The sequence below is a fragment of the Salmo trutta genome, chromosome 33 (assembly GCF_901001165.1).
Source record: "Salmo trutta chromosome 33, fSalTru1.1, whole genome shotgun sequence".
NCBI classification, from domain to species: Eukaryota; Metazoa; Chordata; class Actinopteri; order Salmoniformes; family Salmonidae; genus Salmo; species Salmo trutta.
The window spans coordinates 26,752,291-26,896,469 of NC_042989.1; the positions used below are offsets into that span (position 1 = coordinate 26,752,291).

At 43.1% G+C, this 144,179-nt stretch overlaps 3 protein-coding genes across 6 annotated transcripts in view; all 3 read left to right on the forward strand.

The window, feature by feature from the left end:
* Window positions 1-13,963, forward strand: part of erich1 (glutamate rich 1) — a 14,569-nt gene extending 606 nt beyond the window's left edge. Inside the window, exons 2-6 of the mRNA XM_029730499.1 lie at window positions 175-315; window positions 542-688; window positions 4,683-5,069; window positions 5,771-5,965; window positions 13,089-13,963. Coding sequence (XP_029586359.1) covers window positions 175-315; window positions 542-688; window positions 4,683-5,069; window positions 5,771-5,965; window positions 13,089-13,216 — 998 coding nt within the window. The 3' untranslated portion in view covers window positions 13,217-13,963. The remainder of the gene's footprint in view (window positions 1-174; window positions 316-541; window positions 689-4,682; window positions 5,070-5,770; window positions 5,966-13,088) is intronic.
* Window positions 13,964-27,276: 13,313 nt separating this feature from the next.
* LOC115172767 (cytospin-A) lies at window positions 27,277-54,088 on the forward strand. 4 transcript variants are annotated; one of them, XM_029730503.1, is made up of 12 exons: window positions 30,972-31,376; window positions 32,620-32,716; window positions 33,696-34,100; window positions 34,149-34,682; window positions 34,879-34,952; window positions 43,669-44,231; window positions 44,676-44,772; window positions 44,960-45,026; window positions 45,159-45,331; window positions 50,882-50,998; window positions 53,284-53,343; window positions 53,460-54,088. In XM_029730503.1, the coding sequence occupies exons 2-12, from the start codon at window positions 32,677-32,679 to the stop codon at window positions 53,547-53,549; spliced, it is 2,220 nt and encodes a 739-aa protein (XP_029586363.1). In that variant the 5' UTR covers window positions 30,972-31,376; window positions 32,620-32,676; the 3' UTR covers window positions 53,550-54,088. The 4 variants fall into 4 exon arrangements, with proteins under 4 accessions (XP_029586362.1, XP_029586361.1, XP_029586363.1 ...); XM_029730502.1 differs by lacking the exon at window positions 30,972-31,376 and adding an exon at window positions 27,277-27,315 and having other exon boundaries at window positions 33,696-34,682; XM_029730501.1 differs by lacking the exon at window positions 30,972-31,376 and adding an exon at window positions 29,302-29,353 and having other exon boundaries at window positions 33,696-34,682.
* A 2,155-nt stretch (window positions 54,089-56,243) lies between these two features.
* LOC115172097 (CD109 antigen) lies at window positions 56,244-76,534 on the forward strand. Its single transcript, XM_029729281.1, has 33 exons — window positions 56,244-56,293; window positions 56,695-56,855; window positions 56,961-56,989; window positions 57,175-57,411; window positions 57,544-57,669; window positions 57,804-57,843; window positions 58,012-58,093; window positions 58,198-58,306; window positions 58,488-58,626; window positions 59,523-59,632; window positions 59,748-59,996; window positions 60,557-60,661; window positions 61,372-61,434; window positions 61,538-61,720; window positions 61,905-62,057; window positions 62,579-62,674; window positions 62,999-63,068; window positions 63,308-63,410; window positions 63,551-63,668; window positions 63,971-64,084; window positions 64,377-64,595; window positions 65,319-65,460; window positions 66,115-66,291; window positions 66,792-66,873; window positions 66,976-67,204; window positions 68,423-68,594; window positions 68,876-69,066; window positions 69,235-69,390; window positions 69,537-69,602; window positions 74,604-74,746; window positions 74,941-75,097; window positions 75,428-75,530; window positions 75,640-76,534. The coding sequence occupies exons 2-33, from the start codon at window positions 56,696-56,698 to the stop codon at window positions 75,828-75,830; spliced, it is 4,314 nt and encodes a 1,437-aa protein (XP_029585141.1). The 5' UTR covers window positions 56,244-56,293; window position 56,695; the 3' UTR covers window positions 75,831-76,534.
* The last annotated feature ends 67,645 nt before the right edge of the window (window positions 76,535-144,179 follow it).

A 144,179-nucleotide genomic window follows, 5' to 3' on the forward strand; every position in this document is an offset into this window, starting at 1 on the left:
TATTTATGCTTTCTGTGAATTTTTCTTTGATCTATCAGCTACTAGTTATTGTGATTTAAATAATTTCAATTGAAATTGTGTAATTAGCAAAACATGTATTTATACCCTAGATGGCTTGTACTTGACATGGGCAGCAATGTGGAATTAAAGTTAAGAATGTCAACTACGTTTCAGTATTCCAGTCTAAAGTTCTTCAGAGGCTGTACCCCTTACCTCCCAAGCCTGAGAAAGAACCCAGCTCTTCACCCCCCGAGTTTGTTCTCGAAAAGTCCTCTGTGAAACAGAAAGCAAGCCTAGAGGATGGCACTATCACTGGTAAGTAGAGTTACATATTTCATTATTTGAGTTATGCTCAATTGAATTAGAAATATTGTTCCCGGAGCTAAGCGAAGTGACACATCACCCGCTTTTTATTACTTCCAACTAAGTTGGTGTCACACTCCGGAAGTTATATAGGCTACAATACAATCACCTCCAAACCAATCGCCAGCACTTACAGTATAGCTAATGTTCTTTCTTTCTCATTTGCTCTGTGTCTCAGGAGATGGAGGTATAATACCATCCTCGACTCAGCCAGGCAGACGAATGTACACAGTCGTAGCTCCCCCTGCAGAATACAAGACAGGTGCAGAGGGATCTGTCACGCTCTCTCAGCCAGCATGCATAAATACTGTGGAAGACCCAGCTGGTAAGAGGGCTATAATCTTACATTTATGGACTGTGGTGACAGAGATGTGCCATAAAGCAGGGGATTTACTAGAAGGGGCTCTCCTCAGTTCCTCTGTCCAGCTCAGTGTTACTATCACTCTCCTTTATTGTCTTTTCCAGTCCAGTTGTGGGGAGATTAAAGCGGGAACAAATATTTTTATCCAAGACCTTAGTTGATAAATGTGAGATGGTTGTGTTGTGTACCGATGACCAAAACCCATCTGAATGCAATCTGTGCCAAATGGATCAGACCAGCCACTGTCATTCACATTTGATGCTGTTGCTCAGTGTGTTCTCAAGGTCAAATGTTGTTTCAGATACGTGGTGATTTTGAAGCTGGTGTACAAAACTGAAAGTAAAAGATGCAAAAACTAAATGTATGAAAGGGAAGCATAGAACAAGTGCATATAGAACATATCTACCTCTTTGACTTGCTTTCAATGAGAGCGAAAGATCTATAACTCACATTTCTATAAGAATTTGTTAGTATCATCCAAAAAGTTACATATTGCAGCATTAAGATGCATTAATGCAGCACTTTTAGTGAATGTTTCCCTGGCATCAAACAGCTGGCTGAACAACCTGCTCTAAGCTGTCCTGACAGGATATCCACACTACTAACCCAGTCTATTTCATTCAGTCAACATCTGCCTGCCAGAGAGGTAAAGGGGTTTAGGCTACCTGACAGAAACGGATTAGATTATGTTGACAGTAGAGAAATTAGCCTTATGCAACACCTTCATTTGGGTACACTGAGTAGGTTGTACTGGTATTTCCACTTTACCTGCAGCAAATGTCTCATTAATTGGAAGACTTAATGTATGTTTTTCTAGAAACTCAAGAATTTATGACTTTGAAGTATACTCAATGCAGCTATATTTGCCTGTTATAATGGACTAGTCAGCAATTTAGGCCTATTAGTGCTTTCTCTTACATACTTGGTCATCAGATGGCTGGGTTCATGTATACGCACGTTGTGACATCTGCTGATGTAAAAAAGGCTTTATAAACACATTTAGATTATTTTAGAAGTAGTACAAATTAGCCATTAGGCCTAGTCTTAGCGGTACAGGTGGAATAGGGGAGTAGTTTTTAGCTTCTTTCTGCAGTCCTGAAATGGTCTGTGTGAGCAAATGTTTGTGGCTCTGTGCTACGCTTGCAGGTATCTGTTACCATGGAGAAAGCAAAGTACACCATAACAACCTCATAGTCATAAATGTTTTTATTTTTTGGTTACAAGTCCTTTAACATTTAGCTGGGCAGGTGTCTACCTTGAATACTGTCTTAATACTTTCATGTAGATCAGCTGCTAGGTCTGTACACATGAAGCAGTTCTGCTCTAATTACCATCTAGGCCTAAGAAACAAATTAAGTCATCATAAATATTGCATATTTTAAAAGGCCAACTTATGGGAAAATCTGAATGCACAGTGCGCACACATGCTAAATATTTAGCAAAAAGAACTAAAGAGGCATGGAGAGAAGCTCAGCAATACTCGAATGATGAATTTTAATCATAAAACATTGACACTGTAAGAGCAATGTTTACAATTATTTTAGAGAGCCTAGTTGCTCTTAGCCTACATGGCCTGGTGATTGTTGTTGGGTTCTGAATAGGGCTGTTACGGTGACAGTATTACCGCTACACCGGCGGTCACGAGTCATGACGGCAGTCAAATTCCACATGACCGTTTAGTTACGGTAATTAGGCTTCTCCAAGCTCTGATTCTGCTGCTGGTCATTAGTAGCCTACCAAACTTGCTAACTGCCTGGTACTCAGCACTCTATTGTCCCTCTAATCACTCTGACATCAATGCAAATGTAATCGAAAAATCTAATCAAACACTTCATGAGAGCTCAAGTTGCACAACATTTCTATAGTCTATTGAATTGCGTTTAGAGAACCGATTGATGGCCTCTATTAAAAAGAGGATACCATCAGCTTTCTATAGGCTAGGACGACTTTATTTATTTATCAACTTTCCTAATATTAAGCACATTACTCCTGTTGTAAAGAGAAGCATAGCCTAGCTGGCTGGCATGAGAAATAATCGCAGGAAAAGCGTCCTCCATTCGCTATTTAAGTGCATAATGACGTATTTTTTCCTGTTTTGAGAGTGGACCATTATCTTGCACCTTTCTAAATCAAAACAAATTTCACACATATTATTTAGTAAATGTAAAGACCAGATTAAATCAATAATATTTTAGATGACAGATGGTTATCACCTACAACATCACAGATGTCATCAGAGGATATTTTTATGACTTTTTTTTTTACCCCGTTTTCTCCCCAATTTCGTGGTATCCAATTGGTAATGACAGTCTTGTCTCATCGCTGCAACTCCTGTACGGACTCAAGAGGTGAAGGTTGAGAGCCGTGCGTCCTCCGAAACACAACCAAGCCGCACTGCTTCTTGACACGGTGCCCACTTAACCCGGAAGCCAGCCGCACCAATGTGTCGGAGGAAACACCGTACACCTGGCGACCGTGTCAGCATACACTGTGCTTAACCTGCCACAGGAGTCACTTGTGCGCGATGGGACAAGAACATCCCTGCAGGCCAAATCCTCCCCTAACCTGCTCGACGCTGGGCCAATTGTGCGCCACCCTATGAGTCTCCCAGTCGTGGCCGGCTGCGACAGTCTGGACTCGAACCCAGAATCTCTTAGTGGCACAGCTAGCACTGCGATGTAGTGCCTTAGCCTCCCGAGTGGTGCAGTGGTCTCAATATTTATTACCTAGTAAGTTAGCGAGGCAAGGTAAATGGAGCTAGATAAATCCAGAATAAGAATAGTTGTTGAACATGGCTAAAGCCATCAGTCTTGCATGTTTTCATGGTTATCAATCACTCTTAAATTTGTCAAGGTCCCGATACCAGCATTGGCTATCCTGCTACAGAGCTTTTTGATGTCGGGACGCGAGCGCATCACTCTAATGACATTTGATGGTAAACAGAAAATGGCTCTGTGGTTTGATCCCTAACCATCAGACTACCTGACCACTAGAGCCTACATGACCACTAGAGGGAACACTGACTCACATTCATTTGGTGACTGCAGTTTACCTGTTGAACAGTCTAAGTCATGATAAAATGGACTGTGTGCACATGTCCATCCTCATTCTACAGGACATCCTGTGTCTTTGAGACTATTTATTGAGCTGGACCTTGCTGAATCACATTTGCTGCATTATGCACCTTTTATCGCGCCATGTCCGCTTTGCCCCACATCTGTTGCAGCATTCACTTATTGCCACCAACAGTAAATCGCTTCCTACATGCTTATTATGATTAGTTTTATGGAAATGCTGTGAATAATCATCACCGGCTGTTTATTTGTGCTGTTTCCAATTTCTATCTCCTTTCACAGCTGGAAATTGATACATAACACAACCTTTTCTTTCAATTCTTGTCGTCGCGCTCTCTGCACAGCTGGCCATATGGTGGCAGTTTCTCCTTCAGACCAAAAAGCTCTTGAAACTGCTTAAAGTCTAGTGAAAGAGTGGTGTGTGCGCATGCATGCTCTACAGTAGGGGGTACTGGAGGGTATAGACTGTGGTTGGGTTGCTAAATCACAGACAGCCTCTCCACCCACCAGTTACCCTGGGGAACAGCCACCACACTGTGTGTGTGGGCAGGGGCCCAGCTTTACCACAGGGGAAGGTGATGCAGTAAGCTTTTGACTTCAGTGCTCTCTGAGCCCCGGACATCCATCCATCCTTGCGCATCAATCCAAGGGGTGCTGAATATGCTGGCTGAATAAACTTTATCTGCTACCAAATAAACAAAGACTTATGTCAAAGGTGGGATAGACATGGTGTTGAAGGTGGCTGATTCCAAGTGCTATGAAATGGATATTAGTTATGGATCACAGGGACTGACTTACCATAGCGCAGCACTACAGCCAAATGACTGCTAGATTAGACTAGCTTGTGAAGTTAATAAGCTCTCACTTTTTCTTGTTCCCTTCAGATGAGAACACTCATGAGTCCGAAGGAGAGGGAGAAAGACAACGACTGAGGAGAAGAAGAAGAAAGAGGAAGGGAACAACAGCTCCAGGAGGAGGGACAGTCACGGGACAGGCTACAGACTCCAACCCTGGGGATCCAACCATGGCTCCGACCCCCACGGAGGAGGAAGGAGAGCGGCTCAGCAAGAACAAGAGGAGGAAGCTAAAGAAGAAACGCCACAAAGAAAAGCTCCTGTCTCTGGGTCTGATGCCCCGCGCTGCAGCTTTGGAGTTCACCTACCACAGAGAGGGGAATGGGCATGAGGAGGAAGATGAAGAGATGAGGCAGAGAAAAGCAGCTGAAGTGATGGACTTCCTAAGGACCACACAAGAGATCTATGTGTCTGATCGTGAGTATCAACCCAGATACGGTCACACACATCCTAGGCCAGAGCTCTCCAACCCTGTTCCTGGAGATCTACTCTCTTGTAGGTTTTCAATCCAACCCCAGTTGTAACTAACCTGGTTCAGCTTATCAACCAGCTAATTATTAGACTCCGGTGCGCTAGATTGGGTTGGACTGGAAACCTACAGTACAGTAGTCTCCAGGAACAGGGTTAGTCTGTGGCTGTCTTCCTAAGGGCTGGCCAAATGTAGTGCACTATATAGGGAAAGGGGGGTTTTGCCCATGCTCTTCAAGTGCTGAAGCATAGTTTATTTTATAGCCTTCGTATTGGCAGAAAATAAATCATTTGAGGAGCAGTGTGCAGAGCACAGCCCAAAAAATAGTCCCAACTTGAGGACCATGGGAGATTTTAAGGTCTGGGGTGTTTAGGTTACTTCCTCGTGAGGTGTTTAGGTTACTTCCTAATGTACAGGCTCTGTCGTCTGGTCTGGCATAATCCCTCCCTGACTTGCCTCTGGAAGAAATTATCCTGTCCTTATTATACACCTCAGTCTCAACATAGACCTGATGATTGTTAAGTTATTAGACATTTTGCTGCAGTCATGACTGAATTGACCACATCCTGCTTAGCACATTCCCATTCAGTAATGGATATTTGAAAGGTTGGTGGAGTAAGAGCATCTCCTCTTTCCTCACACTCTCCAGGCTCATTGCCTGCAGGCAGGCTCCATGTGTCCTCGGTGGTAGTGGAGGACCTTCTGGCCAGCCTGTCCAATGGAACATTCCCCCCTCCTGTTTTGGCCCAACTCCATAGCCTCAAGTCCCTGGTGCAGCAACAGGACACGGAGAGGCTTGCCAAGGCTCTGCAAGAGCTCCAGAACAGCTCTACCATGTCTCCTAGTGAGTAGTCTTATCTGTTTTTTCCTTAACTATTCTTGTCTGAGCTCACCTGTCTATACTAGAGGTTGACCGATTAATCGGCATGGCCGATTTCACGTTTTCATAACAATCGGTAAATGGCCTTTTTGGACGCTGATTACATTGCAGTCCATGAGGAGACTGCGTAGCAGGCTGACCACCTGTTACGTGAGTGTAGCATCAAAATGACCTTGTGGCTGCAAGGAGCCAAGGTAAGTTGCTAGCTAGCATTAAGCTTATCTTATAAAAAAACAATCAGTCTTCACATAATCACTAGTTAACTACACATGGTTGATATTACTTGGTTAACTAGCTTGTCCTGCGTTGCGTATAATCAATGCGGTGCCTGTTAATTTATCATCGAATCACCGCCTACTTCGCCAAACGGGTGATTTAACAAGCGCATTTGTGGGGAAAAAAAGCACAAATGTACCTAACTATAAACATCAATGCCTTTCTTAAAATCAATACACAGAAGTGTGTTTTAAAAAAATAAAAATAATAATGTACCTGTGAATTCATGTCCACAGGCAATATTAACTAGGGAAACTCGGTCACTTCTCTTGCGTTCTGTGCAAGCAGAGTCAGGGTATATGCAGCAGTTTGGGCCGCCTGGCTCGTTGCGAACGGTTCCGTATTTCACTGAAAGAATAAACATTTTCTTTTTGAAATTATATTTTCCAGATTTGACCATATTAATGACCAAAGGCTCGTATTTGTGTGTTTATTATAATTAAGTCTATGATTTGATAGAGCAGTCTGACTGGGCGGTGGTAGGCAGCAGCAGGCTCGTAAGCGTTCATTCAAACAGCACTTTACTGCGTTTTCCGCAGCTCTTAGCAATGCTTGATGCACAGCTCTGTTTATGACTTCAAGCCTATCAACTCCCGGGATTAGGCTGGTAATACTAAAGTGCCTATAAGAACATCCAATAGTCAAAGGTATATGAAATACAAATGGTATAGAGAGAAATAGTCGACGCGTCATAATTCCTATAATAACTACTACCTAAAATTTCTTAACACGAGTCCTCAATATTCCCAGTTAAGACACCACCAGCTTTCTCATGTTCTGAGCAAATAACTTAAACGTTAGCTTTTTTACATGGCACGTATTGCACTTTTACTTCTCCAACACTTTTTGCATTATTTAAACCAAATTGAGCATGTTTCATTATTTACTTGAGACTAAATACATTTTATTTATGTATTATATTAAGTTAAAATAAGTGTTCATTGTTCAATCAGTATTGTTGTCATTATATAAATAAATATAAAAATCGGCCAATTTAATCAGTATCGGCTTTTTTTGGTCCTCCAATCGGTATCGGCGTTGAAAAATCGTAATCGGTCGACCTCTAGTCCATACTACCAGTCGCCTAATCATACCTGCCCTCATCTGGCCATACTAGCATGCCTTACCTATACATGCATGCTCTCCCCTATCCAAACACAAACCAGTTTGAGAGTCCCCAGTATCTCCTGCCACCGGGTGTTTTACTCAAGAGCTGCCAGGAGAGCAGACATTGTACAGGTCTGGAAATTGTGATTGAGATGGTCTCGTGTGTGTGTTTTGGGCCAGTTCAAATCTAACTGATAAGATCAGTGGTGACCTGGTTGGCCCTAGTACAGAGTATACTACTGCAGTGTATTATACGACTGTCCTTTCCAGGGGATTCAGGGCACGGCTGAGCAGGTGGTCATAGTGATGCTCAACTCTCTGCCAAGGCAATGCTGAAAACAAACTCCAGTCCAGACCTGTGATCAGTTCCCACAGTGGATGGTCGGGGGATCGGAACATAATTTGTAGACTGCAAATTGACTGCAAGAAGATATATTTGACGAGAACATAATCATTTCAAAACATTCTTACATTTGTATATGATCACGTGTTTGTGTGTGAATACTTGGGAACAGATTTCCGAAATGAAAGTCACTTGGAGCTGATTTCCTGGTGTTTTTACAGACTTATGCCCAACAATGAAAATGTAATACTTGGGTGGTCAAATAATACCACCTGTGGGCCACCAGTTGGGGAACCCTACTATAGACTCACTATAAACTAAAACCACACAGCTTATTCCTGCTGGTCCCTCCACCTGCTCCTCAGATGTGGACAAGCTTTGTGCATTTCTGGGTAACAATTAAGTACCGTACTGTGATGGTTATGAATTAATTGTCAGAAATAACTTAGCAAAGAGCAGTTGTTCACGCAAGAATTTTGCTTGGACCGTCTGGGAGTGGTCTGAGTGGGAGGGGAAATCTAAAAACTAGCTGTTATTGGCAGAGAGGTTTGGAACTCTTTTGTTATTGGTCTATTAACTCATTTACTGGTTAACTCAACTCCATCCTACAAAAAAAGGCTGAATTTTAAGGTGGTGTTCTCAAACAGTGCTTTCACTAAAAGGATCTTTATCATAATTTTCACAGTATTATTCCAACCTCGAATTGTGGAAATGTATATAAATCACATTTTTGACTGCACTGGGCCTTTAAAGAGCAAATAAAGTAGTCTAATAGCCATCCAGTCAGTTAACTAATCTATTCCCACCTGTTCTCTTTTGCTAAAGGCAAATGTCCATTAAATGGAATGTAAAACAATGGGGTAAAATAACTTTTACTGTTTTTAAGGATATTTATATAGCTAAACAAATGGAATTGGCCACTAGTGGAATAAAGCCAGCTGTTTCTGTCCAGCCATGCTTGAGCCCAGTAAGCCTGCTGTGCTGTTGGTTTAGCCTGTTCTGTGGAAAAGTCTGAAGTCTTTTCCAGTTTCCTGGAGCTTCTCTTCAGCTCTGAGAGAGAGGAGGAATCAATTGACCACGAGGGCAGTGTTAAAGCATGTCCCACAGCTTACATTTCACTGTTCTACCCAACACCTCTGTCGGCGATGACGTCTGCTGCTTGCCTGTTGCCAGTTTTACTTGATGACTTTCATGCACTTCTCCTTTTTTAATTTGGACTCTTTAACAGCACAGTTATATAAAAGACATAGCCCAGGGGGAAAGGGAAGCTGTTAGCAGTGAGGTACTGTAGGTGACAGGAATCAAATCAAACTTTTTGTCACATGCGCCAAATAAAACAGGTGTAGACTTGAAATGCTTGCTTACGAAGGAGCCCTTCCCAATGATTAGTTAAAAAATAATTATACAAATTGTAACACAAGGAATAAAATACACTAGAATTAAGCTATATACAGGAAGTACCAGATCAATGTGGAGCTATATATCACATTTATTTTTAAAGCCCTTACATCAGCTGATGTAACAAAGTGCTGTATAGAAACCCAGCCTAAAACCCCAAACGGCAAGCAATGCAGGTGTAGAAGCATGGTGGCTAGGAAAAACTCCCTAGAAAGGCCAGAACCTAGGAAGAAATCTAGAGAGGAACCAGGCTGAGGCGTGGCCAGTCCTCTTCTGGCTGTGCCGGGTGGAGATTATAACAGAACGTGGCCAAGATGTTCAAATGTTCATAGATGACCAGCAGGGTCAAATAATAATAATCACAGTGGTTGTCGAGGGTGCAACAGGTCAGCACCTCGGAAGTAAATGTCAGTTGGCTTTTCATAGCCGATCATTCAGAGTATCTCTACCGATCCTGCTGTCTCTAGAGAGTTGAAAACAGCAGGTCTGGGACAGGTAGCACATCCGGTGAACAGGTCAGTGTTCCATAGCCGCAGGCAGAACAGTTGAAACTGGAGCAGCAGCACGGCCAGGTGGACTGGGGACAGCAAGGAGTCATCAGGTCAGGTAGTCCTGAGGCATGGTCCTAGGGCTCAGTACCTCCGAGAGAGAGTTAATTAGAGGGAGCATACTTAAATTCACACAGGACACCGGATAAGACAGGAGAAATACTCGAGATAGAACAGACTGACCCTAGCACCCTGACACACAAACTACTGCAGCATAAATACTGGAGGCTGAGACAGGAGAGGTCAGGAGACACTGTGGCCCCGTCAAACGATACCCCCGTACAGGGCCAAACAGGCAGGATATAACCCCACCCGCTTTGCCAAAGCACAGCCCCCACACCACTAGAGGGATATCTTTAACCACCAACTTACCATCCTGAGACAAGGCCGAGTATAGGCCACAGAGATCTCCGCCACGGCACAACCCAAGGGGGGGCGCCAACCCGGACAGGAAGATCACGTCAGTGACTCAACCCACTCAAGTGACGCACCCCTCGTAGGGACGGCATGGAAGAGCACTAGTAAGCCAGTGACTCAGCCCCTGTAATAGGGTTAGAGGCAGAGAATCACAATGGAGAGAGGGGAACCTGCCAGGCAGAGACGGCAAGGGCGGTTCGTTGCTCCAGTGCTTTTCCGTTCACCTTCACACTCCTGGGCCAGACTACACTCAATCATAGGACCTACTGAAGAGATGAGTCTTCAATAAAGACTTAAAGGTTGAGACCGAGTCTGCGTCTCTCACATGGGTAGGCAGACCATTTACAGGGAGTACCAGTACCAGATCACTGTGGAGATATATTCAGGGAGTACCAGTACCAGATCACTGTGGAGATGAATACAGGGAGTACCAGTACCAGGTCAATGTGCAGGGATATGTACACGAAGGCAGGATAAAGTGACTAGGCATCAGAATAAAGAACAGAGTGGCGGCAGGATATTTTTAGTGTGAAAGTGTGTCAAATCAAAAAATGTCTTTGTCACATGCGCCGAATACAACAGGTGTAGACCTTTCCGTGAAATACTTAATTACAAGCCCTTAACCAACAATGCAGTTAATAAAAATAAAAAAAAGTATTTACAAAAATTAACTGAAGTAATATAGAAAACAATTAAGGAGCAACAATAAAAGAGTTGCCGGGCTATATACAGGGGGTGCCGGTACGGAGCCAATGTGCGGGGGCACCGGTTAGTCCAGGTAATATGTACATGTAGGGAGAGGAAAAGTGATCTACACATAGATAATAACACAGTAGCAGCAATGGAGAAGGGCGGGGCAATGCAAGTAGTCCGGTTAGCCATTTGATTAGCAGGAGTCTTATTGCTTGGGGGTAGACGCTGTTAAGAAACCTTTTTTACCTAGACTTCGGCGCTCCGGTACCGCTAGTCTGTGAGTATGGTGAATGGAGTCTTTGGTCAATTTTAGGGCTTTCCTCTGACAACGTCTGGTATAGAGGTCCTGGATGGCAGGAAGCTTGGCCCCAGGCAGTTTTGCAACCAGTCAGGATGCTCTCGATGGTGCAGCTGTAGAACGTTTTGAGGATCTGAGGACCCATGCCAAATCTTTTCTGTGTGTGTGTATACTAAACATTAAAACCACCTGCTCTGTCCATGAGACTGTCCAGGTGAAAGCTATGTTCCCTTATTGATGTCACTTGTTAAATCCACTTCAATCAGTGTAGATGAAAGGGAGGAGACCGGTTTAAAGAAGAATTTTTAACTTCTATGGGCTAGGTGGGACGTGACCGTCCCACCTGCGGGGGACACTATTCAACAGCCAGTGAAAATAGCATGGCCCGAAATACAAAACGGCAATTTCATTTTCTCAAACAATCAACTATTTTACACCATTTCAAAGATAAACTTCTCGTTAATCTAACCACATTGTCCGATTTCAAAAAGGCTTTACAGCGAAAGCATAAAATTGGATTGTTAGGACAGAAACTTCACAAGAAAAACCACACAGCCATTTTCCAAGCAAGGACATGCATCACAAAAACAAAAAATACAGCTAAAATATTCACTAACCTTTGATCTTCATCAGATGGCACTCATAGGACTTCATGTTACACAATACATGTATGTTTTGCTCGATAAAGTTCATATTTATATCCAAAAACCCAAGTCCTTTGTCCCCAGGCAGTCCACTCATTGACTGAGCTCCTATTTTCTGCCCAGTAACAGGAGAAGGATGAAACACATTTTTTAAAGGCTGTTGACAGCCAATGGAAGCCTTAGGAAGTGCAACGTGACCCCACAGACACTGTAGTTTCGATAGGGATTCGAAAGAACTACAATTCTCAGATTTCCCACTTCCTGGTTGGATTTTTCTCAGGTTTTTGCCTGCCATATGAGTTCTGTTATACTCACAGACATCATTCAAACAGTTTTAGAAACGGAGTGTTTTCTAATCCAAATCTACTAATAATATGCAAATATTTGACTCTGGGCGCAAGTATTAGGCAGTTTACTCTGGGCACGCTTTTCATCCGAAAATGAAAATACTGCCCCCTATACCTTAAGTGAAGCCTTGAGACAATTGAGACATGGATTGTGAATGTGTCATTCAGAGCGTGAATGGGTGAGGACAAAATATCTAATTTCCTTTTAGACGGGGTATGGCAGTAGGTGCCAGGCACACCGGTTTGTGTCAAGAATTGCAACGCTGCTGGGTTTTTCACACTCAGCAGTTTCCCGTGTGTATCAAGAATGGTCGACCACCCACAGGACATTCAGCCAGCATGACACAACAGTGGGAAGCATTGGAGTCAAAATGGGCCAGCATCCCTGTGGAACGCTTTTGACACCTTGTAGATTTCATGCTTCGACAAATTGAGGCTGTTCTAAGGGCGTATACTCAATGGATATAGTCTGGAGTGTGTTGCAGAGGGAGGTGTTCAGTCCCGAGCTTGGTGAAGAGCTTATGGGGGACTATGGTGTTGAACGCTGAGCTGTAGTCGATGAACAGCATTCTCACATATTTATTTCTCGTCTTGTCCAGGTGGGAGATGGCAGTGTGAAATGCAATGAGATTGCGTCATTTCTGGACCCATTGGGGCGGTATGCAAATTGGAGTGGGTCTGGGATGTTGTGTGTCATGACCAGCACTTCAAAATTACAGATGTGAGTGCTACAGGGAGATAATCTGCCTAAATGACTAACTTGGAGCTCTTGGGAACAGGGACAATGGTGGTCAGCTTGAAACATGTTGGGATTACTGACTGGGTCAAGGCGAGGTAAAAAATGTCTGAGGAGACAGACAGTACAGACAGATGGGTACAGTACTAGACCTAGACCAGGATAATTAGTTGTCCTCATCACTATGGAATGGCAGTAATGATCTCATTAAATAACTGTTTATGCACTCACTGTTCCTAATTGCAATCAAACTAATGTAACGTGTGTCTCGTCTTTCCAGGTGAGGCCACTGCAGTTGTGTCCTTATTTCAATACTGGATCACAGACATCCTGCCCCTGCAGAGACAGGAAGACAGGCCAACCAACAACACAACCTTCCTAGTCGAACCAACCAACAACACAGTTTAGACTTTCCTAGATGTTCATGGTTTTAAACAATACTACTGATGGAAAATGTACCTAAATCATACATTGTGTGCCCACAACTGTTTGTGAATACCACTACATACAAACGTTCTTAAAGGATTTTTTTGGTTTAAGTTTTGCATTGTATTTTCCGAAAATGTCCCTAATATATCTGCAGAAATAGTGGAATGATAGTGTTTCAAAGTATTACTTACCCACCTTGTTGTGACTGGCTGTGTTATTCGACCATTGATTTATCCTGCTGGGCCGGCATCTGTTGTCAAAGGAAAGCTGTTCTGACTTTGCTGTGGAAATCGGATCAAGCAGCCAATGTAGAAATAACTCTTTCATTTTTTGGTCGCTGAAACTGCACTCTCAATTTCACTTTGAGAGAAAACAAGCACTGAATAGTGTAGGAAATCATTGTACCATCTAAATTGCTGTGAAATGCATTTTCAATAACAGAAAATGTTTTACAGCTGTTTGAAGCTAGTGGACCAAAACAAAGTAAAAGGCTCAAGCGCAAGTTTCTGCCATGTTACGGGTAAATGGATGTGGTGCAGGGGTTTGTTTTGAATGCAGCCTAGTGCGTAGCACTATTTTATTTTTTTAAGGCATTTTTCTTTTCTCTTTTTTTTTTTCATGTATTTTTTTATTTTTAATGCACACATGTGAAGCTGTTAATTAGGAGTGGATATGAATGGAAATCAAATCAATTAGTGTCTGCGTATTAAAACGATTTCTCTTTTATTTTTATTGTGCACCTGATATACAGTAAGACATTACACCCTAAATGAAGAGGCTGTTGGATCGTTCTACCTTCCATGAGTAAGTGTGATAATGCCACTATTGAGCTACTGTTAGTTGTTTCATATGATAGCATGGATACCTAATTAGGAGTAGCATCACACTCAGCGTCCTCCTTCCAAATGATGTGAGACATGCTAAATCTGACCCAATTGTTGGTTTGTTGACATGACATTTGGACCAACTTAATAGCTCACCAATTACTGTACAATGTAGTATTCACAATCCATTTTCAATGAGGTCAGAACATGCAGCTTTTGACTAAACTAACTTGGCGACAATTTACTTCACTAATCAAGTCAAGGTATACGTACGACGTCCGAACTAAGTTTTGGAAGGGAGATATTCTTCAGCATGTTATAGGTTTAGTGCCAGGTGTTTTATTTTTTTTTCTTGCTCATCAGACCTGACCAGGAGAACTCTGAGCCCTAGCAACAGGCTATTGTTGCTGTTCAGATCATAGGAAAAATTCCTGGCCCTTGGGACAAAGACCTGTTTAGACATTGGTAGTCACCCTATATCTACATGTGTACAGTCTCCATCCACGCACATGTTGCATTCTCCTGCATGCATCAATCAATGGTTTTGTGCCGTAGAGCACCAGATTTCTATTACATCATTTGGTTAGCTGATACGTAAAATATCTATCCAGGCATTTTAAGATCTGGCATGCGTCAGCAATGCCTGGGCAGAGGAACGCGCCCACAATGTTACTGCCATTCTGTTTGTGAGTGTTCAGTTGATAATCACATACTCTCCCAGAGCCAACAGATTATCCACTGACATCACAGCATCTGACTTTAGCACTGAGCATTCTAATCTATAATTAATTTCGTTCTAGATGCTGATTTAGAAATGAGTGTCTTTATGAGATCAGCCATAGTCCTGGCTGGATCAGTAACTAGCTACCATAGCAGTCGTGAACCATTAACACAAGGGCCACCATTTGTGGCCCCTATTCATAAGAGGCCCATTCTGGAGTCATTAGCCAGAGGGGATGATGAGGTCAAACACTACATTCCCATCATGCTGTAACAGTGAGTGTTAGCAGCATACCATTAGCACTTTGCCTGGTGGTGCTGCTAAAATTCACTGGTTTATTCAGCCTTGTCATCTTTTTGAGGATGTGACATGGATAGGCTATCACGTACCCTCTTAAGTCTTGTAAGACTTTTACGAGTTACAAGCAACTTAGATTCATAGATGTCATTGTAATATAACGTGAATGTCCATTCAGAGGAGCACCTTTTCAGGTAAGTTGTTTTTAATGCCAGTCTCACAAGAATGCCTCAGAACTCACTCACTGCTTTGTGACATTCCGTAACTGTCGTGCATACCATGACATCTCCCCCTTTAACTTTTACACATTTTCTTTTTAATGCCTACAAATTATGGTAACCATAATGAAAACTGTACTTCAGAATAGCGATTAAACAGTAACAATGTTACTGTAAAGGTTTTGAAAGCACAATAAAGCAACGCAACATTTCTTTTTTATCACCACTTTCCCCTGAAGTCTATTGACCTGTAGTGTCTCATTTCAATGCCTCTTTGTTTCTATAGTTGTTCTTTACAGGTCCTGTCTGACAACTGGTTTGCTAACCCTACCAGACCTGGTACAGTAACAGTCCTTGACCAGCAGCCTGTGTTCTGTCACTCGAGGTAGGTGGAACAGTCACTGTTTTCTCTTCTTTCAGGAGAGGCAGTGCCTTAGAGCGTTGGGCCAGTAACTGAGGTTGCTGGATTGAATCCCTGAGCTGAGAAGGTAAAATCTGTCGTTCTGCCCCTGAGCAAGGCAGTTAACCCACTGTTCCCCGGGCGCCGAAGACGTGGATGTCGATTATGGCAGCCCCCCGCACCTCTGATTCAGAGGGGTTGGGTTAAATGCGGAAGACACATTTCAGTTGTACAACTGACTAGGTATCCCCCTTTTCCTAGCCTTTAGTTGGGTTATGCACTTCTGGAGGTGGTGACGGTTACGTCATAGTGTTCCTCCTTTCTGCATCTCGTTGACGTAAGACCTGGATGTGCTTTCACCTGGTACCGCTGCAGGTGTCATCCACTCCTCCTTTTGGTGATCGAGCTTGCTGAGCAAGGTTTCTCCCAGCAGTAGCAACTGTAATGGTCTCGCTCCGTGACATTAGTTGTAGTAGAAGGCTTGTTTCCTCTTTTCTGCTTCATCCTTTAACCTGATGTGTTTTTTTTTGTTAGGTCACTTAGGTTGCAGGTTTCTCTCCAAGGTTGGGAGTGTAGTTCAGATTTTTCTACCCATAAGGACCTCTGCTGGGTTCGCTTCTGTTATGCATGGGGTTGACCTGTAGCACTTGAGAGCAACCAGCAGGTCTTCTTCAGAATCCTCTTCAAGGTCTGCACTGCCTTTTCTGCGTGACCGTTACCCTGAGGGCTGTGCGGTCTGGAAGTAATGTGCTTAAAGTCAAGCTGCTTTGCCATTTCTTGGAACTCAGACCTATAGAATTGAGGCCCATTTATCACTAACAACCTCATCTGCAATACCATACCTTGTGAAGGTTCCATTCAGCTTCAGGGGTGACCTGTGTGCTTGTGGTTGTATGCGTGTGTAGTATGCGTGTGTAGTATCTCGATGAACCTTGAGTAATAGTCTATGAAATGTTTTTTTTGTTTTGTTATGCTTACATGGGTCCAAAGCAATTATTTTCCATGGCCTGTCAGGGAGCAGCGTTGAGATTAGTCTCCTTTTGCTGTGCCATTCTAAGCTCACAAGACTGACATGACAGCCTTTTTATTTATCTCTGAGATCCCCGGCCACCATACTGAGGCGTTGGCCTTCTCTGCATTTAGTCAGACCTTGATGTCCATTGTGTATGATGGACATGTCTGCCCTCTGTCTGGTACTAGAATGCATTTTCCCCATGTGACTATACCATTGTACTCTGACAGTTCACTTTTCACTGGGAAAAACTGACCGTGACTGGGGTTTTACTCACATGTTCAAGCCAGCCTTACCTGAAGTACTTGATCACTGTCTATAGTTTATCTGCTGCAGTGGCAACTCTGATGCTCTTCATTTTTGTCTGTGTGTCAGGTATGTCGTTGATTACGGCTGTGATGCAACACTCCACGTCCGTGTGTGTGTCTCTCCTTTTCTGTGCGTGTCAACTGAGTCCTTGAGACTCCTTGATACAGTGTCTGCCACAACCAAGGCTTTGTCTTGTGAGTACTCCCACTGTGGGTTTGAACCTCATAAGCCGCATGTGTAGTCTCTGGCACCGTAAAGCCACATTATCCAAGTTTTTTTCTGTTCATTAGTGGGGCCAAGGGCTTGTGGTCTGTCAGTAACTTGAAGTCCTCCAGGCCGTACAGGTATTTCTTGATCTTCTCACACTCGCCAGACACTCCTTTTCGATCTGTGCGTATCTGGTTTCTGCCTTGGTGAGCCGCCTGAAGCAGTACGCCACTGGCTTCCAGTCCTCTCCATGGAGCTGTAGTGTTACACCACCAAGCCCAAAGCTGCTTGCATCTGCTGAGACTGCGGTGGCTCTGTTGCTGTCATAGAACGTCAGGACAGGGGAAGTCGTCAGGAGTTCTTTGAGGCGCTGGTCCCATGTCCATGCTGTCTTTGACTTGCAGTGGTTGACCCACTGTGGAAAGGTTGGGGATGGTTACCTAGGGAAGTATATTTCAAGAACTCTCCTCAGCTCCTGCATGTTCTCTGGTGGGGAAAGCTGCCTGTTGGCCTCCACTTTCTCTGGATAAGGTCTGACTCCTGACGGGTCGATGAGGTGTCCCACTAATTGTAGCTGTGTTTGCCTGAGGGGACACTTTCCTCTTTTCAACTTTAGTCCGGTTGACCCTGATCTTCTGCAGGACTCTTTAGTTGCTTGTCGTGCTCCTCCAGGACACCTACAGCACCTAATGTCACAGGAAGGCCAAAAAGATCATTATTTTATTTATTTAACCTTTGTTTAACTAGGTAAGTCAGTTTAAGAACAAGTTCTTATTTACAATGACGGCCTACCCCGGCCAAACCCGGACAACGCAGGGCCAAATGTGTGCCGCCCTATGGGACTCCCAATCATGGCCGGATGTGATGCAGCCTGGATTCGCACCAGGGACTGCAGTGACGCCTCTTGCACTGATATGCAGTGCTTTAGTCTGCTGCGGCATTCGGGAGCCCTAAAATCAAGGAAAACAACCAACCGAGCCACTGCCTGTTCACCACACTATCATCCAGAAGGCGAGGTCTATACAGATGCATCAAAGCTGGGACCGAGAGACTGAAAAACAGCTTCTATCTCAAGGCCATCAGACTGTTAAATAGCCATCACTAGCCGGCTACCACCCGGTTACGTAACCCTGCACTTTAGAGGCTGCTGACCTAAACACACAGACTTGAAATCACTGGCCACTTTAATAATGGAACATACACAAAATAGTCCAAATTGGTGAAGTGAAATGAAAAAAATAATGTTTAAAAAAAATATATATATATATATATATGGAAAAGTGGTGCATGCATATGTATTCACCCCCTTTGCTATGAAGCCCCTAAAGGACATCTGGTGCAACCAATTACCTTCAGAAGTCACATAATTCGTAAAGTCCACCTGTGTGCAATCTGTCACATGATCTGTCACATGATCTCAGTATATATACACCTGTTCTGAAAGGCCCCAGAGTCTGCAACACCACTAAGCAAGGGGAACCAACAAGCAAGCGGCACCATGAAGACCAAGGAGCTCTCAAAACAAGTCAGGGACAAAGTTGTGGAGAAGTACAGATCAGGGTTGGGTTATAAAAAAATATCTGAAACTTTGAACACCCCACGGAGCACCATTAAATCCATTATTAAACAATTGAAAGAATATGGCACCACAACAAACCTGCCAAGAGAGGGCCGCCCACCAAAACTCACAGACCAGGCAAGGAGGGCATTAATCAGAGAGGCAACAAAGAGACCAAAGATAACCCTGAAGGAGCTGCAAAGCTCCACAGCGGAGATTGGACTATCTGTCCATAGGACCACTTTAAGCCGTACACTACACAGAGCTTGGCTTTACGGAAGAGTGGCCAGAAAAAAGCCATTGCTTAAAGAAACAAATAAGCAATCACGTTTGGTGTTCGCCAAAAGGCATGTGGGAGACTCCCCAAACATATGGAAGAAGGTACTCTGGTCAGATGAGACTAAAATTGAGCTTTTTGGCCATCAATGAAAACGCTATGTCTGGCGCAAACCCAACACCTCTCATCACCCCGAGAACAACATCCCCCACAGTGAAGCATGGTGGTGGATGTTTTTCATCGGCAGGGACTGGGAAACTGGTCAGAATTGAAGGAATGATGGATGGCGCTAAATACATGGAAATGTATTGAGGGGAAACCTGTTTTCAGTCTTCTAGAGATTTGAGACTGAGATGGAGGTTCACCTTCCAGCAGGACAATGACCCTAAGCGTACTACTAAAGCAACACTCGAGTGGTTTAAGGGGAAACATTTAAATGTCTTGGAATGTCCTAGTCAACGCCCAGTCCTCAATCCAATTGAGAATCTGTGGTATGACTTAAAGATTGCTGTACACCAGCGGAACCCATCCAACTTGAAGGAGCTGGAGCAGTTTTGCCTTGAATGAGCAAAAATCCCAGTGGCTAGATGTGCCAAGCTTATAGAGACATACCTCAAGAGACTTGCAGCTGTAATTGCTGCAAAAGGTGGCTCTACAAAGTATTGACTTTGGGGGATGAATAGTTATGCACGCTCAAGTTTTGTTTTTTTGTCTTATTTCTTGTTTGTTTCTCAAGGATAATTATTTTGCATCTTCAAAGTGGTAGGCATGTTGTGTAAGTCAAATGATACAAACCCCCCCAAAATCAATTTTAATTCCAGGTTGCAAGGCAACAAAATATGAAAAATGCCAAGGGGGGTGAATACTTTCGCAAGGCACTGTATATACTGTATTCTATTCTACTGTATTTTAGGCTATGCCGCGCCGACATTGCTCTTCCTGATATTTATATATTCCTTCCATTATTTTACTTTAGATTTGTGTGCATTGTTGTGAATTGTTAGATATTGCTGCACTGTTGGAGCAAGAAACACGAGCATTTTGCTACACCCGCAATAACGTGTATGTGACCATTAAAATTTGATTTGATATACCAAAATGTCATCCATAAAAAATGCGATGTCTGCGTAATTTTCTCCTGGGAGTGCTCGAGATTCCAAACGGCAGGCAGGGTATTTGCTAGAACCCACTTGAGACATCAAATTGTGAGTATACTTTGATTCCGCTCAGCTTTGTGAGTATCTCTTCTGAGGTGGGTAGGATGAACCATTATCTTTTCACCTCTTAATTAAGCTTTTTCAAAGCCACACATATATACTCAACCATTTTTCTTCAGGGCAGGCACCATGGGTGAATGGGAGCTTTCAGAGCATTGTGACTGCTGCGAATAAATGTCTCTTCCTTCTCCCCAGGTAGCTGTATTCTTCAATCAGAATATGTTTTTTCCCCACAAAAGGGATTTATTACAGACCGAAATACTCCTCAGTTTCATCAGCTGTCCGGGTGGCTGGTCTCAGACGATCCAGTAGGTGAAGAAGCCGGGTGTGGAGGTCCTGAGCTGGTGTGGTTACACGCTGTCTGCGGTTGTGAGGCCAGTTGGACGTACTGCCAAACCGCCTGCAACGTCATCTTAGAGAATTTATGGCAGAGAAATTAACATAAATTCTCTGGCAACAGCTCTGGTAGACATGCCTGCAGTCAGCATACCAATTGCACACTCCCTCAAAACTTGAGACAATTGTGGCATTATGTTGATTGACAAAACTGCATATTTTATTGTCCCCAGTACAAGGTACACCTTTGTAATGATCATGCTGTTTAATCAGCTTGATATGCCACACCTGCCATGTGGATAGATTATCTTGGCAAAGGAGAAATGCTCATAAACAGATGTAAACACATTTTTGTGCAGAATTTGAGAGAAATAAGCTTTTTGTGCATAGGAACATTTCTGGGATAATGTATTTAAGCACATGAAACATGGGACCAACACTTTACATGTTATTTTTGTTCAGTATATTTCCACATGACAATATCAAAGTCTGCTTTCTTATTCTCTGATGCAAAGGTGAACAATTTGAAAACGTTCTCTGCCTTGCTGCCCATGTCATGTATGAGGGAACTGACTTGCACATCGCTATCTTCCTGATCCAACTTGGTCGTCGTTCTGAACCCCATAAAATGTTTCCATTCTGTTAAAGTTTTGCGGCGCTTCAAACTTCGCCATAGTCCACTTTCTTAGTAGGATGTTAGCCTGTAACGCACATCTGACACATGTAATATAATGTCAATGTCCAGTCAGGAGTATCTTTCTAGGTTGTTTTTAATGCACGTCTCACAAGAATGCCTCAACTCTCCCTGTCCACTGATGATGTTATCAACCGAACAACCTTATTATTAATATTCTTCTGAGCTGGAGACCACCCCCTGGCAAGTGTGGACCCAACCACACAAAGGGATATTAAACCTCAAGGAAGGTACTGACTTAGCAAAAAGAGAGACACTGCTGCAAACATAATCAGAAAAACATCCAGGTCGGCCGATTTGAAGGAGTCTTTGTTGTTGAGGTTTCAACTAACGATACTTGCTCTACCCTTGGGAAGGGGAGAGCAGTTAACCAACTGGTGTCGATGTGGCCTAATGCTCATCTTATTGGAGGTAGCCTACCATTTAGTATGCTTGACCATATAGCGTTACTTCTAGCCATGTATTACTACTACTGTACAGCTACTATGTATGCTGTGTTTACATACTTGATCTCAGCAATGTGACTTCTCATCTGGCTCTCTAGTGATTGACTTTTCTCCCTGTTGATGACCTTGTGTATAATCCCCTCTCCTCCCTGTCTGTTTACTCCCTGTCTCTGTGCCAGAAACTCCCATAATCCACTCACACACCACCTGTGTTCTATACTGTACTGTAGTTGTGTAAAGAGGAGAGGTTATATAAGAGCTTCAGAGGCTGACACACACCAGGTTGACAACAGCAGGTCCACACATCCAGGTCCTCTGACGAGCCCTCTTACAGTGGGTTCCTCACTGGAGAGAAAGAGAGTCTAGGAAGACTGAGGAAACAGTTTGAGAGGAACTGGCCAGTAGAGCTGTATTTTCACTATCAGTCTCTAAGCAAAATTTGAAACCCTGGAGACCCACAGCAAGATGTTTTTCAGACTCCCAAGACTAACTCCTGGATACCTACGGTATCTACAGGTGAGTGGCCAGTGATGTGTACAAAATTGTACTGTTTAGTCTTGTCCTTTTTTTGCTTGTCTTTTTAGACGAATCTTATGAGTACACAAAGTACTGAATGTTTTGCTGTGTCATTCCTTACTCTAAGGGGATTAGTGGTGTTTAAACTGTCTGCTACCTCAAGTAGCTCAGGTCCAAATTAGTCCTCTTCTGGCTGAGTCACTGGAAACAGTATGTCCTCAACACTGAGGCAGTGGATTCTGCTTTGTTTTGCCTAGTCTTGCCTTGATTGAGGACCTTTCAAACATAAATGCCCTGCAATATCTGCTGATGTTCTAGTATAGATGACTTGGGCCTTGGCATTCTGTGGCTTTAGGAGTCTCTAGGGAGTTCCTGGGACGTAAACAAATGGAATGAACTTGAGATAGTTCATTGCCTGTAGTTGTGAATGGATGGACAGGTACTGCACGGCTTCCAGGTTAATGCCCGTTGGCCAGAGATTGCTTTACTGAGCCTAATGTTATAATTTATTACTAACCTATTGCACCTTGTAGTAGGGCAGTTTGTCTGAAATGGTTTTATGTTTAGGTCCTTGTAAGAAAGTGCAGCGGCCTTGTTAATTTGTTAGACCATAGGGCAGTTTGTGTGTCTGTTTCTATCCAACCACTAACACCAGTGGCCAGCTTGTTAAGATTGCCGTTCCCCTTTCTATTGAAACTTGAGCGTCTGCAGGCTATGAATGACCGAGAACCCCGTGGCGTTGCAATGTATGATAGACCACAGTGCAGTTTACACTTCTACTTGCATAAATAGAAGTATATATTCTCTGTGTTATCAGCTGCAAGTTTGAGGAAGTCTTTTGTTTTAGCTCACAACTTTATTGGACTTATTTAGTGGTGTTTACTGCTAGCTAGTGAGGGAAAAATCCATGACATGGTTTGTTGAATTATGATTACAAATAACTCTGAGGGAGCATCAGGACGGGCTGCTTAACAGCCTGAGTCCCAGCCCCATTATAGCTGGGGGATCTATTATTTCCTCTTCTCTGCTCTTTATTATTGTCTAGGGGCCTGCGAGGAAATTGTCCATCTCGCAAAATAACAGAGCCTTTGCTTGTCACAGACTGTAATTTGGCAAATGGGGCAAAATGGGTTTTTAATCTCTTCACTTGGAGTGTGGGGGTGAAGGGGGCATAATGTGGCTGACTTAGTACTTTGGGAAATTGGGAATTTTGTCGTAAGAGACTGGGAGGTTTTATGTTTTTTGAGTTATGTTCTGTTTATGTGACTGCAGCCCACTACATCCCCTTATCTATCAGTATATAGCACAGTACATTGGTCAGTGTCGTAGTCTCAGTGGTTAGCATTGAGCCCGTTTAGAAAGCCTATTATGATTATCCTATGTATGCCAATGCCATGCCATCTCCCAGACCATTATTCATGTATAAGAAAGCTTTCCCCTTTAACTACATCATGTCATGTTGCTTTGTCTCCCCATCAGACCCAGGCTAGGGCGAGTGAGACCCAGCGAGCTGGGGACCTGCCCCGTCTGGCCATGCTCCTGGGGGCCTTGGGGATCGGGGTGTGTGGCTACAGCTCCAGGCAGCTGGCACTGCACCACCGGCCCTCTGCCCGCGTGCTGACCTGGATGGACGTTGGGAGCACCCCGGTGAAGGGGAGAGCCCCTTCCTTCATGGACCTGTCTCAAAGCCACAGCATCTGTCAGGACATCCCACCTCCAGCATTCGCTGGGCAGAAAGTGCCTTAAAACAACCACCAAATCTAGAGTGCATGTTTTAATCCCTCAGTATGCAGCACCTAGCAAGGTATGGTGGAGCTTTACTCCACTGTGCTAGCACTTCAGTGTTAACACACGTTTAACCCTAACCCAGAGATCCATAATCTGATAATCAATAATTACTAGCCACACCTGTGTGAGATTCTGCATTGACATGCAGTATAGGAGCTGCTATACCAGGTTATGGATTTAAAATTGCTGATTGGATGAGTAGTTCAACTTGTTGCCACAGTGGGTAGGAAGGTTTAGCTATGGAAGTCTGATTTAGCTACATCCTGTGTGTCTTTTGTGAAGTCACCGTGTTTGGCTCGGCCCCCTGGTACACAGATGGTTGACAACCCCTCGGGCAGGTTGCCATCCATAAGTGTTGGCAGCTCATCCACAGCCAACGACTTCCATTGATTTCAACTGATAAGAATTAGGGGGACCTATCCATCACTAGAGCTTGGCATCCACTGTCAGGTCTGGACTGGAGTGAAAGTCACAGGTTTTATTTCACCGTTTCTTCAAACAATAGTGCTACAGTAGTCGTTCTCTCTGAAGGTGTCAATTCTCTTACATATTGATATTGTACATTTTTACATTACATTTTAGTCATTTAGCAGACACTCTTATCCAGAGCGACTTACAGTAGTGAATGCATACATTTCATACAATTTCATACATATCATACATCTTTTTTTCTGTGCTGGCCCCCCGTGGGAATCGAACCCACAACCCTGGTGTTGCAAACACCATGCTCTACCAACTGAGCTACAGGGAAGGCCTGTAGCTCAGTTGCTCTAATGAGGTACATTGTAGCTCTAATGAGGTACATTGCAAGAAAAGGCTGGACGATTGTTCAGCTACAGTTACTGAAGCATGCTAGTGATGCCTCTGGTTGTATAGAATGATTCAGACTCTCTTTATGACGTCTCACTGCCATGCCATGTAAATAATAGCTCTTATTTGAACCATGGTTAAAATGATGAGGGAGAGCGAGAGAGAACAAAGCTCCTCATCACTAAACCAATTTCCTCCTGTGGGATTAAACCAGGTGGAACATCCGTGAGCTGGCATGCATTGCTCCAATCTGGCATTAGGGTTGAGGACAGGAGACTGGTTCCTGCAGTGCCATGAACAGAGGCTGTGTTCCAAAGAGTTCATATGATATCAGGTATCTTTAACTAGATTGGGAAATGTGCACAGCATCTTTCAGAATGAGAATTTTTCTGTTAGTGCTACCAAAGGCCATTATGAATTTCTCAGAGCTAGTGTGAACCACACCTATATTTTTCCCCCAAAGAAGATAGTGAGATGCAAAATGAATCATCCATTGTACAACCACTGGAACCACTAAATGTCGAACCAATGCTTTTGTCTGTAAACAACAGAGGAATGATATTAAGGAGAGCAGGTACAGTAGAAGTCTGAAAAACCTGATCCCATAATCCTTTTCCACAGCAGCTGAGCCAGTTTCCTGTGTCTGCCAGAATAGACGTTTTTAGCAGGACCAGATTAGCTGTGCTATTAGCTGTGCTAGCCCTGCCACTGCATTTTAGGTCGCTACAAATGGCCCTAATCCACTCAGCAGATGTGCTAATTGGCTGAGCTGGCACCAAAGAGCGACTGGCAGTTCCCTCAACTCATGACAGAGACTGACACTCAAACACTTGTAATGGACTATCTAATGGTTTTACGCAGAAACATGACACGATGTGTTCACGTTGAGCTCAATTTGGAAACCACTTTTTTGTGAACAGAAAATGAATGTATCCTGTTAGGTCAACCCCTATTTCCTTCAAACTAGAATATTATGTAGTCTGTACCTACTGCATACATGTTGTATGAAATTTGCTTGGGCTTGTAAGGGATTTCTGGGACAAATAAATGTGTTCAATTTTTGGCACGTTTTTCTTTTATCTATATTTGTTTTACAAATGTATGATTCTTTTAAGTTGTTACTAATGTTGACCGCTATTGCAGATCGATTGAACAATGTATTATCTATTGTTTAGTCTTATAGAATAATTAATAATGGTCACTGAAACCGCATGTGGGCATTTCCATCAAATGACCCATGACCACTGAAGTAATATTCATAGGAACATATACAATTGGGTGTCAAATAAAAGTTGAGTCTATATTTTTGGGATATGAAGGCATAAGTAAAGGCTTTGAGTTCTGGATCAACAGATGGAAAATGGGTCTTACCCTTTATTTTTTGGGGTATATGTTTTGTATCAGAAATACATCAAAACACAATGATGTAATGACCCCTGCCAACTAATACCAACATATATATTTCGTTTTGGAGAAATTGTTTACCTTCTGTAAGTTTAAGAAATATTGCCTTTGGCCTCCCGAGTGGGGCAGTGGTCTAAGGCACTGCATCGCAGTGCTAGAGGAGTCACTACAGACCCGGGTTAGATCCCGGGCTGTATCACAACAGGCCGTGATCGGAAGTCTCAGGGCGGTGCACAATTGGCCCAGCATCTCTGGGTTAGGGGAGGGTTTGGCCGGGGGGAATTTACTTGACTCATTGCACTCCAGTGACTCCTTGTGGCGGGCCGGGCGCCTACAGGCTGACCTTGGTTTTGGAAATTTTAATCAAAAGGAAGAAAGACTGCAGATTCTTCAAAATAACGTTTTATTATAAGATTTGCAAATCTGGAGTTGGTTTTAACAATCCACTCAACAACAGCACACAGTTAAAAGCCCAACAAACAAGAGTTGAGTCTCAGCCTTTATAGGAAAATACAACCTCTGCCTATGTGGCAGTTTAGCAGGTGTGTGAGATCATGGTGGGAACATTGCGCACAAACAAGTGATGACACCAGTTGTGTTACTCCTTTCTGCTGATAGAATTCTCTCTGATGCTCAAGCTAGCCTCTGTTCTCTTCTTATCTCCACACAGCTGTGCCCTTGAAAGATACGAAAAGAACCGGATGAACCAAAAACTGTGGTCACTCTGAGGCTCTTTGTCTTTGGCCGCGTGACCAAGTTGCTCAGAAAATAGAGGGAAAACACTGGCTTCTTCTTACATGAGAGAAACAGACAGTGGAACTGTACAGGTTTACGGCTCATACATAACAAAGTTTGTAATTTTGCCACCATACGGTAGTCAGGTGAACAGTGTTTCCTCCAACACATTGGTGCAGCTGGCTTCCGGGTTAAGCAGGCGGGTGTTAAGAAGCGTGGTTTGGCGGGTCATGTTTCGAAGGACGCATGACTCAACCTTCTCCTCCTGAGCCCGTTGGGGAGTTGCAATGAGACGATCGAAAAATGGGGGTAAAATCTGATTTTTAAAATGTGTATATTGCCTTGTAATTCCATTAACAGAAATACATCTTTAAGATATTTTCGCATAGTAAAATATAGTACAGTACAATAATGTAAAGTAAAAAGTAGAGTAAAGTATATTGTATTGTACGGCGCTCTGCTGTGCTGCGCTGTGATGTCCAAACTTGTGAAACATGATAACATTAATATCCATAATGATGCTTTTCTTTGAAGTACAGATCACAACCATGATGTAATTCCGTTACCATAATTATGTTACTGGTTGTAAATACACTTCACTTACTGTAGATCAATAACCAAAATATATTTTTTCATAGCTGACACCCCATTCTTTCTGCAGACATCTTTGAATCTTAATTTGGAGCAGATATGAGAGTTGTTGGAGAATGTGGCAGCATTACAGATTTTTCTGTAATTTCATTACCTAAATTTGCATCTGTACAGTTCTTCCACTGTATTTGTTTTAGGACATCTTTCAATGGAAATTGTTAAAAGTAGTCCTTGTGCATGGTTGTATCAGTGATTTTGTTAAACTTTGAAATCAATGCTTTTTGTTTGGCATACATTTTAAAGTAAAAAAACTGAGTTAAAGTACAATTCCGTTATCGTGGAATTGCCCATGTAGAATAACATCTGGATGTTGATGTTGACTGACTTATTCCTTCCATACGGTTTCCTGTGGAGGCTAAGGCTCTTTGGCTGTATAATGAAGAATTGGGCATGAAACAGCAATGAGAGTCATTACTTCTACATCAGCTCTTCATTGCCTTCAAAAAGTATTCACACCACTTGACTTTTTCCACATTTTGTTGTGTTAGTCTGAATTTAAAATTTACTTGAAAATGGTTGTCTAGAAATGATCAACAACCAATTTGACAGAGCTTGAAGACCTTTGAAAAGCTGTAATCACTGCCAAAGTTGCTTCTGCGAAGTATTGACTCGGGTGTGAATACTTACGTAAATTTAATATTTCTGTATCTCATTGTCAATAAATTTGCTAAAATTACTTTAACGTTTTCACTTTGTCATTATGGGGTATTTATTGTGTGTAGCTGGGTGAGGAATAATATATACATTTTGAATTCAAGATGTAACAACAAAATGTGGAGTAAGTCAAGGAGTATGAATACTTGAAGGCACTGTATTGCTGGTGTATCGCCACCACCACACTATCATCATCCAACTAGGTACCATACATTCTCTTAATGAACCCAAAGGTTGGAATTATGTGCTTTTACGCAGTACTAAATTCCAAATTGATTCAACTCAGTTTTACCAGGGAGAAATTGAGTCATTAATTATATTTAAGGAGGAAAAGTTCACTGTGTGTGACAATATAAAGCCAAGTTTGTGAGTTCTACAACCAAGGAGTGTATTCATAGAGTTGGGTTGTTTTTATTCATTCATATAGATATATTACGGATATTTGGTTGTTCATTATATTGCGTGACAAAGTATTTTTAAATGTTTTATTTCACCTTTATTTAACCAGGTAGGCCAGTTGAGAACAAGTTCTCATTTACAACTGGGACCTGGCCAAGATAAAGCAAAGCAGTGCGACACAAACAACAACACAGAGTTACACATGGAATAAACAAGCGTACAGTCAATAACACAATAGAAAAAAGTCTATATACAGTGTGTGCAAATGGCGTGAGTTAAGGCAATAAATAGGCCATAGTAGCGAAGTAATTACAATTTAGCAAATTAACACCAGTGATAGATGTGCAGATGATGATGTGCAAGTAGAAACAGTGTGCAAAAAAAGTAAATAAAAACAATATGGGGATGAGGTAGGTAGATTGGATGGGCTATTTACAGATGGGCTATGTACAGCTGCAGTGATCAGTTAGCTGCTCAGATAGCTGATGTATAAAGTTATTGAGGGAGATATGTCTCCAACTTCAGTGATTTTTGCAATTCGTTCCAGTTATTGGCAGCAGAGAACTGGAAGGAAAGGCGGCCAAAGGACGTGTTGGCTTTGGGGATGACCAGTGAGATATACCTGCTGGAGTGCATGCTACGGGTGGGTGATGTTATCGTTAAGTATGGCTGTTGATACTCTATCAAATCAGTTTGTGAAATCCAGTGGCAAGTTTTGCATGTAAATCTTGGTGGGGAAAACTCCCAATATTATCAATGCATGATAGTTAAATGGATACATGAAACGCATCCTTGCAGGCAATTGTTACATCTATTTTCTATGCAAATGTTCTAAATGTTGACTAAAGAAATCACTGGACAAGTTAATGGAAACGGTAGCTTCTGAAATCAGAATTATGGTTCTGTCGCCATTCAACACACCTGTCCGAATCTCTATCTGTCCAAATTGCAAACCTGAATTGGGAGATTCCAAGGACAGAGAGACTGGAGAGGTTCCATCATTCCAGGGTTTCAAACCACAGGAGGTTGATGGCACCTTACTTGGGGAGGATGGGCTCGTGGTAATGGCCGGAGCGGAATTCCATTTGCTCTGTTCCATTCTCCCCTCAGCAGCCTCCACTGGTTCGAACCACATAAAAGCTCCTCAAGCTGCTCACAGCATGGGTAGGCAGACCAGAGATGGAATAGAAAGCGAGACATCCCACTCCCTCATTTGTTCTGCCAATCTGGTCTGATTATTGCCCTAACCCTGCGAAGGGGTGTTTTTTTTCTGGTTGTGGAGGGGCGGATGGGGCGAGTGGGGATGGGACAATAAGTAGACCAGAACCATCTGTTCACGCGAGAGAGGGAATGGCCACTTACACAGACCGGAACCTTGACCATTTTTGTTCAATGGTAAACAGCCTGAGTGAACTATCTTCATTTATCCACCATCTTTGACCAGACCACCATGAGAAATGCTTTATGATAGATAACATGGCACTCCTTTTTAGCTTTGTACAAACCATCCTGATCTTGCGAGCTTAGGTTCTGTTTCGTGAGACCAGGATGATTCATACGAGGCAAACTCTTTTTAGGGCCCTTTTTAGGGCCAAGTTGGCGTAGTCTAAACCAAGTTAGTTTTTTTCAAGTTTGTATCATTTTGTCATTTTTATTTTGTCAGGCACTGTAAATAGCCTAATTCCCGTAGAGACCTGGAACTTTCCATATTTTTTTGTGAAATAAACCAATGATGTAGGCCCAGGCTACCGCTGCCTCCATTCCAATGCTTTCAAGCCTCCAAGTCTACTGCTGGGCCAACCTTACAGGCGCAGGCCTACCCCTACAACAGGATTCACCAATATATTTAATTTGATATGATTATACACCTGAAATACTTAATAAGATACCACTAGATCAAAAAGAGGTGACGACTCAAAAGGCTATAACAGAGTTTCAATACCCAGAGGCGCAACATCGCAAGTTTTCGGGGACCGCTTGGGAAGCAGACCAGGTCGGGGTTTTGTGTTTGATAACTCAATAAGAAAAATCTTCCTTCGTTCTTAATTTTCTCGAAATCTAAAGGCACAACCTAGATTCAAACCAACGTCTTAAGTAGTTGAACATGTCAATTACTCCAGCCTCGTGAAAGTGAAAACGACTTTATATTGAAGGGGTGCCTTTGAGTTGACATCTTGTACATGCGCAGTTCGGAGCGTGACGACCGTTAGACCCGTGTCTGCGCATGAGATTTGCTAGCTATCTTCATACTGTACTGTCTTCGGCTATAATTCCATCTGGTAGGTTGCATGCCGTAGGACAGCCCAACTATGCTCCCTAGTGGTCAAGGCCAGAATTTAAAAGACATCAGAGAAGAATGGATCAAAGTTAGGCCTGTATAAAGTTGATAAAGATGCATTCAGTTCTGTTATAAAATAATCACATTACATATTGGGTGTTTTCATGAGAGAAACTGGAGTTTATATGTCTACTCCACCGAGAACAAGTGGAGTTGGTGCACTTGGCTACTTCGTCCCGACTCTTTCGTTTTGCTCAACACCACCGCATTGACAAAGACGGATCCAATGCGCGGTAGGCTACAGAGGGAAGAAAGGACAACACACGGATTATATTTCCACGAGGAGGAAAATAAATCGATAAAAAAAAGAAATTATTCTGCTTTAAAGGTTGTGTATAGTTACTTTTTTCGCTGAGTAAAAAGTTTGATGCATGCGTCACTGTTTGGAAAGAAAGAACATATCAAAACTTCTTTTGAAACTGGTTTTGTGTTTGTAGAACAACAATGTTTGCTTTTGTAATTCCTTGGATAAATAGGTATGTTTCTGAATAAATATTTTTATGGGACGACTTGGGTTGCCCTCCTAGGCTACATGAATTAGGTTAAGGTGTGGTTCTATAAGTGTAGGACTACATGCATGAAACTTCATTAGTTTTTTCAATCCAATTTAAAATCTTGATTAAAGGCCTTCGTGTTCATTTAAAATGTGAGAACAATGCAAACGCCCTAAGCCATTGAGGTTTGAATGATCTCCATCATTAATTTGGTGTGAGTACTGCCAGTGCCTCATCTATTGGCACTCTCCTTTGGACTGATGTTACACACTGACACGATTCGACAACCTAACATAGGATACCAGCACAGATTTCTTTTATTATTATTACTACTACTAATGTAAATAGACTTATGTCTAGTGTCTTCTGTAATTAAAATGCATGCACATTTACCGTGGATACGATATAGTTTTATCTGTGCTAATGATAAGAAGTTGTGGGGTTCTATTCTGTCTCCTGGTATATTCCTCTCACTAAATGTGTTTTATTTTGTTGTAGGCTTTGATTTACACCACAGGTACTACACCAAATTGAAATGAACATTCAAATGAACATGGCGTAGATTCTAGGGTGTGTAATGTTTAGTCTGGATGCACGATCTCGCTGTTTTACTGATCATTCAGTATGCTAGACTAGAGGGTCAGGTTCAAATGATTGCTTTACTTGTGAAACAAATTAGCCTTTTTCCATTGCTCTTCTCTAATCATATAAAGTGATTAGAGAAGCACTATCACTGGCTTACAACACACCCCGCAGCCTCTGCAAAAAAATAAACTGCTGCGTTTTCTCTCAGCCTCATGCCAAAATGTGTAGAATGGCATGATATTAGCTATGTAACTGCACATTTTTCTTTTTGCCCCGTGGCCAAATGTGTAGAACTGTTGGAAGTTTGTTATTTTCCCCCCAGACCTTGCGGGGCCCCTCAAATGTGTTACGCCACTGAGTGCTATGTGTATGATTAGAGAAGTGATGACCGATTCATTGGTGCATAATTTCCCTTGTGGAACATGACATAATTGTGCAGTGTCATATTGGAGATGAATCCTACTGATTGTTGTGTGCCGGTCTCCTCTGCAGCCTCTGCTCTGTCCTGACTGAGAGCCACTGGTGTGTTGCCCACTTTCCCACTGCATCATGGGTACCTTCTCCAGCAAGGATGGCCATGGACCCACAGGTACCCTCTGCCCCCCAACAACACCTCACTTAAATAACCTGTCAACCCCCCTTGCTGGGCTGAACAAGTCTTTATTGACTTTTCTTACAGAGAACAAAGACAGCATACCTTGAGACTCGCATTCATATTTAAGCTTTTAGTCGACGGTGGAAAGACCGAAAGGAGACGGGAGGGGGATGGACAGAGACTGACATGAATAGAGAGAAGGAATGAGACAAGAAGAGGGGAAGAGACAGGAGATTGGGGATCACAAAGTGTGTGTGTGTGTGTGTGTGTGTGTGTGTGTGTGTGTGTGTGTGTGTGTGTGTGTGTGTGTGTGTGTGTGTGTGTGTGTGTGTGTAAGCCAGAGGGTAGGAATCTTGGCTTGGCTGGGCTCATTCTCCTCGCGTCCTCTTGTGATTCGTCAGGCTCTGCTGCCCCAGCTGTGATGAATCGGCAGAATTCCCCAGCTCTGCACAAGGGCAACGGCTTAATCATGGCAAGCCTAATGCTGGCGGACACACACACACTAGCACACTATGGCTTGGAATAGGTGAATAAAAGGCAGCGGTGGAAGTGGGGAGTTATGGCCCGGTCACTCTGTATTTGATGTGGATTGATATTTACCTGATCATGATGCATCACTTTCAATAACTTGTTTAGTTGAACTCTATCAGTGATAATATCCATTAAACCTAGAGAAGATCTGTTCAAGCCAAGGACAGAGGAGGACGGGGTCAGTGGTGGTGTAGATCAGCAGCACAGATCAGAGGAATGTGTCTCCTGATGAGCAATTGCCCATTCATCCTGAATGACAGCCTGGGTATTGTACGGGGTTAATGGTCTGGTTTAGTCATCCTGGCAGCTCTGCATGCCCAACCAGTGACCACTGCACTCAATCTCTCACACTCTCTTTGTCAGTCAGCCTGTCTCTCTGACCATCTATATGTGTCCCTCACTCACCCTCACACTCGTGCGTCGTTGCTCTTATTCTCTCCAGGGCCCAGCTTGGATTTGTTCCAAACCCCTCCTACTTCTCCAGTGACCTCCACCCTGCCTGCTCTCACTCCGATCACACCCTCTACACCAGGCCAGCCGGCAGCCCCAGTACCAGTACCAGTCACAGCCCTATCCCCAGCACCAGTCACAGCCCTATCCCCTGTACCAGTCACAGCCCTATCCCCAGCACCAGTCACAGCCCTATCCCCAGCACCAGTCACAGCCCTATCCCCAGCACCAGTCACAGCCCTATCCCCAGTACCAGTCACAGCCCTATCCCCAGCACCAGTCACAGCCCTATCCCCAGCACCAGTCACAGCCCTATCCCCAGTACCAGTCACAGCCCTATCCCCAGCACCAGTCACAGCCCTATCCCCAGTACCAGTCACAGCCCTATCCCCAGTACCAGTCACAGCCCTATCCCCAGTACCAGTCACAGCCCTATCCCCAGTACCAGTCACAGCCCTATCCCCAGCACCAGTCACAGCCCTAGCCCCAACTCCAGGCCCAGCACCAGTCACAGCCATAGCCCCAGCTCCAGGCCCAGCACCAGTTACAGCCCTAGCCCCAGCCCTAAGTGGGAAGAGACTCCTGCCCGTCAGCCCAGGCTACTCTGTGATTGGTCCTGGGTTTATCTCCCTACAAGGAAGGACAGGAAGTAATGAAGCAGTGCCTAAAGGGCGGGTTGTGATGGGGTGTAATGGAGGCCCCATCAGGTCTAGTCCCAGGATCCCTGTACCCCAGGGGAAGAGCTCATCGATGAGCCCCACCAAGACTCCTTCATCCCTGGGTAGCTCCATGTCCTCGGCCAGCCCGATTAGCCTGGTCAGCCCCTCGGAGCAGAGCAAGAAGGACAGTGGGCTGAGCCTGACCACGCTGGAGCACCATGGGGCTGCAGACAACCAGGGTGAGATTGAGAGGCTGGTGGAGGAGTGTAGGACAGCACTGGGTCTCAGTCCCAGTCAGTATGCAACACTAAACAGCACAGGTAAGAGCAGCACATCATGTACATAAACATTACCACTCCCTCTTTATAGCAATGCCTAAAATAATCCCCCATTATGAAATGCATGATGTCATACCTCTGAATAATATGAATAACTACTACCAAATGCATCTTTCTGTCCTCCCCCTCTCTCGCGCTTACTCTCTTTCTCCTTTTTCTCCCTCCCTCCCTCTGTCAGATGTGTTGAAGCATCTGCTAGTGGAGCGCCAGCAGTTGACCGCTGAGGTCCAGAGTCTGCGGGAGACCATGCAGGTGAGAAACACCAACAAGACATCCCAATAAACACTAAACTGACCTCAGGACAGGAGATGGCCTGTTTCCAAATCAGGAAACTGATTTTACATAATGTAACCCTTCAGCTTCAGTCTAGTTCCAGATCTGATTTAGCCAATTCTTCTGACTATTGTTGTCATGCCATGTAGCACATTTGGTATAATAACAAAGGAGCACTGTAGAGAACAGTTGGCTAAAACACAAACAGATCTGGAGTGAGGCTCATCATGGTTACAAATTTACACAGTAGAACATGACAGATTATTTTCCTATTCATCTAAGTACTGAAGCCCTGGTGTGTTTTTAGGTTGGGGAAACTACCTTCAGTTTTAATCAAATCAAATTGTATTAGTCACATGCACTGAATACAACAGGTGTAGACCTTACAGTGAAATGCATACTTACTAGCCCCTAACCAACAATGCAGTTAAAAAAAATATGGATAGGAATAAAAGTAACAAGTAATTAAAGAGCAGCAGTAAAATAACAATAGCGAGACTATATACAGGGGGTTACCGGTACAGAGTCTATGTGCGGGGTCACCGGTTAGTTGAGGTAGTATGTACATGTAGGTAGAGTTATTAAAGTGACTTTGCATAGATGATAACAACAGAGAGTAGCAGCGGTGTAAAAGGGGGGGGGGGGGGGGGGGGGGGGGGGGGGGGGGGGGGGGGGGGGGGGGAGAGGCAATGCAAACAGTCTGGGTAGCCAATTGGTTAGGTGTTCAGGAGTCTTATGGCTTGGGGGTAGAAGCTGTTTAGAAGCCTCTTGGACCTAGACTTGGCGCTCCGAGACCGCTTGCCGTGCGCTAGTAGAGAGAACAGTCTATGACTAGGGTCTTTAGGGCCTTCCTCTGACATCGCCTGGTATAGAGGTCCTGGATGGCAGGAAGCTTGGCCCCAGAGATGAACTGGGCCATTCGCACTACCCTCTGAAGTGCCTTGTGGTCGGAGGCTGAGCAGTTGCCATACCAGGCAGTGATGCAACCAGTCAGGATGCTCTCGATGGTGCAGCTATAGAACCTTTTGAGGAACTGAGGACCCATGTCAAATCTTTTCAGTCTCCTGAGGGGGAATAGGTTTTGTTGTGCCCTCTTCACGACTGTCTTGGTGTGCTTGGACCATGTTAGTTTGTTGGTGATGTGGACACCAAGGAACTTGAAGCTCTCAACCTGCTCCACTGCAGCCCTGTCGATGAGAATGGGGGTGTGGATAAGTTTAGAAATGTAAACAGGAAATGACACCACCCTGAGGCAGCGGTCAGGGCTGGGTTTCACCGCTTGTAACATCTGAGTTCAGGAGATAACAACAAAAGACCCTGTCATCTCCACCCAGAAATGGATCAGAGCAAGGGCCTCTGGGAGACATGGTCCTGCTAATAGGCCTCTTCCTGCCCTAGACCCATCCTGAGAGGCCCAGGAGGAAATGCTCTGATATCATTTCGCCCCCCCCCCCCCTTGCCCAACGCACAATCACAGGTTCCTGTGTTGAAAGGGCTAGATGGTGTGTAGAAAGACAAGGTAGGGAAGATGGAAGTTTAAATTCTTTGAGTGTTGCTCAGACAATCCAAAGAGGCTCCCAAAGGATTCCAATTCAGATTCCATTTTTTTTCTGGTAATTTCCTGTCAAAGCCCATTCCAAACCTTGACCCACCATAATTATTATTCTTTCCAGGGGCTCACAGCTTCCCCTGATCTGCTATAGATTGGGAAGATGGAACACAAGCCCCCCTCCCTCCATCCCTCTCTCTTTTCCTACCATCCTCTCTTTTTCTACTTCCTTCCATCCCTTTCTATCATTTCCTCTCCTTCCCTGAACTCTTCAACATATCTGTAGGGGCCCAAGGCAGATAGACCGAGCTGGGGAAAGCCAAGAGAGACGGGCTAAATATTAAATTCAGTGTTTCTAACACTGTTGACTCAGTTGTGTAATATAAGTGATAAAAGCTTTAATTAACTTTCAGAGAGAGACAGATGTGTGGAGGAGGGGGGCTGTATTCAGCTGTCGGAGACAAAACTTGTTTTGTTTGGTGGCGTTAGGGAAAAAGTCAGACTGTGTTAGAGGGAAAGAATGGAGAGACTGACTGACTGTATTGTTGTGTGCGTGTGTGTGTGTGTGTGTGTGTGTGTGTGTGTGTGTGTGTGTGCTAGAGAGAGAGAATGGGGAGAGATCAGACACATTGAGAGTCTTGGCTGAGATGTGGGTGTCGGGCTGCAGTGTTTCTCCTTTCCCTGGGCCTTGCTCTCTCTGTGCTTCTCTACCTCTCTCTCTACCTCTCTCTTTCCCTGGGCCACGCTCTCTCTCTGTGCTTCTCTACCTCTCTCTCTACCTCTCTCTTTCCCTGGGCCTCGCTCTCTCTCTGTGCTTCTCTCTACCTCTCTCTCTACCTCTCTCTTTCCCAGGGCCTCACTCTCTCTCCCTGTGCATCTCTCTACCTCTCTCTTTCCCTGGGCCTCGCTCTCTCTCTGTGCTTCTCTCTACCTCTCTCTACCTCTCTCTTTCCCTGGGCCTCGCTCTCTCTCTGTGCTTCTCTCTACCTCTCTCTTTCCCTGGGCCACGCTCTCTCTCCCTGTGCTTCTCTCTACCTCTCTCTTTCCCTGGGCCTCGCTCTCTCTCTGTGCTTCTCTCTACCTCTCTCTAACTCTCTCTTTCCCAGGGCCTCACTCTCTCTCCCTGTGCTTCTCTCTACCTCTCTCTTTCCCTGGGCCTCGCTCTCTCTCTGTGCTTCTCTCTACCTCTCTCTAACTCTCTCTTTCCCAGGGCCTCACTCTCTCTCCCTGTGCATCTCTCTACCTCTCTCTTTCCCTGGGCCTCACTCTCTCTCTGTGCTTCTCTCTACCTCTCTCTACCTCTCTCTTTCCCTGGGCCTCGCTCTCTCTCTGTGCTTCTCTCTACCTCTCTCTTTCCCTGGGCCACGCTCTCTCTCCCTGTGCTTCTCTCTACCTCTCTCTTTCCCTGGGCCTCGCTCTCTCTCTGTGCTTCTCTCTACCTCTAACTCTCTCTTTCCCAGGGCCTCACTCTCTCTCCCTGTGCATCTCTCTACCTCTCTCTTTCCCTGGGCCTCGCTCTCTCTCTGTGCTTCTCTCTACCTCTCTCTTTCCCTGGGCCACGCTCTCTCTCCCTGTGCTTCTCTCTACCTCTCTCTTTCCCTGGGCCTCACTCTCTCTCTGTGCTTCTCTCTACCTCTCTCTTTCCCTGGGCCTCGCTCTCTCTCCCTGTGCTTCTCTCTACCTCTCTCTTTCCCTGGGCCTCGCTCTCTCTCTGTGCTTCTCTCTACCTCTCTCTAACTCTCTCTTTCCCAGGGCCTCACTCTCTCCCTGTGCATCTCTCTACCTCTCTCTTTCCCTGGGCCTCACTCTCTCTCTGTGCTTCTCTCTACCTCTCTCTACCTCTCTCTTTCCCTGGGCCTCACTCTCTCTCTGTGCTTCTCTCTACCTCTCTCTACCTCTCTCTTTCCCTGGGCCACGCTCTCTCTCCCTGTGCTTCTCTCTACCTATCTCTCTCTACCTCGCTTTCTCTACCTCTACTAGAGGTTGACTGATTAGGATTTTGTTTTTTTATGATGCATTGACTATTTCTCTCTACCATTTGTATTTCATATACCTTTGACTATTGGATGTTCTAATAGGCACTTTAGTATTACCAGCCTAATCTCAGGAGTTGATAGGCTTGAAGTCATAAACAGCGCTGTGATCAAGCATTGCTAAGAGCTGCTGGCAAACACAGTAAAGTTTGAATGAATGCTTACGAGCCTGCTGCTGCCTACCACCGCTCAGTCAGACTGCTCTATCAAATATCAAATCATAGACTTAATTATAATATAATAAACACATAAATACGAGCCTTTGGTCATTAATATGGTCAAATTCAGAAACTATAATTTCGAAAACAAAACGTTTATTCTTTCAGTGAAATACCGTATTTTATCTAATGGGTGACAACCCTAACTCTAAATATTGCTGTTACGTTGCACAAGCTTCAATGTTATGTCAGAATTATGTAGAATTCTGACAAATTAGTTCGCAACGAGCCAGGCGGCCCAAACTGTTGCATATATCCTGACTCTGCGTGCAATGAACGCAAGATAAGTGACACAATTTCCCAAGTTAATATTGCCTGCTAACATGAATTTCTTTCAACTAAATATGCAGGTTTCAAAATATATACTTCTGTGTATTTATTTTAAGAAAGGCAAAAGATGTTTATGGTTAGGTACATTCGTGCAACAATTGTGCTTTTTTTGCAAATGCGCCTTTGTTAAATCATCACCCGTTTGGCGAATTAGGCTGTGATTCAATGATAAATTAACAGGCACCACATTGATTATATGCAACGCAGGACAAGCTAGTTAACCAAGTAATATCATCAAATATGTGTAGTTAACTAATGATTATGATAAGATAAGTTTAGTGCAAGCTAGCAACTTACCTTGGCTCCTTGCTGCACTCGCGTAACAGGTGGTCAGCCTGCCACGCAGTTTCCTCATGGAGTGCAATGTAATCAGCCATAATCTGCGTCCAAAAATGCCGATTGCCGATTATGAAAACTTTAAATCTGCCAATGTTAACATATGTTTCCCATGCCAATAAAGCCATTAAATTGAATTGGAATTGAGAGAGAGAAGCCCAGGGAAAGAGAGTGAGGTAGAGAGATGCACAGGGAGAGAGAGCGAGGCCCAGGGAGAGAGAGAGAGGTAGAGAGTAGAGCTCGACCTCTACTCTCTACCTCTCTCTTTCCCTGGGCCTCGCTCTCTCTCCCTGTGCATCTCTCTACCTCTCACTCTCTACCTCTCTCTCTTTCCTTGTACCACTCTCTCAATTCAATTCAATTTAAGGACTTTATTGGTATGGGAAGCATATGTTAACATTGCCAAAGCAAGTGAAGTAGATAATATACAAAAGTGAAATAAACAATAGAAATTAGCAGTATAAATGACACTCACAGAAGTTACAAAAGAATAAATACATTACAAATGTCATTGTAACGATGTACAACACTGGTAAATTTGTAGTAGTAGTGATATACAACATTTCATTATTTTCTTTTAAAAACTAAAAAAATACAGAAAGAAAATCAAACATTTTAAAGTTAAAGTACAAAAGGGAAAATAAATAAGCATAAATATGGGTTGTATTTACAATGGTGTTTGTTCTTAACTGGTTGAGCTTTTCTTGTGGCAACAGGTCACAAATCTTGCTGCTGTGATGGCACACTGTGGTATTTCACCCAGTAGATATGGGAGTTTATCAAAATCGGGTTTGATTTCGAATTCTTTGTGAATCTGTGTAATCTGAGGGAAATATGCGTCTCTGTTATGGTCATAGATCTCTCTCTGTGCCTCTCTCTCTCTCGCTGTGCCTCTCTCTCTCTCTCTGTCCCTCTCTCTCTCTCCTTCTGCCTCTCTCTCTCTCTCTCTCTCTCCCTCTCTCTCTCTCTCTCTTTCTGTGCCTCTCTCTCTCTCTGTGCCTCTCTCTCTGTGCGGCAGGTAGCTTAGCAGTTAGGACCATTGGTCCAGTAACCGAGCAAAGGCACTTAACCCCAATTTCTCCTTTTAAGTCACTCTGGATAAGAGTGTCTGCTAAATGACTAAACTGTAAATGTACCTCACTCTCTCTCTGGACAGCTGATGGTTCCTCTCTCACCAACCCTCCCTCCTTCAGCACAGAAACTACAACAATTACTTCACAATTTTTGCTCCTGTCTCTTATCCCCCCCATGCTAGCCTCCCTGTCTCCCCCCATTTATTGTGCCTGTCTGTGTAGTTGGTTGGTGGGTGGGCTGATCCCGAGGATTTAATAGCTCTCAGGTCTGCTCTGGGATCAGTTCCAGGTGGACAGTGCTGCAGATTTCCTGGAATGAGCTATTTGGTTTTGGCTCCAAAAACTCAAGAGGCTAGGGTTGAACATGTTTACATGCCAAATGAAGGTTGTGTGTCAAATTTGCAATGCGTAATGGTGGAGACTGGGGAGAAGGTAGATACTGTGTGTGTGTGTGTGTGTGTGTGTGTGTATATGGGAGAGGTATAAGCAGTATGTCTTCTCTCTAGGTGTGTGTGTGCAGTGTGGGTGAGTGTATCCACAGGCCTTGTAAGTAGAGGGACTGAGCCAGTCTCTTAATGAGTATCAGAGTGTATGGGAACTGGTTGTTCAACACACCCCAGTGAATGTGGAAAGCTGCAGAGCCGCGGCAGAGTGAGGATGTTTCCCCAAGTACGCGTTAGGGAGTCTGGGTGTGGACGTAAACTGAGGCGTGGGGACAGATGGATGGTTCTTTCTCTCTCTCTCTCTCTCTCTCACACGCACAAACACACACCAACCGAGATACACACATCTGGAATAAGCTCAACACTCCCGGAGAGACTGTGCATGAATCAGTGTATGAGAGTCAGCATCTGTGCATGTGGTGGGTCACTATGTCAGTACCTCAGGGATGTATAGAGGGAGACAGTGTGTGTCTGAGGGAAAATCAACAGTGTTATCTTTGAGTTAAGGAGTGTCCCATCCTGTTTCCCTTCTAAGACATACCCTAGTTGGACACTGACAGTTAGTTAGCGTTACAGACAGGATTCAGAACATAGGCTACTAAAGAATGTGGTGGTTTAGACTAATGGTTTCCCACGTTGTCCTTTCTCCCATCTGGCGTTATGAGTTGCATCATGTGTACTAATAAAAAGTAGTTTGTCTCTGCTGCCATGACAAGGCAGTTTAAACTCTGTGTGAGGCTGTGTGTTTGTGGCTTTGAATCAAAGAATGTAGGAACGGGTTGTTCAGTGTTTGTGTGGTTTTACATGCTGTAAAGTTTGTGTTCGAGAGAGGGGTGAACTTCACTTTATGGCTGTGTTCGAAGGGAAAAGACAAAGAAGGGAGGTGTGTGTTATCGAGAGGGGGTGGAAGAGAATTTGTTCTGTGTGTGTCTCCAGTGACTGCATAATTGGCCCCAGCTGTGGTCTTGAGTCGCTGGTCAGATGAGGAAATGAGTTGGCTCCAGTTTCTCCGTCTCTTCTCCTCCTCCTCCACGTCTCTATCCATTCTTCATTTAATTACCAAACGACCCAACTCCTCCACACTCCCACGTTACTCTGCGGGTCACATTGCAATGTTCACGAACCGAGTCCATCTGTATGTTACCTGACTGCTTTGGAGCTTGTTAGTCCTCTATTTCCATCATTATAGGGATGTCTGTTCTCAAAAGCTTTTCTCAATATGAGAGCTTGGGACTAGAAGATTCTATCTGCAAAAAGATGATTCTGAGATAATTGGCTTTAAATGTCCAAGTCCTCATTGGAATGGTTTCAGCAATTTTTACATTGTATTATTTAACTAAATGAATTGGGGTATTTTGAGTACTATATAGGTAGAGAACAAAGCTACAGTATGTCAGTAACTCATTTGGACACAGGAGATGTGAAGAAAACATGGTTGATGTTTATTGGGACTTTACCTTGGTGCAGTTCTATCATTGCAGATGAGGTTAGGGGAGGAGCCCACTTTAGAATTTTGAGATGCACAGTCTGGTTTTGATTTGAGGACTTGGTGTTGGTATCCACCCTTCTCATGAGGTAATAGCCTGATGCGGGGGTAATTCAAGATGGCACCGATAGACATGGTCGCCCTGTTCCTATTTTCTAGCCAACTTTAAGCATTTCAATACACCCGCGATAACATATGCTAAATATGTGTACGCGACCAATAAAATGTTATTTGACGTTTATTGGGATGAGTCTTGTCCTGGAGGCAGAATTAAGTGATCCTCGCTAGATTGGCCAGCTGCAAAGTCAATATTGTCTATATTGTACATTTTCAATGTGCTTTTTGATCTTAAATTATGGTTAGGGTTAGCATTGTGGTTAAAGTTAGGGTTAGCAGTGTGGTTAAAGTTAGGGTTAGGTTTATAATCAGATGGTATGACTTTGTGGCTGTGCCAGCTAGTGACCACTCTGCAGAACTGCCCCCAGAACAAAAGTCATGATGAAAACCGCTAACCTGCTGTTTCCTTTGAAATTTAGCAATAATGCTCTGATTTCCTTTCCCTGTTTGAACTTGATACATTTCTAAGGAAACATATACAATAATCTCAGTGCATCAAAAACCCTTGGGAGTAAGAGCTGTTAACACTACATTCCAGGTTAGTGGATCTGATCTGAGCACCTGAATGGGGCCAGGGCTATTTAAATCAAAATACAATTTTATTGGTACATACACATTTATCAGATGTTATTGCGGTGTAGCAAAGTGCTTGTGCAAAGATGCTTAGGAGCTAGAAGCAGAGCTTCCATGTCTGTCACTTAGAACAACCCCTTGGCACAGGGTCCCGATGTGGCTCATTTCATTCCCTAGTGCCACTCCTCTAAACTTGCAAATGCTTGCCTCTCATTCTGTCCAATATTTGAGTCAGATTATGAATGCCAAATGGATATTTGATCACTAAATAGCTCATAGTCTCTAGAGGCCCAGTGCTGTGTATAATGTGATGCTGGCAGACAAATTAATATGGAAATGATGTCATATGAAATCAAAGATTAAAGGCTTGCACCCTGGGTGTGAATATAGAAATAAACTTTAAGACCGAATTAGTTAACTCCAGGCCTTGAGCTGCAAACTATACATATGTTTGTTCCAGCCCAGCACTAACACACATGATTCAACCGTTGGATTGTTCTTCATAGTAGCTAACTGTTAGTGTCTTTCTTCCTGCAGACGGAGCGAGTGGAGTGGCACCAGTTCCAGTCTGACCTGCAGGTGGCGGTAGCAGTGGCCGACCGGCTGAGGGCCGAGGCCGAGGAGGAGCTGAACGCGCTCAGAGCGGCTCAGGTGGATACAGAGCGGGAGCTGGAGGCTGCCCAGCAGAGACAGAAAGAGACTGATGGGCAGCTGGTCAGCCTGAGAGGAGAGCTGAGGGAGAGCAGGCAGAGACTGGTCCACCTCACCCAGAACCAGGGACCAGGACAGGCCCAGGCTCAAGCCAAGACCCAGGGCATGGAGAGGGCTACTGGGGAGACCAGCACACTAGAGACCCAGGAGGGGACACACCGGGGAAGGGAGAGGGGGATCAGCAGGTTTGGCCGAGGAAGAGGAGATGACAAGATGGAGAAGAGGAGCCAGGAAGAAGGGAATAAGAATATAAGTGTAAAAGAAGCTCGAACGGACACTAAGGGCGTGGCCAACAGGTACTTGAGGAACGTGACCAATGAGGAGAGGAGTGGAGAGGAAGGTTGTAGCATGAGGGAGACACGGAGGATAGTCACACAGGAGAGGGCAAGGTGAGTACCACGATGACTTCCTGATTTCAACTATACATGAACTTACGCTCAGCCTCCCGCTTGTAATGAAGGTAATGAAGGATAATGTCCATGATTTATATAGCTGGGTATTCTAACAAAAAGCAATCCAGACCGATTTTGGACTGCTGTAATGGAACAGAGATTAACAGGCAGGGCACTTGAGGACATGGATTTGTAAAAACAATGTTAAAACTGTGATCTACTACTACGCTTTCAGTTAGATTATTAAAAAAGAATCATTATTTTCGGGTTTTGATATATTTTTTAAACATGAACTGAGAATAAAGTGTATCAACAACAGTTGGCTTTGCTCTCATGTCTGACCCCTGATAAGTTGAACAACAAATGGGTTTTCTCTGCTCAGTGTGGCTGTGTGAGTTGAGTTCATCCAATAATAGCAACGTATATTTCTTGATTTCACAGAAGCCTTTCCAGACTACCCGCATCTTCAGACTCCCCTGCTGTAATGAATGGAACATCCCAGTCCAATACTGCCACAATAGCTGGATCTACAAACAAGGTGAGACCACTTAAAAGTTGGGGTCTAACTGCTTGTCTGTGTGTCATACCTCTGGAAATATTTAAAGCTATTAATATTCCAACCAGTGGCATCATTGCGTTAGTCAGTGTGTTTTCTGATCTACTAGAATTTGAAAGGAATGTATTCTATGTTATTGCGTAGGAATATATATACTGTATCCTTTCAGACCCAAAGCCAAACCAGAGGAAGAAAAGGGCTAGAATGGCAAGACAGCTGGTCCAGCACTCACACAGGTGTGTTTCTGTATGTGTTCCCCAATCACCCATGTGTCAGTACGCTCACCATTCAATGTTCCTCTGTTGCTCTTATGTCTAGTAACGGAAATTAGGTAAATCCCTTTCTATTGGCATATATGTGTGTTCCAGGGAAACAGGAGGAGGCATTGAACCAGTACAACTCTGCCCTGGCAGAGCTGCCCCCTAACACGACCTCTAAGACCAGGTCTCAGGATGGCTTTAATCTGCTGCTACGCCGCCATGGAGGCTCCAAGAGGAACTCTCTTCTGCGCTGGTGTCAGAGCCGCACTCAGGGCTACAAGGTAACGTGTGTGTGTGTGTTAGGGTTGGGCGATGTATTATGATAGCATCGTCTTTCTGTCAGAGTAGCTCACAGATCACTGCACCTGTACATAGCCCATCTGTAAACAGCCCATCTATCTACCTCATCCCCTTACTGTATTTATTTATTTATTTATCTTGCTCCTTTGCACCCCAGTATCTCTACTTGCACATTCATCTTCTGCACATCTACCACTCCAGTGTTTAATTGCTATATTGTAATTACTTCGCCACCATGGCCTATTTATTGCCTTATCTCACCTCATTTGCACTCACTGTATATAGACTTTTTGTTTTCTTTTTGTTTTCTTTTTTTCTACTGTATTATTGACTGTATGTTTTGTTTATTCCATGTGTAACTCTGTGTTGTTTTATGTGTCGAATTGCTATGCTTTATCTTGGCCAGGTCACAGTTGCAAATGAGAACTTGTTCTCAACTAGCCTACCTGGTTAAGTAAAGGCGCTTTACAGGGAAGACATGAATATGACAGAAGACTACGCTTCATCGTTTTATGCATGGCTTTCTCCCGATCAAACAATAAATGAAACAGCGATCCATCTCAAAGTTATTTCTATAGCTTAAAAACTTAAGGTAGCCAGTAGTGCTGAGTGATTAGTGTCTTTTGAGGTCAGTTTGGTTTCGGTTCGATTATAAGACAATTATCACGATTTCGGGTTTCAGCGATTTTATTTTTATTGAAATTGTATCATTATTATAATTATTTTGTATATAAACTCAAAAAAAAGAAACGTCTTCTCACTGTCAACTGCATTTATTTTCAGCAAACTTAACATGTGTAAATATTTGTATGAACATAACAAGGTTCAACAACTGAGACATAAACTGAACAAGTTCCACAGACGTGACAGAAATTGAATAATGTGTCCCTGAACAAAGGTGGGGTCAAAATCAAAAGTAACAGTCAGTATCTGGTGTGGCCACCAGCTGCATTAAGTACTGCAGTGCATCTTCTCCTCATGGACTGCACCAGATTTGCCAGTTCTTGCTATGAGATGTTACCCCACTCTTCCACCAAGGCACCTACCTGCAAGTTCCCAGACATTTCTGGGGGGGGGGGAATGGCTCTAGCCCTCACCCTCCGATCCAACAGGTCCCAGACGTGCTCAATGGGATTGAGATCCTGGCTCTTCGCTGGCCATGGCAGAACACTGACATTCCTGTCTTATAGGAAATCATGCACAGAACGAGCAGTATGGCTGGTGGCATTGTCATGCTGGAGGGTCATGTCAGGATGAGCCTGCAGGAAGGGTACCACATGAGGGAGGAGGATGTCTTCCCTGTAAAGCACAGCAATGAGATTGCCTGCAATGACAACAAGCTCAGTCCGATGATGCTGTGACACACCGCCCCAGACCATGACGGACCCTCCACCTCCAAATCGATCCCGCTCCAGAGTACAGGCCTCGGTGTAACGCTCATTCCTTCGACGATAAACGCGAATCTGACCATCACCCCTGGTGAGATAACCACGACTCGTCAGTGAAGAGCACTTTTTGCCAGTCCTGTCTGGTCCGGCGACGGTGGGTTTGTGGCCATAGGCGACGTTGTTGCCGGTGATGTCTGGTGAGGACATGCCTTACAACAGGCCTACAAGCCCTCAGTCCAGCCTCTCTCAGCGGACAGTCTGAGCACTGATGGAGGGATTGTGCGTTCCTGGTGTATCTCGGGCAGTTGTTGTTGCCATCCTGTACCTGTCCCGCAGGTCTGATGTTCGGATGTACCGATCCTGTGCAGGTGTTGTTACACGTGGTCTGCCACTGCGAGGACGATCAGCTGTCCGTTCTGTCTCCCTGTAGCGCTGTCTTAGGCGTCTTGCAGTATGGACTTTGCAATTTTTTGCCCTGGCCACATCTGCAGTCCTCATGCCATCTTGCAGCATGCCTAAGGCACATTCACGCAGATGAGCAGGGACCCTGGGCATCTTTCTTTTGGTGTTTTTCAGAGTCAGTAGAAAGGCCTCTTTTAATGTCCTAAGTTATCATAACTATTACCTTAATTACCTACCGTCTGTAAGCTGTTAGTGTCTTAACGACCGTTCCACAGGTGCATGTTCATTAATTGTTTATGGTTCATTGAAGCATGGGATACAGTGTTTAAACCCTTTACAATGAAGATCTGTGAAGTTATTTGGATTTTTACAAATTATCTTTGAAAGACAGGGTCCTGTAAAAGGGACGTTTCTTTTTTTGCTGAGTGTTATATATTATTACTTTTTACATTAAATGCACTATGCATTATGTGGGTTGAATGCTGTAACAAAGAATAAAACAATGAATAAAAGTCCCATGGTAGTGACTGCCCATGACTGCTGATTACTTATTAACCATAATTTATTCACAGTACTTTAATCAAACTTTTTAGTTTTTGTGGATATTACATTTATTTTATTTGATGACATTATCTGGCCCAATTGGCCCAGCATCGTCCGGGTTTGGCCGGTGTAGGCCGTCATAGTTAATAACAACTTTTTATTTACAGACTTGCCTAGTTAACTAAAGGTTAAATATAAAAAAAAAAATAATTCCATTCCTAGTCATGTCATATCTATAGAGCTGCCGGCTATGCTTTCTGACAAAATCACTATTTTGTACTTCTTCAAAGTAAATAAGGCATACTTTTATGACTGCTGAATACCAACTATCAATCACTTAGTTCATGTATTTTCAGTGAGGGAAAAAAGTATTTGATCCCCTGCTGATTTTGTACGTTTGCCCACTGACAAAGAAATGATCAGTCTATAATTTTGATGGTAGGTTTATTTGAACAGTGAGAGACAGAATAACAACAAAAAAATCCAGAAAAACGCATGTCAAAAATGTTATAAAATGATTAGCATTTTAATGAGGGAAATAAGTATTTGACCCCTCTGCAAAACATGATTTAGTACTTGGTGGCAAAACCCTTGTTGGCAATCAGAGGTCAGACGTTGCTTGTAGTTGGCCACCAGGTTTGCACACATCTCAGGAGGGATTTTGTCCCACTCCTCTTTGCAGATCTTCTCCAAGTCATTAAGGTTTCGAGGCTGACATTTGGCAACTCGAACGTTCAGCTCCCTCCACAGATTTTCTATGGGATTAAGGTCTGGAGACTGGCTAGGCCACTCCAGGACCTTAATGTGCTTCTTCTTGAGCCACTCTTTTGTTGCCTTGGCCGTGTGTTTTGGGTCATTGTCATGCTGGAATACCCATCCACGACCCATTTTCAATGCCCTGGCTGAGGGAAGGAGGTTCTCAGCCAAGATTTGACGGTACATGGCCCCATCCATCGTCCCTTTGATGCGGTGAAGTTGTCCTGTCCCCTTAGCAGAAAAACACCCCCAAAGCATAATGTTTCCACCTCCATGTTTGACGGTGGGGATGGTGTTCTTGGGGTCATAGGCAGCATTCCTCCTCCTCCAAACACGGCGAGTTAAGTTGATGCCAAAGAGCTCCATTTTGGTCTCATCTGACCACAACGCTTTCACCCAGTTGTCCTCTGAATCATTCAGATGTTCATTGGCAAACTTCAGACGGGCATGTATATGTGCTTTCTTGAGCAGGGGGACCTTGCGGGCGCTGCAGGATTTCAGTCCTTCACTGCGTAGTGTGTTACCAATTGTTTTCTTGGTGACTATGGTCCCAGCTGCTTTGAGATCATTGACAAGATCCTCCCGTGTAGTTCTGGGCTGATTCCTCACCGTTCTCATGATCATTGCAACTCCACGAAGTGAGATCTTGCATGGAGCCCCAGTCCGAGGGAGATTGACAGTTCTTTTGTGTTTCTTCCATTTGCGAATAATCGCATCAACTGTTGTCACCTTCTCACCAAGCTGCTTGGCGATGGTCTTGTAGCCCATTCCAGCCTTGTGTAGGTCTACAATCTTGTCCCTGACATCCTTGGAGAGCTCTTTGGTCTTGGCGATGGTGGAGAGTTTGGAATCTGATTGATTGATTGCTTCTGTGGACAGGTGTCTTTTTTACAGGTAACAAGCTGAGATTAGGAGCACTCCCTTTAAGAGTGTGCTACTAATCTAAGCTCGTTACCTGTATAAAAGACACCTGGGAGCCAGAAATCTTTCTGATTGAGAGGGGGTCAAATACTTATTTCCCTCATTCAAATGCAAATCAATTTATAACATTTTTGACATGCGTTTTTCTGGATTTTTGTTGTAGTTTTTCTGTCTCACACTGTTCAAATAAACCTACCATTAAAATTATAGACTGATCCTTTCTTTGTCAGTGGGCAAACGTACAAAATCAGCAGGGGATCAAATACTTTTTTCCCTCACTGTACTTCACAAAGAAACTGCTGTCTGTGTCCCCTCTTGATCGCACAGATCTGACATTGTAGTTAGTTTAGCGTAGAAAACTTGATAATTATGTAGAACATTGGCCTGTTGGAAACTACAACTCCCTACTACATCGCACAGTTTGGGCAGATGATCTGATTTATCTGTAGAGAAACTGCAGCAAAATGTGCCATTGAGCTCACAGAAATGGAATTCAAGTAATTGAAATGACGTCAGTCAATTAATTGTTTAAAAAACATTTTGGTTAATCGCTCAGCACTAGTAACCAGAGGACTAATAATGAGAGAGAACAAACAATATCAATAGCCTATAGAAAAATCTAATGACAAGTTTAACTTAAGACAGAAATGATCCATGCGGCCCAGGAAAATCCCTCCGTCCGTCGTTGAACCAAATGGCCAATAACCTTTCCTCCTACTAGGCTGATCATAAAAGCTTTAAGAAAAATGTAAGAACCGTATCTTATTTCCTAAATATTCTAGTCTAAGGTGTTGTTCAAAAAGAACAAGAAACGTCTATAGCCTAAGTCTAGGCATACTGTAGGCTATTTTCAACCACAGCTTTATGAAAGATGGAACAAACAATATAATTTATTTTTCTATTTTATGATGCAAATAAAGCAAGAATTATCCAGTTCTGAAGACTGTAGACTGCTTCTATCCAGCACTTGATATAGTCCTGTAACCTAGAGCTCACTACTGTAAGACAGCTGTTCCTCATCAGTCACTGCATCATCATGTGCGCGCCACAGACACGCGCGCACACACACACACACACACACACACACACACACACACACACACAAAAACTTGTTCTGCTACTCCACCAGAAAGGAATTCTAGAAAAGATTTGCCATTGTCTGCACTTGGCCTCTGCCCAGGCTTTCAACAACATTATCTTTCGACATGATTCGTCCAGTTTGATTCGATTTCGCGCTACAGCCCAATAGTCATTTTAGCAGATTTGTATTATTTATTTATTTTAGTAGGGGCGATAGCATCGCTCATCACAATGTTTTATGGGTACATAATCACGATATGACAAAGGTTGACATCGCCCATCCCTTGTGTGTGTGTGTGTGTGTGTGTTGAACAGGGTCAGGAGAAAGAATGCTTTGGGACTCTGATTTAAAGAGAATTTTGTCCAGATGTTATCAGTCAACACTCATTATGGTGGTGTCTTTACCCTTTCTCTGCCCCTCCTCACTTTCTCTATTGACAGAATATTGACATCACTAACTTCAGCAGTAGCTGGGCGGATGGTCTGGCCTTCTGTGCTGTGTACCACACCTACCTCCCCTCACACATCCCCTACTGCACCCTTAGCCCTGACAACAAGGTGGGTAATACTAGGGCTGTGGCGGTTATGAAATTATGTCAAACGTTGATTTTCATCCAAATCTACTGGTCTCACGGTAATTGAGCGTTAATTAACATAAACACGTTTAGCATCTCCAGGCTTCCATGCATATCCTACAAGCTACTGATGCGGACTTTTGGGACATCTACATCCATTTAATGTTGCCTAGACCATCACAATAAATCCATTATTTATTTTAGACAGGTCTAAAGAAACATGATATGAAGAAAATGCGGTCTATTTCAAAAGAACACAATAGCATATTCTGAGTTGTCCTTATGTTAGGCTCTGATGTTGCTATGTCATATGGCTGTGGGCTACACTAGTTCATTTAGCAGACTTGCTTAGAATTCCATGGCATTATTTTATAGTATGAAGAATACAATTGAACATAGCTGGAAAAAAGAAAGTATATTTTCCCCAAACGATTTCCAGATGGAGTGTGCACGTGCGGCTATTTTGTGTTGAGTCGTTTACAAGGAAACAGGTCCTCTATATGCTTAATTTAGAGTTAATTATGTAACTTTAGTTGTGATACAAATCTTAGGCTATATGTTTAGGTGTTTAGTACATTCTAAGACTGCATGATGCGACTCTAATGATGATTTGAAAAAAGTTGCATTAAAGGCATGAGCTCTGCTCTATTTCTTGCGCAGGCTGCACACACTTCATCAGTCTCTCATTCGCAATTTGACAAGCACTTGATAATATTCTCACCCATAAGACAAATCTTTATTTAAAATTGTTTTATTTAGATCTTGTCTCATCGCTACAACTCCCCAACACCCGCCCGCTTAACCTGGAAGCCAGCCACACCAATGTGTCGGAGGAAACACCGTTCAACTGACGACCGAGGTCAGCCCGCCACGAGGAGTCGCTAGAGCATGATGTGCCAAGAAAAGCCCCCCCCCTGGCCAAACCCTCCCCTAACCCAGACAACGGTGGGCTATTGTGTGCCCCCCATGGGTCTCCCGATGCAGTGCCTTAGACCGCTGCGCCACTCGGGGGGCCCTCCATCAGACTATTCTTAATCTCATATGGTCTTTACATATAGCTTACCACGTTTTGTACACACTGAGTATACAAAACATCAATAACACCTTCTCTTTTCATTACATAGACTGGCCAGGTAAATCCATGTGAAACCTTATTGATGTCACTTCAATCAGTGTAGATGAAGGGAAGACCAGTTAAAGAAGGATTTTTAAGCCTTGAGACAATTTAAAGCATGGATTGTGTATTTGTGCCATTCAGAGGGTGAATGTGCAAGACAATACATTTAAGTGCCTTTGAATGGGGTATGGTAGTAGGTTCCAGGCGCACCGGTTTGTGTCAAGAACTGCAACGTTTCTGGGTTTGTCACGCTCAAAGGTTTTCCGTGTCTATCAAGAAAGACAACTGTGGGAAGCATTGGAGTCAAAATGGGCCAGCATCTCTGTGGTACGCTGTCGACACCTTGTTGAGTCCATTCCCCAAAGGCTGATCTGAGGGAAAAATGGGGGGGTGCAACTTTTATATTAGTTTACACTGAGTATACCAAACATTAGGAACATCTTCCTAATATTGAGTGCACCCCCCCTTTTGCATTCTATGTATGCCAGGTAGGGTACCCCTGTTGTAAAGGGGATTAATGTGCTTAATTTCAATAAATATAGCAGTACGAGAAAGCTGGGATCCTCTTTTAAATAGTGGTCAGTCAAAACTCTGTTTTCACACGCGATTGCTCAATGACTGGGCTTATAAGAACACGTTTCACTAGGCTCTGTAGGCTATGTGCTCTGATCGTGTTCCAGGGGTCCTAGGCCTGTTCCAGGGGGAAAAAATACATAGCATCCTTATGCACTTAAATAGCGAATGGAGGATGCTTTTCCCGTGGTTCATTTTCATGCCAGCCAGGTAGACTACTCCTGTTGTAACGCAAAGCAATGTGCATTAATATTGGGAAAGTTGAGAAATAAATATAGTAGGCCTAGCCTATAGAAAGCTGATGGGATACTCCTCTTTTTAATAGAGGCCATCAACTCTGTTTTCTCATGCAATTACATAGCTTATAGAAATGTGGCGCAACATGAGTTCATGGGCTCTCATGGAGAAGCCTAGTTATTGTGACTAAACGATCACATGGAATTTGACTGGTCATGACTCGTGAACGCCGGTGTGGCGGTAGTACGGTCACCGGAACAGTCCTAGGTAACACACACATGCATTGTACACTCACCCAGTGATTTGCCTGTCAGACATGGTGCTGCTTCTTTTATCCATAGAGCGAGAACCTCAGCCTGGCATTTAAGACGGGAGAGAATGTTGGAATCACAACATCACTGGTGAGTCTCAGTTAATCAGAACTTGTGTTATTTAAAGACTTTCAAGTTTGTTGTATGCTTGTATGAAAAAACTCAACAGTGAATGCTGCAGTATTGAAGTCATCTGTGTTTTACAGACCATGGAGGAGATGCTGAGGGTCGGAGGACCAGACTGGCAAAGAGTTCTGGGATACGTGGAGTGCATGTACCGTCACTTTGAGATGTAATGCCCAGGACTGTGTGCTTGAGGGAAACGGGAGGTACAGTTCACTGCTATTGGTGGAAGGATGGGGAGTGTGAGTCACTCCTCTACTAGCTGATATGGTCATTGATTATAGGCTTTGTTGGCACAACAGAGCCCCCTTCTGGTCAAGAGTGCAGGTGCAGGTTGCTGTAAATGTCTACACTGGGACCCCATCAGGAGGTTACACAAAGTAACTGATCTTATCATACCAAACCTTTGCTTGACTCCTAAACTTTTTCTCAGCAGTGCCATCTAAAGCTGCTGATCTGTGTCCAGTGCCTTTAGTACCACAGTCTTCCATTTAAAACATGTTCATGTTTTCTATCCGTTTTAGCACTCTGTAAATATGCACTTTTAATAAGCACTTTGATAATTGTAATTTAAAGGAGGAAGGGGGAAAAGGAGTGTATGGATGCAGTCTCCCTGTCTAGCAATCCATTGATTCTTATATGTAAGTAAAATGTGAACGCTGACTATGTTGCCAAAGATGCAGAATAAATAAAATGGGCAATATAAAGCAAACGATGTCTGTTTGTTCTGTACAGTGCTGTCCAGCAGGGAGACGGAAGTGCTTTATTACAGTGACATGACTTGGGAAATCATAGGGGAGGCCTTGGTTTGTATGGTCTTTGTCTCCATCTACTGGGGTCTTCAAAGTTGACAAGTTATAGCCATTGTAGTGATTAGTACTGTGACTAAAAACAAAACAAATGTAATAATTGAAAGGTTTTTTCAAAGATTATTACAGAAGAACCATAATCACACAGAGACAGACACACACACACACACACAATGACCGACTGAGAAAATATCCCACCCAGCTGCTGCCCTCTTGTCACCTGTATTAATCTGTTCCCAGGTGGTAATGGAAAGATCACGTCCATGTATTACATACAGTTGAAGTCGGAAGTTTACATACACTTAGGTTGGAGTAATTAAAACTCATTTTTCAACCACTCCACAAATTTCTTGTTAACAAACTATAGTTTTGGCAAGTTGGTTAGGACATCTACTGTGTGCATGACACAAGTCATTTTTCCAACAATTGTTTACAGACTGATTATTTCACTTATAATTAACTGTATCACAATTCCAGTGGGTCAGAAATGTACATACACTAAGTTGACTGTGCCGTTAATTTTCTGGAATTTTCCAAGCTGTTTATGTCATGGCTTCAGAAGCTTCTGATAGGCTAATTGACATAATTTGAGTCAATTGGAGGTGTAGCTGTGGATGTATTTCAAGGCCTACCTTTAAACTCAGTGCCTCTTTGCTTGACATCATAGGAAAATCAAAAGAAATTGTAGACCTCCAGAAGTCTGGTTCCAAACGCCTGAAGGTACCACGTTCATCTGTACAAACAATAGTACGCAAGTATAAACACCATGGGACCACGCAGTTGTCATACCGCTCAGGAAGGAGACATGTTCTGTCTCCTAGAGATGAACGTACTTTGGTGTGAAAAGTGCAAGTCAATCACAGAATATTAGCAAAAGGACCTTGTAAAGATGCTGGGGGAAACATGTACAAAAGTATCTATATCCACAGTAAAACGAGTCCTGTATCGACATAACCTGAAAGGCTGCTCAGCAAGGAAGAAGCCGCTGCTCCAAAACCGCCATAAAAAAGCCAGACTACGGTTTTCAACTGCACATGGGGACAAAGATCTTACTTTTTGGAGAAATGTCCTCTGGCCTGATGAAACAAAAATTGAATTGTTTCGCCATAATGACCATAGTTATGTTTGGAGGATAAAGGGGGATGCTTGCAAGTCGAAGAACACCATCCCAAACGTGAAGCACGGGGGTGGCAGCATCATGTTGTTGGGGTGCTTTGCTGCTGGAGGGACTGGTGCACTTCACAAAATAGATGGCATCATCAGGAAAGAAAATGATGAGGATATATTGAAGCAACATCTCAAGACATCAGTCAGGAAGTTAAAGCTTGGTCGCAAATGGGTCTTCCAAGTGGGCAATGACACCCAGCATACTTCCAAAGTTGTGGCAAAATGGCTTAAGGACAACAAAGTCAAGGTGTTGGAGTGGCCATCACAAAGCCCTGACCTCAATCCTACAGAAAATTTGTGGGCAGAACTGAAAAAGTGTGTACGAGCAAGGAGGCCTACAAACCTGACTCAGTTACACCAGCTCTGTCAGGAGGAGAATTTTTACTAGGCTTAAATGTCAGGAATTGTGAAAAACTGAGTTTAAATGTATTTGGCTAAGGTGTATGTTAACTTCAGACATCAACTGTACTTGAATGAATGATGAAAACCTTAGAACACTGAATATTACTCATATAGCTCTTGGCTTGGAAGTTGTTTTGCTCCAAACTAACTTTTGTTCCAAGTTGGGGGTATTGAAAAAGATGGATTTAGTTCATACGTGGTATCATCTCAGCTACTGAATATAGTCTCTCTGGGCCGAGATGTAGTGTCAATCCCCACATGATCCTCTTCAGCCCCCCACAGCATGGCACAGGGATGAACCTGATATGGCTGTCTGTGTGTGGGGCTGGATAAGGGCAGGGCTGTGGCCGCTTGGGCTCCACACTGGGTGTGGTTTGTACAGGTACGGAACGGGTGAGTGGAGTTGGTTAGAGCAATACGGACTGGTGTTGCTTTCAGTCTGGCCCTGAGTACAGTAAAGAAGACATGGAGAGGATTTGGCTCCTGGGAGTTTGTGTGGCACTGGCTGTCGTTTCTACTTCTGCTCAGGTCTCCTCCAGGTAATTCACCTTCAATTTGAGTTGATGATAATTAGATATTTCTGTGATTTATTTGATATATTTAGCCATATCTTTAAATTGAACTTCTAAAGATGACTGGGTCTTCTCTGTCAGGTAATCTGTTTATTATTAGAAGTACTCATGTCTGATAGTCATAACTCATAGGAGCCAAGAAGCATGTTTGACTAGTTTAAATTGCCATCTTTTTTTGGGGGGGGGGGGCATTTTATTGATTGCTTGAACACTCTTAGGCTTTACACAGGCTGACCAATTCTAATATTTTTTTCAGTAATTGGTATTTTGACCAATCAGATTAGCTCTGAAAAAGATCTGATGTGATTAGTCAAAAGACCAATTAGTGGAAAAAGATCCGAATTCTATCTCCTCTCTCTCTTTCCCAGTATGAGTGCTACATACTTGATCTCAGCTCCCAGTGTGTTGCGTCCTGGGACCCCTTCCTCCCTGGCTGTCACCATCCTCACTAACGATCCAGTCAGGGTCACAGCAGAGCTGACCAATGGCAACACCAGCCTGGTCCAGGCAGAGACCACATTTACAGGAGGTGACATTGACTTATATGACTCTTACTGCAACTTAACTTGGGAAGATGTTAAACTTACTTTTTGTTATTAAGCAACTTAAACATTGCTGCTGTTTTTTCCCGAAGGTGTGACTGGAGTTCTAGATCTTCCTCCAGTGAGTATTTTTTAAATCTGTATTTATTGTCTATTGGAGGTAATATCTGGGCTGGTCAGGGGTGGTTGAAGAACCATTGATGGTACAAAAAGTATACACATTTGACCAGTTAGACCAAGCATGGCATTCATTTTGGTTATGGATATAAGATCAACTCAATTAAGTAATATACTTTTCTTTTTTAGTTTCCTGAGAGCTCTGTTGATCAGAGGTATTCCTTTAAACTGCTTGTGAGGGGATACCAAAGAGACCAAATGGTATTCATCAACACAACCACTCTACGCTTCAACCCCAGGACTTTCTCCACCATCATCCAGACTGATAAACACAACTATAGACCAGGAGACACGGTCAAAATGAGAGTCCTGTCCGTCCAACCAGACGGCAAGCCACACAAGGGCCGTGTGTATGTCTCAATAAGGGTGGGTCTGAATATTCTGTGTGAGAAGTGTGAGAACTTCGAAACAAAACCCAGGGTGATGAATAGATTTCCAGCCTGTATTGTGTTCTAAACAGTTTCACTGTCCCTTTGTGCTACCTGCCCTGTAATCCAGGATCCCAAAGGGAACCTCATCCAAGGGTGGCCGTCCCTGAACAGTTACCTGGGCGTTGTGTCCAAAGAATTCCACTTGTCTCAGACCACTCCTCTCGGCATATGGACCATCGAGACCATGGTGGATGTATGATTCACCATACTGTCATTCTGCATTGTCATCCTACTGTATTCCACCACAAATGTATTCTGTTTCTCATATCTGTGATGAAGATCTGATCTAGTTTTACCCCATTGACATTGGTTTTTGTTTCTCTGTAGGAGTTGACCACAGAGGAGCAGTTCGTAGTGGATTACTATGGTAAGATTATCCTATCTATGTTGCCATAGCTAATGATTGGAAACAGCCTAGTTAAGGGTTGGCTAAAGGAATGAAAGGTTGGAGGGGGGTCGGGTCATTGAAATGTTTCCGATAGTTGACATATCAGACTATTATCTATTAAATCTCTCTTTGTGGCTGTTGTTCTAGAGCCGCCCCACTTTGATGTGCAGGTAAAGACGGCCCAAGAGATTGTCATGGTGGACGACCTCTCAGGGACTGTGACTGCTCAGTGAGTCAGGCTTTAAAAAAACCAAATCGATATTAAAGGTGCTAGAAAAATGTACTTTCAATATGTAAATTCTATTGGTTCACATACATTATATTTCTTTCTAGACACACCAATGGACAGCCAGTCCAGGGAACACTGTCTGTCACAGTTACTCTGGTGTCTGCTTTGTTCAACTCTGGCCGTCCAACCATTGTCCATAATACAACTAAAGATGTAAGACTGTCATGCTAAGTTTATGAAGTGAAACCAGTAACAGCAAACCATGCTAACTAAATCCAGTTTGAGCCAGGATTCAGTCACTGTTTGATCCAAAATGGATATATGTTACAGATGTACCTGCCTGACAATGGTGCCGGAATGTCATACACATCGTCTATCTGACGATCTCTTTCAGATTCATGGGTCGACCCAGTTTCTCATCAGACAAGATGATCCTCCTGTACGCCAGCACAGGGCAACAGATCTGAGTAATTCTCAGCACCACATCAATGGAAGCCTTTATATTACAGCTTGTGTTACAGAGATGTCCACAGGTGAGGTATCGATGTATGATCTTAATTTGATCACCCTGTTGCAGGAGAACTTTCCTACAATGCAGGAAATTCAAAACTTGTAGTGTATTTGAGGTTTAAAAAGGCTTCTGAAGTTTAATTTCCACTTTCACATTTGACTTGATTTTCCCTTATGAAAAATGTATCAACCCCTACAAAAATGTCCATTAATTATAATCCACATAATGATTCACATTTCTTATTGCTGAAGGATTATTTTTCCTGCTGTAGCAAACTGGCTTAAATTAAGATCCTACATCTGTATATCACGTGTTTTGAGAAATTAGCTAAACTTGAAGTAACAGTTTGACGCATATTTAAATTAATTTAATATAGCTGGATTGTTCACAGATACAGGTAACTACCTAAATAAAGTAAACATTTTAGTAAATGAGGGATACAACGTATATTGAAAGTAGGTGCTTCCACACAGGTGTGTTCCTGAGCAATTCCTAAGCAATTAACACCCCATCATGCTTATGTATAAAAGGCCCAATTACCCATTATTTTGACTACCATGGCAATGCCCCCATCCGCAGGGCACGAGTGGTCACTGAATGGTTTGATGAGTATGAAAACAGTGTAAACCATATGCCAGAGCCGTCTGTTACCAGATCTCAACCCAATTGAGCACTTCTAGGGAGATTCTAAAGCAGAGTATTCCACGACACCAGCAACAAAACACCAAATGATTGATTTTCTCGTAGAAGAATGGTGTCGTATCCCTCCAATAGCGTTCCAGATATTTGTAGAATCTATGCCAAGGCACATTGAATCTGTTCTGGCTCGTGGTGGCTCAACGCCCTTTTAAAATAAACTTTATGTTGGTGTTTCCTTTATTTTGGTAGTTACCTGTTTCATTGTCTTTTATCCTAAAGGACTCAAAACCAATAAGACTGTGGTGGTGCACGTTATGGAGAATACATACCACCTTGAATTCTACAATTTCCCACATGTTCTGAAGCCATCTTTAAACTTTTCATCACATGTGAGTGGTAAATATATATTGGCTTGGAGTAATACATGCCTCTACCTTTGGTACCACTAGTTCACTGTTCTAATAATACTGTATGAATCAGACTTCACCTTCCTGTATCCCTCAGCTGAAAATATCCAGGTACGACAACGACCCTCTAACTCCAGAAGATTGGATGAACTCTGTGTTCATTGACATCGGTCACAGAACATCTAAGCCCATCGGACAGAACCAGGGAGAAACCATCTCCGATTCACCACAAGACAAGAAGGAGGACATAAAAAGCTATAGACGCTTGACTCTATCAGTGCCTGAGGATGGGATTGTACACATTGAGTTCCAGTTACACAAACAAGTAGAGATGCTTTTCATTCAGGTGATTAGACACGTTTCAAGGAGCTACTCTCTATACCACAGGAATCCCAATACGCAACGAAACTCACTTTCAGAAATTCAGCTGAACGGATATTAATCAAGACTCAGTTGTCAAGTGAGGGTAAGCAGTTAAGCTATACAAGAAATACACAACCAAAGGTATACTTGACCTAGTATGGAACCACAGATTTTCCTCTCAGTAGTATAGGTCAGGGCTTTCCAACCCTGTTCCTGGAGAGCTACGGTCCTGTAGGTTTTTACTCCAACCCTAATCTAGCACACCTGATTTGTAATAATTAGCTTGTTGATAAATTGAATCAGGTTAGTTACAACTGGGGTTGGATTGAAAACCTACAGGAGAGTAGATCTCCAGGAACAGGGTTGGAGAGCTCTGTAGTAGGTCAAGATGAATCTAATCCAACACAATCCCAAGTCACCATTCTTTGATAATTGTATGAACATGTGCACCACAAAAGAGCTATAATTTCGGGACCCAGAACCGAGTAAATTGTCTGTGATGTGACACTACAAGACATGAGTTTGGGTCTTTGTTCTCTGCAGGCCATGTTCATGGGCAGTGAGGAGAGCCTGGAGCTCTACAATAGCAACCACTCCTCTCCCAGTGGATCATACATCCAGATCCAACGCCTCCACTCTCCACCACAGGTGACATACTAGCATCCATTTTACATTTTGGTAATGACTTGGTGCTGCCTATTTTGGCCAGGACGCTCTTGAAAAATAGATTTTAAATCTCAATGAGCCCTTCCTGGTTAAATAAATTAAATAAAAAGATCACCAAAACTTGACTGCAACTCTAAATGAGTCTAACCTTAACCTAAGGCCCTCAAACTCAGCTATGGACCTTGTTAAAAAGAAAAATACTATTGCAACCTTTTTGCAATAAGGAATTGAGGCCAAAAGCTCAAGAGAAGTTTCAAGTGTTTAATACCAAGGATGCCATCAGCTGAGTGCATACATTTAGAAAGCTCACACCACATCGTATACTCTTCCCTTGTAGGCGTCACCTCCCCAGCTATACATTTTATGACCTCAGTGAGTTTTCCTCCTTTCCCCTGTTGAATGTCCATGGTCTTCTCTTTGTTTAGCTATCCATCTTCTGGGCTACAGTTTAACTTGAAACATGTTACATTTTAACAGAATCCATCAACCTCAAAGCCAGTTCCTCTGCATTTTTTCATTGTTGCTCTCTAATCAGGGACTGATTTAGACCTTGGACACCAGGTGGGTGCAATTAATTATCAGGTAGAACAGAAAACCATCAGGCTCCGGACCTTGTAGGGTAAGAGTTGAGTACCCCTGACCTATGGTATACAGTTGATGAAAATAATACTTTTTTGCATTTTATGTTCCAGATTGGAAAACCTCTTCCTATATCTGTAGAGAGCACTTTCCAACTCACTGAGCTTCACTATCTGGTAGGTATTTCTCTTGGTTGGTGAGATTGTAGAGAAGTATAGTGATTCCTCAGTGCTCTTTAGGTTGACCTCTGCTTTGACCTCTTGTGTCATTGACTTTCAGGTGACGTCCAGGGGTCAGGTGGTGGCTGCTGGGACAGCAACCTCTCCCTCCTTCTCTCTGACCCCTGTAGTATCCTGGTCACCAGAGGCCTGTGTCACTGTGTTCTGTGTCCTACCAGATGGAGAGATCGTCAATGACGCCATGCACGACTTCATCAAGCCCCATGGAGTCCTACAAAATGAAGTAACTAACTTATTCACTAGATAAATCAGTCTGAACCTTACTGATGATGCTACAGAGCCTCAATGGTGATTTTAGCAACTCTGTTAGAAGCCATGAAATACATACGGAATGCTAACATTGTTAAGTGTACAGACTAGGTCTGACATATTTTACTTGCTTATACTGTATGTACATGTTTCTCCAGGTATATCTGAGCTGGAGCCATGAGAAGGTGATGCCAGGTGAAGAGGTGTCCCTCACTGTCCTTGTGATTGAACCTGGCTCTCTGGTCGGAATCATGGTGGTGGCCATGGAGGGCAAGGACTCTGACTCTGATGGTGACATCACAGAGGAGAAGGTAAGGAACACAACACTACCGAACTGTACTGTGCATCTATATAATCCCTAACACATGAAATACAGCCTACTGTAAACAACGCTTAGGATTTACCATGCTTTATTGTCTCTATTGTCTGTAAAGCACCCGTATCTAAGATTTAATCTGTGAATACAATATAATTTGATTTGAAATTGATACTTCTGTGAAGCACTGAACAGTTCAATCAGACATAAAGGAGGTTTCAGATAATGTCAGTGATAATTGTATTTCTCTTTGGGCTTTCCCTTCGATTACAATAGTTGCAATCATAATGATCCATCTCAAAAGATTTTACTGAGCCTGGAATAACCCTCAAGTGGTTCATCTTGTGACTGTAACAGTTTTGGGAATCAGCTCAGCAGTCAGGCTCTGTGGAGACGTGGTGAACTTCAGTCTCCCCCAGAACTGACCAAACTGGCTGTAATGTAGCTAGTTGTATTGCTGTGGAAGGCTGTTTTCTCTAAGAGGTTGTGGTAACTCTAGTGTTGTGCTGTTCTCAGGTGCTGGCGGAGATGACTGACTACCTCAAGGAGGACATAACCCTTCACCATAGTGGAATAACTGGAGGGAAGGACAGCCCGCTCTCCGTTTTCACGGTATTGACACTGAGCCTGGAATAACCCCAAGCTTCACCTCACTGTAAATCAACCCAGTTATCCAATGTCATGTTACATCATGAGCAACCTGACCCACTTCTGGGCCGTACGCACGGAGGCGCCTGTTATCATACTGTATCATTTTGGCTTTGGATCAAGTGTTGTAGTACTATTGTGTTAATATTAAACTTTGAACACAATGCAGATGAAATTCCATATAAAGTATGCCAAGCCTTTCTGTTTGTATACACAGGCCTAATAGGCCTCCAGTGTTTTGTGTACAATGTTGTCATGAACATTTGCTTTTTGCTTTTCAAATCTTAGGCTTGCAACCTTGTGGTATTAACAGATGCCAGTTTACATAAAACTGAAGATTATCAGGAGACTGAAATGGGTATGAAAACAATTACACACTCCATAGTGTTTGGATAAATGAACATTTTAAACAAAACGCATAAACAAACACACACATTGGGAGATCTTTGTGTCTGAATTGAATATGAAATCAAGGGGTCCCTCTTGTGGAGCTGTGGCGTACTACATAAATAAAATACTACATCTACATTCACAGTGGTACAGGCTCTGTGACGGAGGCTTAGATCGGTCACCAGAACTATGTTGTGTATCCATCAGATCATGAGGCGGAGGCTCTCATGAGAGAGGATCAGCCGGAGTGGAGGCCCTCCATGGGACAGGACTTCTCTAAGACCTGGCTGTGGCTGGACATGAACATCAGGTGAGCTTTAGGAGAAGCACATAAACAAGGCTTAGGCGTGAATACACTTGAGGATACAGTCTACATTCACCACTATTGAAAACGGTCAAGGTTATTTGAAGGGAATGTTGAAATATTCTATTCCTTCCTGTCTGTATCAGTGAGTCAACAACAACTCGTTTCCATGTGGCTGTCCCAGACAGCATCACCTCCTGGAGAGCTATGGCATTTGTTATGTCAGATAACCTGGGCTTGGGCCTCACCTTTAAACCACAGAAGGTATGTTAAGACCTATCCACTACCACCACCGTTACCTAGTCTGGGCAGCTAACTAGTAGTTTATTAAGATTAATATTACTTTATTGGCCAATTGCACCCAAGGTCCAACCAACATTTGACTTCCACTTTTAACCCCTCTGGTTGCTGGCTGGCCTCTCTAACCAATAGGTTACATGTATGGCTGTGTGACATAAATACATGGGTGATAAAGATGGTATGTTTCATTTAATGTCAGTGCAATATTCAGATATTCTAGAATTAGATTTTTGAGGATACTCTTGAGTATTGGTTGTCTCCCACAGCTAATAGTGTCCACGGATTTCTCCCTGTCTCTCGATGTCCCAGAATGCATCACCAGAGGAGAGCAGCTTGTCCTCGAGGTCAACCTCTTCAACCATCTAGAAGAGGACACGGAGGTCAGTGGTCTTGGTTGAAAAGGCCAGTAGGTTTTTACCTCTTCTCACATGTTTATGGTCTTAACAATCTCACCATGTAGGGTGATTTCTTCAAAGAACAGTTTGTGTGACTCTCGAACAGTGAACAAAAAAACCAAGTTGTTAAACACTTGTGAAAACGTCTTAGAAATAATGACCTTCTTCCCATTCTCTTTGTATCTCCCACATCAAACAGCTTCCTGGATGTAAGTGATCCATCCTCAATTGTTTTCCCATTCCTCAATTGTTTTCCCATTCCTGTTGTTCTCCACAGGTCATAGTGGTGGTTGCTGAGAGCTCTCGCTTTGAGTTTGTTCTGGCAGACCGAGACCTTGTTTCTATGGTGAACGCACGTAGAGTGACTGTGGGGAGCCAGGGCGGCGCCACCGCTCTCTTTCCCATCAGGCCTCTGGTTTTTGGAGAGATATTGATGTCTGTGAAAGCAATGACTGGACAGGCCACAGAGAAGATTGTTCGTAAAGTGCTTGTGAAGGTACAATGGGGCTGAATATCTGAGTCTTCTAACTTATAAAATGGATCCTTGGTGACTGTAAAATGATGAACTGTATCTCTGTCTTTTGATGCACACCTTTCAGTACCCCTCTCTCCTCAGAACACCCCAGTAAATCACTAACACTACAGTGAGTATACAAAACATTAACTCCTCTTTCCATGACATAGCTTTCACCCGGATTCACCTGGTCAGTCTATGATCCCTTATTGATGTCACTTGTTAAATCCACTTCAATCAGTGTAGATGAAGGGGAGGAGACGGGTTAAAGAAAGATCTTTAAGCCTTGAGACAATTGAGACATGGATTGTGGATGTGTGCCATTCAGAGGGTGAATGGGCAAGACAAAAGATTGAAGTACCTTTGAACAGAGTATGGTAGTAGGTGCCAGGCGCACCAGTTTGTGGCAAGAACTGCAATGCTGCTTGCTTTTTCACGCTCAACAGTTTCCCGTGTGCATTTAGAATGGTCCATCACCCGAAGGACATCCAGCCAACTTGACACAACTGTAGGAAACATGGACCAGCATCCCTGTGGAACTCTTTCAACACCTTGTAGAGTCCATGCCCCAATGAATTGAGGCTGTTCTGAGGGCAAAAGGGGGGTGCAACTCAATATTAGGAAGGTGTTCCTGATGTTTGGTATACTCTGTGTATATTTCCAATGGGTACTCCTCCCATAATCGATGTCTGTGTGTTCTCTTAGCCTGAGGGTAAAGAACAGTCCTTCTCAGAGACCGTGTTTCTGGAGGTGGTTCTGACCAACCGTAACCTGTCCAGACAGCTCCACTTCTCCTTCCCTCCAGATGTGGTGCCAGGCAGCGAGCGGGCTCACGTGGCAGTGGTTGGTATGTACCCTGCCCTACTGTATACCAGCCATCTTTTGTTATCACCAACATAGCTCTGTTTATGTTGTGACCTCAACCGCAGCATACGCCCATGTTTCATTTTGTGTTTAGACGCTGGGCATGAAGCAGGCACGTGGTAGTCCAGTAAAGAGCTGTCATTTACCATGTTGGGTGTTAGATGATGGAAACAGAAATGAGGGCTATCAAAACAATATTTGTGGCAAGCTGACTCGGAGCAGCTGCTGGGTTGTTTATGATGATCAATCAGGTCCAGAGATGTTGGGTATTTGTCGTGGTAGAATGCTAACCTAGAATCTTTTTGCATTTGGTGTTTACTGTACAGGGATTCTTCCTTTTTTCTAAACACCAAGGGCTGTTCTAAACACCAAGGGCTTTTCTGTCTCTTCATCTCTGCCATATTCTTCTCTGCATTCACACCGTTTTCCTCCCTCTCTTTAATCTGTCCATCTCTCTCTCTCTCTCTCTCTCTTTCTGCTCGCACATTTACCTTTTCTCGGTTCAGGGTGCTTGGTCTGAAATGTCCTCTGGTGAAATCGAACCCAATCCTTCTGTATTACCACCACAATGTTTGGGTTGTATAACGTCTAAATGGTTCCTCCCCTCCCTTCTTGTTTGTGGGGTGTGGTGTGACAGGTGATATCTTGGGCCTGTCCATCACAGGGCTGGGCTTGCTGGTTAAGATGCCTCAAGGCTGTGGAGAGCAAAACATGATCAACTTCGCTCCCAACGTCTATGTCCTGCAGCGCTTGGCGAAATCCAGCCAGTCATACGAGGAGATACGCAGCAAGGCTCTGTCATACATGATGGAAGGTGAACTTTCACACACGCTGAATCCATGCCCTATAGTTCAGTATGATACTCAGTATGATTTAATCCATGCCCTATAGTTCAGTATGATACTCAGTATGATTTAATCCATGCCCTATAGTTCAGTATGATACTCAGTATGATTTAATCCATGCCCTATAGTTCAGTATGATACTCAGTATGATTTAATCCATGCCCTATAGTTCAGTATGATACTCAGGATGATTTAATCCATGCCTATAGTTCAGTATTATTTAATCCATGCCCTATAGTTCAGTATGATACTCAGGATGATTTAATCCATGCCCTATAGTTCAGTATGATTCTCAGGATGATGTAATCCATGCCCTATAGTTCAGTATGATTTAATCCATGCCCTATATTTCAGTATGATACTCAGTATAATTTAATCCATGGTCTATAACTCTGTATGATTTTAGTATAATGTTGTCTCTTCCGAAGAGTTATGTTCATATGTAGTATGTTCTGTCATTCCTGTTCAGGATATCAGAGAGAGCTATCTTTCCAGAGAGATGATGGATCCTTCAGTGCCTTTGGAGCCAGCGACACTTCTGGTAGTACCTGGTAAGTCATTATATAGTCATGTGAATATCATAGCTGTGGTTCAGACTTAAGGCATTCATTTGAAAGTGTATCTGTTCTCAAACTCTTCTCTCCCTGGTCCAGGCTGACAGCGTTTGTCCTGAGGTGTTTCCTGCAGGCCCGGTCCTTCATGCAGATTGACCAGAGTGTTCTCTCCAGGGCCATGGCCTGGCTGGTCCAGCAGCAGGGATCCCAGGGAGAGTTCATTGAGATGGGCAGGGTCATTCACACTGAGCTGCAGGGAGGCCTGGATGGACCCGTCTCTCTCACCTCCTATGTACTGGTGACACTGCTGGAGGACCAGGCCTATGTGGTGAGGAGAACCAAGAGTTTGAGATTTACAAAGAAATGATGAAAGCACAGTGTGTGTGTGGTGGCAAGTTGAGTGAGTTTGATACTCTCCAAAGTCTTTAGAACCAAGTGTAAGCAGAAGAAGGTTGACAATCTAAACATTTGAGGAGTCTCAGCCTTCAAATAAAAATTTGTCACATGCACTGAATACAACAGGTATCCATTTGACCTTACCGTGAAATGCTTACTTACAAACCCTTAACCAACAATGCAGTTCAAGAAATAGAGTTAAGAAAACGTTTACTAAATAAACTAAAGTAAAAAAACTCAAATCAATCAAAAATGAACACAATACATTTACATAACAATAACGAGGCAATATACAGGGGGTACCGAGAAAATGTACAGGTTAATCGAGGTAATTTGTCAAGTGACTATTCATAGATAATAAACAGCGAGTAGAAGCAGTGTAAAAACAAAGGGGGAGGGGGGTTCAATGTAAATAGTCCGGGTGGCCATTTGATTAGTTTAATTGTTCAGCAGTCTCATGGCTTGGGGGTAGAAGCTGTTAAGGAGCCTTTTAGTCCTAGACTTGGCGCTCCGGTTCTGCTTGCCATGCAGGATCAGGGAGAACAGTCTATGACTTGGGTGACTGGAGTCTTTGGATGTCAGGAAGCTTGGCCCCAGTGATGTACTGGGCTGTACGCACTAACCTCTGCAGTGCCTTCCAGTCAGATGCCGAGCAGTTGTCATACCAGGCGGTAATGCAACCGGTCAGGATGCTCTCGATTGTGCAGCTGTAGAACTTTTGGAGGATCTGGGGACCCACGCCAAATCTTTTCAGTCTCCTGAGGGGGAAAAGTTGTTGTCGTTCCCTCTTCACAACTGTCTTGGTGTGTTTGGACCATGATAGTTTGTTGGTGATGTGGACACCAAGGAACTTGAAACTCTCAACCCGCTCCACTACAGCCCCGTCAATGTTAATGGGGGCCTGTTCGGCCCGCTTTTTCCTATAGTCCACAATCAGCTCCTTTGTCATGCTCACATTGAGAGAGCGGTTGTTTTCTTGGCACCACACTGCCAGGTCTCTGACCTCCTCTCTATAGGCTGTCTCATCATTGTCGGTGATCAGGCCTACCACTGTTGTGTTGTCTGCAAACTTAATGATGGCCTTGGGCCACCATCTTGTCTGTCTTGATGTGTCCCTGTCTCATGCCATCCTTTATTCTTGTCTGTGTAGAACATGTTCCCCGGAAACGTGTCCCTGACCAGGAGCTATCTGGAGGGCGAAGTGGCTAGCGGGGTGTCCAGTAACTACAGCCTGTGTCTGGCGGCATACGCCCTGTCTCTGGCTAACAGTCTCACCGCAGGCACAGCCCTGGATGAGCTCAAGAGGAGAGCTGATATTAGAGGTCATTTGCATTTGAATTAGCTATGGTTATTTACAGGTTGTCAATATGTGCCACAGAGAGAAGATGGATACTAGACTGTGATAGCCCATGACAAAATGTTGACAATCAATATTGTTTTTGAGTGATCAGTTGAGGAACAGTATGGTCAGTTGAGGAACAGTATGGTCTCAACCATCGACATTGGTCTTATGATAATGTACATAATGTGTAAATATCGATGACATCAGCCCATCTACCTGCGAGACCCTGTTTTACCTGGTGTCTGTTGCTGTCCCCTCCAGATGGGGTCCAGACCTGGCGGTCGTCCAGTGCCGAGGTGTCTGACTCATGGCAGCCGCGCTCAGCAGAGATAGAGATGGCTGCCTACGTGTTGCTGGCGCTGTACAAGCGGGCTAGTGTGGTGGAGGCCATCTCCCTCATGAAGTGGCTGAGCCAGCAGAGGAACTACCTGGGGGCATACGGGAGCACACAGGTAGACCCTAACTTCACATACTGTAGAAGATTCTCTCTAGTCTCTCTATCTTCATGCCACTGTTTCTGCATGACCCTCTGTCTTAAAGTTACCTTTTCAATAAGAGAGATTTATCCCTGATGGGTGGATTTCCAAAATGATACCACCTTTGACCCTTTCCTCTCTTAGGACACAGTGGTAGCCCTACAAGCCTTGTCTGTCTACGCTACCTTTAGTGGGGCAGATGCCATTGAGCTGGGGGTCGAAGTGTCCACCTCAGTCTCACCTACAGTGTCCCACTTCCACATCAACTCCACCAACTACCTGGTACACCAGAGCAAAGAGGTAAAACATTTGGGCATAGTAGTCTTTGTCTGTTTCATGATATATGATATTTCAACGATCATCTAACAGCATACACAAGCAAACAGTCACCAAAATGTATAGTTTACAGGCAGTACAGTATTAATAGAGGTTTTGTATTTTTCCAGGTAGATGCTGAACAAGATTTACTCATCAATGTATTTGTGGAGGGAAGAGGATTCGCTTTATTTCAGGTATTGCCAGTTATTTATCACTGGATGTCTAAAGTAATTGCTATAAACACCATTTTCTATTTGTGCTTGCCGTTTATGATATGTGATGACATAACTATGTCAGAACAGTGGTTCCCAACCTTTTTCGGTTACTATACCACCAACTGAATTTTGCTCTACCTGGTATACCCCTGCAAGCATTTCACTACACTCGCATTAAAATCTGCTAACCATGTGTATGTGACCAATAAAATTTGATTTGATTTGAAGTATGTTTTGAATTTTCCCAGTAGGCCTATGGTTTCATGAGTTCTCAAGTACCCCCTGTGGATAGACCAAGTAACCTCAGGGGTCCTAGTTCCCCTGTTTGGGATGTATAGGTATGCTTATTCAGGCAATGGAGGGGGCCTACAATGACTACTACACTTCAGATTTAATGGCCATACATTACAATGGTTGTCTCCTCACTAGCTTTCCATGCAATCTCGGAACCATGTCCAGTGTGAATGAAGGCAACAGCTGTGAACCATAGATCTGCCCGCCACAATGCAGCATGAACCCTGTGTTGAGACGGGTCAATGACCACATTAATACGGCAATTACCATCTGGAACACATACCGTCTGGTCCATGTTAAATCGGCTCCGATGGCATCACAGAGAGGATATGGAAGGTCCTGCTTCCAACTGCCTTTAATTTAGTCCTCTGTTAAAGACCCCTTCTAAACATCTTGTTATAGATCCCCCTAAACATCTAATAGACCCCCCCGAAACATCTTGTTATAGACCCTCTAAACATCTTGTTATAGACCCCCTAAACATCTTGTTATAGACCCCCTAAACATCTTGTTATAGACCCCCCTAAACATCTTGTTATAGACCCCCCTAAACATCTTGTTATAGACCCCCCTAAACATCTTGTTATAGACCCCCTAAACATCTTGTTATAGACCCCCCTAAACATCTTGTTATAGACCCCCTAAACATCTTGTTATAGACCCCCCTAAACATCTTGTTATAGACCCCCCTAAACATCTTGTTATAGACCCCCCTAAACATCTTGTTATAGACCCCCCTAAACATCTTGTTATAGACCCCCTTAAACATCTTGTTATAGACCCCCCTAAACATCTTGTTATAGACCCCCCTAAACATCTTGTTATAGACCCCCCTAAACATCTTGTTATAGACCCCCCTAAACATCTTGTTATAGACCCCCCTAAACATCTTGTTATAGACCCCCCCCTAAACATCTTGTTATAGACCCCCTAAACATCTTGTTATAGACCCCCCTAAACATCTTGTTATAGACCCCCCTAAACATCTTGTTATAGACCCCCCTAAACATCTTGTTATAGACCCCCCTAAACATCTTGTTATAGACCCCCCTAAACATCTTGTTACAGACCCCCCTAAACATCTTATAGACCCCCCAAACTTCTTGTTATAGACCCCCCTAAACATCTTGTTATAGACCCCCCTAAACATCTAGTTATAGACCCCCCTAAACATCTAGTTATAGACCCTCCCTAAGCATCTAGTTACAGACCCCCCTAAGCATCTAGTTACAGACCCCCCCTAAACATCTAGTTACAGACCCCCCCTAAGCATCTTGTTATAGACCCCCCCCTAAACATCTAGTTACAGACCCTCCCTAAGCATCTAGTTACAGACCCCCCTAAGCATCTAGTTACAGACCCCCCCCTAAACATCTAGTTACAGACCCTCCCTAAGCATCTAGTTACAGACCCTCCCTAAGCATCTAGTTACAGACCCTCCCTAAGCATCTAGTTACAGACCCTCCCTAAGCATCTAGTTACAGACCCCCCTAAGCATCTAGTTACAGACCCCCCTAAGCATCTTGTTACAGACCCCCCCTAAACATCTAGTTACAGACCCCCCCTAAACATCTAGTTACAGACCCCCCCTAAACATCTAGTTACAGACCCCCACTAAGCATCTAGTTACAGACCCCCCCTAAGCATCTAGTTACAGACCCCCCCTAAACATCTAGTTACAGACCCCCCCTAAGCATCTTGTTACAGACCCCCCCTAAGCATCTTGTTACAGACCCCCCCTAAACATCTTGTTACAGACCCGCCCTAAACATCTAGTTACAGACCCCCCATAACATCTAGTTACAGACCCCCCCTAAGCATCTAGTTACAGACCCCCCCTAAGCATCTAGTTACAGACCCTCCCTAAGCATCTAGTTACAGACCCCCCTAAGCATCTAGTTACAGACCCCCCCTAAGCATCTAGTTACAGACCCCCCCTAAGCATCTTGTTATAGACCCCCCTAAACATCTAGTTACAGACCCTCCCTAAGCATCTAGTTACAGACCCCCCTAAGCATCTAGTTACAGACCCCCCCTAAACATCTAGTTACAGACCCTCCCTAAGCATCTAGTTACAGACCCTCCCTAAGCATCTAGTTACAGACCCTCCCTAAGCATCTAGTTACAGACCCCCCTAAGCATCTAGTTACAGACCCCCCTAAGCATCTTGTTACAGACCCCCCCTAAACATCTAGTTACAGACCCCCCCTAAACATCTAGTTACAGACCCCCCCTAAACATCTAGTTACAGACCCCCCCTAAACATCTAGTTACAGACCCCCCCTAAACATCTAGTTACAGACCCCCACTAAGCATCTAGTTACAGACCCCCCTAAGCATCTAGTTACAGACCCCCCCTAAGCATCTTGTTACAGACCCCCCCTAAACATCTTGTTATAGACCCCCCTAAACATCTTGTTATAGACCCCCCTAAACATCTTGTTATAGACCCCCCTAAACATCTTGTTATAGACCCCCCTAAACATCTTGTTATAGACCCCCCTAAACATCTTGTTATAGACCCCCCTAAACATCTTGTTATAGACCCCCCTAAACATCTTGTTATAGACCCCCCTAAACATCTTGTTATAGACCCCCCTAAACATCTTGTTATAGACCCCCCTAAACATCTTGTTATAGACCCCCCTAAACATCTTGTTATAGACCCCCCTAAACATCTTGTTATAGACCCCCCTAAACATCTTGTTATAGACCCCCCCTAAACATCTTGTTATAGACCCCCCTAACATCTTATAGACCCCCTAAACATCTTATAGACCCCCCAAACTTCTTGTTATAGACCCCCCTAAACATCTTGTTATAGACCCCCCTAAACATCTAGTTATAGACCCCCCTAAACATCTAGTTATAGACCCAACCTAAACATCTTGTTATAGACCCCCCTAAACATCTTGTTATAGACCCCCCTAAACATCTTGTTATAGACCCCCCTAAACATCTTGTTATAGACCCCCCTAAACATCTTGTTATAGACCCCCCTAAACATCTTGTTATAGACCCCCTAAACATCTTATAGACCCCCCAAACTTCTTGTTATAGACCCCCCTAAACATCTTGTTATAGACCCCCCTAAACATCTAGTTATAGACCCCCCTAAACATCTAGTTATAGACCCAACCTAAACATCTTGTTATAGACCCCCCTAAACATCTTGTTATAGACCCCCCTAAACATCTTGTTATAGACCCCCTAAACATCTTGTTATAGACCCCCTAAACATCTTGTTATAGACCCCCTAAGCATCTTGTTATAGACCCCCCCTAAGCATCTAGTTACAGACCCTCCCTAAGCATCTAGTTACAGACCCCCCCTAAACATCTAGTTACAGACCCTCCCTAAGCATCTAGTTACAGACCCCCCTAAGCATCTAGTTACAGACCCCCCCTAAACATCTAGTTACAGACCCCCCCTAAGCATCTTGTTATAGACCCCCCCTAAACATCTAGTTACAGACCCTCCCTAAGCATCTAGTTACAGACCCTCCCTAAGCATCTAGTTACAGACCCCCCCTAAACATCTAGTTACAGACCCTCTCTAAGCATCTAGTTACAGACCCTCCCTAAGCATCTAGTTACAGACCCTCCCTAAGCATCTAGTTACAGACCCCCCTAAGCATCTAGTTACAGACCCCCCCTAAGCATCTAGTTACAGACCCCCCCTAAACATCTAGTTACAGACCCCCCCTAAACATCTAGTTACAGACCCCCCTAAACATCTAGTTACAGACCCCCCCTAAACATCTAGTTACAGACCCCCCCTAAACATCTAGTTACAGACCCCCCCTAAACATCTAGTTACAGACCCCCACTAAGCATCTAGTTACAGACCCCCCCTAAACATCTAGTTACAGACCCCCCCTAAACATCTAGTTACAGACCCCCCCTAAGCATCTTGTTACAGACCCCCCCTAAACATCTTGTTACAGACCCGCCCTAAACATCTAGTTACAGACCCCCCATAACATCTAGTTACAGACCCCCCCTAAGCATCTAGTTACAGACCCCCCTAAGCATCTTGTTACAGACCCCCCCCTAAACATCTTGTTACAGACCCTCCCTAAGCATCTAGTTACAGACCCCCCCCTAAGCATCTTGTTACAGACCCCCCCCTAAGCATCTTGTTACAGACCCCCCCCTAAGCATCTTGTTACAGACCCCCCCTAAGCATCTTGTTACAGACCCCCCCCTAAGCATCTTGTTACAGACCCCCCTAAGCATCTAGTTACAGACCCCCCCCTAAGCATCTAGTTACAGACCCCCCCTAAACATCTTGTTACATACCCCCCTCTCAACCTCTTGTTACTGACCCCCCCGAAACATCTTGTTACAGACCCCCCTAAACATCTTGTTACTGACCCCCCCTAAACATCTTGTTACTGACCCCCCCCTAAACATCTTGTTACAGACCCCCCTAAACATCTTGTTACAGACCCCCCCTAAACATCTTGCTCCAGACCCCCCCTAAACATCTTGTTACACACCCCCCTCTCAACCTCTTGTTACAGACCCCCTCTAAATGTATTTCTGTCTCTGACTAGCTCTTTTGTTTATTGTGGTATTGTAGTTGCTCATAAGTTAAACAGTACTATGCTTTGAAGATATAACTATAGTAATTTCAATGTAACTCAGATATATGCTGACTTTTATCACCTCTCCTGTCATTCAGATGAATGTGTTCTACAACATAGAGGACAGAGTGCTGTCTGAGAGGAGCCAAGATGACACAGTCCATGAAGGTTTCTCTCTGGACGTTGAAGTGTTAGATGATGAGGATGACCTGGACCACATCATGTTATCCATATGCACCAGGTAAGTGTCCATCTCTATGGAGATGTTTTCAACCATTCTTTGTCTGTTGCTGGCATCAAGACATGTTCGTATTTTGAGCCACTATTTTACATTTATCTAGACAGTTTTGTGTTGATAAATGTCTGTGAGCAGACAGAAATATGCTCATATAATCATGTATTTGTTCATTTAATCACGATTCTGTTCTGTGTTAGGCTGCTGGAGAGCCAGAAGATAGCTCAGACAGGTATGGTGCTGGTAGATGTGGGTGTGCTGAGTGGCTTCACCCTTGCGCCACAGGCTGTTGCCACGGGCGACCTGGTCAGAAAAGTTGAAGCTTCTCCTGGGAAAGTTAACCTCTATTTAGATTCAGTAAGTTGACTTTACATATTGTACGTCTCATGTTTAGATACAATAGCATTGCTGTTTCAGAGGTGAAATTGGGAAAATACACATTGTATTTGCTGTATGTTGGAAGTTTCATTTGTGTCATCTGTTGATTGTGTAGATTGTGTGTAGCTATTCATCTATTGATTGTGTAGATTGTGTGTAGCTATTCATCTATTGATTGTGTAGATTGTGTGTAGCTATTCATCTATTGATTGTCTAGATTGTGTGTAGCTATTCATCTATTGATTGTCTAGATTGTGTGTAGCTATTCATCTATTGATTGTGTAGCTAATTCATGACTTTTATTTTCAGTTGACCGCAACACAGGTGTGCATCAGAATCCCAATGATAAGAGACTTCAAAGTGTCACATGTGCAAGATGCTGTGGTTCAGGTGTACGACTACTATGAACCAAGTAAGTACCTTTTACTATCACAGCGGACAATCACTCATGCGTAGACTGTCTCTCTTGTTATCAATGCAATATTTATCAATACAATATTTCCCTCTGCCATATCTTAAAGGGCGTAAAGCAGTGAGGTCTTACAACTCCGATGTGATGCAGGACATGGGCTCCTGTGCCTTCTGTGGGAGAGACTGCGGTCTCTGCAGGCAAGAAATAATAATCTCGAGCTCCTCCACCGCCCACACAAAGAACACTGCCATCTACTGGTTGGGATGTGTACTGGTTGCAATTCTAGCTTTACTGTTATAACAATATCAATGTCTCGTGGACAGATCTACGTAAACATAACAGGCACCACAGAATCTGTGGGAAGCGTGAGATAACGAGCAGCAATAGTTCTGATGTTGAGGTTTTTTTGTCGCTAGTTATTTGGACAAATCACAATTTGTCAGGTGTTTGCGTCTTTAGAATTGTGGATGGGAGCGGACATTCGGCCCGTAACTTGTAAAGAGAGAGGGTGGAGCTCCTGGTTCTAGCATTTCTTGATCACTTTTGGACCCAGAGCTTCATCCAGCAGCTGCCCAATTACACAAGACTTTATTTCTATGTTAACTGAGATTATAATAATATAAACCGCATATTTTAAAAGGCTTTTTTTTTAACTACCTGTAGAAATATGTAATTATTATTGTATGAATAGATTTTATTTACTTTAGCCTGAATCAGTAAATTGGTCAAATCAGACTGTTTTATTAGCTACTTGATGCGCTGGATTTATTGTGGAATGTACTTTTTTATTTATCATAAATCTGGCTTTTTTATGTTGTGAAGTAACCTCATTGGTTTGTACACTTTGATACACAAATGTAAACAAAATAAAGTAAATTGAGGTGAATAATGAAGATATAGTTTGCAGGACATAGTTTTCCATCCACTATTATGAGTTACTTGGCAGACTAAATAACTGGATATTTGGCAACAGAAGAAATAAAGGCAATTTGGTTCTTATCCTCCACATGCCTCTGACCCTTTGGAAGATTAAGACAGACATGTTTAGATGAAGCAGTAAAATAGTGAATTAAGATTTATTCTGGCAGCACTCAACTTGACTCCATGCAAATGCATCACTTGTGGGATCAATCTGTTTTAGCTTACAATGATGTATGGCACTCTTGGCAGCATCTGAACGTTGCGTGCACTGGACTCTTCTGTGAGTTTGTAAGTCTTGCCACTTTAGGAGAGATGTAATCTCGTCCACCAGCCGGCTCGCTCTCTATGCTCCAGCAATTCGTGCCTGGCGACGAGGTAAAGAGAGAGACCGCGGTTTCTATGGCTAGGGTCGGTCAACTGTAAAGTCTTCCACGAGGATGATGAAAGGACTTAGAAGTTAAACTCTGTTTCAGGTGATGTTTAATCTCACATGTGTAATGTCTAGTATCTGCCATTGGGATATCTCTCGTCACATTTTAAGTGTTGTAGCTCAAAGCTTGGGTGTGACAAGTTTCTGCTCTCTGGCTTTCGCCCTGTAATACCTTGCTTCTACTGTACTGGACAACACCACTCTGACAGAATGACTGTTACTCAGTCATCATAAACATTCCCTGCTTTATCTACAGCCAGCTGAATGGGGATAATTAGTGTACTGGCCAACTAGGCTTCCTCAGCTGTTTCTATTCACAGACAGACAGATGGACGGACAGACCGCAGACTAGACAGAGCAGGGCGTAGCGGGGGCAGCTGCTGCAGCAGGACTGTTCCAGGGTCTGTTCTACGTCTTCGCATCAATACCTTCCTGTTAGAATATGACAATTCTCTATTATCATCCCCATATCATTCCCAGTGACTTCCTCTGAGAGTGACTAACTGACAATACCTTTGTCCATATAATTTCTGTCCATTTGTAAACATACAAAACGATTAAAACTGTGGGTCATGCAACTCAGTCTCTCTAGCCTGTTGGCTGTGTGACCCCCTATAACTCCCAGAGCAGTGACACAGAACGGCTCCATATCATACAGCATCTATTAAAAACAGGTGTCCTCACCAGAGGATGAGGTTGTTAGTGTATACAGGAAAGACAAATTCACAGACACGCCTTGCTCCTCCTGTGTTGTGGCGAGTTGCGAACACATAATAATCAAAGACACCCTCTTAAATACACATGTTGCTCAGTCAGCTGTGACGGCACGCTGTGCCCATGGGAATATAAACAAGGCCGAGGAGGGGATGGGAACACACACACATTCTAAGCACGTTTAAAGGAAATACACACACTAATTCCTCATTCCTCAATATAAACATGCCAGGTCGCTGAGTTTTTTTTATGCAACACCAATTACACTACATGACCAAAATTATGTGGACACCTGCTCGTCGACCATCTCAATCCAAAATCATGGGCATTAATATGGAGTTGGTCCCCCATTGCTGCTATAAAAGCCACCACATCTAATAAACCACTAGATGTTGCAACATTGCTGTGATGACTTGCTTCCATTCAGCCACAAGTATTAGTGAGATCAGACACTGATGTTCGGTGATTAGGCCTGGCTCGCAGTCGGCATTCCAATTCTTCCCAAAGCTGTTCGATGGAGTTGAGGTCAGGGCTCTGTGCAGGCCAGTTAAGTTGTTCCATGCCGATCTCGTCAAACCATTTCTGTATGGACCTCGCTTTGTGCATGGAGGCATTGTCACGCTGAAACAGGAAAGGGCCTTCCCCAAACTGTTGCCACAAAGTTGGAAGAACTGAATCATGAAGAATGTCATTGCATACTGTAGTGTTAAGATTTCCCTTCACTGGAACTAAGGGACCTAGCCCGAACCATGAAAAACAGCTCCAGACCATTATTCCTCCTCCACCAAACTTTACAGTGGGCACTATACATTGGGGTAGTGTTCTCCTGGCATCTGCCAAACCCAAATTCGTCCGTTGGACTGCCAGATGGTGAAGTGTGATTCATCACTCCAGAGAACGTGTTTCCACTGCTCCAGAGTCCAATGGTGGTGAGCATTACACCACTCCAGCCAATGCTTGGCATTGCGCATGTTGATCTTATGCTTGTGTGTGGCTGGACGGCAATGGAAAACCATTTCATTAATTTCCCGGTGAACTGTGCTTGTGCTGACTTTTCTTCCAGAGGCAGTTTGGAACTCGGTAGTGAGTGTTGCAACCAAGGACAGACGATTTAGCACTCTGTGAGGTTATGTGGCCTACCACTTCACTTCTAAGTCGTTGTTGCTCCTAGATGTTTCCACTTCTCAATAACAGCACTTAAAGTTGACAAGGGCAGCGCTACAGGGCAGAAATTTGACGAACTGCCTTGTTGGAAAGGTGGCATCCTATGACGGTGCCACGTTGAAAGTCACTGAGCTCTTTAGTAAGACCATTCTACTGCAAATGTATGTCTATGGAGATTGCATGACTGTATGCTCGATTGTATACACCTGTCAGGAACAGGTGTGGCTGAAATAGCCAAATTCACTAATTCCACATACTTTTGTGTATATATATCATTATCGTTATAGCCTAGCAACCATATCAAGGTCTGTCAAACATATACTTTCCGTCTATAGGAAAATGTGTTCTGAAACAATACCTCCTTGTTTATCAAGAAGGACTCAAAGCTTTAATCACTGCCAAAGGTGATTCTAACATGTATTGACTCAGGGGTGTGAATTTTTACGTAAATGAGATATTTCTTAATTGAAATTTCATCAAAAAAGCAAACATTTCTAAAAATATGTTTTCACTTTGTCTTTATGGGGTATTATGTATAGATGGGTCATACAAAAAAAGCTATTCAATCCAATTTGAATTCAGGCTGTAACACAACAAAATGTGGAATAAGTCAAGCGGTATGAATACTTCCTGTATGTGACAGGCTGAAGTACCTTTTGTCTGCCAGTATATGGCAGGCTTGTTATTGTCCTGCTCTCAGTTGCAAAGGTTGTGCTGTAATCCCAAGAAACAGGAAACCGACACAATCTCACACACTAGGACATAGTTTTGCCATATATACATATCTGTGATTATTATGATAACTGTGTGCTCACATATGTAGGTGTGACTACTCATCATAAACATAGTTGTGGAGTGTCATTGTAAACTTAGCCTTAGAGGGAGTTAGTTTCCTTTGGGGAATTTCATTGCAGTTGGTTGGAAAATGGAGATGCATGTCTAAGGTATGTTGTCTAAAGACATGTTTACAAGTAACCATCTTAATGTTTTGACAATCTGGTCATGACACTCCCTAACAGGAAGCCTGGTGAGCAACATGTACTGCTGCTGTTGAAGAGAGATCTGATGCAAGGAAAGACGAACAGTTTTAACTTTATTACAAATAAACCTCAGTGACTGCATGGGGATGAGTTAGATTGTTGAATTCATTCTGCATATGATTTTGCATATGAAGTTGTAGGCCTATTACACTTCTGCTGTTCAAACTGGAGTTCTATAGCTGGTATTTCATACAAACATAGGCATAATGTTTTGTTCTGGCATCAGAGATGAAATGGTTAAACGGAAGGCAATAACAAAAGGCAAATCAAACAAAAATCACATGGTTGGTAAGCTAGTACAATAAACTACATGAAAGACAACAGGGGTCTTCTCAATAACAAGAAGAGGGATGGGGAACAGAGGGAACACCCTAGTGATGGGATTTAACGGGCCTCTGTAATGGCTGTGATGTCCGCCATAATGATGCGTGAGTTTGGGAGGCCACACGCCAGTCATCCGGGAGAGTCATGGAAACTCATTTGAGCTTTCATCCGAGCCAGATTGTATTTACACAACCCTGTGAGCTGCTTTGTGCTATCTCCTCAGGGACCTTCCACAGCACCATACAGACAGCTCTGCTCTGCTGGTGGGGGCTGAGCCAACCCAGACACAGAGACCCACAGGGGATTAGAGAGAGCCTGTATGGACTAAGAAACATCAGCTATTTGCTTTAGTCATTCCAGACACATGAAACCGCCCTAATCTCACCACAATACCATAATGCTTCCAGGTAGAGGTGAGACGTACATGAAGAGTCTGGAAAAAGCTGTTAGAACAGGGTGTGGTCAGGAAGCACTGGGAATGAGGGTGTGTGTGTCTGTGCATGTCTGGATCACAAGGTTGCCATTCAAAGACCATGAAACTCAAACAAAGAGTCCTCTTTCACAATTCAGTATTATTCTCCCAGTCAGAAAGTCGTCATGACCCTTCCACTCAGAGGCCTGGCCATGCAGAAAGAGACGGAGTCAACTATTTTGAATAGGTCCCATTGGCTTTTAAACCAACAAAATGCAGATGTTCTCAGTGTGGTGAAAGGGGAAAGCATGAGAGGCTGAGACGTTGTGAACTGAAGTCTCTGTCATTGATTTATGCTGCCTGACACATGGCGATGCCTTTTGAATCACCCCGTCATCAGCTGCCTCTGTGTGATTAATCTGGCCTGATGCTTTGGCTCTGTGAAACCTGGTGAACCGAGGCTGTGTTAAACTTGATTGGATGTGTTTGAATTAGTGACTCACAGCGGGGGATCGTAGCCTCAACTTTACTACAGTAGGCTGCAAAAACTATCGTGTCACTAGACTCGGTACAGTATCTCGCAACAGAGTTTCAAACCCAGAGGTGCAACATGGTGAGACTTCCGGAAAAGCTTGCGAAACAGACCAAGCAGACCAGGCCGGGGTTTGGGGTTTAAGAAGTCAATGAAAGAAGTGAAAAATTCATCTGTAGTTGTTCATTTTCTCAATCTAAATGCACAGCCTAGATTCCAGCCAATATATTAAGTAGTTGAACATGTTATTACTCCAACCGCTGCGAAAGTGACGAACTGACACGTTTTCATTTTCATCAAAAATAACTTTATCAAATGAGTCCTTTTGATTTGAGGGTCTGCACAGTTCAGCGTGAGATGACTGTTAGACCTGATGAGGTGTTTCTGTGCATGACTTTAGCTAGCCAACGTTGCCATAACATCGCCTACAAGCGTGATCAGGGATAGATTTCTGCTCGTCTCCATACTGTACTGTCTTTAACCTCACAGTCCAACCAAGATGCATGAGTTAAGGAGCAAACTTTGTGAGATATTGAGCCAATCTTGGAGGACAATGCAACTTGAATTGGAGAATACTTGTGTGTGTGCTGTTCTAAACACAAAGTGACTTCTGTCTTCATACTGTTCTCCACTCATTTTTACAGTATTCAGTTTCAGACAGCCGCCACGGATTTCCTTTCCTAGGCTAATCAGAAACAGGTGAAGACTGTGTGTTACACCATTACTGTCTCTGAGTGATTGGCATGGTATAATAGAGTAAGGAGGTAGCCTAAACCATGGAAAATGTGGAGGCTCCTATAGGCTTGATTGGGGTCCTTCCAAATATTGGTGTTTGATGTGTCTGGGTTAGGGCTGGTGTGATAGTTCTGTGGTGGAAGGAAAAGAAACATGGGTCTGACTTTCCAGGGTTAAACACCCGTGAAATCTATATGTGAATCTTAGCAGGGAGGGAGCCCCTCCTCCTTCACCCCGCCTCCCCATTCTACGCATATTCCTCTGGGTCCATTGGCATTCTCGGAGACTGACAGTGCTAATGTGTTGTCTAAATATTTCCTGTCACAGTTTCAAGACTTCTGTAGGATGCTTTTTCCAGCTACCGGGCTGCGGGCCACTTCTGATCCAAGAGTACCAAGCCCAGTCTGAGTGACAGACTTATAGAGGATATTCACACTCTGGATATACTGACACCTCCCCATAAGTGTGTTAGGGAGCTGATAAAATCCCGGGTTGCCAAGCCAAGAGAGTGTTGGGTCATAGTGTATAGTGTAACTTTACTTCTTTCATCAAGGGGGGAAAAAATCATGTATTTTTGATACAGAAGATGCCTTTGAATCTTTGAATGTATCAACTTTTAACATCACTTTATGAATGAAGAGCAAATAGTATCCAGTTCTAAGCAGGGTTTGGAACCGGTTCAGGGAACAAAACCAAAACCGGAAAAGAACAAACATTTGAGGAACGGTAACAGAACCGGGAACGAAAGTGATTAACTAGATTTCCGGAAGAGAACCATTATTTTAAAAGCATGGGAACCGGTAAAAATGTAATTTACCTTAAGTCCCACAAAAACACCATTCAAAGCGCCTAAGGCTATGTAAAGCACTCTCTGTCACAGACCCAGTCTGGAATACCTACTGTACATGTTTCAAGAAAACCACCATAGTCCCTGTGCCCAAGAATGCCAAGGTAAGCTGTCTAAATGACTACCGCCCCATAGCACTTACATCTGTAGTCATGAAATGCTTTGAAAGGCTGGTCATGGCTCACCGTTAACACGGAGGCCCCTCAGGGGTGCATGCTCAGTCCCCTCCCTGTTCAACCATGACTGCATGGCCGCACATGATTCCAACACCACCATTAAGTTTGCCAACGACACGACAATGGCCATCCAAGATCCCCGAAAACCACCCCTCAACCATCCAAGACCCCCCGAAAACCTCCCCTCAACCATCCAAGAATTTTTAGTGTCATTTTTTATTTTTGTTTATTTTTTACTGTCATTTTACCCCTCACTCAGCAACTACACTCAATTCCAGTACCGCATTCCAACGCCTTGGTTTCCCTCATCCCATCCCTCCTATCTCTGCTGGCCACCCCTTAAGATTTCTACGTGCGATATAGCTTTCAACTATACTGTCAGATTCAAATTGTATGTTAAACATATCTAATAGAATAGAATCCATCGATTGCGAGTTGAATATAATTACTTTTGTTAAGAGTATTAATATATTAGTGATTGACTGACCAGGTCTCTCCAGATCTCCCAACAATGCTGTTTGTAGGGTACATTTTAAATGAATTATGCTTTTTCAGTCATTCCTGAGACAAGAAGCCGGCTACATGAGGGCTATACCAAAGCAACACGCTTGTTAGCTAGCTCTGGTCCTGGGCGTTGCGCTAGTCTCCGCGTTGAGCCAACTCTCGGACATTCAAAGTTCCTCCTTATTAGCCGCTCCTCAGTAGAAATTCAGTGAAGTAATGATAGGCCTACTACTAATATCCTAAACACATAATGCATGTTACATCATGATGCCCAGAGATTCAAGCCTCCTCCATGTCCAACCCTCTACCTCGCTCTCTCCCCACCTCGCAAATTTTTTGCATCTCGCAACCTAGACTTGTCTATCCATCAAGCATGTAAACAACCAGCTTCCCTAGTCCATAGACATCTGCTCTATCTGCACTGATTGGTGGCATAATTTAATGAGGTAAATGTAAAAAAATTCAATTTCACAGGTTAAAAAAGGAACGATATAAACCGGTACTTTTTTCTGGTTTGAACCAGTTCAGAAATGTATGCTAGTTGGAACAGTGGAACAGGAAAAAATTGTGGTTGTGTTCAGAACAAAATGATTGGAAAATTATTTTGGTTCCAACCCCTGGATCTAAGTATCCATCTATCATCTCAGATATGCTGTTTTTTGACGACTTCCCCTCGAGACGTCCCATTTCCACTTTCATATTTATGCCATTTGGCCATTTATCCTAGCTGTTCTATTTTATTACTATTTATGAATTAATGACTAAGACATTAGTCCTGAGCTAAACAGAAGGATATGTAAGATTGTTATAGGGAGACCAATATGTGAGGCTGTGTTGCTATCTCATTCATACAGCCCACCTGGTGTTCAACCTTCCTAAGTTCTCCCATGTCACCCCACACTTCCCCACACTCCGCTGGCTTCCAGTCGAAGCTCACATTCACTACAAGACCATGGTGCATACCTACAGAACAGTAAGGGGAACTGCCCCTCCCTACCTTTAGGCTATTTTCAAACCCTATACCCCAACCCAAGCACACCATTCTGCCACTTCTGGTTTCTTGGCACTCCCACCCCTATGGGAGGGCAGCTCCCACTCAGCCCAGTCCAAGCTCTTCTCTGTCCTGGCACCACAATGGTGGAACCAGCAGTGCCCCATAATGACAAAGAAACAAAAACGTTTTTTTTTAGAAATGTTATTAAAAATAAAAAACAGAAACCTTATTTATGTAAGTATTCAGACCCTTTGCTATGAGACCTGAAATTGAGCTCAGGTACATCCTGTTTCAATTGATCATCCTTGAGATGTTTCTACAACTTGATTGGAGTCCACCTGTTGTAAATTCAATTGATTGGACATGATTTGGAAAGGCACACACCTGTCTATATAAGGTCCCGCAGTTGACAGTGCATGTCAGAGCAAAAACCAAATCATGAGGTCAAAGGAATTGTCCTTAGAGCTCCAAGGCAGCATTGTGTTGTGGCACAGATCTGCGGAAGGGTACCAAAAAACGTCTGCAGCATTGAAAGTCCCCAAGAACACAGTGACCTCCATCATTCTTAAATGGAAGAAGTTTGGAGCCACCAAGACTCTTCCTAGAGCTGGCCGCCCGGCCAAACTCAGCAATTGGGGGAGAAGGGCCTTTGTCAGGGAGGTGACCAAGAACCCAATGGTCACTCTGACAGCTCTAGAGTTCCTCTGTGGAGATTGGAGAACCTTCCAGGAGGACAACCATCACTGCAGCACTCAACCAATCAGGCCTTTATGGTAGAGTGGCCAGACAGAAGCCACTCCTCAGTAAAAGGCACATGACACACTGCTTGGAGTTCACCTAAAGACCCACAGACCATGAAACAAGATTCTCTGGTCTGATGAAACCAAGATTGAACTATTTTGCATGAATGCGAAGCATCACGTCTAGAGTAAACTTGGCACCATCCCTACGGTGAAGCATGGTGGTGGCAGCATCATGCTGTGGGGATGTTTTTCAGCGGCAGGGACTGAGGCTAGTCAGGATCAAGGGAAAGAACCGAGCAAAGTACAGAGATCCTTGATGAAAACCTGCTCCAGAGTGCTCAGGACCTGACTGGGGCGAAGGTTAACCTTCCAACAAGATAATGACCCTAAGCACACAGCCAAGACAACGCAGGAGTGGCTTCGGGACAACTCTCTGAATGTCCTTGAGTGGCCCAGACAGAGCTTGGACGAACCCGATCGAACATCCCCAGAAAGACCTGAAAATAGCTGTGCAGCGACGCTCCCCAACCAACCTGACAGAGCTCGAGAGGATCTGCAGAGAGGAATGGGGGAAACTCCCCAAAAACAGGTGTGCCAAGCTTGTAGCGTCATACCCAAGAAGACTTGAGGCTGTCATCACTGCCAAAGTTGCTTCAACAAAGTACTGAGTGAAGGGTCTGAATACTTATGTACATTTTATATTTCCGCAAATAAAAAAATAACTGTTTTTGCTTTGTTATTATGGGGTATTGTGTGTAGATTGATGAGGTAGAAAAAAACAATTATCTATTTTAGAATAAGGCTGTAACGTACAATGTGGATTAAGTCAAGGGGTCTGAATACTTTCTGAATGCACTTTATGTGGCTTTTCCACCTAGCTATCTTAAGATGAATGCACTAACTGTAAATTGCTCTGGATAAGAGCATCTGCTAAATGACTCAAATGTTAATGTAATATAGAATGATAATGTGTTTCTCATTTCACTGATGGTAAAATGAGAGCTTGTTTTTGAATGGAACTCGGGCACGCGCGGTTACGCACATATAAACACGAAAACCAAGACACTGATCACAAAAACATGACAAAATAGCCATCAATATCTGCTATTGAGATAATTGCTCACTTTCGTCAATATGACATGAACAAACATTGGTACCTCTGTATGTTATGATTGGTCCATGTCTCAGTATGTGGCATGAGATAAATCATTGGTGTGTAAACATGTGATCGCCACATTGTTCCACTACTCTGCACTGACCCCCAACCCCAGACAGGCAGCAGCTGCATGGGGCATCTGTGGATGGATTACGGCCTAGTAGAGTCCGTCCATTCTTCTCTAGAGCCTTCTAACACACAGCAGTCAGAGGAACATAATGCACACGTTCAATGTGGTCTAAATCCATGCACAGTAAATCTCTTGGTGAAAGACCTAATTAAAACCTAGATGAGCTTTGGTGTTGTTGAGACAGTGGTCGTGTACGAATACCCATACTAGCGTACTACATACTTAAACTGTATACTAATTTTGGTGTTTGATCTAGTAGAATTCATTCGTCTTTTCTTTTCTGACAACCGCTAATAATCAGATAAATTGACGTGCTGTACCGAAAATGAACGACTGGCAGGAATCAATGCAATCGCACATTAGATGACGCATTGAGTACTATTTTCAAATGTCACATACTATAAAGAACGCTAGTATGGGTATTTGGACACGGCCAGTGTTTTCTGAGCTGGAACCAGGATGTCACCCAGGTCAGAGGTGTCCATGAAATGATCCCAGTCCAACCCAGGTCAGGTAGTGGTCAGTAACCATGTCACCTGAACAATCAGATGTGCTGATTGAGATGTGTGGTTTCTCACTTATTTTCATTTCATATCCCTCCTCCTCTCCTGGAACGCTGTATGGACTGCTGGAACTCTAAACCATGCTACATAAAACTGCTGAACGCGAGCCTCTGCTAATTTAAATGGTTGCTGCTACTGCTTGCATATTGAGACACTTCACCCAGGACTATTTCTAGATGCTATAAAAAATAACTTAAACATAAACCATTGCCCAGCCATAATATCGTCTTATTTGATGTTTTCTTGTCACACACACCGGATAGGTGTAGTGACATGTTGTTTTACAGATTCAGCAATGGAGGCACGGTGCCCCTGGCTTTCTGGCTTAACGCTCTAACCGCGAAGCTACCTGCTATCAATCCAATTCACCTGTCCATGTTATATGAGGACCATGACCACCCTTTATCTCCTATAACATCCTGATAGGGATTTACTCCAGGGTCTGAGGGGTGAAAGCCAACCATTCTCCAGTCATCCCCCTTTCTGTCCACATTCTGATAGTGATTTACTCCAGGGTCTGAGGAGTGAAGGCCAACCATGCTCCAGTCATCCCCTGTTCTCTCCACATCCTGATAGTGATTTGTATCTCCAGAGGGTCTCTGACAGGATTAGAGCCCTGCTGTGCTCACTGCTCATTCCGTCCACTTCTCTGACGTGGCCTGGGCTGGTCTGCATGTTTAACTCTTCACTGACAGAGCGTTGGATATTTTTTTTTTCTCCAGGGGGGAAAAGCCATCTTTTCCCTCTGATCCCCTTCAAGGGATACCACAAAGCTGGAGGCTTCTACTACATACCACAAAGCTGGAGGCTTCTACTAAAGTATGTGTTCTATGGAATTTCCTTTTGATGGCTCACTTCAAACATCTGAGTTCCACATGAGACAAATCATCTGCTGGATCCTTCAACACTGGGATCCACGTCACATCCATCTCCACACATCTACGTTTAAGATGCATGTAAATGAATGCCCTGATGGTGTAGTACTTCGTAATACTGTACAATATATCTCTATTATATGTTACGAACATTTCACGTTTGGAATTTCTGTATGCCATGCGAAAATGACACCTTAGATTCATTTCGATGTTAGCCCATCTCATGACACCTGACACTGGTTGTGAGACATTAGGGCCTCATCTGAGCCATACATGCCACGGAACATAACCATAATAAATCTTTCATTATTTGGGGGGGGGGGGATACTCTGTGGTTATCATGCATGATGAGAATAATGGATGGATTCCTTTAAATCCAAGTTTTGCAATAAAAGTATTAAATAGAGAATGATGAATTTCTTGAAAAGACAAACGATACTCAACTAGACATGAAAGTCATGTTAATTTCCGTGTCTGTAGTTTCATTGATATAGTTATTAGTCATGCTTAATCAAGTCTTGTATGAATTGGATGTAGTGGCAGGTTTTGACAGCAATCATAACTGAAGAAAGCCAGACGAGGCCAAAATGAATTTGGAAATAGAGGCCAAATGTGGAAATGTGATAGTACTGACCTAAATAGATTTTACTGCCTGAGTCTTCCATGCCCCAGACATATGGACAAGACATCAAGTGGTGCTTGCAAGACTCTGTCTCTTTACTGGGTCTGACATGACAAATGCTTTAGTGCAATGCAGTGTGGGCCATGACCTGCGATCAGAATGACACTGCTTCTGGTGAGGACACAGTGCCAGGTATGACATCACCCACAGGGCCAGCTCTCCACTTAGCCAGGCCACAGCTCAACCTTTCCCCCAGGTAACCTCCTCCCAGCAGACAGTGCTTCCTCCTGGTTCAACCTTTCTGCATTCTCTCTATGGATCTCAGGAAGCCGACCAGCACCCTCCCTTTGATGTCTCCTGCAGGATCATACCACTGCTCTGCGGGTCGTCTTTGAAGACTTTCTGGGACAGAGGGGGAAAGAGGGAGAGAGAGAGAGAAAGAAGATGGATAGAGCAGCTAACATGGACCCTGTTATTCTGCAGCAGAGTGGGGGCCATTATCCTGTCTAGACTAGACCGTTTTTAATGTATGACAGCGGGACCGGACCTCAGAGCCCGGGGGGGGGTGTTCCTCCATACATCCATCTGCATCACATCCCATCCCCCACCCCCCTGGCCCAAGCATCTCTCCAGCAGACGCCATGGAGCTGTGGCCAGGAGTGCCAAGAGCTATGCTTAAGTCATGGAAATTATGGAAGACACAGCTTGTAATTGGTTAAATGGTCAGCCTCACTCCTCCTTTCTCTTCACGGGCCCGAGGTTCAAACCAGAAGGCTCTGTTTGGGGGCTGTAGAGAATGGGCAATGTCTTGCTATGATTTCAGGCTGCCTGACTCAGGTCCTCTCCTGTCCCTAACCACAGGGTTGATGTGCACTGCTGTTGGTCATGGAGGATTTGTCCTGAGGGGAGGTGTTTTGTGTCTTGTTTCCAGTGGGTAAGACAGACTGGACACCCTCCTTCTCGAGACCTCAAGTACTAAAAGTTAAACATGGTTTGTGGTGAACACGATCAAGAACACTCCTCAGCAACAGAGAATGGAAAAATAGATGGTAACTTGATATGTTTATTAAGGGAAGTGAGATACCTAGTCAGTTGCACAACTGAATGCATTCATCCAAATGTGTCTAATGCTGCTTTAATCGACATTATCAGCGCCCGGGGAGCAGTTTTTCCACCTTTGACGGCTCAGGGATTCGAACCAGCGACCTTTCGTTTACTGGCCCAATTCTCTTAACCTCTAGGCTACCTATGTCTGCATGGTTAGCCATTACTGATAAACCACTGAAAAAGTGACAAATATATATCAGTGTTTGTTAAAAGGTAAGCCAGCTCCTTTGGGATTTTAGCAGCACTAACAATTTCTGTACCCATCTGAGTTTTACAGTATGTTTACATATACAGTTCACATGAGATATTTTCCCATTTATTCCATTTACAGTAAGAGCATTGAAACAGGCCCAAGTAAGACATATATGCATTGTACTTTAGCAAGTTTACCCACTTTCACAGTGGGGCATTTTTCTTTTTATGTCACAAAACTACATAACATGACCAAAAGTATGTGGACACCTGCTTGTCGAACATCCCATTCCAAAATCACGGGCATTAATATGGAGTTTGCTCCCCTTTACTGCTATAACAGCCTCCACTCTATTGGGAAGGCTTTCCACTAGATGTTGAAACAATGCTACGGGGACTTGCTTCCATTTAGCCACATGCACATTATTAAGGTTGGGTACTGATTTTGGGCGATTAGGCCTGGCTCGCAAACACCTTGAGTTCCAATTCAATGTGTTTAATGGAGTTGAGGTCGGGGCTCTGTGCAGGCCAGTCAAGTTCTTCCACACCGATCTCGATAAACCATTTCTGTATGGACCTCGCTTTGTGCACTGGGGACATTGTCACGCTGAAACAGGAAAGCGCCTTCCCCAAACTGTTGCCACAAAGTTGGAAGCACAGAATCGTCTAGAATGTCATTGTATGTTGTAGCGTTAACATTTCCCTTCGCTGGAACTAAGGGACCTAGCCCGAACCATGAAAAACAGCCCCAGACCATTATTCCTCCTCCACTAAACGTTGGCACTATGCAGTTTGGCACTATGCATTGGGGCAGGCAGCATTCTCCTAGCATCCGCAAAACCCAGATTTGTACGTCGGACTGCCAGATGGTGAAGCCAGAAGCGTGGTTCATCACTCCAGGGAACTGCTTTAGAGCTTTACACCACTCCAGCCGACACTTGGCATTGGCCATGGTGATCTTAGGCTTGTGTGCGGCTGCTCGGCCATGGAAACCCATTTCATGAGGTTTCCAATTTTATACACCTGTCAGCAACCGGTGTGCCGGAAATAGCCGGATCCACAAATTTCAAGGGGTGTCCACATACTTTTGTATATATAGTGTATGTGTTAAAGTATGGCAGTTGGCTATTCACTGCTCTCAGGGGCTTCTCTTACAGTAATCTTCTCATCAGCTCATGCTTGGCCTGCAGAACACCTAGGTGAGAGAGAATAGCATGTCTTTGGCCAAGTCATTATGCCAGTTAAGCATTGAAGCACTGTGAAACCAAACAGACCCTGGAGGATCAGGGGGGTTCACCCCCACATTCAGAACAATGGAGTAGCAGAATAGAAAAGGGAAACCATAAACTTTATATACTTATGAAACTATAGTGCCATGGGATGGCTGCTTTTCAGGAGGACCAGTTAGACACAATGGGCTATTTTCAATGCTTAGAGAACTATGGCTGTAGTTTTGGTGGTATACGGCCTGGTCTCATAGACTAGACGTAACATAGTAAATGTAAATCCGGGACACTGAAAATAGTATGGTATGGTTACATAAGACAGAAGGTTCCTGAAGACTAAAACCAAAATAGTGTGGTTGGTCGGTGTGGATGAGTAGGCGTATAAGGTGAACGTCTAGCAACCCAAAAGTTGCGTGTTCGAATTTAAAGCCAGCAGTCCCAGTAGCTCGCCGCTCCAGAGAGGATTAGAAGTCCTTGGCTGTCTGATGGCATAGCCAGACACATATTCACTCATTCTCACTTGTCATAAACTTGTCACACAGCTGGTCGCCAAACACACATACTTCATGTTGTCCTAAAGCATATCGCTGCAATACCCGTCAGTCTGTAAAGATCCGAATTAGGACACGTGTCGATATTGTATCATTCCTGCTGTTACGATCTAAACAACAGACTGCAACACAAGCCTGTAGAAAACGCAGGAGTACGAACTGCCAAAGAAGTTACGACTTCATTTGAATGCATTACTTAGAAAGCCATTCGTATTTTTGTCTGTGATTTTGTGAAAAATAAGTGGTACACAAAACCACACATTTAAACTTTTATATATTTATGTCACATGTTGTAAAATTGACATTTTTTATTACAACATTAGTGGTGTGTAGAGTGTCACGCTGCAATTCCACATTTCTTATGTTCCAATGTCAGAAGGCTGTCAAAGCATTTAGGTCATTTTTAGCAAGCATACAAAAATAATCATGGCAAAGGTATGAGGAATAAAATCATCACCTGAAAACTCTGTGATTTGTTGTGATAGACCAATGGCATGGCCCATTTAAGCAACACTCAGACCATTGGCAGACAGACAATAGCTCTAAGCACATCTGTGAAAATGAAGTGTTTTTTCACCTTCTGCCCAGGTACCAACATCCCGGCAACAGGCGTCATAATTAGTCACAACTACTAATGGTTGTTGACAAATGAGCCATTACTGTCATGTCACGTCACATACACATGGTTAGCAGATGTTATTGCGAGTGTAGCGAAATGCTTGTGCTTCTAGATCCGACAGTTCAGCAGTATCTAACAGTTAATATCTAACAATTCCACAACAACCTAATATCTAACAAATGCCACAACAAAACCTAATACACACAATCTAGTAAAGGAATGGGATAAGAATATATAAGTATAAAATATATGGATGAGCAGTGACAGTGCGTCTAAGATACAATAGATAGTAAAGAATAGATAGTGAAGGATACAGTGTACATTATATATATGAGATGAGTAATGTAAGATATGTAAACATTCTTAAAGTGGCATTATTAAAGTGACAAGTGTTCCATTTATTAAAGTGGCCAATGATACCAAGTCTGTAGATAGGCAGCTGCCTCTCTGTGCTAGTGGTGGCTGTTTAACAATCTGATGGCCTTGAGATAGAAGCTGTTTTTCCATCTCTCTGTCCCAGCTTGGATGCACCTGTACTGACCTCGCCTTCTAGATGGAAGCAGGGTGAACAGGCAGTGGCTTGGGTGGTTATTGTCCTTGATGATCTTTTTTGCCTTCTTGTGACATCGGGTGTTGTAGGTGTCCTGGAGGGCAGGTAGTTTGCCCCCGGTGATGCTTTGTGCAGACTGCACCACGGTTGTGGGCGGTGCAGTTTCCGTACCAGGCGGTGATACAGCCCGACAGGATGCTCTCAATTGTGCATCTGTAAAAGTTAGTGAGGCTTTTCTGTGACAAGCCCAAAAAAGGTCTGCCTCGCTGTTGCGCCTTTTTCACAACACTGTCTGTGTGCGTGGACCATTTCAGTTTGTCGGTGATATGAACACAGAGGAACTTGAAACGTTCCACCTTATCCACTGCTGTCCCGTCGATGTGGATAGGGGGGTGTTCCCTTTGCTGTTTCTTGAAGTCTACGATCATCTCTTTTGTTTTGCTGATATTGAGTGAGAGGTTATTTTCCTGACACCACACTCCTGAGGGCCCTCACCACCTCCCTGTAGGCTGTCTCATCGTTGTTGGTAATCAAGCCTACCACTGTTGTGTCGTCTGCAAACTTGATTGAGTTGAAGGCGTGCATGGCCACGCAGTTGTGGGTGAACACAGGGAGTACAGGAGGGGGCTGAGAATGCACCCTTGTGGGGCCCCTGTGTTGAGGATCAGTGGAGTGGAGATGTTGTTTCCTACCTTCACCACCTGGGGGCGGCCCGTCAGAAAGTCCAGGACGCAGTTACACAGGGCAGGGTCGAGACCCAAGATCTCAAGCTTAGTGATGAGTTTGGAGGGTACTATGGTGTTGAATGCTGACCTGTAGTCAATGAACAGCATTCTTACATAGGTATTCCTCTTATCCAGATGGGATAGGGCAGTGTGATGGCGATTGCATCGGCTGTGGACCTATTGGGGCGGTAAGCAAATTGAAGTGGGTTTAGGGTGACAGGTAGGGTGGAGGTGATATGATCCTTGACTAGTCACTCAAAGCACTTCATGATGACAGAAGTGGGCGATAGTCATTTAGTTCAGTTAGCTTTCTTGGAAACAGGAACAATGGTGGCCATCTTCAAGCATGTGGGGACAGCAGACTGGGATAGGGATTGATTGAATATGTCCGTAAACACACCAGTCAGCTGGTCTGCGCATATGCTCTGAGGACGCGGCTAGTGATTCTGTCTGGGCCGGCAGCCTTGCGAGGGTTAACACGTTTAAGTCAGCCATGAAGAAGGAGAGACCACAGTCTTTGGTAGCGGGCACGTCGTTGGCACTATATTGTCCTCAAATTTGTCTGGAAGCAAGACGTCGATGTCCGTTTTCTTTTTGTAATCCTTGATTGTCTGTAGACCCTGCCACATAAATCTCGTGTTTGAGCCGTTGAATTGCGACTCCAATTTCTCTATACTGACACTTTGGTTGTTTGATTGCCTTATGGAGTGAATAACTACACTGTTTGTATTCGCTCATATTTCCAGTTGCCTTGCCATTATTAAATGCGGTAGTACATGCTTTCAGCTTTGCGCGAATGCTGCCATCAATCCATGGTTTCTGGTTAGGGAAGGTTTTAATAGTTACAGTGGGTACAACACCTCCTACACACTTCCTTATAAACTTGCTCACTGAGTCAGCGTATACGTCAATGTTATTATCGAGTCTACCCAGAACATATCCCAGTCCATGTGATGGAAGCAATCTTGTTGTGGAATGTATCATGACTGTGTGTTAATATGTTGTCATACTTCACTGTGTGAAATGGGCTTCAGGGTCGATGTTACATCTTGTGTGTTGCTAAGAGTTGATAAAAATCTTTAACCGTTATGTCAACCCACCTCGTAATGCTCAACATTTTTTGCTGCTGATAGTCCTTTCATTGAGGAAACACCGTAGGTCTAAACAGTATATAACATAATTTGCTGTGTATTAGCTTTCAACCCTCTGAAATTGTAATGTTTCCCCGTCTGTGCAGTAGTATGGTGGTGAGGCAGGCTGGAACCCTGCAGAGTGAGCTCAACAAATCTCATACACACACACACACCAGGACGGAGTTGTTTGTGTTTCCTTCTGTGAGCACGTGTTGGAAACCCAGGGATTGAGAACACAGTGGTGTAGAACCAGGAACCCTACAGTCTGTGGTCACCAAGCCTCTCGCTCCCTCTCCACCACAGAGGCCCTGGGCTTTTCCATCCACCAGTGGCCTTCCAGAATATTTTCCGAACCAACAATGCAAATATACCGTGGCTCCCATTCCTGATTTTCCGCTCGTTAAAAAGTGGCCCAAACTTCCTCACAGAAAATCCCCCCGACATCAGATTTCTCCCTAAAACAATACGGCGATGTGAGGACTCGGCACTCCCCCCCCCCCCCGCAGAAACCTGCTTGTTTATCTGGCTGCATCATTTTATTGACTGTTAGGAGAGAATCTTTAGAGCGTATTGCTGAGGCGTTGAGTCACACTGCACCAGGTCATGCACCGTGGTCGTCCATGAGAGCGCATATTCCTGGCCCAGGAGGAGATCATTGGCGAGGGGTCATTGGCGAATATCAGTAGGAGTCTGTCTTTCAATGCCAGATGTAATTTCCAGCATCACGTTTTGCAGGTTTTGATTGCTGTTTAGTAATGGTTTTATGGTGTGTTGAATGTTGGTGTGAGAGTTGAATGTAGATTTAGCTGTTGGCAGATTTGAGGGCTCCAGAATAAATGCATTGAACACAGGAAATCAAGGAAAATTAGCAGCATGTTGTCAAGTGTCAGGTTTGGAGCAGTACAGCTGTGTAAGATTAATAATCTGGCCTGAGCAGTTACTGATGAAAGCACATGTACAAATAATCACCTGCATCCTGCTGAAAATGGAGTTGGCAAGACCCATTACTTAAACCAGGGATGGGCAACTGGCGGATAATTGTGGGGGGAGCTCAGTCAAGATCTCTATTAGAATTGTAGAATACACACGGTGTAATTTCAATATTTGGTTGTGCATCATCAGTTTCTCTCTCTTTTCAATTAGCCCATGTCAAATATTTATTTTTACATTGGTAAGTTAGTTCAGCGGACAGCTATCTAAACGTGTAGTAATCATGATCAAATTACCGACCAGGGGCCCCCATTGATTTTACATTAAAAACTGCAAACATTTCTCTCCATCTTATGGCAAAATGTGTAGAATTGCATGAAATTAGTTATAAAATCGCTAAATCTTCTCTGCACACCATGGCAAAATGTGTATATTCGCAACTTTCTTGCTTTAAAACCGCAAAATATTCTTTAAGCCCAATGGTAAAATGTAGAATTGCAGAAAATTTGCTCTAAAACTTTTTCTCTAAGCAGCCCTCCTCTTCACAGCTAAAATGTTTTTCTCCCAAGGTGGGGGGTATGGATGTGGGTAAGCAGACCCTCGAGCCAATGCGGCCCCCCATGATGAGATCAGATTTTTTGTGGCCTCAAACCCCATCAAAGTTGCTTATCCCTGACTTAAATCATTACCTAATTTGGCCCTATTCAACCTGTATTTGCCATATCCATCACTTGGTGCAGATGGGTTGATGGAAGCTGAAAACATAATGAGTTAAAGATTTAGGTACACACTTATTGTTGTGTACTACTTGCAGACCTGTGCAACACCAGTCCTCGGGGGCCTGATTGGTGTCACACTTTTGCCCCAGCTAACACACCTGACTCCAATAATTAGTTAGTTTAAATCAACTGTGTTTGCTTGGGATGGGGGGAAATTGTGACACCAATCCGGCCCCCAAGGACTGGAACTGCCCAGGCCTGACAAGGTACCTCTAGAATTGCAAATAAGTTTGCTGAGCTTCCCTGAGTGCAGAGCTCATGACACCTTGATAGCACTCACCCTAGCTGTGTTTGAATACCCATACTAACATACTGTATACTACATACTTAATCAGTATATACTATATACTATTAGTTAATTTTAGTATACTGTAAATGGAACAGTATCCTTTCAGTTGAGCGTACTAGCTCTTCGCCGGTCTACTGGAAGTTGATGCTGTTGCTATGCAACCTCTTGCTAGCTAGTTAGCGTAACAAATTACTAGTTAGACATTTTACGACTTCGGATGTGTTCTTAAATTCAATCTGGAGTGCCAGAGTGCGCTCATAAATTCAAAGCGTTATCAGATTGTCCGTTTGTAAATTCGGAGCGTTTCGCTCTCGGAGCGCACAATGAACGTTCAGGCCGAGGAGTAGGGTTGATTTGAACGTTCTGACCTTACAAGGGCAGTCAAGCACCCAAGCTAACATTGGCTAGCTTGTTAGCTACTTCCAGATACAAATGAGAGTGACCACTCTGACCATTTTTCTTGCCCTAGAAGAGCTGGTTAGGTGGTTTTTATAGAGCGTTGGTGACTAATTGTGTTAATTACGCTTTTTTGCAGACGTTAACTGACACTGGCCATATTCAACCGGTGTTGAGTGCTCGTAAATTCATTATTCTGTGCTCTGGTACACTCAGACAAGAGTGCTCTGAAATCGGAGTAGATAGCCAGAGCAAATTTACGAAAGAACCCGAATGTCCACTGAGAACGCACAGCGACTATACCATTTAGCTAAGCTAAGAATGACGAGAATAATCAAGTCAATAAACATTGGGTAGTAGGTTAGATATCCTATAGTTAATAGACTGGCAAGTTTGATGAATAAGTAGCCAACTAACATTAGGTAGCTAGCTAAAATACCGGTACATACTGCTGTAATGATATGCTATGTGGTTCGTAAGGACAGCGTAGCTAACAAATTGTCAGCCAACATAACGTGTAAGGTAACTTAATAGAAAAGAATCCATTGCTCAACATTTTGTTAACTTTTCTCATAATTAGTTGAAGCAATACATTTGTATCCGCTATCGTTGACTTCGGCTGCATATTTTCCGCCATTTTCTTCAAATCTGAAAACTATGTGAAGAAACACCCATTTCCTGAAGAATTACATTATGGACCCTAAAGTACGGAAATAGTGTCCTCTGCGTGTATACTTCATAGTTTTGCAAATTTAGTACGACATCCGAGAACTTTTGGCATACTAACTATATCCATACTATGACCAATAAGCATACTATATACTCAATTCACAAATTAGTACGGTTAGTGTGGGTAGTATTAGTATTCGAACACAGCTCCTGTCTTGCAGAGGTCAGACTTCCTGATTGTGATGTCATCAGTGTACCTTGAACAGCATGACACCGGAGGGAGGAGACGTTAGCATCTCTAAAGAGCTGCCAATGAGACATGGGAGGGAGGGAAGCAGAGGAGTATGTAGATTTAGTTTCATGCTGATTACAGAAAACACTGTCAATAGCTGTTGTATGTCATGAAATTTGATACTTTTACAGTTGGCTCAGGTTGTTGGAGAAATGTTCTATAGTCCAAGAAGTGTTTGGAAACTACAAACACAAACTTTCTTACAAAAGACAAGTTTGTTTTATTTGTTTATTTTATATATGCTGTATATATATTTTTTGTTGTTTCCTTTTTCTCCCCAATTTCAATCTTGTCTCATTGCTGCAACTCCCCAACGGGCTCGGGAGGCGAAGGTCGTCCTCCGAAACGTGACCGGCCAAACCGCGCTTCTTTACCGCGCCCGCTTAACACGGAAGCCAGCCGCACCAATGTGTCGGAGGAAACACCGTTCAACTGACGACCGAGGTCAGCCTGCAGGCGCCCGGCCCATCACAAGGAGTTGCTAGAGTGCGATGAGCCAAGTAAAGCCCCCCCCGGCCAAACCCTCCCCTAACCAGGACAACACTGGGCCTATTGTGCGCCACCCTATGGGTCTCCCGATCACGGCCGGTTGTGATACAGCCCGGGATCAAATCCGGGTCTGTAGTGACGCTCTAGCACTGCGATGCAGTGCCTTGGACCACTGCGCCATTCGTGAGGCCCTGTTTTCCGATTATTTAAACTCTCAGATGAGTTCATGCATGCATTGATTTGACAAAGTACGGGACCACACACATGCATAAATGTGTGCTCACACATACACACACATTTTAATGTGTATATACTGTACATACCACACTTAATGTATTTCCTTGGCATCAGTAGAGTATTCTATTACAATCAGTGTCATGTGGAGAACAGCTAAAAACACATAAGGACGAGGTCCAGAATAATTACCTACTGGGCACAGACGTCAGTTCAACGTCTAGTTTTGATTTACATTTGGTTGAGTTGTCAACTAATGTCTATTCGGATTAGTAGTAAGCAGCAGCCGGTAGTTCTGGTTCCTGTGCATTTCTTCTCCCTCAAGACAGGAAGTCAATAAACCTACACAGGCTTTTGGTCAAGCCAGACAGAGGAACTGCTTGAAGCGTTTTATGGAGGAACTTGGGAGTGCAGCTCACAGATGTTGAGTTTATCCAACAAAGAGGACAGGGATCGAAGTGGGGATCGATCTGCTGCTGGCTTGTATTTGCTAAAATGCCGGATTGGTCGTAATAACCAATTGTGTTATTCTAGCCACAGCAGTGTTTTCTCTGCAAAAATGTTATGTATAAAGAGTGAGAAGCTCAATTCTAGTGCCTTTTTAAAAAGGAAATTCTACTCCAACATGAACGAAAATAAAATGATGCTGACACCATCTAAAATATATTTCCACCTCCAGAAAGGAGCCAAATAACATAATGGTAAAATTATTTTCCATTATTTTAACAAATTGGACCATACATATAGCCTATGCATGGTCCATATTATCAGGTATGCTATTAGCAATAAGCATGATCACCTGTAGCCCAACTGATGCAGCATAGTGGCTATAAATAAATAGGCTGAAGCATGGGGTTTGCCTGTCTTCATTTACCCTATTGGGCTAATTATTAGCTAGGTCCCAAATATAATATTTTAACTAGTTAGCATCCTATGGTGAATTTTATGTTCCAAAAACATGCATAAACACAGTGAATATAATGTAGGCCTACCTGCTAGGGTAACTTGGGGTAAACCACTACCCAGGGTAACACACTGGCCTGTACTTCTCACAGAAACCACTTCATGTCAAATCATTTTCCCCCAACACTTTCCCTGGTTGCCACTACCCTTGCTCAACTAAAAATTTAATATTTTTCATCGCAATTTTTAAAGTCACAACAACAACAAAAAGATTGAGGTAGGGTGGCATTTTACCCCAAGATACCCTACAATTGAACTGTTTTACATTTAGCCCTGCTCTCCTTTATGCACTCATGACTAATTGCATAGTTGTAAAGTGCTTAGCTATGAAGCTGCTAAAAACTGGGTTTAAAATGGTGCAGTTCACTCATAATTAGGAGTTGAGAAATAAATAAAGTAGGAATGGAAAGCTGGGATCCCCCTCTTTTTAACAAAGGCCATAGAAACGGCTGTTTTCCCATGATTGCAAGAATTGTTGTGCATTGACCGCTTGTCAGAATGCAGGTTTCCCTCCCTATGGTACTCCTAACCCCTAACCTACTCCTAAATGTGCTTTGAGAGGAATATTTCTCTCACATAGTCAGCTTGTTGTTGTGTGTTCTATGTAAATACAGGTGATTAACTATCCTATAATGGGGTTGTCAGATTTTTCTGTTCTTTACTCGTTTTGTTTGCAGAGGAAAAGTAGATGTGGACTGTTCTGTTCAAAGTGCACCTTCACAGAAATATTTTATGTTTCATATTTTTTGGGAGAGGCGGCAATGATTTTGCTGTGGCGCAGCCCCACAGTTAAATGACTGCGGCGGAAAACACTGAGCCACAGACTGTGTTGTGCTAATGGCCTGCCAGCCAATGAGGTGTGTGGACAGGACACTAAGCTGGCCAGTTGAGTGGTCTCTCTGTTTGACATCGTTACCTTTTATTAAGATACACGAAATACAAGAGACGAGAGGATGGTGCGACAGTGACTTATGTACTACTAAACTGGACTTCTATTTGTTATTTTTGGTACTTCACCCTTCTAAGAGTTCAAGGGTCACAGAGGATACCTGGAGTGAGAAGTAGCCAGTCGCTAAAGAAAACAAAGTAACACAGTAACCATTATCAACTGAACACACACAGACAGGGACCCAACAAACAGGCCATAGAGGAAGTCAGGTCTGGTTAGAAACAGTGGGAGAGCAACCCAAATGTTAGTGAGTGAGAGAATCCCTCCCTGATCATTGTTGGCGCACAAGTAATATATCACCATAAAATATTGGTCTTAAAAGTGCAGTTAAGCTTAGTCTTGGCAAGAGCAGCTTGGACAGTATGGGTTTCGATTTCTTGATCAATGTTAGTGTGCTAGTGCTATCAGGGCCCATAAAGCCCAGAGAAGAGCTGCTCAGGTGCCTCTGTTTCTCGGCACTAGGTGTCACTGTTCCTCTGCTGTCTCACCAGTCCCCTCAGCCAGTGAGAGACAGGGATGCTAAGTGCAGCTTTCACACGGAATCACCCCTGATTTTATTTCAAGGCTTCTCTCTCTCGCCACTACTTCCCAGACCCCCATCTGCCCTTCTGTCTGTGTGTCTGTCTGTCTGGTGAGAGAATCCACACTGCAAAACATTCCGCCTGGCGCCCCAGAGAGAGGACGTTCGTTTTTCCACTACCACACACTTCACCTTCTGGTAACCCCCATTTAAACCCTGGACCTCCGGAGATAATCTGTCTGAACAAGGGCTCCAACGATGACTGAGCCAGTCTGCCTTCTCCATATGAGTTGTTTGATATGCTGCAGCATGGACCACTGAATGGAAAATTATGTTCATGTTGTGCTAGGAAGAACACCTCCTGTGTGACCGACTATAATGGGCTATACACCTCTGCCCCTTATTATGACAGACAGCAGCTGTTATTTTCATACTCCTATGAAAATAAACTCTGTACTCAATGTACATTTCCCTATCTTTTTCTCTTGTTGCCTTTCATCTAGCTACCTCCTCTTGTGCATTGACATCATTAGAGCAGTGATTTGGTTAAGAGTTCAACTCCACATCCGTGTTGGCCACTCTTATTTTCAAACATGTGAAAGCAATTTGCCATACTATGAGATCCCCCCCCCCAGTTTCAAACATATTGTCTGATGACCCTGTACTGTAGGGCTATAATATGTGCGTGCCTGCATGTGTTGCATTCATTTCTAGACAAATACATTTTCACTAATCAATGAACTGTACTGCTCATTGGATTTTGCATCACATTTAGCATTTTTTATGAATTTGCCACTTTTGTATTAACCAACGTGTGCCTTCCCAACATTTGTAAAGCAGCATGTCAGTTTAATTTACATTTAGCTTGACTGCACTTAGGACTCCCCCACCTATTGTGCACTAATGCCAAACACTTTAAAAGTAGTTACTTTTGGGTGTGTCTATTTAGGTGGAATTCTACATTTTTGACATTACAGTTAAGAGGTTAAACTCTGAATACCTCTCTCGTAAAAATTACAATGAAATGAAATTCTGCTCAGACGAGGTAAATAAATAGAACATTTGGGATGGCAGCTGACGAGCTCTAGGTGTTTTAGTGGATTTCAAACGCTGAGATAATTTCAATAAAGTGAATTACATGTAATTGATGCATGCCAGTGCTAAGACTTCAATGGGAAAATGTGTAATGACCAAACCAACAATGACGTTGCAGTAGCAAATAAGTAAGTAAATAACCTAGAGAATACGTTACTGTTGTTTATTGAACCTCCTATCCAGTACATCTGCCTGTTAAGTTAACTCATATTTATTATTGGAGTATACAGCCCGAGGACTTGGGTTTTATATGAGTTAGATTATAATTGGATTTTATAAAATGGGTGGTTTGGAGTTCCCATTGTTTAGTTTATTCGGCCCATAATATACTAGACAACATACAGTGGATTTGGAAAGTATTCAGACCCCTTGACCTTTTCCACATTTTGTTATGTTACACCCTTTTTCTAAAATGTATTAAATCTTTTTTCCACTCATCAATCTACACACAACACCCCATAATGACAAAGCAATAACTGGTTTTTAGAAAATCTGTCCTTTGGTCTGATGAGTCCAAATTTGAGATTTTTGGTTCCAATTGCCGTGTCTTTGTGAGACGCAGAGTAGGTGAATGGATGATCTCTGCATGTGTGGTTCCCACCTTGAAGATGTGATGGTGTGGGGTTGCTTTGCTGGTGACAATGTTGGTGATTTATTTAGAATTCAAGACACACTTAACCAGCATGGCTACCACAGCATTCTGCAGCGATACTCCATCCCATCTGGTTTGCGTTTAGTGGGACTATCATTTGTTTTTCAACAGGACGATGACCCAAAACACACCTCCAGGATGTGTACGGGCTATTTGACCAAGGAGAGTAATGGAGTGCTGCGTCTCCACAATCACCCGACCTCAAACCAATTGAGATGGTATGGGATGAGCTGGACCGCAGAGTGAAGGAAAAGCAGCCAACAAGTGGTCAGCATATGTGGGAACTCCTTCAAGACTGTTGGAAAATAATTCCAGGTAACTACCTCATGAAACTGGCCAATGCCAAGAGTGTGCAAAGCTGTCATCAAGGCAAAGGGTGGCTACTTTGAAGAAAATAAATATATTTTGATTTTCTTAACACTTGGTTACTAAATGATAGAAAATAGTAAAAATAAAGAAAAACACTTGAATGAGTAGGTGTGGTCTAACTTCACTGGTACTGTATGTGCCTTATTATAGGCAAGTCAACCCTGTTTTCATGATTTCTGGTAGATCATCTAAATAAATAAATCACATCACGTTTTTGGACTCATTCAGCAGTTGTTTCCTAATTAAGTAAAATTCTATTGGAAATGTATGTTGAAAGTTCCATTTATATTTCTGAAACCTAAGTTGAAAGTGATGCTATTGCTGCGTCCGTTGACCATAACTTTTGAATAATTAATTTTTACTTTTTTTTAAATGTTATTTTACCTTTATTTAAACAGATAGGCTAGTTGAGAACAAGTTATCATTTACAACTTCGACCTGGCCAAGATAAAGCAAAGCAGTTCGACACATACAACAACACAGAGTTACACATGGAATAAACAAACATACAGTCAATAATACAATAGAAAAAGTCTATATACAATGTGTGCAAATGAGGTAGGATAAAGGAGGTAAGGCAATAAATAGGCCATGGTGGCGAAGTAATTACAATATAGCAATTAAACACTGGAATGGTAGATGTGCAGAAGATGAATGTGCAAGTAGAGATACTGGGGTGCAAAGGAGCAAGATAAGTAAATAAATACAGTATGGGGATGAGGTAGTTGGATAGGCTATTTACTCATGGGCTATGTACAGGTGCAGTGATCTGTGACCTGCTCTGACAGCTGGTGCTTAAAGCTAGTGAGGGAGATATGAGTCTCCAGCTTCAGTAAGTTTTGCAGTTTGTTCCAGTCATTGGCAGCAGAGAACTGGAAGGAAAGGTGGCCAAAGAAGAATTGGCTTTGGGGGGTGACCAGTGAGATATACCTGCTGGAGCGCGTGCTATGGGTCGGTGCTGCTATGGTGACCAGTGAGCTGAGATAAGGCGGGGCTTTACCTAGCAGAGACTTGTAGATGACCTGGAGCCAGTGGGTTTGGCGGCAAGTATGAAGCGAGGGCCAGCCAGCGAGAGCGTACAGGTCGCAGTGGTGGGTAGTATATGGGGCTTTGGTGACAAAACGGATGGTACTGTGATAGACTGCATCCAATTTGTTGAGTAGAGTGTTGGAGGCTATTTTGTAAATGACCTCGCCAAAGTCGAGGATCGGTAGGATGGTCAGTTTTACGAGGGTATGTTTGGCAGCATGAGTGAAGGATGCTTTGTTGCGAAATAGGAAGCCGATTCTAGATTTAATTTTGGATTGGAGATGCTTAATGTGAGTCTGGAAGGAGAGTTTACAGTCTAACCAGACACCTAGGTATTTGACGTTGTCCACATATTCTAAGTCAGAAACGTCCAGAGTAGTGATGCTGGGCGGGCGGGCGGGCGGGTGCAGGCAGCGATCGGTTGAATAGTATGCATTTAGTTTTACTTGCATTTAAGAGCAGTTGGAGGCCACGGAAGGAGAGTTGTATGGCATTGAAGCTCGTCTGGAGGTTAGTTAACACAGTGTCCAAAGAAGGGCCAGAGGTATACAGAATGGTGTCGTCTGCGTAGAGGTTGATCAGAGAATCACCATCAGCAAGAGCGACATCATTGATGTATACAGAGAAGAATCAGCCCGAGAATTGAACCCTGTGGCACCCCCATAGAGACTACCAGAGGTCTGGACAACAGGCTCTCTGATTTGACACACTGAACTCTATCAGAGAAGTAGTTGGTGAACCAGGCGAGGCAATCATTTGAGAAACCAAGGCTGTTGAGTCTGCCGATAAGAATGTGGTGATTGACAGAGTCGAAAGCCTTGGCCAGGTCGATGAATACGGCTGCACAGTAATGTCTCTTATCGATGGCGGTTATGATATCATTTAGGACCTTGAGCGTGGCTGAGGTGCACCCATGACCAGCTCTGAAACCAGATTGCATAGCGGAGAAGGTACGGTGGGATTCGAAATGGTCGGTAATCTGTTTAACCTGTTACATCTAGGGGGCAGTAATTTCACGGCTGGATAAAAAACGTACCCGATTTAATCTGATTATTAGTCCTGCCCAGAAACTGGAATATGCATATAATTATTAGCTTTGGAGAGAAAACACTCCAAAGTTTCTGAAACTGTTTGAATGGTGTCTGTGAGTATAACAGAACTCCTATGGCAGGCAAAAACCTGAGATGCTTCTGTTCAGGAAGTACCCTGTCTGAACATTTCTTGCCCTTCTTTATTATCTCTGTCGTTTACAAAGGATCTCTGCTCTTACGTGACACTTCTCACGTCAACAATGGAGTCTCACAGCCCGGGAAAAACAGGAATGATGTCATTCAAAGCCCTGGCTGAAGCACACGAGAGCAAATGCTGAGTGGTCAGTCAATGGACTAAGCCTTAGGCGCGTGACACGCCCCGCCCCGGCTTTTGGTTTTTTCCTCAGTTTACAGACAGGCAGATTCCCGGTCGGAATATTATCGCTTCTCTACGAGATAAATTGCATAAATATTGGTTTTAAACAGCGGTTGACATGCTTCGAAGTACGGTAATGGAATATTTCGAAATTTTTTGTCATATTTTGCGTCATGCTCGTGGCCGAGATTTAGCGTTGGGATAGTGTCTAGAACGCACGAACAAAACGTCGCTGTTTGGATATAACGATGGATTATTTGGGACCAAACCTACATTTGTTATTGAAGTAGAAGTCCTGGCAGTGTATTCTGATGAAGAACAAGCAAGGTAAGAACATCTTTCTTATAGGAAATGTGATTTTGGTGAAGGCTACACTGGGTGGGTGTCTAAATAGCTAGCCCTGTAACGCCGGGCTATGTACTTACATTATTGCAAAATGTGCTTCATCCGAAAAGCTATTTTAAAATCGGACATATCGAGTGCATAGAGGAGTTCTGTATCTATAATTCTTAAAATAATTGTTATGCTTTTTGTGAACGTTTATCGTGAGTAATTTAGTAAAATCACCGGAAGTGTTCGGTGGGAATGCTAGTTCTGAACGTCACATGCTAATGTAAAAAGCTGGTTTTTGATATAAATATGAACTTGATTGAACAGACATGCATGTATTGTATAACACAATGTCCTAGGTGTGTCATCTGATGAAGATCATCAAAGGTTAGTGCTGCATTTAGATATGGTTTGGGTTTATGTGACATGATATGCTAGCTTGAAAAATGGCTGTGTGATTATTCCTGGCTGGGTACTCTGCTGACATAATCTAATGTTTTGCTTTCGCTGTAAAGCCTTTTTGAAATCGGACAGTTTGGTTAGATAAAGGAGAGTCTTGTCTTTAAATAGCTGTAACATAGTCATATGTTTGAAAAGTGTAAGTTTTCGGATTTAGAGGAGTTTGAATTTCGCGCCCCGCCCATCATTGGATATTGGAGCAGACGTTCCGCTAGCGGAACGTGTAGATGTAAGAGGTTTAACTTGGCTTTTGAAGACCTTAGAAAGGCAGGGTAGGATATATATAGGTCTATAGCAGTTTGGGTCTAGAGTATCTCCCCCTTTGAAGAGGGGGATGACCGCGGCAGCTTTCCAATCTTTGGGAATCTCAGACGATACGAAAGAGAGGTTGAACAGGCTAGTAATAGGGGTTGCAACAATTTCGGCAGATAATTTAAGAAGGAGAGGGTCCAGATTGTCTAGCCCGGCTGATTTGTAGGGGTCCAGATTTTGCAGCTCTTTCAGAACATCAGCTATCTGGATTTGGGTGAAGGAGAAATGGGGGAGGCTTTGGCGAGTTGCTGTGGGGGGTGCAGGGCTGTTGATCGGGGTAGGGGTAGCCAGGTGGAAAGCATGGCCAGCCATAGAAAAATGCTTATTGAAATTCTCAATTATTGTGGATTTATCTGTGGTGACAGTGTTTCCTAGCCTCAGTGCAGTGGGCAGCTGGGAGGAGGTGCTCTTATTCTCCATGGACTTTACAGTGTCCCAGAACTTGTTTCAGTTTGTGCTACAGGATAAACATTCTGCTTGAAAAAGCTAGCCTTAGCTCTCCTAACTGCCTGTTTATATTGGTTCCCAACTTCCCTGAAAAGTTGCATATCCCGGGGGGCTATTCGATGCTAATGCAGAACGCCACAGGATGTTTGTGTGCTGGTCAAGGGCAGTCGGGTCTGGAGAGAACTAATGGCTCTATCTGTTCCTGCTTCAACATTTTTTGAATGGGGCATGCTTATTTAAGATGGTGAGGAAGGCACTTTTAAAGAATAACCAGGCATCCTCTACTGACGGAATGAGGTCAATATCCTTCCAGGATACCCGTGCCAGGTCGATTAGAACGGCCTGCTCACTGAAATGTCACAACACTGTTTAGAAATGTCCAAATCAATAAACAGTTTGGGATATATTGAACATCTAAGCATAAAATGTACTACCTACCAGAGTATGTGACTGGAACAGAGCTAGAGCGGAGCATGCCCAATTTGACTGGAGCGTGGAGCGAGTTTCCCAAAGGCTGGAGCATCTGCCTTTTTGCCTGCTCCAATTTCACTCCAGTAGCGCTCACTTCACGAGCTCAGGGCATGCCCAGCCCAGCATGCATTTGTAGTCTACTTTTGTGCTGCTATAGCCCTTGCTTTAGCTATTGTCATGGAGTTTGCTAAATATTTCAATAAATCAACTGCCAAAACACACAAGTGCAAAATCAAGGTGACTTGATTTTGAGAACCAATAATAAGAAAGGGAGTGCAGTGATGTATTGTAGTGTCCACAACTAAATAATCATTGTGGAATCTGAAAAGACACATATCCCGAAAGCATGATGGTGTACTTACTCCATGCACATGCTAAAAGAAAGGAACGACGTGGCTAGCTAAGTGTGTCATTGTAGCAAAGTATTTATGATTAAAAAAATCTGATCGCTTGAAAGTTTTGTTCATGTACAGTTGAAGTCGGAGTTTGCATACACCTTAGCCAAATACATTTAAACTCAGTTTTTCACAATTCCTGACATTTAATCCTAGTAAAAATTCACTGTCTTAGGTTAGTTAGGATCACCAGTTTATTTTAAGAATGTTACATGTCAGAATAATAGTAGAGAGAATTATTTATTTGAGCTTTTATTTCTTTCATCACATTCCCAGTGGGTCAGAAGTTTACATACACTCAATTAGTATTTGGTAGAATTGCCTTTAAATTGTTCAACTTAAGTCAAACGTTTCGTGTGGCCTTCCGCAAGCTTCCCACTATAAGTTGGGTGAATTTTGGCCCATTCCTCCTGACAGAGCAGGTGTAACTGAATCAGGTTTGTCGGCCTCCTTGCTCGCACACACTTTTTCAGTTCTGCCCACACATTTTCTATAGGATTGAGGTCAGGGCTTTGTGATGGCCACTCCAATAACTTGACTTTGTTGTCCTTAAGCCATTTTGCCACATCTTTGGAAGTATGCATGGGGTCATTGTCCATTTGGAAGACCCATTTGCGACCAAGCTTTAACTTCCTAACTGATGTCTTAAGATTTATATATATTTATATATCCACATAATTGTCCTTCCTCATGAAGCCATCTATTTTGTGAAGTGCACCAGTCCCTCCTGCAGCGAAGCACCCCCACAACATGATGCTGCCACCCCCATGCTTCACGGTTGGGATGGTGTTCTTCGGCTTGCAAACACCACCCTTTATCCTCCAAACATAAGGATGGTCATTATGGTCAAACAGTTCTATTTTTGTTTCATCAGACCAGAGGACATTTTTCCAAAAAGTACAATCTTTGTCTCCATGTGCAGTTGCAAACCTTAGTCTGGTTTTTTATGGCGGTTTTGGAGCAGTGGCTTCTTCCTTGCTGAACGGCCTTTCAGGTTATGTCGATATAGGACTCGTTTTACTGTGGATATAGATACTTTTGTACCAGTTTCCTCCAGCATCTTCACAAGGTCCTTTGCTGTTGTTCTGGGATTGATTTGCACTTTTCTCACCAAAGTACGTTCATCTCAAGGAAACAGAACACGTTTCCTTCCTGACGGTATGATGGCTGCATGGTCCCATGGTGTTTATACTTGCGTACAGATTAACGTGGTACCTTCAGGCGTTTGGAAATTGCTCCCAAGGATGAACCAGACTTGTGGAGGTCTACATTTTTTTTCCCTCAGTTCTTGGCTGATTTGTTTTGATTTTCCCATGATGTCAAGCAAAGAGGCACTGAGTTTGAAGGTAGGCCTTGAAATACATCCACAGGTACACCTCCAATTGACTCAAATGATGTCAACTAGCCTATCAGAAGCTTCTAAAGCCATGACATAATTTTCTGGAAGTTTCCAAGCTGTTTAAAGGCATAGTCAACTGAGTATATGTAAACTTCTGACCCACTGGAATTTGTGATACAGTGAATTATAAGTGAAATAATCTGTCTGTAAATTTTTTTTGAAAAATTACTTGTCATGCACAAAGTAGATGTCCTAACCGACTTGCCAAAACGATAGTTTGTTAACAAGAAATTTGTGGAATGGTTGAAAAACGAGTTTTAATGACTCCAACCTAAGTGTATGTAAACTTCCGACCTCAACTGTATATTTCACACTAGTTTAATAATTTACAGAGTTAACTGTGCAGCATCCCTTTCATTACAGTGCCTTGCAAAAGTATTCATCCCCCTTGGCATTTTTCTTATTTTGTTGCCTTACAACCTGGAATTAAACTAGATTTTAGGGGGGTTGTATCATTTGATTTTCACAACATGCCTACCACTTTGAAGCTGCTAAATATGTTTTATTGTGAAACAAACAAGAAATAAGACAAAAAAATGTCAATCTTGAGCGTGCATAATTATTCACCTCCCCAAAGTCAATACTTTGTAGAGCCACCTTTTGCAGCAATTACAGCTGCAAGTCTCTTGGGATATGTCTCTATAAGCTTGGCACATCTAGCCACTGGGATTTTTGCCCATTCTTCAAGGCAAAACTGCTCCAGCTCCTTCAAGTTGGATGGGTTCCTGCTGGTGTACAGCAATCTTTACGTCATACCACAGATTCTCAATTGGATTGAGGTCTGGGCTTTGACTAGGCCATTCCAAGACATTTAAATGTTTCCCCTTAAACCACTCAAGTGTTGTTTTAGCAGTATGATTAGGGTCATTGTCCTGCTGGAAGGTGAACCTCTGTCCAAATCTCAAATCTCTGGAAGACTGAAACAGGTTTCCCTCAAGAATTTCCCTGTATTTAGCGGCATCCATCATTCCTTCAATTCTGACCAGTTTCGCTGTCCCTGCCGATGAAAAACATTGGCGATGAGAAGTGTTGGGCTTGTGCCAGACATAGTGTTTTCCTTGATGGCCAAAAAGCTCAATTTTAGTCTCATCTGACCAGAGTACCTTCTTCCATATGTTTGGGGAGTCTCCCACATGCCTTTTGGCGAACACCAAACTTGTTTGCAAATTTATTTTTTAAGCAATGGCTTTTTTTCTGGCCACTCTTCCGTAAAGCCCAGGTCTGTGGAGTGTACGGCTTAAAGTGGTCCTGTGGACAGATACTTCAATCTCCGCTGTGGAGCTTTGCAGCTCCTTCAGGGTTATCTTTGGTCTCTTTGTTGCCTCTCTGATTAATGCCCTCCTTGCCTGGTCCGTGAGTTTTGGTGGGGGCCCTCTCTTGGCAGGTTTGTTGTAGTACCATTTTCTTTCCATTTTTTAATAATGGATTTAATGATGCTCCGTGGGATGTTCAAAGTTTCAGATATTTTTTATAACCCAACCCTGATCTGTACTTCTCCACAACTTTGTCCCTGACCTGTTTGGAGAGCTCCTTGGTCTTCATGGTGCTGCTTGCTTGGTGGTACCCCTTGCTTAGTGGTGTTGCAGACTCTGGGGCCTTTCAGAACAGTTGTGTATATACTGAGATCATGTGACAGATCATGTGACCGATCATGTGACACTTAGATTGCTCACAGGTGGACTTTATTTAATCAATTATGTGACTTCTGAAGGTAATTGGTTGCACCAGATCGTATTTAGGGGCTTCATAGCAAAGGGGGTGAATATATATGCACGTATGTACCCCTTTTCCGTTTTTAATTTTTTGACATTTTTGAAACAATTATTATTTTTTTTTTTTTTCACTTCACCAATTTGACTATTTTGTGTATGTCCATTACATGAAATCCAAATAAAATCTATTTAAATTACAGGTTGTAATGCAACAAAATAGGAAAAATGCCAAGGGGGTGAATACTTTTGCAAGTGGCCACACATTGTATGGACACTACAATTGGATACAGCTTTATTGGACAATCTCATTGCTAAATATGGCACAGAAACCTGAACTATGTTAAACTGCAATCAAGATTAAAATCCAGTAAAAGAACAGCATCTTTCCCTGTCTCCGGAGCACAATCTCCATATCTTTGCCTACTCACACAAGTGATAATTCCCTGATGTTTTCATCCTTTTCGTCACACCGTCACAATATGGGCATGATTCAAGGCTGGAAGTTAATTTGCAGTAGGACCAATAGAAAAATCCTATCAGATTTTGGAACCAGTCCTATTGGACTCGTATAGGATTCCGTCTTATAGGATAAAAACCTAGAGGATAGGTTGCAATTTTTTTTTATTGCTCTGAAAACTTTCTTGAGCGTTCTTCATGGATGAATTAGATTTATGTCCCTCCTTGCTGAAAAGAAAGATTAGCTGTTATTTATATCTTAGAGAGATGGAGAAGAAAGTTTTCCCATATTGCCCTAAGTCATTATATTGGAACGAGGTGGGCCTTTGCTGACTGTGCATCTCATATTTCAAAAGGACTTTGAAGACAGAGAGAAAGAACTTCCATGCTAATCCTCCAGCGTGTAGACTAGTCCTGAGGGCAACTTGTTTAATAGTTTGGGATAGGGCCATGCTCGATTGGTTGTGTCAAGTTGAAAAGAGAAAGCGGAGTCCGTCCCTCCCTCCCAACCAGTCCTTCTCACCACATGCTGCTCTGTGTTCCTGATACACTGCTATCTGTTGCTCTGGTCTAGACATGGCAAGGCAGCTTTTTATGCTGCACACGCAGCACACACACGCAGCACACACACGCAGCACACACCACACACACACGTGCAGCACACACCACACACACACGTGCAGCACACAGACCACACACACACGTGCAGCACACACACCACACACACACGTGCAGCATACACACCACACACACACGTGCAGCACACACACACACACCACACACACACGTGCAGCACACACATCACACACCACACACACACACGTGCAGCACACACATCACACACCACACACACGTGCAGCACACACATCACACACACGTGCAGCACACACCACACACACGTGCAGCACACACATCACACACCACACACACGTGCAGCACACACATCACACACACGTGCAGCACACACCCTTTTCCAGGGTTTTTCTTTATTTTTACTATTTTCTACATTGTAGAATAATAGTGAAGACATCAAAACTATGAAATAACATATGTGGAATCACATAGATTTTAGATTCTTCAAAGTAGCCACCCTTTGCCTTGATGACAGCTTTGCACGCGACCAGTAACATTTGATTTGATTTGATGTTGGTTGATCATTGCTAGACAGCCATTTTAAAGTCTTGCCATAGATTTTTTGCCAATTTAAGTCAAAACTGTAACTCGGCCACTCAGGAACATTCACTGTCATCTTGTTAAGTAAGTGTATATTTGGCCTTCTGTTTTAGGTTATTGTCCTGCTGAATGGTGAATTTGTCTCCCAGTGTCTTTTGGAAAGCAGACTGAACCAGAGTTTCGTCTAGGATTTTGCCTGTGCTTATCTCTATTCTGTTTCTTGTTATTCTAAAAATCTCCCTAGTCCATGCTGATGACAAGAATACCCATAACATGATGTAGCCACCACCGTGCTTGAAAATATGAACTGTAGAGTGGAACTCAGTGATGTGTTGGATTTGCCCCAAACATAATCCTTTGTATTCAGGACATAAAGTTAATTTAATTGCCAAATGTTTGCAGTTTACTTTAGTGCCTTATTGCAAGGCATGCATGTTATTTTTATTCTGTACAGGCTTCCTTCTTTTCAATCTGTTATTTAGGTTACTATTGTGCAGTAACTATAATGTTGTTGATCCATCCTCAGTTTTCATCTATCACAGCCGTTAAACTCTGTAACTGTTTTAAAGTCACCATTGGCTTCATGGTGAAATCCCTGAGCAGTTTCCCCCCTGCAATTGCGTTAAGAAGGATGCCTGTATCATGGTTGTGACTTGGTGTATTGATACACCATCCAAAGTGTAATGAAATAACTCAAAGGGATATTCAATGTCTGCTTTTTTAAATTTTTACCCATCTACCAATAGATGCTCTTCTTTGCGAGGCATTTGAAAACCTCCCTGGTCTTTGTGGTTGAATCTGTGTTTAAAATTCACTTCTCGACTGAGGGACCTTAGAGATACAGTGCATTGTGAAAGTATTCAGACCCATTCCCCTTTTCCACATTTTGTTATGTTACAGCATTATTTTACACACAATACCCCATATTGACAAAGCGAAAACAGGTTTTTAGAAATTTTTGAAAATGTAGAATAAATATAAAACAGATACCTTATTTACAGAAATATTCAGACCCTTTGCTATGAGACTCAAAATTGAGCTGAGGTGCATCCTGTTTCCATTGATCATCCTTGAGATGTTTCTACAACTTGATTGGAGTCCACCTGTGGTAAATTCAATTGATTGGACTTAATTTGGAAAGGTACACACCTGTCTATATAAGGTCCCACAGTTGACAGTACATATCAGAGCAAAAAACAAGCCATGAAGTCGAAGGAATTGTCCGTAGGGCTCCGAGACAGCATTGTGTCGAGGCACAGATCTGCGGAAGTGTACCAAAAAATGTCGCCAGCATTGAAGGTCCTCAAGAACACAATGGCCTCCATCATTCTTAAATGGAAGAAGTTTGGAATCACCAAGACCCTTCCTAGAGCTGGCCGCCCAGCCAAACTGAGCAATCGGGGAGAAGGACCTTAGTCAGGGAGGTGACCAAGAACCTGATGGTCACTCTGACAGCGCTCCAGAGTTCCTCTGTGGAGAATGGAGAACCTTCCAGAAGGACAACCATCTCTGCAGCATTGCACTAATCATGCCTTTATGGTAGAGTGGCCAGATGGAAGCCACTCCTCAGTAAAAGGCACATGACAGCCCGCTTGGAGTTTGCCAAAAGGCAACTAAAGGACTCTCAGACCATGAAACAAGATTCTCTGGTCTGATGAAATCAAGATTGAACTATTTGGCCTGAATGCCAAGCATCACGTCTGGAGGAAACCTGGCACCATCCCTACAGTGAAGCATGGTGTTGGCAGCCTCATGCTGTGGGGATGATTTTCAGCGGCAGGGACTGGGAGACTAGTCAGGATCGAGGGAAAGATGAATAGAGCAAAGTACAGAGAAATCCTTAATGAGAATCTGCTCCAGAGTGCTCAGGACCTCAGACTGGGATGAAGGTTCACCTTCCAACAGGACAACAACCCTAAGCACACAGCCAAGACAACGCTGGAGCGGCTTCGGAACAAGTCTCTGAATGTCCTTGAGTGGCCCAGCCAGAGCCCGATCGAACATCTCTGGAGAGACCTGAAAATAGCTGTGCAGCGACACTCCCCATCCAACCTGACAGAGCTTGAGAGGATCTGCAGAGAAGAATGGGAGAAACTCCCCAAATACAGGTGTGCCAAGTTTGTAGCGTCATACCCAAGAAGAGTCGAGGCTGTATTCACTGTCAAAGGTGCTTCAGCAAAGTACTGAGTGAAGGGTCTGAATACTTACGTAAATGTGATATTTCCTTTTTTTTAATATATTTTTTGTAAACCTGTTTTTGCTTTGTCATTATGGGGTATTGTGTGTAGATTCATGAGGGAAAAAAGTAATATAATCCGTTTTAGAATAAGGCTGTAACATAATAAAATGTGAAAAAAGTCAAGGGCTCTGAATACTTTCCGAATGGACTGTAATTGTATTTGTGGGGTACAAAGATGACGTAGTCATTCAAAAATCATGGTAAACACTATTATTGTTCACAGAGTGAGTCCATGCAACTTAAGTGACTTTTTAAACTCATTTTTACTCCTGAACTTATTTAGGCTTGCCATAACAAATGTGTTGAATACTTATTGACTCAAAAAATGTCAGCTTTTCATTTATTATTAATTTGTAAAATATACACTTTGACATCATGAGGTATTGTGTGTAGGGCAGTGACACAAAATCTCAATTTAATCCATTTTAAATTCAGCCTGTAATGCAACACATTGTTGAAAAAGTCATATTTTCTGAAGGCACTATAAAGCCACAGCCTAATCAGGCACTACTTAATGACAATCCATGGCAAACACATACCAAGACTGAGATTAAGAAGAAGCCAGAAGGCTAAGTACATGTGATTAAACTACTCACTGGCTTTAGCATAATTTTCCTATTGGCTTTATTGTTAGCATGGTAAATAAATATCTCCTGCAGCCTTGTCCCCAGAGATTGATAAGAAGTAAAAGGAAATTAACGTAGAGATTTTCTGTTACATAGGCAAATTGTAGAACCCAGTAGTGAACTTTCAGGCAAACTTGACACAGTACAGTAACAGTGAGGTAAAATATAAATAGTAAAATACAGATACCCCAAAAAACTACTTAAGTAGTACTTTAAAGTATTTTTACTTAAGTACTTTACACCACTGCTCAAACATTACAACAAAATGAATGGGCTAAAAAACGTAGCTGAAAAGCTGCTGACGTGGGCTAGTTGATCTGTACATTTCTGACAAGATATAAATAGCTCTCTAAGGTATGCAATTACTGACATGACAAGAGGAAAACTGATGATGCACTACCCAATTTCGAAATTGCACCTTCTGCATTCTACTCTTCTACATGTGCATCTCCGTTTTGGAACCACTGGATTATGCAACCACAACGGCAGTTGATTGATGATACCAATGCTAACTAAATACCAGCGATAGCATCATTCTCTTGAATGATCACTGTTTTCCTTACTCTATAATAAAGAACCAGAAACCCTCTTCCCATCTTTACTGGTGCCTATGTCATTCAGGCCAGTCGGCCCCAGACCAAAAGGATCAGTGGCCACCCAGGTCTCAGTTGTGACGGGGAAACAGATTGGAATGGATCGCTGCCCCACAGGCGAAGAGAAACCCTGAAATTATCACTGTGTGTCTGTCTCATATTCTTCCTGCCAAGCAATTTTTGCTAATTGGAGCAGATGCCATGGCTGCCTCACTGTGCTGTGCCTCACACTTGTAGCTGAAATCCCTCCCAGAGTTGTCCCAGTAGAGAGTAGACTAGACTAGAAAGCCCAGGCGATGAGTCTTGGCTCTCAGCGCTACATTTTCCATTCTCCTTGACAATGCCGATCCAGCTGCTTTATGGCTGGCTCTGTGGACCTACCCACATGAAAGCACCTTTTTTCTATCAGGCATCGTACAATCTCCATGTTCAACGATCGCAATTAAACATTTTAATTTGGGATACTATAAAATGCTATTATGTGGTAAAACCTCAAACTCAAAATGTAGTACATCACTGCAGATATAAATAATTGGACAGTGAACACAACAATGTGTTGTATATGCTTTTGATTGGAGTCATTTCTTATTCCAAATTACTGTGATCAAGGTCTTATGCATAATTGCGCATAATGCAACAATGCTTTCTTTTTTTTGGTAAGATTTTTTCCTTTCTCAAACCATAACAACCGTACATAAAGAAAAGACAAACAGACAAACACACAGCTACCATACACATTACGTAGTATGTCTCACAACCACACTCCCCTGCATCCTTCATCCCCTGGAACTTTCCAGTGCTTGCAACACTCTATGCCATATGACCTCAAATTGCAACAATACTGTCTTATTCCTTGCACATCATCTTTTTGTAATTGTGAAGTTGAGCTAATTGTCTGTAGTGAGGAGCTGTGAAATGGTGCTTAGCTTGGAAAGTAGCCTCCTGCTTACTCTATACCCGAGAACTTGAGACTCTCCTTGAAGACATTATTATAAAATCTCTTTAATCATCTAAAGATCACATACTGTTATAGAAATAAACTAATTCACCACAGGGTAGAATCCATTACATTAGGTCTAGCTTTGAAAAAACAGGCACATGGGAGACTGGGCTTGATGTAGAGCATGTGTCAACAAGGAATCAAGAAGCATTAACCCACTAATGATGTCTCTAATGAGTGGTGTATCAACACTTAACTCTTCAGCCAGGTGTTAATCAAACTGGACGTGTCTTCCATACTCCGAGCTGCTCTCTGTCTTCAGCCAAGCCATCATTCAGGACCTATACTGTAAGATGTAAATATTTAAAGGTCCCAAACAGTCATTCTGATTCCCATGTAAAATAGACTTTTGAGCGACTAAAATAACACCCATAATATTTTGGGGGGATAGAAATGCTCAACATTTTAAAATATATTTTTCTATCATGGCTAACTACAAGGAAGTTTGAAAAGACAGGCTGAGTGGGCGGGGAGCTGACAGCTCTTTGAAACGACCTATGTCAAGAAACTTCGATGCAGTGTTGCAGTAAAATCATGTCAAGCAAATTTGGTGACACATAGAGCAACTCAAACAACATCAATAATATCCATTAATATACGTCTCCCGTTTGACGTCTCTTGTTATGCGGTTCACAGCAGCACTGATGGATGTGTTGACATGACAACTGCGTCAGAGTTTTGATCAAAACCCACCCCCCACCCCACCCTTTTGTTCCTGCTGGCTGAAGACCAAGCTAGCCAGTAACTAGAGAAGGTGCTTCCACAATAATGTGATTTGTACTGCCTACAAGATAAAGTATTGGATTCGTCACACACAACACTAAGACATGATCCCATTCCACTACTTTTTCAAGCTTTTTTTATTATATGAAAGCAAGCTTTGCTTTTATACCTACAAGACCATCATGTTTGATTGAGTGAGCTGTTTTGTCTTGTGTTAATTTATATGGGACTAGCCTATTGTTGTTTGCCATTTAAATTGTAATTCCACAGGGATGCTGGCCCATGTTGACTCCAATCCTTCCCACAGTTGTGTCAAGTTGGCTGGATGTCCTTTGGGTGGTCGACCATTCTTGATACATGCAGGGTACTGTTGAACGTGAAAAACCCAGCAGCGTTGCAGTTCCTGACACAAACCGGTGTGCCTGGCACCTACTATCATAACCCGTTCAAAGAAAAATATTTTTTCTTGCCCATTCACCCTCTGAATGGCACACATACACAATCCATGTCTCAACTGTCTCAATGCTTAAAAATCCATATTTAAACTGTCTTTCACTACACTGAAGTGTATTTAACAAGTTACATCATAGCTTTCACCTGGATTCACCTGGTCAGTTTATGTCATGGAAAGAGTAGGTCTTCTTAATGTTTTGTATACTCAGCGTAGGTCTATAGAACCTGCCTGGATTCCTGATTTCTGTAACCATTAGCTAATCTGTGTAATATTGACATAAGCTCAAAACCAGTAAAGGTGGTGACACTACAGTTATAAATAAAAAAATCAATTAACCTTTATTTTAACAGGGAAGACATATTGAGACCTAGATCTCTTTTACAAATGTGCCCTGTATGTACAACATAAATATACACATTATACCCAAACTATATATACGCATGATGAAATACAATAACAGTCACGGGAAGCACAAATAAAACGTCACAAATCCCCTAGAAAAATAGTTACATTCCTCCACAAACAAGTTCCCAATCAATACTTAAATTGCCTGAAAGGCACCAAAACATCAAGATGAAATGTATTTTAAATGCCAGAAAACATAAGTCTTCTCAACAACAGGTTATGGTCAATAATACCAAACTCTGCACTGAAATCTAACAGTACAGCTCTCCTAATCTTATTGTAAATTTCTTTCAACCAATCATCAGTCATTTGTGTCTAAACATGCTGAAAGTCTGTTGTGAGTTTGTTTACAGAGAAATAGCATTGTATTTGGTCAAACACAATGTTTCCCAACATTTTGCTAAGAGCTGGCAGCAAGCTGATTGGTGTGCTGTTAGAACCAGTAAAGGCTGTTTTACCACTCTTGGGTAGCAGAATGACTTTGGCTTCCCTCCAGGCCTGAGGACAAACACCTTCCTCTAGACTCAGATTAAAGATAAGACAGATAGGAGTGGCCATACGGTCAGCTAGCATCCTCAGTAGCTTTCCATCTAAGTTGTCAATGCCAGGATAACAACATTTTTTCCACCTCACCCACACTAACTTTACAAAATTCAAACTTACAATCATTTTCTTTCAGTATTATTTTTTTTATGCATGAATACGATGGCTCACTGTTCGTTGTTGGCATTTCCTGTCTGGGATAGGGGGCAGTATTTTCACGGCCAGATAAAAAACGTACCCGATTTAAACTGGTTACTACTCTTGCACAGAAATGAGAATATGCATATTATTAGTAGATCTGGATGGAAAACACTCTAAAGTTTCTAAAACTGTTTGAATGGTGTCTGTGAGTATAACAAAACTCATATGGCAGGCAAAAACCTGATAAGATTCCAAGCAGGAAGTGGCCTGTCTGCGAATTTGTAGTCCTTCTGTTGCTTCTCTAGCGAAACTACAGTATCTGAGCTGTTACTTGACACTTTCTAAGGCTTCCATTGGCTCTCTAAAGTGTTCAGAAAGTGGATTGAGGCGTCTCCTGTCTCTGGGCAGATAACAGGAGCACAGTTTGTAAGTGGACTGCCTGGTGACAAAGAGATTGGAGATGCGCGTTCACGAGACCTCGCCATTTTTTCTCTTCCTTTTTGAATGAATACAGCATTGTCCGGTTGGAATATTATCGCTATTTACGAGAAAAATAGCATAAAAATTGATTTTAAAACAGCGTTTGACATGCTTCTAAGTACGGTAATGGAACATTTTGAATTTTTTTGTCTGGAAATGCGCTCACGCGTTACCCTTTGCATAGTGACCTGAACGCACGAACAAAACGGGGGTATTTGGACATAACTATGGATTATTTGGAACAAAAACAACATTTGTTGTGGAAGTAGCAGTCCTGGGAGTGCATGCTGACGAAGAACAGCAAAGGTAATACAATTTTTCTAATAGTAATTCTGAGTTTAGTGAGCCCCGAAGTTGGCGGGTGTCTGAATAGCTAGCCTGTGATGGCTGAGCTATGTACTCAGAATATTGCAAAATGTGCTTTCGCCGAAAAGCGATTTTAAAATCTGACATAGCGATTGCATAAAGGAGTTCTGTATCTATAATTCTTAAAATAATTGTTATGTATTTTGTCAACGTTTATGATGAGTAATTTAGTAAATTCACCGGAAGTTTTGGGTGGGAATGCTAGTTCTGAACACCACATGCTAATGTAAAAAGCTGTTTTTTGATATAAATATGAACTTGATTGAACAAAACATGCATGTATTGTTTAACATAATGTCCTAGGAGTGTCATCGGATGAAGATCATCAAAGGTTTGTGCTGCATTTAGCTGTGTTGTGGGTTTTTGTGACATATATGCTTGCTTTGAAAATGGCTGTGTGATTATTTTTGGCTGTGTACTCTCCTAACATAATCTAATGTTTTGCTTTCGCTGTAAAGCCTTTTTGAAATCAGACAATGTGGTTGGATTAACGAGAGTCTTATCTTTCAAATGGTGTAAAATAGTCGTATGGTTGAAAAATTGAAATTATTGCATTTGAGGGATTTGTATTTCGCGCCATGTTCTTCCATTGGATATTTGGCGAGGCGTTCCAGATGCAAGATTAAGTTTGAGCACTTTGCCAATTAAGTAATCATTAAAAAAATTGGCAACATCAAATGGTTTTGTGATGAATAAGCCATCTGTTTCGATGAAAGATGGAGTTGAATTTGTCTTTCTGCCCATAATTTCATTTAAAGTACGCCAATGTCTTTTCCTATCATTCTTTATATCATTGATCTTGGCTTTATTATACAGTTTCTTATTCTTTTTGTTAAGTTTTGTCACATCATTAATCAATTTGCAGTAAGTTAGCCTGTCAGATGCGCAGCCAGACTTATTAGTCACTCTTTTTGCCCCATCTCTTCCAACCATATTGTTTTTCAATTCCTCATCAATCCATGGAGCCTTTACAGTTCTAACAATCAGTTTCTTAACAGGTGCATGTTTATCAATAATTGGAAGAAGCAATTTCATAAATTCATCAATCAAGTGCAGCAACTGTACACTCCTTATCACATCAGATCAGCAAATATTTCTTAAATAATCCACATAAAAGTCATAGCAAAAAAATGGTATGATCTCTTATACACTATTTTAGGCCCAGCTTTTGGAACCTTGGTTCTCCTAGATATAGCCACTGTATTGTGATTACTGTGTCCAATGTGTATGGATACAGCTTTGTAACAAAGTTCTACAGTATTAGTAAAAATGTGATCAATACATGTGAGTCCTGTAGTGTTTGTAAACACCCTAGTATATTTGAACCTGAACCAGATTACAGGCACTGGTTACAGTGAGAAGCTTCCTGTTGAACAGACAGCTTGATGAAAACCAGTCAATATTCAGATCCTCAAGAATGTATTCCTCTCTGTTTACATCACATACACTATCTAGCATTTCAAACACATTATTTAGATATTGTTAGCACTTGTTGGCATATAGCAACACCCCAAAATAATAGGCTTTAGATAAGGCAGGTGAACCTGCAGCCACAGTTCTTCAATAACACTTGGCATGAGATATTCTCTAAGCATTACTGGGACATGGCTCAGAATATGCACTACCGTTCAAAAGTTTGGGGTCACTTAGAAATGTCCATGCTTTGAAAGAAAAGCACATTTTTTGTCCATAAAAATATAATCAAATTGATCAGAAATACAGTGTAGACATTGTTCATGTTGTAAATGACTATTGTAGATGGAAATGGCTGATTTTTTTATGTAATATCTACATAGGCGTACAAAGGCCCATTATCAGCAACCATCACTCCTGTGTTCCAATGGCATGTTGTGTTACCTAATCCAAGTTTATCATTTTAAAAGGCTAATTGATCTTTAGAAAACCCTTTTGCAATTATGTTAGCACAGCTGATAGCTGTTGTTCTGATTAAAGAAGCAATAAAACTGGCCTTCTTTAGACTAGTTGAGTATCTGGAGCATCAGCATTTGTGGGTTCGATTACAGGCTCAAAATGTCTAGAAACAAAAAAACTTTCTTCTGAAACGTTGTACGAGATCTTCAGTTTCTTGGCAATTTCTCGCATGGAATAGCCTTCATTTCTCAGATCAGGAATAGACTGACGAGTTTCAGAAGAAAGTGATTTGTTTCGGCCGGTACAAAACACTCCTACATGGGATCCCGGGTGAGTTTAATTGAACCCCCTCAATGATTTGGATGTTGTTTTACCTGAGTGCACCGTGTGTAGCAACCGCATCCCCTGACTACTTTTCACTTGTGGGTGGAGACTTCAGATTTTCTGGGAACAAACTGAAAAGTAATACATTTGGATTATAATAATGACGAGAAGGCAGGAGAGAATTTATTCTACATGCATGTTTGAAACAGCGATGCTGTCAGTCGAGCCTGGTCAGTTGTCTGATGCTAGCATGCATTTGCACACTTGCAGTGTTAGCTATCTAACGTTAGCTATCTATGTTTTGTGTAAGAAAGTATGATATTGTGGTGCATGAACTGGTCATATGTGTTAGCTAACATTAGTCTTACGTTGGCTAACGTTACCCAGTTAACGTTAGCTGGCTATCATAGCAGCCAAGGACGTTCGCTAGGGTATTTGTGCATATTTGTTTGTGCTCTGATTACACGCAAGTGTCTAGGTCAGCAGTTTACACATGATGACTTCAGCCTTATATGAAAAACCTTACTTGGCAGAATATACCTAGCTTTCCTCGCTTGTTGGTTAGCTACCAAGCCAATGTTAGCTCTTATCTGACTAGTATAAAATTACTTTAGCTAGATAGCAAGCTAGCTACCTAGCTAATCAAAACAAAACCACATTCATTGGCTAGTTACCATTCTTTGCCTGTTTGTTAGCTAGCTAGCGTTCAGCTGACTGGTGTTAGCTAGCTACAGAGGCTAGCTGCTGGACTTTGGACAAGCAACCTAACGTAAGCTAACATTAGCTAGCTTCCTAGCTAATCAAAATATCTGGTTTTGTATTTTTTTATTAACTTCAGGTTGAATAAATCAAATCAAATCAAATTTATTTATATAGCCCTTCGTACATCAGCTGAAATCTCAAAGTGCTGTACAGAAACCCAGCCTAAAACCCCAAACAGCAAGCAATGCATGTGAAAGAAGCACGGTGGCTGGGAAAAACTCCCTAGGAAAAACTCCTGAGAAAGGCCAAAAACCTAGGAAGAAACCTAGAGAGGAACCAGGCTATGAGGGGTGGCCAGTCCTCTTCTGGCTGTGCCGGGTGGATATTATAACAGAACATGGTCAAGATGTTAAAATGTTCGTAAATGACCAGCATGGTCAAATAATAATAATCATAGTAGTTGTCGAGGGTGCAACAAGCACGTCCGGTGAACAGGTCAGGGTTCCGTAGCCGCAGGCAGAACAGTTGAAACTGGAGCAGCAGCATGGCCAGGTGGACTGGGGACAGCAAGGAGTCATCATGCCAGGTAGTCCTGAGGCATGGTCCTAGGGCTCAGGTCCTCCGAGAGAAAGAAAGAAAGAAAGAGAGAAAGAGAGAATTAGAGAGAGCATATTTACATTCACACAGGACACCGGATAAGACAAGAGAATACTCCAGATGTAACAGACTGACCCTAGCCCCCCGACACATAAACTACTGCAGCATAAATACTGGAGGCTGAGACAGGAGGGATCAGAAGACACTGTGGCCCCATCCGATGATACCCCCGGACAGGGCCAAACAGGCAGGATATAACCCCACCCACTATGCCAAAGCACAGCCCCCACACCACTAGAGGGATATCTACAACCACCAACTTACCGTCCGAAGACAAGGCCGAGTATAGCCCACAAAGAACTCCGCCACGGCACAACCCAAGGGGGGGGGCGCCAACCCAGACAGGAAGACCACGTCAGTGGCTCAACCTACTCAAGTGACGCACCCCTCCCATGGACGGCATGGAAGAACACCAGTAAGTCAGTGACTCAGCCCCTGTAAAAGGGTTAGAGGCAGAGAATCCCAGTGGGAAGAGGGGAACCGACAAGGCAGAGACAGCAAGGGTGGTTCGTTGCTCCAGCCTTTCCGTTCACCTTCACACTCCTGGGCCAGACTATACTTAATCATAGGACCTACTGAAGAGATAAGTCTTCAGTAAAGACTTAAAGGTTGAGACTGAGTCTGCGTCTCTCACATGGGTAGGCAGACCATTCCATAAAAATGGAGCTCTATAGGAGAAAGCCCTACCTCCAGCCGTTTGCTTAGAAATTCTAGGGACAATTAGGAGGCCTGCGTCTTGTGACCGTAGCGTACGTGTAGGTATGTACGGCAGGACCAAATCGGAAAGATAGGTAGGAGCAAGCCCATGTAATGCTTTGTAGGTTAGCAGTAAAACCTTGAAATCAGCCCTTGCCTTAACAGGAAGCCAGTGTAGGGAGGCTAGCACTGGAGTAATATGATCAAACTTTTTGGTTCTAGTCAGGATTCTAGCAGCCGTATTTAGCACTAACTGAAGTTTGTTTAGTGCTTTATCCGGGTAGCCGGAAAGTAGAGCATTGCAGTAGTCGAGCCTAGAAGTAACAAAAGCATGGATTAATTTTTCTGCGTCATTTTTGGACAGAAAGTTTCTGATTTTTGCAATGTTACGTAGGTGGAAAAAAGCTGTCCTTGAAGCAGTCTTGATATGTTCTTCAAAAGAGAGATCAGGGTCCAGAGTAACGCCGAGGTCCTTCACAGTTTTATTTGAGACGACTGTACAACCATCCAGATTAATTGTCAGATTCAACAGAAGATCTCTTTGTTTCTTGGGACCTAGGACAAGCATCTCTGTTTTGTCCGAGTTTAAAAGTAGAACATTTGCAGCCATCCACTTCCTTATGTCTGAAACACAGGCTTCTAGCGAGGGCAATTTTGGGGCTTCACCATGTTTCATTGAAATTTACAGCTGTGTGTCGTCCGCATAGCAGTGAAATTTAACATTATGTTTTCGAATGACATCCCCAAGAGGTAAAATATATAGTGAAAACAATAGTGGTCCTAGAACGGAACCTTGAGGAACACCGAAATTTACAATTGATTTGTCAGAGGATGAACCATTCACAGAGACAAACTGATATCTTTCCGACAGATAAGATCTAAACCAGGCCAGAACTTGTCCATGTAGACCAATTTGGGTTTCCAATCTCTCCAAAAGAATGTGGTGATCGATGGTATCAAAAGCGGCACTAAGATCTAGGAGCATGAGGACAGATGCAGAGCCTCGGTCTGACGTCATTAAAAGGTCATTTACCACCTTCACAAGTGCAGTCTCAGTGCTATGATGGGGTCTAAAACCAGACTGAAGCGTTTCGTATACATTGTTTGTCTTCAGGAAGGCAGTGAGTTGCTGCGCAACAACTTTTTCTAAAATTTTTGAGAGGAATGGAAGATTCGATATAGGCCGATAGTTTTTTATAATTTCTGGGTCAAGATTCGGCTTTTTCAAGAGAGGCTTTATTACTGCCACTTTTAGTGAGCTTGGTACACATCCGGTGGATAGAGAGCCGTTTATTATGTTCAACATAGGAGGGCCAAGCACAGGAAGCAGCTCTTTCAGTAGTTTAGTTGGAATAGGGTCCAGTATGCAGCTTGAGGGTTTGGAGGCCATGATTATTTTCATCATTATGTCAAGAGATATAGTACTAAAACACTTTAGTATCTCCCTTGATCCTAGGTCCTGGCAGAGTTGTGCAGACTCAGGACAATGGAGCCCTGGAGGAATACCCAGATTTAAAGAGGAGTCCGTAATTTGCTTTCTAATGATCATGATCTTTTCCTCAAAGAAGTTCATAAATTTATTACTGCTGAAGTGAAAGCCATCCTCCATTTGCGAATGCTGCTTTTTAGTTAGCTTTGCGACAGTGTCAAAAAGAAATTTCGGATTGTTCTTATTTTCCTCAATTAAGTTGGAAAAATAGGATGATCGTGCAGCAGTGAGGGCTCTTCGATACTGCACGGTACTGTCTTTCCAAGCTAGTCGGAAGACTTCCAGTTTAGTGTGGCGCCATTTCCGTTCCAATTTTCTGGAAGCTTGCTTCAGAGCTCGTGTATTTTCTGTATACCAGGGAGCTAGTTTCTTATGACAGATGTTTTTAATTTTTAGGGGTGCAACTGCATCTAGGGTATTGCGCAAGGTTAAATTGAGTTCCTCGGTTAGGTGGTTAACTGATTCTTGTCCTCTGACGTCCTTGGGTAGGCAGAGGGAGTCTGGAAGGGCATCAAGGAATCTTTGGGTTGTCTGAGAATTTATAGCACGACTTTTAATCTTCCTTGGTTTGGGTCTGAGCAGATTATTTGTTGCAATTGTAAACGCAATAAAATGGTGGTCCGATAATCCAGGATTATGAGGAAAAACATTAAGATCCACAACATTTATTCCATGGGACAAAACTAGGTCCAGAGTATGACTGTGGCAGTGAGTAGGTCCAGAGACATGTTGGACAAAACCCACTGAGTCGATGATGGCTCCGAAAGCCTTTTGGAGTGGGTCTGTGGACTTTTCCATGTGAATGTTAAAGTCACCAAAAATTAGAATATTATCTGCTATGACTACAAGATCCGATAGGAATTCAGGGAACTCAGTAAGGAACACTGCATATGGCCCAGGAGGCCTGTAAACAGTAGCTATAAAAAGTGATTGAGTAGGCTGCATAGATTTCATGACTAGAAGCTCAAAAGACGAAAACGTCATTGTTTTTTTTTTTGTAAATTGAAATTTGCTATCGTAAATGTTAGCAACACCTCCGCCTTTGCCGGATGCACGGGGGGTATGGTCACTAGTGTAACCAGGGGGTGAGGCCTCATTTAGCACAGTAAATTCATCAGGCTTAAGCCATGTTTCAGTCAGGCCAATCACATCAAGATTATGATCAGTGATTAGTTCATTGACTATAACTGCCTTGGAAGTGAGGGATCTAACATTAAGTAACCCAATTTTGAGATGTGAAGTATCACAATCTCTTTCAATAATGGCAGGAATGGAGGAGGTCTTTATACTAGTAAGATTACTGAAGCGAACACCGCCATTTTTAATTTTGCCCAACCTAGATCGAGGCACAGACACGGTCTCAATGGGGAAAGCTGAGCTGACTACGCTAACTGTGCTAGTGGCAGACTCCACTAAGCTGGCAGGCTGGCTAACAGCCTGTTGCCTGGCCTGCACCCTATTTCATTGTGGAGCTAGAGGAGTTAGAGCCCTGTCTATGTTCGTAGATAAGATGAGAGCACCCCTCCAGCTAGGATGGCGTCCGTCACTCCTCAGCAGGCCAGGCTTGGTCCTGTTTGTGGGTGAATCCCAGAAAGAGGGCAAGTTATCTACAAATTCTATCTTTTGGGAGGGGCAGAAAACAGTTTTCATCCAGCGATTGAGTTGTGAGACTCTGCTGTAGAGCTCATCACTCCCCCTAACTGGGAGGGGGCCAGAGACAATTAATCGATGCCGACACATCTTTCTAGCTGATTTACATGCTGAAGCTATGTTGCGCTTGGTGACCTCTGACTGTTTCATCCTAACATCGTTGGTGCCGACGTGGATAACAATATCTCTATACTCTCTACACTCGCCAGTTTTAGCTTTAGCCAGCACCGTCTTTAGATTAGCCTTAACGTCGGTAGCCCTGACCCCTGGTAAACAGTGTATGATCGCTGGATGATTAGTTTTAAGTCTAATACTGCGGGTAATGGAGTCGCCAATGACTAGGGTTTTCAATTTGTCAGAGCTAATGGTGGGAGCCGTCGGCGTCTCAGACCCCACAACGGGAGGAGCAGAGACCAGAGAAGTGTCGGCCTCCGACTCCGACTCGCTTAACGGGGAGAACCGGTTGAAAGTTTCTGTCGGCTGAATAAGCGACACCGGTTGAGCATTCCTACAGCGTTTCCCTCCAGAAACCATGAGAAAGATGTCCGGCTGCGGGGACCGTGCGAGGGGGTTTATACTAACGTTACTATCTGTACTTGCTGGTGGCACAGACGCTGTTTCATCCTTTCCTACACTGAAATTACCCTTGCCTAATGATTGCGTCTGAAGCTGGGCTTGCAGCACAGCTATCCTTGCCGTAAGGCGATCGTTCTCCTGTATATTATGAGTACAACGACTGCAATTAGAAGGCATCATGTTAATGTTACTTAGCTTCGGCTGTTTGAAGTCCTGACGAACCATGTACAGATAAAAGGGAAAAAGTAAAAATATACGGTAATGAAAAAGTAAAAACCGTCAGGTATCAATGTAAAAACGGCAACAAAAACGCACAGCAGCGTAAACAAGTCTGCAAGTTGTGACCGGAAACAGGAAAAAGTCACCTCCTGTCACCTGATTGCCAACCATGGAGAATAGTGAGACACTTCATTATTCTATAACTACGCTGTATTGTTTGTCCTCGAATACCACCATATAGCTAGCAATATACAGTAGGCTAGATTTGTTCACATACACTTCTTATGACTGGCAGCATGGTGCAAGCAGCTGTGTTATTGCTGAGCAACCGACCCAGTGTTAGAACTCTGAGCTTCGGGAAAAAAATATTTTAGCATTGTCAGAAATGCTATAAAAAGCTAGCAAATTGTTGGTTCTTAATACATCTAGACGTTCCGCTAGCGGAACACCTGCTCCAATATCCAATGATAGGCGTGGCGCGAATGACAAATTCCTCAAAAATCCAAAAACTTCAATTTTTCAAACATATGACTATTTTACAGCATTTTAAAGACAATACTCTCGTTAATCTAACCACACTGTCCGATTTCAAAAACGCTTTACAGCGAAAGCAAAACATTAGATTATGTCAGCAGAGTACCCAGTCAGAAATAATCAGACACCCATTTTTCAAGCTAATGTCACAAAAAACAAAACCACAGCTAAATGCAGCACTAACCTTTGATGATCTTCATCAGATGACACACCTAGGACATTATGTTATACAATACATGCATGTTTTGTTCAATCAAGTTCATATTTATATCAAAAACCAGCTTTTTACATTAGCATGTGACGTTCAGAACTAGCATTCCCACCGAACACTTCCGGTGAATTTACTAAATTACTCACGATAAACGTTCACAAAAAACATAACAATTATTTTTAGAATTATAGATACAGAACTCATTTATGCAATCAAGGTGCCCGATTTTAAAATAGCTTTTCGGTGAAAGCACATTTTGCAATATTCGAAGTAGATAGCCCAGCCATCACGGCTAGCTATTTAGACACCCACCAAGTTTAGCCCTCACCAAACTCCGATTTACTATTAGAAAAGTTTGATTACCTTTCCTGTTCTTCGTCAGAATGCACTCCCAGGACTTCTACTTCAATAACAAATGTTGGTTTGGTCCAAATAATCCATAGTTATATCCAAATAGCGGCGTTTTGTTCGTGCATTCAAGACACTATCCAAGGGTGACGAAGGGTTACGCGCCCGACACGTTTCGTGACAAAAAATGTCTAAATATTCCATTACCGTACTTCGAAGCATGTCAACCGCTGTTTAAAATCAATTTTTATGCCATTTTTCTCGTAAAAAAGCGTTAATATTCCGACCGGGAGTGGTTGTTTTCGTTCAAAGAGAGAGAAAGTAAACATGGAGTCGACTCGTGCACGCGCCTCAGTCTCATAGTACTCTGACCGACCACTATCCAAACGCGCTAATGTTTTTCAGCCAGGGCCTGCAAAGCCACCATTCAGCTTTTTGCCGCCTTCTGAGAGCCCATGGGAGCCGTAGGAAGTGTCACGTAACAGCAGAGATCCCCTGTTTTGGATAGAGATGATCAAGAAGGCCAAGAAATGGTCAGACAGGGCACTTCCTGTACAGAATCTTCTCAGGTTTTGGCCTGCCAAATTAGTTCTGTTATACTCACAGACACCATTCAAACAGTTTTAGAAACTTTGGAGTGTTTTCTATCCAGGTTAATGGACAGAAATTAGCACGTGAGAGCAATAAATGATACATTTAATCAAAACTGTTGCCCCTAACTGTTGCCCCAAACAGATTCAGTCCGAAAGGTGGCATGTCTAATGGGCACTTTATGGATGCTGTAGTCTCGTTTCAATCCGAAGCCTAGATAGTTGATTTGCGATGTGTCATATTGGCTTAGATTGAGCTTCAATCAATCCCTATAATGGTGGTGGCTTCTCTGTGGAAACAAGTTATATATTTGGTTCACGTCATTTCTTATTCTGTGGTCTGTGAGGTTCCGGCCCTTCCTCATGTTAGTCTTCCATCTCTCACACCAAGACAAACCAAAGCAGTCCAAGCATCCCCAATGAGATGAGAAAATCTGGCTTGTGCAGGTGACATTTATAAGTGGGCACAATTTATTACAGTACTCACAATACTGTGGTAATAAGGATGGCTATCATTTTGAAGTATTGGCCCCATGGGAGTTTTTCATCTTTTAACAGGCAGAGGAGGCAGGTAGCTTAGTGGTCAGAGCGTTGGACTAGTAACCGAAAGGTTGCAAGATCGAATCCCCGAGCTGACAAGGTAAAAATCTCTCGTTCTGCCCCTGAACAAGGCAGTTAACCCACTGTTCCTAGGCTGTCATTGAAAATAAGAATTTGTTCTTAAATAAAGGTTAAAAAAAGAGAGGAGTGTCAGATCATGACTTGTTTGTCAACACAGATTGTGACATTCATTATATTCATAATTAGTACCATAATAGGCTAAAGAGGAATCACACTTGTCTACAGAATGAAGATATATATATATGCAGATATTAGACTATCACGCTACAAAGATCTGAGATCTGTCAACACCCTGTGTCACTCAATGATAGAGCAATATACTGTACTTTAGGCAGGGTTTTGTTTAAAATGGGTCTGTGTACCACGTGTCTCCCAGCCAGTGAAATAGATACATTACATAGAAGGGTAGCGGACCCACTATTTGGCACATGGAAAATTAATGTCCTCTGGCAGCAGACCATGGAGTCAGTGTGTTTTGGTTAGTGGAGATCTTTGATGAGGAACATGCTCTTTGCTGTCTTCAGCCTGATGGGTTATTTTAAGCGTCTCATGCGACATGACTCAACCCACTGGGCACACACTGTTTGAATCAACATTGTTTCCAATGTTTGGAGGTGTGTAGTTCCTGTAATTATTCTCATCTGTAAAAATAATTTGATGAGCAGAGTGAAGCTTGCCTGAATATTCCTGAGAAAAATATTCCCTGTATGTGACTTGATTGTGATTTGCTGAAGCATAGTATAGACTGCTCATAGCATCACCTGGATACTTAGAAAAAACTATGTATTTTTGAGACATTTTTATATCACACTTATATTATTGTTGTATTTAAATGGCAAATGTATGCACTCGCTGATTAAAAGCCATAATTCAATTAACTTTATTTGCACAGTTAAGGCGTAACAAACTCAATGTGCACAGGCCATTTAAAAACAGATGTGATGCATTTGCTGAGCTTTTGTCGTGCAGTTAACTTGGCCAGTTGAAAGGGATTGTAAGGGGGTCATTTGACAAAGCAATATTGTATCTCCTCAAATGGAAAGAGGATGCAATGATTGTCAGATTGAATACCTCTGGCAACATTTCATTCAGCGATTTAAACTGTAAACCACAGGTCTCGGCCAGTATATGATGCCCACTAAGAGGTTATTGTTGGTACTTGAATCGCCTCTAACTCAGAGAAAATAGTGTTTAACCTAAATTTGACAGACATACCCGACGACTGAGACCTGTAACTACTAAAGGCGCTTCTACAAAGCTCTCAGTAAATGAGATCTGTGTGCTAGAAGAGGCTACATCAACATAATGTGAATATTTTAAGGGAAATGGCATTCAAAAAAGTTGGTGGTGGCAAGTCTGGAAATGATATTTATTTTACTCTCCTGTGCCAACTCATTATCACTTTTCTGTGAGAAGGTTTTCTCAGCTGTGAAGTTCCATGAGGCACCACAAGTCTGGCTTCTAACAAATTGGTCCTGCTTAATTTCCATCGCTACTTGACACCTGACACTGAAATTACATTTATCACACTTATATCCCCTTTGAGAGACTGCTAAATTCAGCATAGCAAAAAAGCTGTACAGCAATGTATTCAGATACTTGATAAAACATTCTTTGAAAACTATGGCTTTAAGGTTTACACTGTTAGGTAGAATAGCATTCCGTCATCTTCATCTGGGAGTCTAAGGTATGTTTTTACTGGGAAGGGCGGATTGGTCAGGAAGACTAGGTGCAGCCCTATAAACAAAAAATGGTACAGCAGGAAACACGTCTCCTGCAATATTACATAACAGGACTTAAATGTGGATTTTACATACTTTCACTCTCTTGAAATATTCTTTGCCACAACCCAAATGTGAATATTTCAAGCTTGACTTCCGTATTACTTATATGGCTGACAATTTATGGCAAAGAATACTGTACACGGTTAGCCGTTTAAATTTTTTTATCACTAACTTACTGTATTAATCATCAGTATGCTACTGTATAAACTGAATACAGTAGATTACCGTAGAAGGCGCAGTAAAATACCATTACATTTGTTTTCCAGTACACTGTAAGAGCTTTCTGTAATTTTAACAGTAAAACCCTGTAGAATGCACATTAAATACCGCACATGTGTTTTAGAGTATTAATTATGGTGCATTGTGGGAAAATTTGGTTGGCGAGGAAAGAGTCTGGCTCATTAACATATATATTTTTAACACATCTGACCTTAAGGCACTACAGAGGGTAGTGCGTACGGCCCAGTACATCACTGGGGCCAAGCTTCCTGCCATCCAGGACCTATAAACTAGGCGGTGTCAGAGGAAGGCACAAAAAATGGTAAAAGACTCCAGTCGCTCAAGTCATAGACTGTTCTCTCTGTTACCGCACGGCAAGCGGTACCAGAGTGCCAAGTCTAGGACCAAAAGGCTCCTTAACAGCTTCTATCCCCAAGCCATGAGACTGCTGAACAATTAATCAAATGGCCACCCGGACTATTTACATTGACCCCCCCCCCCCCCCCCTTTACACTGCTGCTACTCGCTGTATATTATCTATGCATAGTCACTTTACCCCGACCTACATGTACAAATTACCTCGACAAACCTGTACCCCCGCACATTGACTCGGTACCAGTGCCCCCTGTATATAGCCTCGTTATTGTTACTTTTTGCTTTCGTTTATATAGTAACTATTTTCTTAATGCTATGAACTGCAATGTTAGTTAAACCTTTGTAAGTAAACATTTCACTGTAAGGTCTACACCTGTTGGATTTGGCGCATTTGACAAATAAAATGTGATTTGATTTAGTTACTGTCAGTTTAAAAGTAAAGTACTGTATTGCTCTTGCTATATATTTGCTGCATGGTGCATTGTGGGAGGAGAAGGAATCGCTGGCCATTAACATATTTTAAGGCATGCCTTGTAAGTGGCTATATTAGTTGCAACTGTTAGTCAGAGTCCCGTACCAATTTAAATGATATGTGCTTGTAGTTCCCTAACAATTAAATGTACTGTATATAGGGAACAGATCCTTGAGGTAGTGGGTCTTAAACATTTTAATTGTTGAATATTTAACCATGTCCAATTGATCTGTTTTGCCCTGTAATCACGGACAGTTTGGAAGCCTTAGTTTAGGCCTCTATAGAAGTGCAGGTGACATAAAACACTTAGTACTCATTAATAAGTTGTAATATGCAAATGCATCACAGTTTACGATGAGACATGCTATAGGGAGGAGGTCAGAGACCTGGCCTTGTGCCAGGTTGATAGCTTCAAGTTCCTTGGTGTCCACATCACCAACAAACTATCCTGGTCCAAACACACTAAGACAGTCATGAAAAGGGCATGACAAATTCTATTCCCCCTCAGGAGACTGAAAAGATTTGGCATGGGTCCACAGATCCTCAAACAGCTGCACCATCGAGAGCATCCTGACTGGTTGCATCACTGCCTGGTATGGAAACTGCTCGGCCTCCAACAGCAAGGCACTACAGAGGGTAGTGCGTACGGCCCAGTACATCACTGGGGCCAAGCTTCCTGCCACCCAGGACCTCTATACCAGGCGACGTTAGAGGAAGTCTCTAAACATTGTCAAAGACTCCAGCCACCCTAGTCATAGATTGTTCTCTCTGCTACCGCACGTCAAGCGGTACCGGAGGGCCAAGTCGAGGTCCAAAAGACCTTAACAGCTTCTACCCCCAAGCCATAAGACTCCTGAACAGCTAATCAAAGGGCTACCCAGACCCCTCTTTTACGCTGCTGCTACTCTCTGTTTATTATCTATGCATAGTCACTTTAACTCTACCTACATGTACATATTACCCCGAAATATTGACTCTGTACCGGTACCCCATGTATATAGCCTCGCTATTGTTATTTTACTGCTGCTGTTGAATTATTTGTTACTTTTATTTTACATTTTTTACTGAACACTTGTTTTTCTTAACTGCATTGTTGGTTGAGGGCTTGTAAGTAAGCGTTTCACTGTAAGGTCTAAACCTGTATTTGTCGCATGTGACAAATACGATTTGATTAATAGTCACTTTTACTATGTTGCATTGTGTGTTTCATTGCTCTGGCATAAAGTTCTTATCAATCTGGCCCGGTATTCTGGAAGGATACTGACCTCGTCCCATCAGTAGAGGATGCCTGGTTGTTCTTTAAAAGTAATTTTCTCACCATAAATAAGCATGCCCCATTCAAAAAATGTAGAACTAAGAACAGATATAGCCCTTGGTTCACTCCAGACCTGACTGCCCTCGACCAGCACAAAAACATCCTGTGGCGTACTGCACTAGCATCGAATAGTCCCTGGCGATATGCAACTTTTCAGGGAAGTCAGGAACCAATACACACAGTCAGTTAGGAAAGCAAAGGCTAGCTTTTACAAACAGAAATTTGCATCCTGTAGCTCTAAAAAGTTTTGTGACACTGTAAAGTCCATGGAGAATAAGAGCACCTCCTCCCCAGCTGCCCACTGCACTGAGGCTAGGAAACACTGTCACCACTGATAAATACACGATAATCAAGAATTTCAATAAGCATTTCTCTACGGCTGGCCATGCTTTCCTCCTGGCTACCCTAACCCCAGCCAACAGCTCCGCACCCCCCGCAACTACTTGCCCAAGCCTCCCCAGCTTCTCCTTCAACCAAATCCAGATAGCAGTTCTGATAGCAATTCTGAAAGAGCTGCAAAACCTGGACCCATACAAATCAGCTGGGCTAGACAATCTGGGCCCTCTCTTTCTAAAATGACCCGCTGCCATTGTTGCAACCCCTATTACTAGTCTGTTCAACCTCTCTTTTGTATCGTCCGAGATTCCTAAAGATTGGAAAGCTGCCCCGGTCATCCCCCTCTTCAAAGTGGGTGACACTCTAGACCCAAACTGTTACAGAGCTATATCCATCCTTCCATGCCAAGTTAACAAACAGATCACTGACCATTCCAAATCCCACGTACCTTCTCTGCTGTGCAATCCGGTTTCAGAGCTGGTCACGGGTTGCTCCTCAGCCACGCTCAAGGTACTAACCGATATCATAACCGCCATCGATAAAAGACAGTACTGTGCAGCCGTCTTCATCGACCCGGCCAAGGCTTTCAACTCTGTCAATCACCGTATTCTTATCGGCAGACTCAACAGCCTTGGTATCTCAAATGACTGCCTCACCTGTTTCACCAACTACTCACTAGAGTTCAGTGTGTCAAATCGGAGGGCCTGTTTTCCGGACCTCTGGCAGTCTCTATGGGGGTACCACAGTGTTCAATTCTCGGGCCGACTCTTATCTCTGTATATCAACGAAGTCGCTCTTGCTGCTGGTGATTCCTTGATCCACCTCTACGCAGACGACACCATTCTGTATACATCTGGCCCTTCTTTGGACACTGTGTTAACAAACCTCCAGACGAGCTTCAATGCCATACAACACTCCTGCTCTTAAATGCAAGTAAAACTAAATCCATGCTATTCAACCGAACGATGCCTGCATCCGCCCGCCCGACTAGCATCACTACTCTGGACGGTTCTGACTTAGAATATGTGGACAACTACAAATACCTGGGTGTCTGGCTAGACTGTAAACTCTCCGTCCACACTCATATTAAGCAACTCCAATCCAAAATTAAATTTAGAATCGGCTTCCTATTTTACAACAAAGCCTCCTTCACTCACGCTGCCAAACATACCCTCTTAAAACTGACTATCCTACCAATCCTCGACTTTGGTGATGTCATTTACAAAATAGCCTCCAACACTCTACTCAACAAACTGGATGTAGTCTATCACAGTGCCATCCGTTTTGTCACCAAAGCCCCATATATCACCCACCACTGCGACCTGTATGCTCTCGTCGGCTGGCCCTCGCTACATATTTGTCCCCAAACCCACTGGCTCCAGGTCATCTATAAGTCTTTGCTAGGTAAAGCTCTGCCTTATCTCAGCTCACTGATCACCATAGCAACACCCACCCGTAGCAAGCGCTCCAGCAGGTATATCTCACTGATCATCCCCAAAGCCAACACATCCTTTGGCTGCCTTTCCTTCCAGTTCTCTGCTGCCAATGACTGGAACGAATTACACTAACTTTGAGCATCAGCTATCTGAGCAGCTTACCGATCACTGCAGCTGTACACAGCCCATCTGTAAATAGCCCATCCAACTACCTACCTCATCCCCATATTGTTTTTATTAACTTTTTTTGTTGCTCTTTTGCACACCAGTATTTGTACTTGCACATCATCATCTGCACATCTATCACTCCAGTGTTAATTTGCTAAATTGTAATTACTTCGCTACTATGGCCTATTTATTGCCTTACCTCCTTACTCCATTTGCACACACTGTATATACATTTTTCTATTGTGTTATTGACTCTACTTTTGTTTATCCCACGTGTTAATCAGTTTTTTTTGTCGCACTGCTTTGCTTTATCTTGGCCAGGTCGCAGTTGTAAATGAGAACTTGTTCTCAACTAGCCTACCTGGTTAAATAAAGGTGAAATAAAAAAGATATCGTGAATATCTCAGTATAAGGACAAGAGCACCCGCTAAATGTAAATATGAAAACATGCAAAGAACACTGGGTAATATGTTGCTGCATGGGTAATTTCAGTAATATACTGTAAATTAGATTACAGTAACATATTTGGTACTGTAAAAGGGATTACAGTAAAATGGATTACAGTAGCTGTACTGTAAAATAAATGACAGTAACTTACTGGCCAATTACTGCCAGTAAGTTACTGTAAATTTTACAAGAAAAGTTGTACAGTTTAAGAAACTGTACAACTCTGCCGTTGCATCCACAGACCTCTGATTTCTATCTAGTGCAACTTTAACTCTTTATGCAGTATAGACTGATTTTCCTATTGCTATTAATTCATGTCATTTAGAGGGTACACAGTTTGATGTGAGAATGCACAGAAATGGTGAAAACATCAAATCAAATTGGATTTGTCAGCTTCTTCGTAAACAACAGGTGTAGGCTAACAGTAAAATACACAATGAGTAATGATAACTTGGCTATATACATCAACAGTACTGAGTTGATGAAATCCATCTGTGGACAACGTCATCGGACACTGGTGTACCATGGGCTGACTCAATCAAGTTGGGTGGGCTCTGGGCAGTTATCTCCCTGTCACTCATCTGGTGTGATGTGTTTTGATTGGGAGACATCGCCCAGAATGACTGATGGAGGCAGATCTCTGCGTTATCTCTCGCTTCACTGCACTTTCAACAAGCCTTTCAAATGTAGCCACCTGCTCATTGTTGTTTCAACTGGATGTATCTCTTTGTGTGTGTGATGGCTGTTTGCTTTTGTTTTCTGATGTTCATGTGTATTTCTGTGTGGGGGGAAAAAAGGGAGATGCTAGAGAAAATAATTAAGAAAGAACGACTACCAGTATGTTCACAGAAAATTGAGTGGGTGTATTCCTTGATGATATTTTCAAATCCACAATAAGGCAGTCTTATGCGACAATAAGGCAATAAAGCGTTGTATAGAGCCAGTGTAGTTTTAGAACACATTTGTAACCAAACAACCTGAATATTATAGATCTGCATTAAGATATGAATGTAAAACAGGTTGTTGTTGCAGGGATGGAATACAGGCCCTCTTGAATGCATGAGTGTTTCGCTTGAAGTGGATGGAATCTTGAAACAGCCTGGGGACGATGGATGCCAATGCATACGACGTTTCATCTGCTGTTAATTACACCAGGACAGAAAGGAGTTTATTTTTCAAAACCTCAGGTGCTGAGAGACGAAATAGAAAGCAGAATCCTGACAAGTGTGTAAACTAAAGCGTTGGAAGGTCTGTGTTCATCTAATTTCTCCTCTCCTTTGTTGTTTTCTGCATGGTTACTATCTTGGAACGCCATACCAGGACATTAGCGGGATGTTGGAGGAGATGGCAGACGTCTTATAGATGCATATTAAGGATTCAAAATTTGCAATCATAATCTGATGACCTGGAGGACATGGTCCTGTGTAACCTCGTCCCCAGGCTCAATTGCTACCACATGGCGAGCCGGCTGGTGGATGAGATTAAGTCCTGTGTACTGACATATGTTGTATTTATAGTGCCACACAATGTTTCACAGGTCAATCAGTACCAAGCATACTAGCCTCTCTGTTCAGTTTCCTTTTGGATCATCAGGGTTACAGGTAGACATTGTTTTCATTTACCTGACCATGCAGATGTGGTAGTACGGAGGTCCATCTGGACAGAGAGAGAAATTCTTAATGTAAACCTCCAAGAGAAACAGGTGGTCCTTTCATGTTCTGTAAAGAGAGGTTTAAACAGATCTTGTCCAAGTAAACCCAAATACCAGGAACCATTGAGAACATAGGCAATTCAGCACCATCCATTTCATTTATCTTAATGCAGCATAAACCATTGAGTTGAATGATTGTGCTTTAAGCTATGAGGTCAAAGATGGTTGTTGAATCAGGGGCATAGGGACATTAAGCAAGTTCCCTATTTGGCATGTCAGTTAGGTGACTGATTGTTCACACAATGTACATGGCCGTGCTTTCATTGGAAATGTCTGGCAAATCTACGAGTAACATGGCTCAACAATCACAAAATGAATCCTGAAGAGATCCTGAAATGAACCCACATCTGTGGCATTGAGTTGTGACAACTGCACATTTCGGCAATGCCTTTTTGCTCTCCACAGCACAAGGTGCACTTGTGAAATGATCATGCTGTTTAATCAGCTTATTGATATGCCACACCTGTCAGGTAAAATGGCGTGTTAACTTAAACCTGTTCACTAAAGTGAGTACTCACACATTAGGGTTTGTTACAACATAGTAACTGTAGTTTAGTACACACCTGCACCTATACACCTAAAGCAACTTGAACTGTTTCAGGACCACAATATAAAATGTGACTGCACAATGTTTTCTCAGATGACAAAAAGACATCCACAATGCATTTTACAATGACATAAACCAATGTTCTACCCATTTCAGCTGAGATGTAGATTCTAACCGCTTCCGACAGCAGAAACACGGAGGAGGTCAGAGACTTAGCAGTGTGGTACCAGGACAACAGCCTCAACATCAGTAAGACCAAGGAGCTGATCGTGGACTATAGGAGAAAGAGGGGAGCGCATGCTCCCATCCACATTGACGGGCTGTAGTGGAGCGGGTCGAGAGCTTCAAGTACCTTGACGTCCACATCACTAAGGACTTAACATGGTCCACACACACCCGCATAGTCGGAGCCTCTTCCTCCTCAGAAGGCTGAAAAGATTTGGCATGGGCCCTTGGATCCTCAAAAAGTTGCACCATCGAGAGCATTTTGACTGGCTGCATCACCGTTTGCTATGGCAAATGCACTGCCTTTTACCGCAAAGCACTACAGAGGGGGGTGCGGTCAGCCCGGTACATCACTGGGGCCGAACTCCCTGCCATCCAGGACCTCTCTATCAACCAGTGTCAGAGGAAGGCCCCAAAGAAAGAGTTCAGCCTCCCAAAACATAGACTGTTCACTCTGCTACAGCCCAGCAAACGGTACCTGAGCATCGGCTCTCGGACCAACAGGCTCCGAGACAGCTTCTGCCCCCAAGCCATAAGACTGCTAAATAGTCAATTAATGGTTACCCGGACTATCTGCACTGACCCTACACACACTCACTAGACTATGTATACACACTACATTGACACTACCACACAAAACCCACACACATTCACATAAACTACATATGCATAAGCACACACACACAACACATAAGCAAACCAACAAAACACACACACACACTTTTACACCAAACATTTGCTGCTGCTACTCTGTTCTTTATTTTAGTCTTATTATCTGTCCAGACGCCTACCCTGCCTTCATGCACATATCTATCTCAAATACCTCGTACCTCTGCACATTGATCTGGTACTCCCTGTATATAGCTCCATAATGATCTGGTACTGGTACTCCCCGTATAGAGTTCCACATTGATCTGGTACTCCCCGTATATAGTTCCACATTGATTTGGTACTGGTACTTCCCGTATATAGCTCCACATTGATCTGGTACTGGTACTCCCCGTATATAGCTCCACATTGATCTGGTACTGGTACTCCCTGTATGTAGCTCCACATTGATCTGGTACTCCCCGTATATAGCTCCACATTGATCTGGTACTGGTACTCCCTGTATGTAGCTCCACATTGATCTCGTACTGGTACTCCCTGTATATAGTTCTACATTGATCTGGTACTGGTACTCCCTGTATATAGCTCCACATTGATCTGGTACTGGTACTCCCTGTATATAGTTCCACATTGATTTGGTACTGGTACTCCCCGTATATAGCTCCACATTGATCTGGTACTGGTACTCCCTGTATATAGTTCTACATTGTTCAGGTACTAGTACTCCCTGTATATATACTGCTCAGAAAAATAAAGGGAACACTTAAACAACACATCCTAGATCTGAATGAAAGAAATAATCTTATTAAATACTTTTTTCTTTACATAGTTGAATGTGCTGACAACAAAATCACACCAAAATAATCAATGGAAATCCAATTTATCAACCCATGGAGGTCTGGATTTGGAGTCACACTCAAAATTAAAGTGGAAAACCACACTACAGGCTGATCCAACTTTGATGTAATGTTCTTAAAACAAGTCAAAATGAGGCTCAGTAGTGTGTGTGGCCTCCACTTGCCTGTATGACCTCCCTACAACGCCTGGGCATGCTCCTGATGAGGTGGCGGATGGTCTCCTGAGGGATCTCCTCCCAGACCTGGACTAAAGCATCCGCCACCTCCTGGACAGTCTGTGGTGCAACGTGGCGTTGATGGATGGAGCGAGACATGATGTCCCAGATGTGCTCAATTGGATTCAGGTCTGGGGAACGGGCGGGCCAGTCCATAGCATCAATGCCTTCCTCTTGCAGGAACTGCTGACACACTCCAGCCACATGAGGTCTAGCATTGTCTTGCATTAGGAGGAACCCAGGGCCAACCGCACCAGCATATGGTCTCACAAGGGGTCTGAGGATCTCATCTCGGTACCTAATGGCAGTCAGGCTACCTCTGGCGAGCACATGGAGGGCTGTGCGGCCCCCCAAAGAAATGCCACCCCACACCGTGACTGACCCACCGCCAAACCGGTCATGCTGGAGGATGTTGCAGGCAGCAGAACGTTCTCCACGGCGTCTCCAGACTCTGTCACGTCTGTCACGTGCTCAGTGTGAACCTGCTTTCATCTGTGAAGAGCACAGGGCGCCAGTGGCGAATTTGCCAATCTTGGTGTTCTTTGGCAAATGCCAAACGTCCTGCACGGTGTTGGGCTGTAAGCACAACCCCCACCTGTGGACGTCGGGCCCTCATACCACCCTCATGGAGTCTGTTTCTGACCGCTTGAGCAGACACATGCACATTTGTGGCCTGTTGGAGGTCATTTTGCAGGGCTCTGGCAGTGCTTCTCCTGCTCCTCCTTGCACAAAGGCGGAGGTAGCGGTCCTGCTGCTGGGTTGTTGCCCTCCTACGGCCTCCTCCACGTCTCCTGATGTACTGGCCTGTCTCCTGGTAGCGCCTCCATGCTCTGGACACTACGCTGACAGACAGAGCAAACCTTCTTGCCACAGCTCGCATTGATGTGTCATCCTGGATGAGCTGCACTACCTGAGCCACTTGTGTGGGTTGTAGACTCAGTCTCATGCTACCACTAGAGTGAAAGCACCGCCAGCATTCCAAAGTGACCAAAACATCAGCCAGGAAGCATAGGAACTGAGAAGTGGTCTGTGGTCCCCACCTGCAGAACCACTCCTTTATTGGGGGTGTCTTGCTAATTGCCTTTAATTTCCACCTGTTGTCTATTCCATTTGCACAACAGCATGTGAAATGTATTGTCAATCAGTGTTGCTTCCTAAGTGGACAGTTTGATTTCACAGAAGTGTGATTGACTTGGAGTTACATTGTGTTGTTTAAGTCTTCCCTTTATTTTTTTGAGCAGTGTAGTTTCACATTGATCTGGTACTGGTACTCCCTGTATGTAGCTCCACATTGATCTGGTACTGGTACTCCCTGTATATAGCTCCACATTGATCTGGTACTGGTACTCCCTGTATATAGCTCCACATTGATCTGGTACTGGTACTCCCTGTATATAGCTCCACATTGATTTGGTACTGCTACTCTCCATATATTGCTCCACATTGATCTGGTACTGGTACTCCCTGTATGTAGCTCCACATTGATCTGGTACTGGTACTCCCTGTATATAGTTCCACATTGATCTGGTACTGGTGCTCCCTGTATATAGCTCCACATTGATCTGGTACTGGTACTCCCTGTATATAGATCCACATTGATCTGGTACTGGTACTCCCCGTATATAGCTCCACATTGATCTGGTACTGGTACTCCCCGTATATATCTCCACATTGATCTGGTACTGGTACTCCCTGTATATAGCTCCACATTGATCTGGTACTGGTACTCTCCATATATAGCTCCACATTGATCTGGTACTGGTACTCCCTGTATGTAGCTCCACATTGATCTGGTACTGGTACTCCCTGTATATAGTTCCACATTGATCTGGTACTCCCTGTATATAGCTCCACATTGATCTGGTACTGGTACTCCCCGTATATAGTTCCACATTGATTTGGTACTGGTACTCCCAGTATATAGCTCCACATTGATCTGGTACTGGTACTCCCCGTATATAGCTCCACATTGATCTGGTACTGGTACTCCCTGTATATAGCTCCACATTGATCTTGTACTGGTACTCCCTGTATATAGCTCCACATTGATCTGGTACTGGTACTCCCCGTATATAGCTCCACATTGATCTGGTACTGGTACTCCCTGTATATAGTTCTACATTGATCAGGTACTAGTACTCCCTTTATATAGTTCCACATTGATCTGGTACTGGTACTCCCTATATGTAGCTCCACATTGATCTGGTACTGGTACTCCCTGTATATAGCTCCACATTGATCTGGTACTCCCCGTATATAGTTCCACATTGATCTGGTACTCCCAGTATATAGCTCCACATTGATCTGGTACTGGTACTCCCTGTATATAGCTCCACATTGATCTGGTACTGGTACTCCCCGTATATAGCTCCACATTGATCTGGTACTGGTACTCCCTGTCTGTAGCTCCACATTGATCTGGTACTGGTACTCCCTGTATATAGCTCCACATTGATCTGGTACTAGTACTCCCTGTATATAGTTCCACATTGATCTGGTACTGGTACTCCCTGTATATAGTTCCACATTGATCTGGTACTGGTACTCCCTGTATATAGCTCCACATTGATCTGGTACTGGTACTCCATGTATATAGCTCCACATTGATCTGGTATTCCCTGTATATAGTTCCACATTGATCTGGTACTGGTACTCCCTGTATATAGCTCCACA

What these genes read in the sequence shown, in the direction of transcription:
- LOC115172767 (XM_029730502.1), top strand. Translation starts at nt 32,677, where the DNA reads ATGGGTACCTTCTCCAGCAAGGATGGCCATGGACCCACAG. An exon ending in GCCGCACTCAGGGCTACAAG is followed by an intron (nt 45,332 to 50,881) that starts GTAACGTGTGTG and finishes CTCTATTGACAG; the next exon opens with AATATTGACATCACTAACTT. An exon ending in TTGGAATCACAACATCACTG is followed by an intron (nt 53,344 to 53,459) that starts GTGAGTCTCAGT and finishes TGTGTTTTACAG; the next exon opens with ACCATGGAGGAGATGCTGAG.
- LOC115172097 (XM_029729281.1), top strand. Translation starts at nt 56,696, where the DNA reads ATGAGTGCTACATACTTGATCTCAGCTCCCAGTGTGTTGCGTCCTGGG. An exon ending in GTTCGTAGTGGATTACTATG is followed by an intron (nt 57,844 to 58,011) that starts GTAAGATTATCC and finishes CTGTTGTTCTAG; the next exon opens with AGCCGCCCCACTTTGATGTG. An exon ending in TCAGGGACTGTGACTGCTCA is followed by an intron (nt 58,094 to 58,197) that starts GTGAGTCAGGCT and finishes ATTTCTTTCTAG; the next exon opens with ACACACCAATGGACAGCCAG.